The 112624-nt window shown below is 38.6% G+C and overlaps 1 protein-coding gene and 2 long non-coding RNA genes across 5 annotated transcripts; all 3 read left to right on the top strand.

Annotated features, from left to right (window-relative positions):
• Nucleotides 1-16443: 16443 nt before the first annotated feature.
• On the top strand, nucleotides 16444-28463 carry LOC144339395 (uncharacterized). Its single transcript, XR_013414376.1, has 3 exons — nucleotides 16444-18159; nucleotides 20619-20908; nucleotides 26146-28463. It is a non-coding gene; the product is annotated as an uncharacterized LOC144339395 (long non-coding RNA).
• Nucleotides 28464-41929: 13466 nt separating this feature from the next.
• SEC22A (SEC22 homolog A, vesicle trafficking protein) lies at nucleotides 41930-112409 on the top strand. Of its 3 annotated transcripts, none has more exons than XM_028843388.2 (8): nucleotides 41930-41958; nucleotides 44703-44771; nucleotides 49141-49341; nucleotides 63947-64110; nucleotides 65473-65667; nucleotides 86772-86887; nucleotides 98837-98902; nucleotides 111115-112279. In XM_028843388.2, the coding sequence occupies exons 3-8, from the start codon at nucleotides 49160-49162 to the stop codon at nucleotides 111313-111315; spliced, it is 924 nt and encodes a 307-aa protein (XP_028699221.1). In that variant the 5' UTR covers nucleotides 41930-41958; nucleotides 44703-44771; nucleotides 49141-49159; the 3' UTR covers nucleotides 111316-112279.
• On the top strand, nucleotides 50285-52407 carry LOC144339394 (uncharacterized). The gene is made up of 2 exons (XR_013414375.1): nucleotides 50285-51743; nucleotides 51934-52407. It is a non-coding gene; the product is annotated as an uncharacterized LOC144339394 (long non-coding RNA).
• Nucleotides 112410-112624: the final 215 nt, after the last annotated feature.

Genomic DNA, 112624 nt, shown 5'->3' with positions numbered 1-112624 from the left:
CTCCAGCCAGGACTAGAGGAGGAAGGAAGGTGCCTGAGTCTCAGGCGTTAGTAGCTGCCACCCCACGCAGCATTGACTGGTAGAGGGAGGGAGTATCTGCAGGACCAAGGGGGGACCCTCCTCCTTAATTGTCTCCAGGACAACATGAAAGTTTGTGCACACCTCATGGGGAAGGGAGGAGAGGAACTCTGAAACCCTGAGCATTCATTCACCCAGAGTCATCCCAAAGTTACCTAAAAATGACTTTCAGTGTATTCAATCAGACTGAGATCATCATTTCTACTAAATCAAGGAATATAAACACACACACACACACACTCACACCCCTTTCTCTACATAATAGGCACAACGAAAATATGCAACTCCTCTATGCCTGATAAAATGTGGTGCCCAGCGCTGAACACAAGACTGCAGGTGAAACCTGGCCCACACAGGGTAGAGAGAACCATGAACTCCTCATTCCAGATCTTTTATCTCGGTTAATGTAATCTAAGGACGTAGGCTCGACATCAACAATATCCACCAAAGCTTTTTCACGCTGCCCACAGGAAAGGCCAATCTTTGATAGTTCATTTTCACCAAATATTTTTATTTGCTGGTTTTCAGGGTAACCACATGTGGTATAATAAACCTGGAAAAGTGCAGAAAAGCACACAGAAGGAGATTTAAATCACTTGTAATCCTGGTGCTCATGAATAACTATTAAACGTTTTTTTCCACACACACAGAGACACACACACGTACGAAAATCTTACCATTTTGTAAACTTTTAAAAGTTTTTACAAGATATTCTGAGTATTTTCCTATGTCATCTGGTATTTCTCCTTAACATAATTTTTAAAGACTATGCAATGGGGTTTCTCGATATTTGCACTATGGACATTGAGGTCAGATAATTGTTGTTAGGGGCTTTTCTGAACATTGTAGGATGTTGCAGACCTCTGACCTCTACTCACTGGATGCCTGTAGCATCTCCCGACTCTGCTGCATGTGACAACCAAAATTGTCTCCAGATATTTTTGTCCCTTAGAGGGCAAAATCACTCCCAGTTGAGAACTGTTGCTATGTAGTACTTTATCCTGGATAAATGTGATCATTTACTTAGAAATCTATCTTATTAGATGTACGTGTTATTTATAATTATTCCCTGCTATGAATAATGCTGTATATACCTCTCTGGTTTTGTTATTTTATACATTTTTGAATTTTCAGAAGTGGCCTTCTGGGTCAAAGAATATGCATGTTTCTAAAACCTGTGGTAGGGCCGGGCACAGTGGCTCACGCCTGTAATAGCAGCACTTTGGGAGGCCGAGGCGGGCAGATCACCTGAGGTCAGGAGTTCGAGACCAGCCTGGCCAACATGGTGAAACTCCGTCTCTACTAAAAATATAAAAGTTAGCCAGACATGGTGGTAGGTGCCTGTAATCCCAGCTACTCGGGAGGCTGAGGCAGAAGAATTGCTTGAACCCAGAAGGCAGAGGTTGCAGTGAGCCAAGATCGTGCCATTGCACTCCAGCCTTGGCAACAAGAGCAAAACTCTGTCTCAAATAAATAAATAAAGCCTGTGATATATTGTCAATTTCCTTTAAAAAATTACCTATTTATGTTCTTACTAAGAGTATATGAAATGACCTGTTCTCCTAAACTCTTGTTAGCTCTGGAAATTATAATTTTTAAAGATCTTTGCAAATTTTATTTTTGCTGTAAGACAATTATTTCAGTTAAATTTTTTCTTGAAAATTTTAGTTTGCCAGGATGTTTTCAATCCTGTCTCTGTCTCTGATAAGTTTTCTATCGTTAACTTCATGTCACTTGCAAATTTGACAAGAATTTAAATGTTGTAAAAAAAAAATAGAGTTTAACCTAGAATCCTGTAGCAGGCCAATAGAAATTTCCCATCAATCCACTAGTTCAGCATCCCTCGATACAATCATTCAGCAAGTCCCTAACCCACTTAATTACCTCAGCCTCTAACTGATATTTTCCAACCTTTCCTAAAGGGTACAATGAAAGATAATGTCAAATGTTTTGTTGAGGTCTGGATTTAGTATCTACCACATTTCTCTGGTGAACCAATCTAATAACCGTATGAAAGAATAACTCTTTACCTGTGTAGAACGCCTTACAGTTTGGACGCATTTTTAAATTCGCTTATTTTCATTTGGAGAAATGAAAATATGTATTGCGCGTACTCAGCCTAGCCCCCTATTTTCAGCCTCCCTTTCGGATGTAGTTGGGGCCTCCAAATCCTACGCCTTTCCAGAGTTCTGTAGCATGAATCTGTTTCTTGGCTTTTCTACTGCCAGGTTGGGTTTCTGGTCTGCTGAGCCAGTGCCACCCAACACTATTCTTCCCTTAAGAGTTACATCTCCTATGAACTAGGCACAGTGGCACATACCTATAGTCCAGCTACTTGGGAGGCTGAGGCAGGAGGATCACTTGAGCCCAGGAGTCTGAGGCTGCAGTGCACTGTGATCACACCTGTGAAGAGCGCTGCAGTCCAACCTGGGCAGCATAGCACAAGCTCATCTCTTAAAAAAAAAAAAGAGTTACATTTCCTAGTCTCCCTCACAGGCAGGACTGCCAGCAATAGGTCTGCAGTTCCTGAGATTTGAAGCTGATGCAATTTAGGACCCACTTTTTAAAAAATACGCAAAAATGGCCAGACACAATGGCTTATGCCTGTAATCCCAGCACTTTGGGAGGCTGAGGCAGGCGGATCACCTGAGGTCAGGAGTTTAAGATCAGCCTGGCCAAAACATGGTGAAACCCTGTCTCTACTAAAAATACAAAAATTAGCTTGGTGGGGTGGCGGGTGCCTGTAATCCCAGCTACTCAGGAGGATGAGGCAGGAGAATCGCCTGAACCCAGTAGGTGAAGGTTGCAGTGAGTCAAGATCGCGCCACTGCACTCCAGCCTGGGTGGCAGAGTGAGACTCTGTCTCAAAAAAATAAATAAAATAAAATAAAAATATATATATACACACACACTTTTTATATATATATATATATATACACATACATACACACACACACACACAAAATTAGGCCAGGTGCAGTGACTCATGCCTGTAATCCCAGCACTTTGGGAGGCTGAGGTAGGTGGATTGTTTGAACCTAGGAGTTCAAGACCAGCCTGTGGAACATGGCAAAACCCAATCTCTACAAACAAAACAGAAATTAGCTGAGTGTGGTGGTGTGCACCTGTAGTTCCAGCTACTTGGGAGGCTGAGGTGGGAGGATCACTTGAGCCTGGGAGGTGGAGGCCACAGTGAGCCGATGGCACCACTGCACTCCAGCCTGGACAACAGAGTGAGACCCTGTCTCAGAAAAATATATAAATATATGCAAAATTTGTGACAATGGTAAATATCTATTTACTTGAAAAAAGGAAATCACAAGTTAAACTTAAACACTTAAAAAGCTGAAATATACCACAAATAACATAAAATCCAGAAAAACAATACAATGTTTTTATTTCTATTAATTTTTTCTTAGGAGTCTGCTCAGGAAACTCTCTTCTGTCCAGTCTATATAAAGAGCCAGTTTCCATTCTTCACCCTGCTTTCTTTTATTTGATAGCATTTATCCCAAGAGCATCACATCTGTCTTATATGTTCACATATTTTCTTTCTTCCCCTCTAGAATGTAAGATCTAGAGGGCAAAAACATTTTCTGTCTAGTTTGCCGTTTTGCCCCCAAAACCAGAAAAGGATAAGTACTCAAGGGGTGTTGAATAAATGTTGGAAATTTTCACATAGAACCCCATATCTCACAAACTGTATGTAGAGTATGATCCAGTTTTTGTTTAAAAATATGCATAGAAAAAGAAGACCAGAAATAGATCAAAATATTTAAAGTGATTATCTTGGGTTGATAAAACTAGGATTGATTTTCATTTTCTTAATCCTATTTTTCTAGATATTCCAATTTTCATTTCAGTGATGTATTTAAAATTTTACATAAGTGAAATGCTCATGATGAAATGCTAGATGAAAAAGCTAGAAACAAAATGTATCTACTATGATCCTGATTTATTTAAGACATTTTTTAATTAAAAAAAGACTTGAAGGAAATGCAGCAACAAATTGAAAATGGCTACCTCTGGAAGTTGGAATAACAGATGGTTTTCATTTCTTTCTACTTGTTTATGTTTTTGCAGATTTTATAATGAGCATGAATTACTTTGATAATGCATGATAATAAAAACAACAAATGTTACTATGGAGGAAAGAATGGGGGTTGAGAAAAATGAGGTTCCATTAAATTTGAGATAAGACTTGGTATTTATTTGGTAGTGTTCAAAGAAAGGTCAGGGAAGACAAAAAAGAGTACCAAGAAAGGGGGAATAAGGTGGGAATGGGAGGCCTTGATGAGATCAAGATAGTCATAGGGAAAGAAAGAAGGGATGAATATAATAATGTAGGTGGAGCAGTGGAGCAGAGGAAGCAAGGTGGGCTTTCCCTCATTTGGATTGAAATGAGAGCCCGCTCTCAGAACTTCCTAAAGCAGGCCTAGAATAATAAATTAATGAGAATGTGAATGGAGAAGTCCAAGTTGAGTAGCAAGTAAATGGATATCATTTTGTAAATTTTTTTTTTTTGAGACGGAGTCTTGCACTGTCCGCCCCGGCTGGAGTGCAGTGGTGCAATCTCGGCTCAATGCAAGCTGCTCCTCCTGGGTTCTGGCATTCTCCTGCCTCAGACTCCCAAGTAGCTGGGACTACAGGTGCCCGCCACCACACCCGGCTAATTTTTTGTATTTTTAGTAGAGACAGGTTTCACCGTGTTAGCCTGGATGGTCTTGAACTCCTGACCTCGTGATCCGCCCGCCTCAGCCTCCCAAAGTGCTGGGATTACAGGCATGAGCCACTGTGCCCGGCTCATTTTGTAAACTTCTGATGGGCTCTTTTAAAAATCAATGAAGAAAAAATATATTCTGAAATTGCTCCAAATGTCTTTTTATCTCCAGTTTTTCAAGACAGATTTCTGAATCAGGATATTCATGACTTAATTGTGCATTAATTCAGGTGGTAATGATTGACCGTAACTGCGAATAACAGGACACATTCTTGTGGTCTCCTGAGGACCACCTGGGTAATGGAATAATAATGACAATTAGGATGTGGTGAATCCAACTTCTCGCTATGAAATAGAATGCCAAATAGAAGTAGTTAGTATTCATTCAAAGCAGCATGTGAATAATCAGATAAAAGAAAAGTACTTAGTGAAGGCAAGAAACACTTAGTGAAAAGTCTTTTAACATTTATTTTTGTAGCACAATAAAATAAAAATGTGAGTTAGTGTTAAAATTAATAGCTTATCTAAAGAAACTCCCCAGGACTTACTGCCTACATACAAAGTTACTTTAAAGAGAGAAATAGAGACTGTATTGTAAAATAGAAAGAATTCAAAGTTCCTTTTTATTAGAATACACATTGATGTGTGAAAGTACTTTTAATTAGAGATAATTAAAATAATAGGCTATATTTAAAATAATTACATACTAAAAGATGTCTACAAAATGATGGGAACTTGGCTATAAAATTTTAACACGAGCAATATTAAGCATAATAATACCTTATCTAGATGAATATGTTTTTTTGCTAATCTATCTTTTCACCCCACTTGCCCTTATTCTGCCTAGAAGGGAAAAAAACTCACCAATTTACAGACCTTGATTCAGCCAGTATGGAATAAATTTACTGGAGTTATATCTCTATGACAAAGTTATAAACATAAATTTCCCATTGAAATAAAACTTAAAAATACCGGATCCCTTGAAATATCTATCTATACACATATCTACAGAATAGAGAACTACATATTTAATATTTGACAGGTCTGACTGTGTTCCTTACATTGATGGTTAACTCAAAAGAAAATAAAACTAGAAAGCCCTAGCTAAGAAGAGATGTTTAACTTAAGTATAACCTAAGTAGTAATAAAACGAAATACACATTAAAACAAGGAGCTTTTCTTCCCCCACTCAAATTAGCAAAGCATTTTCTAAATGATAGCACCCAAAGAATCATTATCAATCATCACCAATAGTGTTTTAAAGTGGTTCAAACATTTTGTAAAGTAATCTGGCAATATATATTGAGAGGCACAAAAAAGATTGTAACTTTCAATTTAGCAATTCCAGCTGTAGGAATGTATCCTAAGGAAATAATCTCAAACACAGAAACAGCTACAACCAAAAAATAATAATTATCTAAGCATTATTCATAATAGAAAAAAAGGAGGGAGGAGAGAACTCTGAAAAAATTGAAATAGCTAAAAGAACATGTAAATTATAGCACATTCATTTGTTATATTCTGCAGGTGGTAAAAAATGATAGTTATTAAAAACTAGGGGGAAACATGGAAGAAATCTTACGGTGGGTTAAATTTTAACAGCAGAATGTCAGTTTGAATATATTTATGATTGCAATTCTTCAAAAATATGCTTTTTAAAAATACAGAAGAAAATACATGAAAAAGATAATGATAGGGCTGTTAGGTGATGAGCATATGGATACTTTTATTATTTTTCTATACTTACTACATTTTTGTGATGTGATTATATTACTTTAAAAATAAAAATATTGTTAAATTTTTGGAATGGAGATTTACTGGCTTGGAGTTGTTGGTTTTTACCCCAGTGTTTTTACTGGCTTGGGGTTGTTTTTTTCCCTCAATGTTTTTCCACCTTCTTCTTCTCCTTTATTTTATTTTTTATTTTATCTTATTTTATTTTATTTATTTTGAGACAGGGTCTCACTTTGTGCCCAGTCTGGATGTGCAGTGGCGCAATCACAGCTCACAGAAGCCTCAATCTCAGGGGCTCTAGCCATCCTCCCATCACAGCCTCCCGGGTAGCTGAGACTACAGGCGTGTGCCTCTATGCCCCGCTGATTTTTATATTTTTTTTGTTGAGACAGAGTTTCACGTGATGCCCAGGCTGGTCTTGAGCTCCTGGGCTCAAGCATTCCTCTCGCCTCAGCCTTCGAAAGTGCTGGGAATACAGGCATGAACCACCGCACCTGGCCCTCCAGCTTCTTGTTTAATGCCACTAAATCTCTGAGGCCTTGATAAAACTAGACAGCATAAACATAAAGTAAAATGGAGGGGGGGTGGGAATTTTTAGGTAAATACAGCTGAAAATGCTTATGATGAAATATGATATTAAAAATTGAATACAAAGTGCTTTATCTAATGTATTCTGATTTTCACTTGTTAAAAATATTTTTATTAAAAATAAGGTTTGACCTTAGATATGACAAAGGGCAAGCAAGAAAAGAGAAAAATATATAAACGAAACTTCATCAAAATTAAAACATTTTGTGCTTTGAAGGACAAAGTGGGTGCACTTTCTACCCAGTAGCCTGACTATAATAAAAAGATACTGTTGACGAGGATGTGGAGAAATCAAAATCCTCATACATTGCTGGTAGGAATGTAAAACGGTGCAGTTGCTTTGGGAAACAGTTTGGAAGTTCCTCAAAAAGTTAAACATGGAGTTACCATATGAGCCAACAATTACATTCCTAGGAGAAATGAAACATGGGCAGAAAAACTTACACATACATGAAAGTTCAGAGTGACATTTTAAATAGTCCCAAAGTAGAAACAACCCAAATGTCTATTAACAGACCAATGGACAAACAAAATGTGACATACACATGCAATGAAATATGATTCAACTGAATGAAGTTCTGATACATGCTGCAATATGGATGAACTTTCTTGTTGTATTTTTTGTTTGTTTGTTTGTTTGTTTTTGAGATAGGGTCTCACTCTGTCCCCCAGGCTGGAGTGCAGTGGCACAAATAGGGCTCACTAAATCCTTGACCTCCCAGGCTCAAGTGATCCTCCTACCTCAGCCTCCTGAGTAGCTGGAACCACAGGCGCCTGCCACCATGCCTGGCTAATTTTTGTATTTTTCGTAAAGATGAGGTTTTGCCATGTAGCCCAGGCTGGTCTCCAACTCCTGGGCTCAAGTGATCCTCCTGCCTCAGCTTCCCAAAGTTGTGGGATTACAAGAGTGAGCCACCACACCCAGCCTCATGGATGGACTTTGAAAACAAGCTGAGTGAAAGAAGCTGGTTCCACACTTTTACGCTGTTCATGGGACTGTAAATTAGTTCAACCACTGTGGAAGACAGTGTGGCAATTCCTCAAGGATCTAGAACTGGAAATACCATTTGAGCTAGTCATCCCATTACTGGGTATATACCCAAAGGATTATAAATCATGCTGCTATAAAGACACATGCACATGTGTTTTTATTGTGGCACTATTCACAATAGCAAAGACTTGGAACCAACCCAAATGTCCATCAATGATAGACTGGATTAAGAAAATGTGACACATATACACCATGGAATACTATTCAGCCATAAAAAGGGATGAGTTCACGTCCTTTGTAGAGACATGGATGAAGCTGGAAACCATCATTCTGAGCAAACTATCGCAAGGACAGAAAACCAAACACCACATGTTCTCGCTCATAGGTGGGAATTGAACAATGAGAACACTTGGACACAGGAAGGGGAACATCACATACCAGGGCCTGTCGTCGGGTGGGGGGGAGCGGGGAGGGATAGCATTAGGAGATATACCTAATGTAAATGATGAGTTAATGGGTGCAGCACACCAACATGGCACATGTATACATATGTAACAAACCTGCATGTTGTGCACATGTATCCTAGAACGTAAAGTATAATAAAAATAAATAAATAATAAAAGTAAAAAAGAAGCTGGTTCCAAAAGACCATCTATTGTATGATTGCATTTATATGAACATCTAGAATAGGCAAATCTATAGGGACAGAAAGTAGATTAGTGGTTTCCCAGGGCTGGGGAATAGCAGGGTGGGAGAATGGATATGGGGCTTCTTTCTGGATCCATGAAAATATTCTAAAATTGCAGTGATGGTTGTCCAATTTTGTGAAGGTATTAAAACTGTCGAATTCATATGCTTTAAGTGGGTAAATTATATGGTGTGTGAATTATATTTCAACAAAGCAGTTTTTTTTTTAAGTACAACACCTCTACTAGAATGACCAATGATTTTCATTTTCATCTATTTTTTGGTGGTAAGCAGTGTTCATAACAGGCATCATCTAATAAAGTGTTATCAATGATAACAGTTATGTATCATCAAAAAGCCAGTGAGGCAGAGCTGCTGAGCACTTTAGTAAGCTCAGGAGCCAACAGAGATCTGGATCACAATCCTTGGCCAGGCTGCTATTAATTATTAGTTGGGTGATCTTGAGCAAGTCACTTAACCTGTCTTGTGCCTTAGCTTCCTTCTCTGCACTGAGAACAGCATGATGATTTCTTCATACTAGGTTGTTCTGAGCATTAACATAGAGTTTGCTTAACATGGCATATGGCAAACTCTCAATAAATGCAGGTCAGCAATAGGAGTAGGAATGGTAAAGGTATTAGTGCTAGTGGTAGTCATCATAGAGCATCCATAGTGCAAAAAAGGTTGTGAACCACCACTCTCAGCCCACATCATGTTTGCAAGGCCCTCCCTCTGCAGGTTGGTAGGTTGTTGTAAGTGAGGAGGTGGGAGAAGATGCCTCCTCAATTCAAATGGCTTTTGCAGAAAGTGTTGAAAGAAGAATTCTTTTGGCTTTCTGGGCATGTCGAATTCCTAATTCTGATTATTTTTTTATCTATGCTTAGGGGAGGCCAGAAGGAGGCCTTTCTCTGAGCTCTGTGGAGGCCAGTAAGTAGAATATTTCTTTCCATTTTGCTTCTATGTATGTTTCTTTCTTTCACTTTCTTTCTTCTTTTTAAAATTCACACCAAAATAAATGATTGAATTTAGATTTTTTCCAACTTAATAAAATTATCTTGCATTCAAAAACTATATTTGAGAGATATAAAGTAATGGACCTCAGTGGAATATAAGGTTTATCACTATCGGGTCTGTCCTGTTAGGAGCCTCATACATTCTACCATTTTACAGAGCTCTACATAATCAAGGAAAAATTAGGCTGCTAAATTTAAAAGTTTGCTCTTTTTAAATTTAGATTTGCTGTCTGTAAACACAGGGTCACATATTCTAGAGAAATTCCTTCACAGTACAAGAGGATGTGTTTGATAATGTTGGCACCAACGTCATTGGTCATGGCAAAAATAAATTTTAATCATGCAATTAAAAACAGGTGGCAATGGAGTTGGAATGAATTAGAGCCATACTTATTAACAAGAAAAAAACTCCAAAAATTAAATTAGAAAGTTGAAAGATATTGGGAGTGTGATCTCATTTATATAAAGCTTAAAATCTATGAAACAATACTATTGTTTTGGATGCATGTATTAGTAGTAAAAGCTGAAAGAGTTGCATGGGAATAATAAACACGAAATTCAGAATAGCGGTGATTTGGGCAGTGAAAGAATGGAGGGGAATGGAGTCAGGGAGGTGCCTTCAACTGCATTTGTATGATTTTAGTCTGCGGGCTGGGCATAGTGATGTTCTTTATATTATTTTAATGGCTTGTCATATATTATTTCACACTTTATAAATCATTTTTTAAAGAAAAAATGTGGAGGCATGTAGTTTGTTCTACTATTCTCTCTACTTTTCTGAATTGTAACATTTTTCAAATTAATAGAATACTATATGTTAATGTAAACTCTCCATGCATAACTTTCCCTTTTTGTCACCTGTTTTAGTACTCAAATGAATTGAAGGGAAGATAGAGTGAGGTAGTGATATTATTTCAGAAGTAGTGAACCAAGGCCTCCTCTGCTGAGAACCGGAACTTGAAATAAATTAGGTTTGGTTCAATCTGGAGTATTAATTGGATTTAATAATTTATGAGCTAAGTGTCACAAGGGTCCATGATCCTTAAAAGAATTAATCACATTTCAAAGGGCATTGAAAACCACATAAATGCAATAAAGTTGCATAGTCTATTCATCAGCACATTACCTTAAAGTCCTGTGGAAAAAGTGGCCTATTTAACATTCTAAAAATTAGTCCAGACTTTTGCATCAGACTTTGTGCAATGTCGTTTACTACCCGTGGGAAAGAAATGATTACACAAATACCGTAACACAACACATGTTTTATAAAGATACATGCATATTTAACAACATATATATTAGATACATGGGTGGATGACTACCTGGAGAGTGGAGGAGATTGGTTAAAAATAAAATAAAATGCCTTCTGGCAGGTCTGGCTGGATTTCCACTGGATTAGCCCACTTCCAGGAGGTGAGGACAGCCTGAGGCAGTGGAGGCTTGGGTCTTGCTCACTTCCTTGACTGGTGGTGGGAGAAAGCTGAAGACCTGTATTGTTGTTCAGTCTGCTTGGGAGAGGCAGGGGCCAGCCCACTGCACCCCAACATTGTCTCCACTTGACTAGAGCCAGGAGAGGAGGAGGAGGTAAGGGTTGTTGCTGGGCTTTTCAGTTCTTGTTACTACTGCTATTGCTGCGGTGCTATGACTAATTATACTGCTTCTGTATCTGCTAATGATACCGCCGTGTTTGAGCCCTTCCTATGTGCTAGAACATGGAAAGAAGATATTTGAAATTCTCATTTGATCTTATCAATTCTAAGGGATGCAGGTGTTGTTAAAACTATTTTACAGGTCAAGAAATTAAGATGCAGAGAAGTCAGGTACCTTATCCAAGATCTCATGATGAATTACATGGCACAGCTGGTCTGAGCTTTTCTTTAAGTCTCTGGGGTCATACCTTCCAGCTGTTGTCATAAAATGGGGCAGTCACGTTTTTGTCAGCTGCAGAAATTCTCACTGTCAGAGAAGAAACCAACTCCAAACCCAGCCTCATCAGGTGAGAAAGAAGTTTTTCTTTTTAATAGCCTAGACCACATATAAATTGGTAAATGTACTTAGGAACCTGTATTGATAATCAGAAAAGTTATCTATTCTGTGACCCAGCCATTCTACTACTAGGAATATATCCTAAGGAAATCATTAGAGAAAAAAGTATGCATTTGTTCACAAGGATGGACACTACAGCATAATTATAGAGGTGAAAAAGTGAAAGCCACCCTTAAGTTCAATAATAAAGGGCTGATAAATTATACATACAGCTTATAGACATATCCGTAGTTTAATAATTGCTAAGATGTATTACGTGCTTACCACATGCCACTGATTGTTTTAAAGAACTATATATATATAAACTCATTTAATGTATACACTAGATTACAGTGTAATCCTTAAAAAAAATTATATCGGAATATTTATGACTTGAAAAAATGTACATGATCTATTGCTGAATGAAAAAAACATATTACAAAACTATTTTAAAACTATAGATAGAAGGAAAAACGCAGTCATTAGAACTGGGAAGAGGCCTGAAATTACTGTTACTTTCTTCTTTGTGATTTTGAGATGTATCAAACTTTTCTATAATAATAATCTATTACTTTTTTAATAAACTGATTTAAAAATAAATACATAGCCAAGGTATTAGGCCATGCCTGAGGACCTCACACCCCAGCAGTATCAGGCCTCCCAGGAGGTGGGGCCACCAATGAACAAACAGGTGAGGAAGCCCAGCTGGTGCCATGGCCGTGGAGCCAGTGACCCCTAACGAAAGCCAGCTGATGCCTCTATCTACCAAGGGCCCTGCCCACAGCCCTATTTACTAGGAAGCTCTGCTGCTGTGCGGCTCTGGCACCAAGACCTGGGTCACCAAAGAGAGTTCAGTCATTCTGGACAATACTAAAAACAGAGTTACTCAGACTGTTGCTCCCAGGACTGTGATCAAAGGTCTTGAAAGAATTAAAGAGGAAAGAAACACAAAACGTGGCTCACCAGTCAAGACAGGTTTATTTTAGAGAAAACAAACCTGAGAGGAGCTTCTGGCCGAGTTAGGTCAGAGGCACGCTCTCTTACAGACTAAGAGTTTTTAAGGATTCAGGGTGGGAGATATTATCAGAGGCTTGGACAGCTTCTGTGTCTTTTTGTCGTGCTTATCTGGGAGGGAGAGTTGTGTGTCTGTTTCCATAAATCTTTCTGCAGCTGCAGGCATATCCCCCGAGTCTGCTTTTAGCTTCCCTATCTTAGTGCACCTGAAGGGAAAGGGATGTGCTTATTAAGGCCCACTGTTTTACTGGGGCCCATTGTATGAGGGTGAAGTTTGGCAGTTACCCAAGAGACTTTCCCCCCACCTCCCTCTGTGCCCAAGCTGTCTTAACTGTGTTTTACTGTCTGTTCTTTCTGGCTGCTTATAGTTAGAAGGGAAGTGATTTCCTTGAAGTGCATGAGGCTAGAAAGGGAGCTGGAAGTTCAAGTGGCAGTGTTTGTCCGAGAAGATGGTGCTCCTGCTCTGTCAGGTCTTATTCCTACTTTAAGAGGCTTTCACTGTCTCTGGCTCCTGCTGACTTCTTGAACCCAGTTTCCCATGACTCTCTGCAGCCCTTCACACTAGAAAGGCCATTTCCTCCTAACTTTTCCCAGTACCTGTGATGCATTTTCTCCTTCTCCATATTTTCCAGACTTTTCTTTCCAATCCTCTGCTCTAAAATGTCTTTTTCCAAGCCTATGGATTGTTCCAAGCCTATAGATGATGCTGACGAAACTGATAATAGTGTCGATGCAACTGCTATAAACATAGGTGTAATAGCAGTAACAGCAATTAAACAGTATTTAAATAACACATAATAAGTGCTACTACTATTAAATAGTAATAGCTTTATTTAGCAGCTAAATAAAGCTACTATTTATTTAGCACTTACTATGTGTTGTTCAAATACATTAAATCCTGTTTAATCCACATAGCTCATCTGTGCACAGATACTAGTGTCCTTTACAGATAAAAGATCTATGGCTCAGTGAGGTGAAGTAATTTTTCCAAGGTTCCGCCATCAATAAATGGTAGAAACAAACCTCAAACTGAGGTCTGTCTGTGCAATTCACAAAGAACTTCCCTATCCATGACCTCCCAAAATCCATACCTGTGAGGATGGCAGGTATGATCATCCCTGTTTGACAGTTGAGGAATCAAAGTCCGGTTGCTGATAATGGTGGTGGGGAGAGGAAGTCTAATAATCCCAGTTTCCTGAATACTAGGTGCAGAAAACATTGATTATGTGGAAAGACTTGTCATGGCTGTCTTAATGTGAATTCAGATGAATCTGGAGTTCAGAATTTCATCTACTCTCTTAAGTGCAATTCTGAATTCATCAATGCCCAGGAAAGGCACGGATGGAAAACGTCACCCTGTGAATGGACTATCAGATATGTGTACATATGAATGTGATATATATGCACATAGAGAACAGTCTTGTGAGAAAGTCTCCAGCAAAAAGCTGGGTACAAAGAGATTTAAGGTTAAATTTAAGGAGAAATAAATATTTTTGCTCCTTTTTCTAAAAATATTCACTGAGGTCCTATGAATGGCGAATAAGAAGTCTCCCCCTTTGTGAATTTGTGACTTTGACTCCTGTTATGGGGAACTAGAACTCCATCTGTCAGGAGTCCTGTGTTCCAGAGAAGATATGCTGATAAGACAGTTTGCCAGGCGTGGTGGCTCACACCTGTAATCCCAGCACTTTGGGAGGTCAGGATGGTGGATCACTTGAGGTCAGGAGTTCAAGATCAGCCTGGCCAACATGGTGAAACCCCGTCTCTACTAAAAATACAAAAAATTAGACAGGCGTGGTGGCACGCACCTGTAATCCCAGCTACTCAGGAGACTGAGGCAGGAGAATCGCTTGAACCCAGGAGTCAGAGGTTTCAGTGAGCTGAGATTGTGCCTCTGCACTCCAACCCGGGCAACAGAGCAAGACCCTGCCTCAAAACAAACAAACAAACAAACAAACAAACAAACAAACAAAAAACAGTAAATGATGATTACTTAGGGGTCTGAGTGGCTTGTCCCCTGACCCTGCAGTTCAGGACTGTCTTATGAAGTATCTGATCTATTTCTTTCTTACAAAACTCTCATGGGCCACGAGTTCCTTGTGTTGGACTCTCAAGGGAGACCCAGGCCTGTGGTTCATCTCTTCCTTACACGCTTATACAAATATATTCAGTTCATTATTTACTCAGACTTGGTAACTTCCAGTCAATGTCCCAGGAAAGGCATAAAGTGTCCCAGAGTGGAATGAATTTTCAGGAAACCCTCAAGCCAAATCCTTTGTCTGATTTCACCTGTCACCAGGACTGGGGTCTCAGCTTACTCTGAGTGGCTCTGAGCTCAGCCAGGCCTCTGTGTCCTGCTCAAGGTTTGGCAGGAAGGAAGAGTGCTCCAAGGGTATGGATCCAGCTTGAGGAGCCGCATTGAAACAACTGCTAAAATGTATGCTTTACACACACACCTGACATTCTTTTCTTAGAGGATGTGGCATTCTCTTTGGGAGATGGCATTTATAAAAAAGTATATGACTACACCTTGTATTTTATTTTGTTTCCATACATGGGGTTGACTGAATTAAAGAAGTGACATCTTTTTCACAGATGCTTTGTTACAGCAGGTGAGTGAATTTGACCCAGATGTGTATCCCACACTTCTTATAGCAATTCCTGCCTTAAATATGTGGCAACTGAATTATATTTTAAAATGCACTTATTAAGACTGCCAGTTAAGGGAATTCTGTTTTAATTATTTTAAGGTAAGGACTCTTTTTAAAGTAACTAGTCCCTACTTTTAAAAACAGCTTTATTGAGATATCACATACTTTACAATTGATTCTTTAAAAGTGTGCAATTAGGCTGGGCGTGATGGTTCACACCTGTAATCTCAGCACTTTGGGAGGCCGAGGCGGGCAGATTGCAAGGTCAGGAGTTCAAGACCAGCCTGGCCAACATAGTGAAACCCTGTCTCTACTAAAAATACAAAAAATTAGCTGGGTATGATGGTTGGCATCTGTAATCCCAGCTACTCAGGAGGCTGAGGCAGGAGAATCGCTTGAACTCGGGAGGCAAAGGTTGCAGTGAGCTGAGATTGCACCATTGCACTCCAGCCCAGGAGACGGTGTGAGACCCTGTCAAAAAAAAAGAAAAAGTGTGCAATTATACCAGGAAAGGGAGATGGGAAAAAAAATAAAAATGTGCAATCCAATGGTGTTTCACAAAGTTGTGTGATCATCACTATAATCAACTTTATAACATTTTCATCACCCCCATAAAGAAACCCTCTACCCCATAGCTATCATTCTCCAGTCTCCTAACCCCACCTTCCAGTCCTAAGCAATCACTAATCTTATTCCTGTCTTTATAGATTTGCCTATGCTGCACATTTCATATAAATGGGGTCATACAATATGCGGTCTTTTGTGACTGACTTCTTTCATTTAGAATAATGTTTTGCGGTTTCATCAATGTTGTAGCATGTATAAGTTCATCACTCCTTTTTATAACAAATAATATTCCATTGTATTGGTATATTATATTTTATTTATCCATCAGTTGATGGACATTGGGTTTTTTCCACTTTTTTGCTATTATGAGTAATGCTGATATAAATATTAATAGGCAAATTTTTGTGTGAAGATATGTTTTCATTTCTCTTGGGTATATACCTAGGAATGTGTTAATATAATTAATTGGGAGGCCATTAGGCTGAGATTGCTCTAGCATGTTGGGTTCCTATGTAAGCAAACCAAAACCCAACTCAATGTCAGCAATAAACAAAACTTAAGCTTAACCAATCAGAAACCAAGTAACTGCCAGCTAGGGACTTTCCACTTTAACCAATCAAATTTCTCTTTGTCTTGCTTCCACAAACACCTTATAAAAATTTCCCCTCATATTCCTTCACTGAACTGCTTGTGTTATGGTGTGGCTAGATTCCTGAATTGCTGAATGCTCAAAGAAACTAATTAAAAATGTAATGTTCTTCAGTTTATTTTTTAACAAGTGGAATTACATGTAACCTATGTTTACATTTGGAGGAACTGCCAGACTATTTTCTTTTTTTTTTTTTTTTTGACACGGAGTCTCATTTTGTCACCCAAGGTGGAGTGGAGTGGTGCAATCTTGGCTCACTGCAACCTCTGCCTCCCAGGTTCCAGCAATTCTTCTGCCTCAGCCTCCCGAGTAGCTGAGATTACAGACGAGTGCCACCACGCCTGGCTAATTTTTGTACTTTTAGTAGAGATGGGTTTTTGCCATGTTGACCAGGCTAGCCTCAAACTCCTGGCCACAGGGGATCCGCCCGCCTCAGCCTCCCAAAGTGCTGGGATTACAGGTGTCTAAGGTAGATACACCATTCTACATTCCCACCATCTATGCAGCATGATATACAGGTGTTTTGCTTTCTCCGTATTCTAATACTTGTTATTAGCTGGCTTTTTGATTAAAGCTATTATAGTGGGTATGAAATAGCATTTCATTGTAGTTTTGACTTGCATTTCCCTGATGGTTGGTTATGTTGAGCATCTTTTCATGTACTAGTATATTTGTATATCTTCTTTGAACAAATGTCAATTGAGATTCTTTGCCCACTTTTTAATTGGATTATTTGTCGGTATGTAAGAGTTCTTTGTATGTTCTAGATAGACATCTCTTATCAAATATATGATTTGCAAGTATTTTCTTCCATTCTCTGTGTTGTTGTTTCACTTTCTGGATAGCATTCTTTGAAGTAAAAAAGGTTTTACATTTTGATAAAGTCCTATTTATTTTTTCTTTCGTTGTTCATGCTTTGGGTGTCATATCTCAAAAAACATTGCCAAATCCAAAGTCATGAAGATTTACTTCTATATTTTCTTTTAAGAATTTTCTAGTTTTAGCTCTTAAATTTAGGTCTTTGATCAATTTTTAACAAATTGGGAGTCCAAGTTCATTGTTTGGCATGTAGATGTCTAGTTGTCCCAGCACCATTTGTTGAAAAGATGATTCTTCCACTTTTTAAATTGTTTTGACACTCTTGTTGAAAATCAATTGACTGTAAATATGAAGATTTCTGGATTCTCAGTTCTATTGCATTGATCTATATGTCTATTTTAATGCTAGTACCTCACATCTTGATTACTATAGATTCATAGGTTTTGAAATCACAAGTTTGAGTCCTACAACTTTGTTCTTTTTCAATTTTGTTTTAGCTGTTCTAGGTCCCTTGAGTTTCCAAGTGAATATTAGAACTATCTTGCCCATTTCTGCAAAGAAGTTCAGCTGGTAGGGGCAAGAGTACATTGACATAGATTGTGTTAAATCTATAGATCAATTTGGTGAGTATTGCCATCTTAACAATGTTTAGTCTTCTGATCCATGAACATGAAATATTTGTCCATTTATTTAAATCTTCTGGCCAGGCACAATGGTTCACACCTCTAATCCCAGCACTTTGGGAGGCCAAAGCAGGTGGATCACCTGAGGTCAGAAGTTCAAGACTAGTCTAGCCAACATGGTGAAAACCCATCTTTACTGAAAAAAAATACAAAAAGTAGTCAGGCATGGTGGTGCAGGCCTGTAATCTCAGTTACTCAGGAGGCTGAGGCAGGAGAATTGCTTGAACCCAGGAGGTGGAGTTTGCAGTGAGCCAAGGTTGCACCACTGCACTGCAGCCTGGGTGACAGGGTGACTCCATCTAAAAAAAAAAAAAAAACTTGTAACATTTTTCAACAGTATTTTGTAGTTCACAGAGTATAAATTTTGCATTGCTTTTATTAGATTTACTCCTAAATATTTTATTCTTTTTGATTATATTGTAAATTGAATTTTAAAAATTTTATTTTTGGATTGTTCTTACCTACTATATAGAAATATTATTGATTTCTGTATATTGTGCTTATATCCTGCAACCTTGCTGAACTTGGTTATTAGTTCTAGTAGTTTTTTTAGTGGATTTCTTAGGATTTTCTATACATAAGATCATGTCATTTGCAAATAGAGATAGTTTTTCTTTTTCCATTCCAATATGGATGCCTTTTATTTCATTTTCTCACACCCTAAGTTTAAAAAAGTAACTCCTAAGTTCATTTTTGGTTTGCTTAAAACAAAGTTCAATATCAATTATATCTCAATAAAGCTGTTAGGGAAACATTTTAACTTTCCTTAAAACCATCACATATGGTATGGGGGGTGGGGAGAGCTGTTGGCCTACTTTCTTCTATGATTCTTCCAGGTGTATCTGGATGCTTAGATATAAAAATAATTGGACTCATGCTTTATAGATATTTTCCAATCCTGGCTGGGCATAGTGGATTGCCCTTGTAATCCCAACAATTTGGGAAGCTGAGGCAGGAGGATCACTTGAGACCAGAAGTTCAAGACCAGCTCAGTCAACATAGCAAGACCCTGTCTCTACAAAAAAAAAAAAAAAAAAATTGAATAAACAATACATTAGCCAGGCATGGTGGTGTGTGCCTGTAGTCCCAGCTACTTTGGAGGGCAAGGCAGGAAGATCACTTGCACCAAGGAGTTCGAGGTTGCAGTGAACTATGATCGTGCCACTGCCCTCCAGCCTGGGTGACAGGCCAGACCCTGTCACTAAAAGAATAAAAATAAAAATAGATATTTTGCAATCTTGTTCTCAGGAGCTCAATGCACAGTCAAACCCTTCTCAGGATTAAGAGGCTTTATGAACATTAAAAAAAAATCATATCCCTATTGGATGAGGGTGTCCTGAAACAGGAACTGGTGGAGGGTCTGTGGGTCCAGCTGCACAGAGGGGACTGCTCCTACTGTGGCGGGGGGGTGCCTTTTGGCCACAGGGATAGCGCAGCATCCAAGTCCCTGCATCCCTCCCTGGGGGTAAAAATGAGGACCGCACAGGCTGTATGGATTTATTGTGCTCTAAATGTCCAAATACCCCCAAATCTAGTTTTCCTACTACTCTTCAATCCATAGATGAGGGTCTAGGGACTGTGTTTCCAGGATGACCTTGGGACTAGGGGCCATGAGGAGATGGGAAGGCTTAGCCCCTGCACAAGGTCTGGCTGGCAAATACCCTCATGATCTCCTCTGCTACTGCAATCACCCAGCATTTTGTGAGGACCCAGGCTCTTGCGCTGCGTGGTTCAAAGGTGATCTCTTGTGGCTCAGAAGGTCTGAAAAGCAAACCAATCAGCTATGGTATGGAAAATAGTTCTTATTACCAGCGTCCTTTTATTTTCAGTAGGTTCTTATGTGACTTGTTTGTCCTTCTGCTCAGCTCTAATCAGTTCACGTTCTGTGCAAAGACACCCCCTAAATATTATTTGACTGGAAGTGACATTAACATTTTCCTGTGTCAATAAGAATGCTTCAAAAGCAGGATTTTCCATAGGTGCAAAATACTACATTGTCTGATTATATCATAATTAACCAGTTCCTCCAGAAAGAGGTTGGGATCACTTTGGGGGAATGCAAGCACTAAGTTCTTAATGTATCTCTTTGGATAAGGCTGTGTGTCACCAGCATTGGTGACCAGCACTGCAGTTGCATCCATCTTTCTAACAAGGACAATCCACAGACAAGCCCTATCACTTAAGCATGTGGCCAGGACTGCCCAGGACATGGCCCTCAGTTCTCGTCCTTCTGTAAAATCTACAACCTTCACACCGTTTGGCCACAGAAAAAGAGAACATTTTCCTGATGGGATATGTTAGGAGAACACCATTCTAAGGAGAACAATTTACTTTTTATATCAATCCTGAAATAAATCAGTGACAAAATTCAGTCAGACTCTGGCTGTTTGTGTTTCTAGGAACCTAAGGAATTGCCAGGTGACTCCATGTGAAGCTACCCAGGTACCAGGGTCTGAATGTGTTAACACTGGACACTTAAAGTGGACAGAAGGGCAGACAGACCTGGAAAGTTATCTGCATGTCCAGCAAATTCCCTGTGGCCTCATGGTGTTGCTTGTAGGTCTGGATAGACCCTCCGTGGTTTCTGCCCATCATTTTTGCCTGGCTCCCACCTCCGTGGACCACCTCTCCAGAGAGCTGCTCTCATCATCCTTCCAACCTGGGGACATGATTAGCACTGCCAGGGCAGGTAAGCCCCTCTCTTGGCTTTTTTTTTTTTTTTTTTTAATTTACAGATTCCCTTTTGTCCCCATGTGCATCTCCCTTACCAGTGTGTGAGATGTGTCCGTAAGTATATGAATGTCCTTATGAATACGTGATGTTATTGTGTGTACTGATGCATTTCAAGTAATATGAATAGCATTGGGCTTAAAAATGATATAAAGCAAGAGAGGGGATTTAATGGACTGATCATGATAATTTGCTATGAATTCAGGAACTCTTGAAATGATGATGATGAACTCTCTGCACTTAAGGTTAAAAAACAAAAACCTGGATCCCTTGACCTTAAGGTTAAGGTTCTGTTCTTCTTACAGCAAAGGGACATGATGAGTGCCCCATCCTGCAGCCATCAAGAAGGCTTTAAGGGCCAGATTTGTTCCAGCAGTAATAAATAATGTTATCGGTTATGAGAATCTAACATCATGTACCCTCTTCATGTAGGATGCATTGAGAATGACCAAACATAATATTCTTGCCAAAAATGCATAAGCTTAATCTAATCATAAGAAAACACCAGAGAAACCCGAATGAGGGACATTTTACAAAATAAGTTAGCAGTGCTTTTCAGAAGTATCAGAGTCATGAAAAACAAGAAAAGAGCAAGGAAATCTCACAGATTGGAAGAATCTAAGGAGACATATAACTAAATGCAACCCAAGATACTGGATTGAATACCAAAACAGAAAGAGGACATTCATGGGCAAACTAGCAAAATTATGTAAGTTTTTAGTCTTTTTGTTATAGTACCAATGTTAATTTCCAGGTTTTGATGACTGTACTGTAGTTGTGTAAGCTGTTAACAGTAGGGGAAGCCGGGTGAAGATTACACAGGAACTCTCAATGCTATTTTTGCACCTTTTCTCTAAGTCTAAGATTATTTCAAAATAAAAAGTTTTTTTTTTTTAATCTAGGCCTGGTGCCTTTTTGGGGAGTCAATTTTTGATGACTGATTCAATGTTTAAATAGTTATTGGTCTACCTAAATTTTCTATCCCTTCTCTGAAAGTTTTAGTAATGTATATTTTTTCTCAAAAGTTTTCCATTTCAACTATGTTTTCAGAATTTGGCGTGATATTCATTTATATAATCCCCCAATAGGTTTTGAATTCTCTGCTAGGTTTATAGTTATATCATCAACCTTTTTATAACTAACTAGCTTTATTTATTTGTGGATCTCTTACTCTGTTTTCTCCTTTGGTTGGGAGCTAAAAGAGCTTTGTCCTTTTACCTTTCAAATAATCTGTTTTGGTTTTGGTAATCATCCCATTATTTACTTTCTACTTTCAGTAATTTCTGGTTTCATCTTCATTTTTTCTTCCTTCTATTATTATTAATTTATGTATTTATGTATTTATTTATTTATTTTTGAGGTGGAGTTTTGCTCTTGTTGCCCAGGCTGGAGTGCAATGGCACAATCTCGGCTCACTGCAACCTCTGCCTCCCAGGTTCAAGTGATTCTCCTGCCTCAGCTGGAGAAGCTGGGATTACAGGCATGTGCCACTGTGCCCAGCTAATTTTGTATTTTTAGTAGAGACGGGTTTCTCCATGTTGGTCAGGCTGGTCTTGAACTCCTGACCTCAGGTGATCCACCTGCTTCAGCCTCCCAAAGCATTGGGATTACAGGCTTGAGCCACTGCACCCAGCCCCTTCTATTATTTTTAATTCATTCTATTACTCTTTTTCTAACTTCTTGAATTGAATGCTTTCCTCATTAATTTGCTATCTTGTGTCTAATATAGACAGTCATAAGAATGTAGCTATTTTTTCTACTTCTATTTGCATCACTTAAGTTTTAGTATGCAGTGCTTTCACTGTATAATTTTAAGGGTTCTATTTCTTCAACTCACAGATTATTTGTTAGTATGCCTTTTCCTTCCTTCCTTCCCTTTTTCTTTCCTTCCTTTCCTTTTCTTTCTCTTTCGGTCTTTCTCTCTCTCTCTGTCTCTCTCTCTCTGTCTCTCTCTCTTTCCTTCCTTCCTTCCTTCCTTCCTTCCTTTCAAGATGGGGTCTCACTATGTTGCTCAGGCTGGTCTAGAACTCCCGGGCATAAGCAACTCTCCCACCTTGGCCTCCCAAAGTGCTGTGATTACACTCATGAGCCACCGTGACTGGCCCCTTTTCATTTCTAAATGTATGGAACTTGTATTTTTTAATTATTATTCCTAATTTTATTTTATTAAAATATGAGTATTTGTCTAAACAGTATCCTTGTCATTGGCACAAGGTTCAAAATGCAACTTTAGTAAATACTGTCCATTTGCTCTTCCCCTTCCCTCCAAAAGAATTATTGGTTGCCTGAAATGAGAAAAGTGTTCCAAAATAGAATATGCATAATTGACTGAATAATCTGAGATTTCATCCTTGACTCACCCTCCCTACATCTTTCCAACAACTCTGTATACTAATGAAGAATATTAAAGCACAACTTCAGCTTGATTTGTGATTCAGTTCACCACCTTCAAACAAATTACAGCCAATAAAAGTTTTCAAATTAGCATCTCCTCTCTGGCACTTGCAGGTATCAATGACACTTGTGTGCGGATGGAGGTTATGGAGATTTGTGATTGTGCTGAAGAATGTAGGCCCAGAATCAGTACTTATTATTGCTGGTGTTAAAGTATGATAAATAATACCCTGGTTAATTTATATATTCCCACTACTTGAAACACTGAGCTAAGCTGGAATCTGAAGACAAGGTCAAGAGAGTTACTCTAAAATGCAATCTAATGAAATTTAATATGCTGGGCCCAGGGGCTCATGCCTGTAATCCCAGCACTTTGGGAGGCTGAGGTGAGACCAGCCTGGTTGACACGGCAAAACCCTGTCTCTACTGAAAATACAAAAATTCGGCTGGGTGCGGTGGGTCATGCCTGTAATTCCAACACTTTGGGAAGCCAAGATGGGTGGATCACCAGATCAGGAGATCGAGACCATCTTGGCCACCATGGTGAAACCCCATCTCTACTAAAATACAAAAAAATTAGTTAGGGGTGGTGGCGCACACCTATGGTCCCCGCTACTTGGGAGGCTGAAGCCTGAAAATTGCTTGAACCTAGGAGGTGGAGGTTACAGTGACCCGAGATCCCGCCACTGCACCCAACCTGGCGACAGAGCGAGAATCTGTCTCAAAAAAAAAAAATTACCTGGGCATGGCAGTGCATGCCTGTAATTCCAGCTAACTGGGAGGCTGAGGCAGGATAATTGCTTGAACCCAGGAGGCAGAGGTTGCTGTGAACCAAGATCACTCCACTGCACTCCAGCCTGGGCGACAAGGGCGAAACTCCATCTCAAAAAATTAATTAATTAATTAATTAATTTAATAGACAAGGGAGGGGAGTTTTTGCAACAGATGTATTCTATTTTGTGGTTCTGAATGTTCTTTTCTATAAGCCCGAGGTGTCAGAACTAATGGCCCTAACTTATACAGACTTAAAAAAAAAAGTGCCAGTAGTAGTTATTCATCACTGCCTGTATTAGTCAGGGTTCACCCCACAAACGGAACCAATAGCCTGTGTGTATTTATAGAGAGATTTACTTTAAGGAATCGGCTCATGAGGTTATAGAGGCTGGTCAATCCGAAATCTGCAGCATGGGCTAGTACAGCAGTCCCCAACCTTTTTGGCACCCGGAACTGGTTTCATGGAACACAATTTTTCCGTGGATGGGGTGGCGGGGATGATTCTCATAAGGACTGCGCGACCTAGATCCCTTACATGCGCAGTTCACATGCGCGGTTCACATGCGCGCCTATGAGAATCTGATGCCACCACTGACCTAATAGGAGGCGGAGCTCAGGCAGGAATGCTCTTGCTCACCTCCTGCTGTGTGGCCCAGTTTCTAACAGGCCACGGACTGGTACCGGTCCATGGCCAGGAGGTTGGGGACCCCTGGCTAGGAAACCAGGAGAGTGGAGAGCATGGGTGCTGCAGCTCGAGTCTGAAGGCCATCTGCCAGCAGAATTCCTTTTTGCATGGGGAAGGCCAGACTTTGCTCTATTCCAGCTTTCAACTGATTGGATGAGGCCCACCCACATTATGGAGGGCAGTCTGCTTGACTCCAAGCAGTTGACTAATGTTAAATGTTAATGTCACCCAAAACACCTTCACGAAACATCCCGTATAATGTTTAACCAAATATCTGGGCACCGTAGTCCAGCCATGTTTTTGTTTTATTTTGTTTTGCTTATTTATTTTATTTTTAATTTTTATGGGTACGTAGTAGGCATATATATTTTTGGGGTACATAAGATATTTTGATACAGGTGTGCAATGTGAAATAAGCACATCATGAAGAATGGGATACCCATCCCCTCAAGCATTTATCTTTTGAGTTACGAACAATTCAATTACACTCTTTATTGTAAAATATACAACTAAGTTATTACTAACCCGTTGTGCTATCAAATAGAGGGCTGTTCCCCTCAGCCCTCCACTACCCTTCCCAGCCTCTGGTAACCATCCTTCTATGCTCTATATCCATGAGTTCAATCGTTTTGATTTTGAGATCCCACTGTTTTGCTTTTTTAGAGACCAGTTCTGGCTTTGTCACCCAGGGTGGAATACAGTGGTGCAATCAGCTCACTGCAGCCTTGAACTCCTGGGCCCAAGTGGTCCTCCTGCCTCTCAGCCTCCCGAGTAGCTAGATGACTTTTTTTTTTTTTTTTAAGTTATTTTGTAGAGACAGGGGTCTCCTTATGTTGCCCAGACTGGTCTCTTCCTGGACTCCAGTGATCCTCCCATCTCAGCCTCTCAAAGTGCTGGGATTATAGGCGTAAGCCACTGTGCCCAGTGGCCCATCCACGCTGATACAAAAATTGACCATCACTACTCAATGGGATAAAGGCTGTGGTTAGTTGCTGTTATCATTTAGTCCCTAGGAGACAGAGTACCTGAGAGGAAGAGGAAGACTTTGATTCCCAGCTGTGAGGCTTCCTAGTTTTGTGACCTTGGGCAGTTTTGTTAACTTCTTGTAGCCTCAGATTCTTCTACAATAAAAGAATAGGATTTATTATTATTATTATTATGTTTTTAGAGACAGGGTCTCACTCTATCCCTGAGGTTGGAGTGCAGTGGCACAATCATAGCTCACTGCAGTCTTGACTTACTGGCCTCAGGTGATCCTCCCACCTCGGCCTCCTGGGTAACGGAACACAGGCGCACACTACCACGCCTGGCTAATTTTTTGTGTTTTGTATTTTTTTTTGTAGAGATGGAGTCTCACCATCTTGCTTAAGCTGGTCTCAAACTCTTGGGCTCAAGCGATCTGCCCGCCTCGGCCTCCCAGAGTCCTGGGATTACAGGAGTGAGCCACCATGCCTGAAGAGTTGTGAGATGGAAATGATATAACCCATATGTGACATCTAAGGGTCTCTGTAGATATTCAGTAATTGTTCCTTTCTCTCTGCTTCCTCAGGAAACAGTATTCTCCAGTTGCTGCCTCAGTCTGAACCAAACTTATGAGATGATCCAACATCCTGGGTTCTGACAACTCTGCTCACAAAGTTACATTTGGATTACTCATTACATTTTCCATGTGTGTAGGCAAAATTCTCCTTGGAAAGTAGCATCCCATTGTTCATGAATATAATGGCATTCTTATTCATAAATCAGAAATTTATGAATTTCTGGATTAGAAATTGTTGGTAAGAAAAGCAATCCACTCTTAGAAACTCAAATAAAAAGAGGGTTTGTTATCAACACTGGGGGAATTTTGCAGAGAGTTAATTATAGGAAATAGCCTGTCTTCATTGAAAACCATAAAATGAGATTTCTCTTTGTCTCTCTCTTTTTCTCTCTCTCTCTCTCTCGCCAGAGATATATAATTTTATTCATTTCTATTTGGCTTCCTTTGCTGTGTTCTAAATGTCCACTCCCCTGTAATTTGGGCCACAAATGGCACTTCACCGGCCCTCCAGCCAGCTCTCCAGCCAGCTCTCCACATGACCTTGCAGCTCCATGCCCATACCATCTGACTCACTCATTCTCTGTTTCTTAGGTAAAACTCAGGAGAGAATCTAATTGGTTGCTGGCTGATTCCTTTGGTCACATGTTCCAATCCACTGTGGATAAATGGGAATGAGTTGGCACGTAATTAATAGACTGATCCTTTCAGGAATGTGAACCAAAAACTTAAACCCAAAGGGTTCATTGGTTGTGGTGGCGAAGTAACCTGCAGCTTCGTTTCTAGTAGGGTTGCTTGGCTGGGTCAGTCAATGCATGTCCAGCAGCTGTGCCTGCCCCGTGCTCCTGCATCCCCAGCCCAAGGTCTGCCCTGATCTCCCAGCGAGCCTCCAGACGCACACAGGTTGGTCTCGCACAGTGAGAGGAGGCAAGGCTCCCAGAGGCCTTTCTGCGCTTTAGTTCCTCAGGATTCCTGGTTGCCATTTGGCTGGCTTCTGGGGAACCCTGACCACTCCATGATGTGGCTTCCAGCCTACTGCTGTGATGGCTGGAATGGACCAGACATCTGCTGTGGCGTGCTCTTCGTGTTTCCCATCTCCCCACCTCTGTGGCTTCCCTGGCCTCTGACTCCCCACCCCTCCACAGTCCTGGGGATTTTGTCTGTACCCACATTTTCCATGCCCCCAGCCCAGTGCTTTACCCCATTTCTGGATGGACCAGCTCAGAACATTGGCTTTCTGAACTTGCAAAGCCAAGAGACAGACTTGACCTGGGCTGGATCTCTAAGACATATGAGGTGCCCCAAGGGCACCTCTCTCTGCCTTCACCATCCTGGAACTCCCAAATGGACGTGGCAGCAAAGCATCTTGGGGAACAGAGCTGCATGTGAGCGGGCAGGTCTTGATGGGAATCTTGGCTCTTACTTTTACTCACTGTGGGAAATTGCCCAAGTTTTTTGGGGCTTAGTCCTGTAAAATTAATAAAATAAAAGATACTGAAAACATAAGGCTGCTAGGAGAACTCAATGAGTACAAGGTAATTAGCACACAATAAACAAACAGGAGCAGTTATTTTAAAATGATTTTTGTCAGTATTAATAACAACATCTCGTAGTCCCCGGAAAATAGTGAAAGAGAAGGTATTACTGTACCACACAGCCAACTCCTCATTTCTGAGAAATAGGCTTTTCTCTCCACTCCATCTGTCCTACAAGGTCACTGCCATACAGAGGCAGTGAAGAAGTGACTGATATATTTATAGCAGTTAGGGAAACCATATTTTGGATCGGGAGAACATCCCCCACTTAAAACCCTCTCCCATAATAAAAGTTTAAAGTCCTTTCCTTGCCGCTTACCTAATTTTTTTTTTCTTAAACTACAGCCAGAATGTCACATTGAGGTTTCTCTCTCTGTGCAAACACCACTGTACTAAAACATATTTCTTACTAAATTTTGGTTGCAGGAAAATTATTCCTAAGTCATTTTTCCTATGGCCAAGAAGTATACAGTAATTAAAACCTCGTTTGTAAACATGAACAAGAAATAATTTATAGCCTAGGTGCAATCATTTCACTTTTTCATGAACTTACATATTTATGTGTTTGAATAAAACCTATGAATACTAACTGGCTCTTTATTCCAGTAAATGAGACTGTGGTGAGGAGTGAATTGGAGGAAAGTGTGGGGCACATAATTGAAAAATAAGATGGAGCAATGGATTTTGGATGCATGTCTGCTAGTGAATCATTCTGTGACTCTAAGTACAATACTTCGTGCTCTGATTCCCCATCTGGAAAATTATGATAATATAACTATCTGCAAAGTATGACACGAGATTCTATTTTTTAAAAAGAGGAGAACATCAACCAGGTTTTTGGACTTTGGGATCCAAATAAGCAAACGTTCAAAACAAGAGTCTAAGAAATGATAATCTTTGTTTACATTTTGTCCTTAGTTAATAGAATTTGTAATATTTTAGGAAGCCACTTTAAATTGAAGGTTCTATCAAATTAATAATAGCATTCATATATTGTTTAGGCAAAGGGACAGATTAATAGGTAACTTACAAAAGATTCCACACATTTGGTCAAGAAACAATTAAAAATATCAATCTCATTAGTAACATAAAAATTGCAAGCAAGGCCGGGCATGGTGGTTCACGCTTGTAATCTCAGCACTTTGGAGGCCGAGGTGGGTGGATCACTTGAGGTCAGGAGTTTGAGACCAGCTTTGCCAATATGGTGAAACCTCGTCTCTATTAAAAATGCAAAAATTAGCCAGGCGTGAGGCGGGCACCTGTAATCCCAGCTACTTGGGAGACTGAGACAGGAGAATCGCTTGAACCTGGGAGGTGGAAGTTGCAGTGAGCCGAGATTGCGCCATTGCACTCCAGCCCAGGCAACAGAGCGAGACTCCGTCTCAAAAGAAAAAAAAAAAAAAATTAAAAACAGTCCGATGATACAAGTCTAGTTTTGGTGTGAGTGTGAGGAAACAAGCACATTATTGGTGAGAGTACAAGTTAATATAGTAAAGGAATTTGAGGAGAAAAAGTTTAAACCTGCATGCCCTTTGACAGAGAAATCCCACTCCAAAGAATCTGTTCTACCTAAACACACTATGTAAAGATGCACATATGACAGTGTTGGTGACAGTGCTGTTTGCAATGGCATGAAAAGGACACCTAAACATCTGCTAATAGAAAATGATTCAATAACTTGTGGTACATCCTCATTACCGTCTCCCATTATTAAAAAGAGTGAAGTAAACCCACATATTCTGATGGATAGAAAGGGGGGATGCTCTGTAAAATTTTGTTAAGTCATTAAAAACAAGTTATGGAACAATATGTAGAATATGATCTCATTTTTTGAAAAAGCTGTGTATGAAAAACTATTCACTAACTAAGAGAAAGACTGAAGAAAAGTTGAGGGGTGACTTTTCATTTTTTACTTTATATGCTTCCACATTATAATTTTTATGGCAAGTGTAAGTGATTTTTGTTGTTAAAATCATTTAAGGCTGGGCGCGGTGGCTCACACCTGTAATCCCAGCACTTTGGGAGGCCGAGGTGGGCGGATCATGAGGTCAGGAGTTCGAGACTAGCCTGACCAACATGGTGAAACCCCGTCTCTACTAAAAATATAAAAATTAGCCGGGTGTGGTGGCTCATGCCTGTAATCCCAGCTAGTCAGGAGGCTGAAGCAGGAGAATCACTTGAACCTGGCGGGCGGAGGTTGCAGTGAGCCGAGATCACACCGCTGCACTCCATCCTGGGCAACAGAGGGAGACTCGGTCTCAAAAAAAAAAAAAAAAGAAAAAAATTGTTTAAGACAGCATGTAATTTTACATAAACAGGCTTTTGCAACTCTCATTCTCAGCCCATGTCTCGCACTGCATCAGGCGAACCTGATGCAACCTTCTGGGTTTCTCTTCTTGTTTTGGGAGGTGTTTTCCTATGAACGTTTCCTTCTAATTATGAAATAATTTTTTTTTTTTAGACATAGTCTTACTCTGTTGCCCAGACTGGAGTGCTCTCGGCTCACTGCAACCTCCGCCTCCCAGGTTCAAGTAATTCTCCCTGCCTCATCCTCCCGAATAGCTGGGTTTACAGGTGCCCACCACCACACCTGGCTAATTGTATTTTTTGTAGAGATGGGGTTTTGCCATGTTGGCCAGGCTGCTCTTGAACTCCTGACCTCAGGTAATCTGCCTGCCTTGCCTCCCAAAGTGCTGGGATTACAGGCATGAGGCACTGAGCCTGGCCAAGAATATCTATTTATTATTGAAAGTGTGTAAAATACAGAAAAGTGAAAACAAAAACAAAAACAAAAAAACACTTATCTCACTCGGAGATAAACTGTACATATATTTTGCTGTATTGTCTTCCAGTCTTTTTTCCATATATTTGAAAAGATTAAAAATCTATAGCATTATATACTGATTTTCCACTTAGCATTTTATTATGTGCATTTTCCTATTATTACCAGTTTTTGGCAATTTTCATACTTATGAAATATACCATATTATGATGTCCTATCAGTTATTTAATATTGAACATTTTAGTGGTTTCTAACTTTTCGCTATTATAAACTATGTATGTATGTATATATGTACATAGATATTTCATTGTATCTCTGATTATTTCATCCAAATACATTTATAGAAAAAAAGGGCAGGAGTTCAAGACCAGCCTGGGCAACATGGTGAAACCCCATGTCTACTAAAAATACAAAAAGTTAGCCAAGCATGGTGGCACACGCCTGTAATGCAAGCTATTTGGGAGGCTGAGGCATGAGAATCACTTCAGCTCAGGAGGTGGAGATTGCAGTGAGCAGAGATCACACCACTGCACTCTAGCCTGGGCAACAGAGCAAGAGTCTGTCTAAAAAAAAAAAAGAAAAGAAAGAAAAGAAAAGAAGGAGAAGTGTACTATTGCCGTGAATATATACATATATATATTCTTTTGGAGACAGGGTCTCACCCTGTCACTCAGGCTGGAATGCAGTGGTGCAATAATAGCTCATTGCAGCCTTGAACTCCTGGGCTCAAGCAGTCCTCCTGCTTTGGCCTCCCACATTGCTGAGATTACAGGTGTGAGCCACTGTGCTAGCCTGACATGAATATTTTAAAGACTCTCAATATACATTGTTAAATTAGCTCTTAGAATGGCTGAATTAATTTGTACTTGTACCAGAAAAGGATTAGACAGAATGAAGCTTTGGCCATCCTACTCTGACTAATGGTTTTATTTTATTTTTTTATTTTTATTTTTATTTTTTGAGACGGAGTCTCGCTCTGTCGCCCAGGCTGGAGTGCAGTGATGCGATCTCGGCTCACTGCAAGCTCCACCTCCCGGGTTCCCGCCATTCTCCTGGCTCAGCCTCCCGAGTGGCTGGGACTACAGGCGCCCGCAACCGCGCCCAGCTAATTTTTTGTTTTTTGTATTTTTAGAGACAGGATTTCACCGTGGTCTCGATCTCCTGACCTTGTGATCTGCCCACCTCGGCCTCCCAAAGTGCTGGGATTACAGGCGTGAGCCACTGCGCCCGGCTGGTTTTATTTTTAATTTGATAAATAATGAAAGGAAACTTTGGCCTATTTCATAGGTAAAAATGAAAAGTTTTTAAACGTATTTATTTGATTGTTAGTGTAGTCAAAAAATTTTAAATGTATTTTATTCATTTGTAGTTTAAAAAAGAACATTTACTTCCATAGTCAAAAAGCATTGTCATAGTTAACAAAAGTAATACCAATTTCTTAATATTACCTAATATCTATTTCACAGTTAAATTGCATCAGTTGTCTCAAAATGTCTTTTCTGGTTTGTTCAAAACAAAAGCCAACCCAAGACCGTGCATTGCACCTGGTTGTTATGTCTCTTGAGATTCTTTTAATTTATGGTTTCTTTCTGTTTTGTTTTGTTTTGTTTTCTCCATACACTGACTTATTGAAGTTGCCTGCAGAATATTTTATTTTTCAGGACTTTTCTAGTTGCTTGCTTGTAGTACTGTTCAACTTTGTCCTCTATTCCCTCTAATGTTTGCAAACAGGGAGCTAGCTGTGAAAATGTGACAGATTAAAGTTAAACATTTTTGGGAAAAATACATCATAGGTGATGTGGTATACCTGTTATTGGGTCACATCAGGAGACTGACCCATGACATCTTGTTGGTCAGTGATGAGGGCCACTAAGATTGACTCCTGAATTATGGTAGGTAGTGGCAACCTGCTTCCTTCATGCAGGTGGGTTTTCTCCTTTGAATTGGAGAGTAATTTCTGTGATATACTTTGGCACTATAAGAACGTCCTCCGTCCATCTACTATTCACCTAATGACTTTACCACCAATACTTAATTTCTGTCTAAATCACTATTTTCATTTGGGGTCGAAAATGATTATTTTCTAATTCTATCACTCCTTCTCTTGTATTTATTTCCCATTAGTCTTTTAAGTAGAGCTTTCCTTTCTCAACTGGAACTACTTGCTTACTCCAAAATGAAATACAACTTCCATTAATACTAGAAAGGCAGGATATTTCATTTTTCCCCTTTAATTATAATTTAAATGTTTGTTTTGCAAGTTGTTTTCTTAGGCTTATTGCCTATTTGCAATGGGAGTGTTCCTCATTTTCTTATTATATGTGGGCATTCTTTGTCTCATATAGCATATATTTCTCTCAATTTTTGGTTGGAATATTAATTTCACTCTTTTTTTATGTACAGATGTTTTATACTTGTCAATCTGGTCTATTATCTTTTTATTTGTGGTTTCTTCATTGCTTTCATGCTTACAAACTCTTCTTTCTCCCAAAGCCAAATCCATCTTTATTTTCTTATAGCTATCTTATAACTGTTTTATGGTTAATTTTTTAACAATTATAGAATTGCTTATTTTAGAAATACCAATCCAGTCTTCTTATTCCTCTGCTGAAAATCCATTGGTGTCTTCCCATTGTGTGCAGGAGAAAGTCAAACTTGGCAATTTGGCATATCAGCTCTTTGGAGCCTGGCCTTTCTTTTGGCTTCATTTCCTATCTGCATTTCTAGCAATAGCAGACCACTTGCAGTTCCCTAAATAGTTAGTGCTTGTGCTTTACAACTATGGATTCTCTTCTCCATGACTTGCCACAGTCTACCTGATAAGTGATTATTCTTCCTGTAACTCTCAAATATCACCTCTTTTTGTAAAAAGTGTTCCATGTTTCTCTCTAGCTCTGTCCCTTTGGAATCCTCCCAGAGCCATTTGGTCAGGTTTTATTGGCATCTGTCTCGTTTGGCTGCTGTCTTAGTCTATTTGTGCAGCTATTGCAAAATATCTCAGACTGGGTAATTTATAACAACGGAAACTTAGTTCTCACAGTTCTGGAAACTGGGAAGTCTGAGATCAAGGCACCAGCAGGTTTGGTATCTGGGAAGGGCCTGATCTCTGCTTCCAAGATGGCACCGTGTTGCTGCATCCTCTAGAGGGGACAAATGCTGTGTCTCACATGGTGGAAGAGTGGAGGAGCACAAACCCACTCCCTCAATCCCTTTTATGAGGGCCTTCATGATTTGATTACCTCCTACAGGCCCCACCTCTTAATACTATTACATTGGCAATTGAGTTTCAACATATGAATTTTGGAGGACACATTCAGACCATAGCAGTTGTCATTGTCTTTAAACATGTTTCTCTCCCCATCCTGTGAGTGCCTTAAAGGAGGGACCATATCATATTTCCCATTGTCACTGCCCAGCACAGAGAGGATGCACAATGTTTGTTGAGTATGTGAAGCATTAATTAAAACACAACATTGAATAATAAACCGTTTATTCCATGGTGGAAATGTTATTTCAGAATTTCCAAGATACAGATAAGAAACTTTTCTTTCTGGTTTTTTTTGTTTTAGAAATATTGCTGTCAAAGATGGTGCCAACCTGAAAGAAAAATAACATAATATAAATACGTTATTTATATTATATTTATAACCTATGTGTTATAAATTTTTAAAATCATATTTATAACCTATGTGTTAAGGACAGCGCTAGACATGCAGTGTTAGAGACAAGGAAACAATGCCACATTGGCAAAATTATTGATGCAAATGCAACGTTGAGAAATCCCTGCTTCCATCCCAGCCCCAGTCTCTCCAGCCCCTCCTGCTGGCAACTCTTTTCACCTGGTTCTGTAGCGCTCTGTCCCAAGACTCAGACATAATTCTACCCAAATACACATCTGCACCTCCCTCCCCTAGCAACTCCACCTAGAGCCTGGCAGTATAAGGGGCTCCCTCAGACTGGCTGCACAAAGGTGACTTCATAGTCTTAACCGTTTATCTCATGTTACAGTTTAAAAGCCCAGGCCTTCCGCAGAACTGGCTCACGTACCAATAGAGAAATCTCAAAGTGCAAAAAAAAAAAAGAAAAAAAAAAAAAAAACCACGGGATGGGGGAGTGCTAGAAATAATCGTGATTATATATTATGAAAAAGTAACAGTATAAAACAGTGCTGTGCAATAAAAGTAGAATGTGAGCTACCTATGTGATTTTTTTCTGGTAGCCACCTTAAAAAAGTAAAAGGAAACAGATAGCATTGACCATAATGTATTTTAAACCACATATCAAGATATTAGCATTTCAACACATACAATCAATATTTTTAAAGTTCTACATTGCTTCATTTTTAAAACTTAATTTTAACTAAAATAAAATTAAAATGATCAAAATTAATAAATTTAGTATTGATATAGTACTACTATCTAATTTACTGTCCATATTCAAATGTCATCAGTTGTCCAAATAATGTTCTTTATGGCCATTTCTTCCTCTAGTCCAGGATCTCATTCAGGATCCTACATCGCATTTAGTTGTTGTGTCTCTTTAGTCTCCTTTAATCTGGAAAATATCCTCAGCCTTTCTTTATCTTTTTAACATTGACATTTTTGAAGGGTATGGGGCAATTTGTCACGAAAAAATGTCTTTCAATTTGGGTAACTTTAATGTTTCCATGTGATTATTTTCCGGTTTTGCATTTCTGGTGGGAATCCTACAGAAACAATGTATGTCTGTGGTAGACACGGAAATTCCCTGTCTGGGTCCTCCTTCAAGGGAGGACCTGTCACCCAGCTGCAGGGAGAGTCAGGAGGTAGCCTCCAGCTGAGAGCTTTCTGTATGTGCTTCACGTTTGGAGAGCTACCTTGTTTGATATCATGCCCATCTTGGGGGAATCCACATCTGGTGACTTTATGAAGCAAGGATATAAAAGCCTGACCATTCTGATCCGACATGGGACCAAAGGTATCAGACATTTAATATATGGAGAAAAGAGTAGGTAGAAGATAATGTAGAGATGGCTATTTTTTTTTTCTTTGAGACAGAGTCTCACTCTGTTGCCCATGTTGGAGTACAGTGGCACCATCTAGGCTCACTTCAGCCTCCACCTCCCGGGTTCAATCGATTCTCCTGCCTCAGCCTCCCAAGTAGCTGGGATTACAGGCGTCCACCATGCCCAGCTAATTTTTTTTGTATTTTTATAGAGACGGGGTTTTACTATGTTGGCCAGGCTGGTCTCAAACTCCTGAGCTCAGGTGATCCACCCGCCTCAGCCTCCCAAAGTGCTGGAATTACAGGTGTGAGCCACTGCACTGGCCCTAATATGTATCTTTAACTTATTATGTTCTACCTTCAAATACAGTTACACTACTTCATGTATGGTGCCAAAAACCTTGTAACAGTATATATTCATTCCCCTTTCCCTTACAATATCATTAACATATGTTTTACTTCTTAATTTGTTACAAACATTTTTATTTAACAACAATTTGTTACTTTTGCTTTAAGTGGTTAATTATATACATTTTCAAAGAGGAAAATGTTTATATTAATTCATATATTCATATTTTCTAGTGCTTTTTGTTCCTTTTATGTGAATTTGAGTTTTTTCTTTTCTTTTCTTTTTTTTTTTTTTTTTTGAGACAGAGTCTCATTCTGTCGCCCAGGCTGGAGTGCAGTGGTGGAAGCTCCGCTTCCTGGGTTCACACCACTCTCCTGACTCAGCCTCCCGAGTACCTGGGGCTACAGGCGCCGGCCACCACGCCTGGCTAATTTTTTGTATTTTTAGTAGAGACAGGGTTTCACCGTGTTAGCCAGGATGATCTCGATCTCCTGACCTCGTGACCGGCCGGCCTCGGCCTCCCAAAGTGAATTTGGGTTTCTATCTGGACTCATTTTCATTCAATCTGAAGAACTTTCTTCAACATTTGTCATAATTCAGGTATGCTAGCAACAAATTCTCTCATCTTTTGTTTACCTGAAAATATCTTAATTTCACTTCTTTTCTTTTTTTTTTTTTTCCTTCTCACACAGAGTTTGCTCTGTCACCCAGGCTGGCATGTAGTGGCACAATCCTGGCACACTTCAGACTCAACCTCCCAGTCTCAAGCAATCTTTCCACCTCAGCCTCCTGAGTAGCTGGGACTACAAGCATGTGCCATCATGCTTGGCTGACTTTTTTTTTTTTAACTTTTTGTAGAGACGAAGTCCCGCTATGTTCCCTATGCTGGTCTTGAACTCCTGGACTCAAGCAATCCTCCCATCTTGGCCTCCCAAAGTTCTGAGATTATAGGCATGAGCCACCAAGCCTGGCCGCACTTTTGTTTTTTGAAAGAATTTTTCCTAGATATGGAATTCAGAGTTGACAGAGTTTTTGCTTACAGGACTTTAAACTTTTTATTTCATTATATTTTGGCTTTCTTTCTTTCTGATGTGAAGTGCGAAGTCAGTAGTATCTCTTACCTTTGTTCTATATATGCAAGGTGGCTTCAGTGTCTCTCTGGTTGTTTCTAATATTTTCTTTTGATCATTGGTTTTCAGTAGTTTGAGTGTAACAGGCCTTGGTGTAGCTTTTTTTGGTGTTTATCCTGTTTGCGCTTAGTTTCTTTCTTTCTTTGACAGCGTCTTGCTCTGTCACCCAGGCTGTAGTGCAGTGGTGTGATCTCGGCTCACTGCAACCTCCGCTTCTTGGATTTAGGTGATTCTCCTGCCTCAGCCTCCTGAGTAGCTGGGATTACAGGCAAGTGCCATTATGCCTGGCTAATTTTTGTGTATATACACTTTTTTTAAAAGACGAAGTCTCGCCCTGTCACCCAGGCTGGAATGCAATGGCGTGATCTCGGCTCACTGAAATCTTGCCTCCCATGTTCAAGAGATTCTTCTCTCTCAGCCTCCCGAGTAGCTGGGATTACTGGCATGCACCATCATGCCCAGCTAATTTTTAACTTTTTGGTAGAGATAAAGTTTCACCATGTTGCCCAAGCTGGTCTTGAACTCCTGGCCTCAGGTGACCCACCCACCTTGGTCTTCCAAAGTGCTGGGAATACAGGTGTGAGCCACTGTACCTGGCCTAGTTTATTTTCTTGAATCTATGGGTTTATATATTTTTTAATCAAATTTTGGCCATTAATACTTCAAATATTTTGCATCACCTCTCCTTTCTTTCTGAGTATCTGATTATACATGTTAGATAACTTTGTATTAACCCATAGGTCACCAAGGCTCTGTTCATTTTATTTTGAACTTTTTTTCTCTCTGCACTTTAATGTAGATAATTATTTTTCACTGTTACTTTGTTTACTGATCTTTTCTTCAGCAATGTATAATCTGCTGTTAAGCCCATGGAGCAAAATTATCATTCAGATATTGTAGTTTTCTGCTCTAGAAGTCTGATTTGGTTCTTTTTACGGTTTTCATGTCTCACATTATTTATCTTTCTTTAAGTTCTTGGCCATATTTATAATAGCTTCTTTAAAGTTCTTATCTTACCTGCCTGTAACCCCAGCGTGCTGATGCCCTCTAAAACTTAAAAAAAAAAAAAATTAAAGAAGAAAAGTGAAGTTCTTATCTGCTTTAAAAACTAATTTCAGCCGGGCGCAGTGGCTCACGCCTGTAATCCCAGCACTTTGGGAGGCTGAGATGGGTGGATCACAAGGTCAGGAGATCGAGACCATCCTGGCTAACAGGTGAAACCCCGTCTCTACTAAAAATACAAAAAATTAGCTGGGCGTGTTGGCAGGTGCCTGTAGTGCCAGCTACTCTGGAGGCTGAGGCAGGAGAATGGCGTGAACCCAGGAGGCGGAGCTTGCAGTGAGCCGAGACTGTGCCCCACTGCACTCCAGCCTGGGTGACAGAGTGAGACTCCATCTCAAAAAACCAAACCAAACCAAACCAAACAAACAAACAAAAACTAATTTCATCATCCTGGTCATTTCTGGGTCTGTTTCTATTGATCGATTCTTCTCCCATTTATGGCTCATGTTTTAATGCTTCTTCACATGTGTAGTAATTTTTTTATTGGATCCTAGGCATTGCATATATTACATAGGTAAGTACCTGAATTTTGTTGTCTGTCTTGAAAGACTGTTAAGTTTCGTTCAAGAAAGCATTTAATTTACTTGCAGAACAGTTTTTTCAGCTTTATTCAAGTGGGTCTAGAATAGTCTTTACTATTGGGCTAATTTAGCTTTAAAGTGTGGTCTTTTTAGGGTCTCTTTACAAATGCTGCAGGTTTTTAATAAGATTTTTCATTCTAATCAGTCAGAGCCTGAATGTTTCCAAACTCTATACAAGTTCTTGTAGCTGTTCAGCTTAAATTTCCCCAGTAATTTTATTTACCAGTCTCATATGGTCTACCCTTAAAGTTATACCAAAGATTCACAGGAATCCTTATGTATATTTCTAGAGCTCTTTCTCTGGCACTCTGCCCCACAAATACCGTTTGTCTCAATCTCTATTAATTCCAATATCTGTGTCCTCAACAAACCCTGCTTGGCTTTCTTCTATCCTGTGCTTAGGTAAATACCTCCAGAAAGAAATCTGTGGATATTCTGGGGGCTCATCTGTTTTGTTTTCCTTTCTTCCAAGATCACAATTTTACTATGCCAATTGTCCAATGCCTGAAAACACTTGTTTCATAGATTTGGTCCAGTTTTCTATTACTGTAGTGGGAGGTCTAGTCTAGTATCACTTATTCATTCATGGCTGGATTGCCCTTAACCTTTGGAAAAACATAAACTTTCTATTCAATAGTAAAATACATACTGAAAAATTGGATAAGTATAGTGTACAGCTTGATGAATTTTCTTTTTTTCTTTTTTTTTGAGACAGGGTCTCACTTCGTTGCCCAGGTGGAGTGCAGTGGCACAAACATGGCTCACTGCAATTTCAACCTCCAGGACTCAAGCAATCCACCCACCTCAGCCCCCCAAGTAGCTGGGACTACAGGTGTGCACCACCACGCCTGGCTAATTTTTGTATTTCGTTTTTTTCAGAGAGGGTTTGGCCATGTTGCCCAGGCTGGTCTTGAACTCCTGAGCTCAAGCAATCTGCCTGCCTCGGCCTCCTCAGCCTCCCAAAGTGCTGTGCTGGGATTACAGGTGTGAGCCATCATATCTAGTCCAGTGAATTTTCATTAATTGAAAACACCATGTAATCAACACCTGGATCAATAAGAACATTACTAGAACTCCAGTAATCCCTTATTGCTCCTTTCTAATTATTAACACTAATAATTGTAACTAATTGGTTACCTAAGGGTAACCAATATTTTACTTCTATTACCTTATATGAGTTCTTATTTTGAACATTATGTAAATGGAGTAATATAGTAATCATTTTTTGTGTCTGACTTATTTCACTCAATTTTTGTGATTGTAAAATTCATGCATGCTTTGCATATAGTTGTAGATTATTGTCCTTCCTATATAGTATTCTATTATGTGAATTTTTTTTTTTTTTTTTTTTTTTTGAGATGGAGTCTTGCTCTGTTGCCTAGGCTGGAGTTCAGTGGTGTGATCTTGGCTCACTGCAACCTCTGCCTCCCAGTTTAAGCAATTCTCCTACCTCAGCCTCCCAAGTAGGTGGGATTACAGATGCCCACCACCACGCCTGGCTAATTGTTTTGTATTTTAGTTGAGACAGGGATTCACCATGTTGACTAGGCTGGTCTCGAACTCCTGACCTCAAGTGATCCACCCCCCTCGACCTCCCACAGTGCTGGGATTACAGGCATGAGCCATAGCGCCAGATGAGAATATTCTAAAATTTATTCATTTCATGAACATTCTTATACATATGTTTTCCGGTGAATATATGAATACATTTATGTTGAGTATATATCTAGGACCAAATCTATGTTAGTTCAGGCCTTTCTTCTGAACTTTAGACCTACATATCCAAATCTACTTGACATCTCTATTTATAGACATTTCAAATTTAACATATTCCAAGCCATTTGCTCCTCCTCCTGTGTTCTGTGAATCAGTAAATGGCTTCTTAATCCATCTAGTTACTTAAGGAGTCATCCTTAATATTCCTCTTTCTTGACCCTTCCCGGCAAACCAATCTGTTATTAAGTCCCTTGGATACCATCTCTAATTTATACATATCTTGAAATTATCTACCTCTTTCTGTCTCTAACTCCCATTATACTAGTTCAAGCCATCATTTCTGGCTTTGCCTGATGCAACTGCCTCCAAATGGCCTTCCAGCAGCCTTTCTTGCCCTCTTCCGAACTATTCTCCACAAACAGCCTGAGTGATTCTTAAATATGCAAATAGGATCCTACTTAATAGTCTTTATTAGTTGCCCATTGACCTTGGGCTGAGATGAGACAAGGGCCAGACCATGCTGGCTCTTATTGGCCACATTACAGATTTCAGGCTGTATTTTGGAAGTTTCTCCTTGCTCCCTACACTCCATCCACACTGACTTCCTTTTACTTCCTAGAGCACAAGAAGTTCTTTCATGCCCCAACAACCTCACACATAATAGTTCCTTGACGGGGAACATTCTCTAAGGTTCTTTAATATGCCTGCAGCTTAAAAGGCACTTATTCAGAAGTCTCTTTCCTGACAGTCCAAAATTAATTCATCATTGCACCCACTAATTTTCCCTCCCAGTACTGATCACAATTTATAATTCTGTAACTATTTATGCTTTCATATCTTTTGCTCCAATTACGTCTTAAATTCCATCAAGTGTTATGTCCACTCCTGTAACCCCGCGTTTAACACGGTGCTTGGCACATGGTAAACAGCCAGTAAATGCCTGTTTAATAACGCATGACCGATGCGAAAGCTGGAAGGGGTCAAGGGGTCGGCATCTGGCACTTCTCTGCCATAGTTTGTTTCCTTCTTGTGTGTGGGTATAGACGGGGCCAGGTCCTCTCCTTGCTCACCCACAGGGGGCTTTTCTCCCTGTCCCCTTTATAAGTGTCTGCTGTAGGGGCCGCGTGTGAAAGACAAAATGCCTGCAGATACAGGGCGGCGAGCGGAGGGGATTGGCCCTATTTCTAAAGTCAACGTAGTTCTGTCATCAGAGGACTGTACTTTTCTGGCGCAGGTGCGAGAGACGCTGCCAATCTCTCCTGGAGCGGGTGGGACTAAGGCGGGTCCTGGGATCGGGCGGGTTGTTGTGTCCTTCCTGCAGAATCCGATTGGCCTGGGCGAGCCGAGGGAACGGGGGCGTGGTTTGATTCCGCGGGCGCGAGCCACGTTGGACGCGGCGCAGCCCCGCCGAAAGGCCCCTCCCAGGCCCCACAATGCACTGCGGGGTGCGTCACTCGGAGCGGCGGGTCCCGTCTCGACAGGTACTACCCGGCCCCTCCCAGTCCTCTTCTTCCCTTCTTAGGGGTCGTTCGAACCCCTGCCGGCCTCTCCCCTCCCTCTCCCTGCCTCCCGCGACAGCCTCGGTCTTCGCCCTCGGGACTGAAGACCTACCCGACGGGCAGGAGCCAAGTCCGTGCCTTTGGGGTGGGAGCCGGGGCCGCGGAGCTCTGGAGGGACGGGCAAGCAGGGACCCCGTCCACTTCGACTTGAGGTTTCTCTGGGGCCACGCGGGCGGCCGTTGCGCCTCGTCTGAGCCGCCTGGGGTATTGGGCAGCCAGGGAAGGAGTGTCTAAAGGGGAGGGACAGTCGCACTTGGCTGTCAGTAGGTTGGTAGGGATTCCCTGGCGCCCAGTTGTCAGAAACACGGTGATCTACCTGTGTAGGTGGCCCGCGGGAGCTTGAGGTGGTATTTCCTATTTCTGTTAGGCAGAATGGGACTTGAACCAGTGTCTTACTTTACGTCTTGCGGGGATGGAGTGAGCACTGAACCCAGATATTTGCCCGTGTTGGCTCACGGAAACCTCTTGAGACCCTGCCTCAAGAGTCACTTTGGGAACGATGTGGCAGAAGGGAGACCTGAGCAATTGGCTCAACAAGTGGAGGAGGCTTCCGAAAGAAAAGGACAAGCCCCAGCTGTCCTGAATCTCTCTGCCAGTGAAGACAGCTTAAGATAATTTTTCTCCTGCTGCTTAGTTTCCTGGGTCATCCACCTGGGGCAGGGGGCTAGCTTGAGAACCAGTCCCTCCTGGGCCTATTCAGCCAAGGCAAAGCCTAGCCCAGAGCAAAAATGTCAGCCACCAGACTGGAGATGTTGGGAACTTCAGTCAGGGGAACAGCCACTTTTCAAACTCTGAATCACTTTTCATGTTATTGATATTTGCTTACATGCTAAGATCGGAAGGAATCAGGCGGTGCCTTAAACGGTACCTACAATTTCTGGCATATTAAGGTTCCTTCAGTATTTGATTCTGACACCTGTGACCGTATCCTAAAGTAATGGGACATTCGGGTATTTCCTATGTTGAAAACCATCACATCTGTTTAGTGCCTTTTTGTGTGTGTGTGCGTGCAACTGGTTAAAATCGAAGTATATCTTATGTTGGTCTATGAAAGAGGCCCAGGTATCACAGGGGTGCCTGTGACCTTCCTTGAGTGTCTCACAGAGTTGTTAGAGTTGGGTCTGAGTTTAAATCCCTACTTTGTCACGTACTAGTTTAGGGATTAAAAAAATTCCTTAAGCTTTCTGGGCTTGAATTTCCTCAAAGGTAAAATGGAACTAATAATACCTACTTCACAGGTTTTTGGAAGGCTTAAATGAGGTAATGTGTATAAAGTGCGTGGTCCATGGAGAGTAATCAATAAATAATATAGCAAATATTTAATATAGTGCTTTTAGTATGTTACAAGGCAGTGTTTCAGGCGCTTTACATGATCCTATGAGATAGATACTATTGGCATCTTTAAAATAAGCCTATGAGATAGATACTGTTAGTAGCCATAATGTATAGATGTAGAAAGGCAAAGCTTGCCCAAATTTACATGTCTGCTACATGGTGGAGCCAGGATTAGAACCCAGGCAGCAAGTGAATAGGAGTTTCTATATCCCTGGTTTCTTATCTCTTGTTGGTTTTGGTAGACTGATGAAGCATAGTAGTGTGTAGATACTAGAAACTTAGACTGAAGTACCAGTTCTGCTATATACTAGCAGTGTGACGTTGAGAAAGTAAGCCTCAGTTTCCTCATCTGTAAATTGGCAGTTCTACCTACCCAACTGTGAACTATGTGGCACTATACAAGTGTTGGAATTGACACATTTGAGCATGTATTGGGGGCCCTGTCCTAGATGTGGGTAAAATCTGTTGTGAAGTCTGAGGTCTTATACATACTGTGCAGTGTAAGCACCCATAATAGGAATGTCACACACTGCTAGTGAGGTAGAGGGCATAGGCAAAATGACAGAAATTCCATCCTCTTTATCACCCAATCTATCCCCCACCCTCCCTGTGTATCACAAGTAGTATAGCTTTCTGTCCAAATTAACTACCACCCTTTCCCATTCCCACAGATCTCAGCTAGCACTTGTAATAAAATAATATGTACCATATTGGTACTGTCACATATGCAAGATAATTTGATAAGCAAATGAATATTAAAGTTCTCCCAAAATTTTCACACACATACATATTTGAATGAAACAAGTTCTTTTAATTTAAATTAGGAGAAAAACTTAATATCTCAAAACTGATTTCACAGATATTATTACTAAAAAATAAAGGACAAGAAAAGTAAGTCAATTCAAAGACCAATATTAGGTAAATAGTACAGATGGATGAAGATAATTCTGAAAGTGGTACTTGGATGACTGAAGACTGGGAAATTACGAACTAAAACAAATATGAGTGCTTTTGCCCCCAGTATAAAATGTTTTTATCTTAAAAGTGGCATTTGTGAAAGCATTTGGTTAGAACGTATATACAAAATCCACTTATATGTTGGGCTTTATTTATTACCTTTTGAGAGATACCTTCCTGAGACATTGAGCCCATAGTCATTACCCACACAAGGTTCTGAAGAAGAGGGGTGTCTTGTTATCTTGGGTCTGAGAACTTGCTAACCATTCATTACCATAGTAGTTTGGCATTGTGGGAATTTATTTTCCTCAGACTTTACGTAAAAGTTTACCCAGATTTACCTAGATTCTAACTTGTGCTTTTTCCTCCAACAGTTGCTGATGGGGAGAGGAAAAAATAGCCACTGTTCCGGTTCCCTATGAGTTAACTGCTGCTGTCCAAAGGCAGGTGTAATATTTTCTGTGTATTAAAGGTGAGGAGAAATGGCCCAGTGCCCTAAACATTTATCTATGACCCTGATAAGCTAAAAACTCCTAAATCTTCCCATGCAATTGTTGTAACCTCTTGCTTTCCACAGTTCCACTGATTCTTCCTTGGGATTTTCCCAACCACAACCCTCCTTAGACCTTAAAGATACTTTAACCTAGTTTAGGCCTGACATGGACAGATTTCCTTTTCTGCTAGTGCAGTCTAGATAAGATTAGTTTAAAAAACAACAAACTATATTATGAATCCAGGGTAAAAAGAAAAAAAGTAGGGGTATGTTTATTGAATTGATGGAGCGACAGCTTAGCCTAAGGTGATTGGAGTCTGTCTACAAATTAGTTAAGCCTGACGTTGATCATTGGACATTCATCCCAGTTTGTCAGGCTTAAATTCAAGTGGTTTGGATGCTGAATCAAATTACTCTGGTAGGAAGAGGTTTAATTTTTTCCCTAAGAAAAATCTTATCTATAGATATGTAGAAACAATTCTCTGACAACCTTGTAATAATTTTGACAGGGAATGTCACTGCTGTGTTCTGCTTTTGGTTAAAGGCTAAAGTATGTATTAGGAAAATTTGAGGCTGGGTGCAGTGGCTGACACCTGTAATCCCAGCACTTTGGGAGGCCGAGGCGGGCAGATCACTTGAGGTCAGAAGTTTGAGACCAGCCTGGCCAACACAGTTAAATCCCATCTCTACTAAAAATACAAAAATTAGCCAGGCTTGGTGGGGGGCACCTGTAGTCCCAGCTACTTGGGAGGATGAGGCAGGGGAATTGCTTGAACCCAGGAGGCAGAGGTTGCAGTGAGCCATTGTACTCCAGCCTGGGTGACAGAGTGAGACTCTGTCTCAAAAAAAAAAAAAAAAATTGAAATTTAAGTTTGTCCAACTTTAGTTTTACAGTTAGTGAAGTGGTGGGCAACACACCTATGTTGTTTGCTCTTTTCATCTGAATTTCTCTAATTTGGGGGTGTTTCTTGATGGTAGCACTCTTCGTTCCTACTATCTGGCAAAATTCATGGCACACAGTAGATACTCAGTGAATGTTTGTTAAACGAATGGAACTCAAAAATTGTATTCTTTTTACAGTACGTGTTTTAGAAAGTATGGATCATATATTTATTGATCTGTCCTCCAAGTCATTAAAGAATAACTTTGAAGACTACATGAAATTTGGCAACCTATTAATAAAGACTATTCCTAATATTTCTATTAGGATCCTAGAGAGGCCAGACATAAAGTAATGCAGTCTACTTTTATTTTACTTTTTGAGACAGGATCTCGCTCATCACCCAGGTTGGAGTGCAGTGGCACAATCATAGCTCACTGTTGCCTCGAACTCCTGGTCTCAGGCGACCCACCTGCTTCAGCCTCCCCAAAGCAAGGACTGTAGGCGTGTGCCACTGTGCCCAGCTGATTTTTAAAATTTTTTTGTAGAGACAGAGTCTCACCATGTTGTCTAGGTTGGTCTTGAACTCCTGGCCTCAAGCAGTGTTGGGATTGTAGGTATAAGCCATGGCACCCAAACCAATCTACTTTTAAATACTAAAATATGGGTATTTAGAACTGTAAGTTACAACTTGCCCTCAAATTAATTCCCAGAATGGTTATTGTGTTGCAGTGTACTTCTGGAAAGACAACAGTTTTATAGTTAAATAATAAATGCTTAAGGGTATAAAGTAAGACATTTTCTTACTTTCTTACACTTAGGCTAAATGTTACAGTTTTGATTTAATAATTAAATAAAACATGGTAAAAAAAATTTAAAGAGGAGTTTATAGTATAGGTATCTTTTCAGGGATCCCAGCTTTTTCATGCTACTGCTTTTAGAAGAGAAAAAAACTGGATGAATGGAAAAAAACACCGATTGGGATATGTCACACTGGGACTTTAGTTTGGAGATTCCACTGTAATAAAAAGACTAATTTGCTTCTGGATATTTTTCTCTTTAAATGAATGGAGGGGCTGGGTGTGGTGGCTCACGCCTGTAATCCCAGTACTGTGGGAGACTGAGGTGGACAGATCACTTCAGGCCAAGAGTTTGAGACCAGCCTGACCAACGTGGCAAAACTCTGTCTCTACTAAAAATACAAAAATTAGCTGGGCATTGTGGCGTGTGCCTGTAATCCTAGCTACTCGGGAGGCTGAGGCATGAGAATTGCTCAAATCTGGGAGGTGGAGGTTGCAGTGAGCTGAGATCGCACCACTGTACCCGCCTGGGTGACATAGAGAGACCCTGTCTCTAAATAAAGGAGAAAAATATTAAAGGGTAATGACACAGTAACACCTAGAGATTTCTCCTTCTTCCTCATGAAAAGAGGAAAAAGGGATAGTGAACTTAATGCATTAGCTTTATTAGTTGGGTTAATTTTTATTGTCAGATCAGTGATCACCATGAATGGGAAGTCGGATTTTGACTTCACACAGCAGTGAAAATTATCAACTCCTGATTTACAAGCTTTGTAACAGTTGGTTTTCTATGGGTTTTTTTTTTTTAAATATGTATTACTAACTCATTTTTTCCTTTTTGGAATGAGATAATATTGACCTAGATGAAGTGGTCAGGTAAGGATTAATTTAGTCTCTAAGATACAATATTTTTAGAAAAATGCCTATGAGATTTTAATCAAATTTTTGAATTTTCACCGGTTGCCTCACCACTAGTGAGGAAGCCCTTAGTGACATTGTGCCTGACAGAAGAGTTATCACTTAATCTTAGATAGTGAACGTGTTTTAATTTAATGTTTTAAAAAGTATGAGCCTTAGACAATGAGCAGATTGTCAAGCCCTATCTCACAGTCAGTGGTTCAGAATTTTGAGGGCAGAGCCCAGAAATCTGCATTTTTAACTATCAACTTCTTATGCAAGCTGAAGTTTGAGAGCCACTGTATATTTTATGAAAGGTTGAGTGACTGTTGACCTGAGCTCCTTCAGACTCAGGCCTGTGAAGTCCTTTCATCTGTTTTTGTAAAGCAAGAAGAGAATCCAATAAAATAGGCCATTAAGATTTACTTCCTGGTAAAACAATTGAGAACAACATTAAAACCAATATCCTTTAGCTTTAGGATTTACTTTAAATAATTTTTTTTCGATTATAAAAGTAGTATATGTCTACTGTGAATATTGAGAACATTTAGGAAATTACAAAATAATAATTACCCATAATACCATTTCGTAGAGGTGGGCATATTCTTAATTTGGCATCTTTTTCTGCATCCATTTTTCAATCCCTTTTTCCTTCTCTTTATCTTTGCCTCTTTATCCTTATGTTTGTGTAAAACAACATTTGCAATTGTTATCCTGCTTTTTTCTCTTTAACATATAAGCATTTTACCACATTATTAAACTTTTTCCACAAACATAACTTTTAGTTGCTGCGTTATATTCTGTTATATGAATATACTATAATTTACTTAACCATCACCATGTTATAGGATATTTAGATTGCTTTCAGTTATTTGAGTGGAAGAATGTCTGTTTAAAATTTTGTCTGGATTTCTGATTATTTTTCTCAAGACAGGTATATATTTAAATTTACTGAGGTCAAAAGATATGCCTTTAAACTCCTGTTGAAATTGCCAAATCATTTTGAGAACTGTTTGTACCAGTTTTTACTTCCATCTGTACTTATGAGAATGCCAGACAGAAGTATTATTTTTTAAAAAGCTAATGTGACTGGGTGCGGTGTCTCACGCCTGTAATCCCAGCACTGTGGTGGGCGCTGGTGGTCCCAGACACATCCTATCCTGTGGCATGGGATCCCAGGCTGAGGCAGGAGAATTGCTTGAACCCTGGATGGGAGATGTTGTAGTCAGCCAAGATGGCGCCATTGCACTCCAGCCTGGGTGACAGAGCAAGATGCTGTCTCAAAACAAAAAAAGCTAATATGTTAAGTGAAGCATAATATGTTATTTTAATTTGTTTTGTTTTGTTTTTTTCCTGAGACAAAGTCTCACTCTGTTGCCCAGGCTGAAGCTCAGTGACACGACCTCAGCTCACTGCAGCTTCTGCCTCCAAGGTTCAAGCAATTCTCCTGCCTCAGCCTCCTGAGTAGCTGGGATTACAGGTGTGCACCACCATGCCCGGCTAATTTTTGTAGTTTTAGTAGAGAAGGAGTTTCATCTTGTTGGCCAGGTTGGTCTCAAAACTCCTGATCTTGTGCTCTGCCCGCCTTAGCCACCCAAAGTGCTGGGATTACAGGTGTGAGCCACTGTGCCTGGCCATTTTAATTAGTATTCTTATATTACTTGTAAGTTGAACAGTTTTACATATGCTAATCAAGTTTGGCTTTAATTTTTATCTAACCCAAATTGTTCATTTTGTTTTAGGTCTTCTCTGTTGGTTGAAATGTCTATGATTTTATCTGCCTCAGTCATTCGTGTCAGAGATGGACTGCCACTTTCTGCTTCTACTGATTATGAACAAAGCACAGGAATGCAGGAGTGCAGAAAGTATTTTAAAATGCTCTCGAGGAAACTTGCTCAACTTCCTGATAGATGTACACTGAAAACTGGACATTATAACATTAAGTAAGACTTCAGTTTGCTTCATTTGACTCGCTTGCCCAGTAGTTGTCATTTGAATGAAGTTTAAGTGGTTGCAATAGAAAGGAGTGATTAGGAAAGCCTGTTCAAGTCAAGAATCATATTCTGAGCTTATACTAAATAGTCATCATGTCAGCCGCAGCCTTTTTGTAGTTTCTTTGTGTTTATATCTGGCTCTAGGAAATTTTATAGTTGCACAGATCATAGGTATTCCTCTTATAAGTTCATCACTAAGTATTTATTTGCATTCTTACTTACCCAGGGGTGTAGTAGGCAAACTATAATTGGAAATAAAATTTTTTACCTAATATCTGCCCTCAAAGAACTGAAGCAGCTTACATCTAGTGGGAGGGGGTAGCACTTATCACTGTATCATATATAAATCAAGTAAAACTGGGCAAATGGGTTAGAGAGTGACTATTTATGGTGGTCAAGGGACTCTCTGAGAGGGTGACATTTGAGCAGAGACCTAAAAGATGAGAGAGGAGGTAGTTACATGAAGGATGCTGTGTATGAAGAGCAAGGCAAAGGTAGCAGCCAGTGGAGAAGCCCGTTTTTACATACCAAGAGACAGAAAGAAAACCAGTGATCCTGAAGCATTATGGACAATTAATAGAGTTGCAGAAAGTGAGGCCAGAAAGGTAGGAATGGGGCAGGTTATGTAGTAAGTTTGGAGTCTATTAGTCTGTTTAGTTTAATGCAGTAGGAAGATACTGGGTAGTTTTAAGCTGGAGAGTTACATGATTTCATTTGGCTTAGAGTAGGTCATTCTGGCTGCACTGGGAGTTATACCTGATGTAAATGACGAGTTGATGGGTGCAGCACAGCAACATGGCACAAGTATACATATGTAACAAACCTGCACGTTATGCACATGTACCCTACAACTTAAAGTATAATAATAATAAATAAATTAAAAAAAAAAAAGAAAGTGGAAGCAGAGAGGTCAGATGGAAGACTCTTAGAGAAGTTCAGGTGGAGGTGCTGATTGTAACGAGCTAGGGTTGTAATGAATAGAAATAGATTGGGGCTATATTTTGGGATTAATACCAGCAAATCTTCCTACTGGATTGAAATGGGATGTGAGGGAAAAAGAAGAATAATCACCTGTAGTTTTTTGACCTGAGGAACTGGATGAATAATGAAGCTCAAATGAGCAAGAAAGGAGAGGATAAGTGTGTCTGATTGGTAAAAAGTAAGAGTGCTGTTTGGACATGTTAAATCTGAGATGCCCATTAGACATCCAGGGGGCACTGCTAGGTAAGCAGCTGGAGATATGAGTCTGAAGCTTAGTGAAGAGGACAAGTATAGACATTTAGATTTGGAAGTCAGCCTACAGTTTGTGATTAAAACCATGGGAATGGATGAGACCACCTTGGAAAGCTTAGACGTGAAACAATTACGGAACGATTAACGTCTGAGCAGCTTGATACTGATTACACATACAGAAGGAAATAAGGTAAAAATACAGTCCATATAGGATATAGTAAACAGAGGACTTCATTGTTGAGATGAGACATGAGCCATGTCCTGAAGAATTAATAAGAGTTGGCTAAGGTAGGGAGGAGGACATTCCAGGTGTACGGAGGAGAGGCAGAATAAGCAAAGAACATGACTTAGCATGGTAGGTGTGTTAACATGCTTATCCTGGGTCAGTGGATGGTGATTTAGGGATAGTTGTGAGACATGTGTGATAATCACTATGGGGCCAGATCTTGGATTTCCCTGAAAGTTCAGATTGAAGGGTGTCACTTTGAGGTAATATGTTATAGGAAGCTCTGCTGCAAATTCAAGGGAAGTGACTTGATAAAAAACAGTCCTGAGACAGTGGAACTTAGGGTGAGATGGACAGTCCAAGAGGAGAGAGATAAGGCGGAGAGGTCAACTTGTTATTAGGGCCTGAAATAAGAAAATAAATGTGCAAATGAAAATTAGAATGCCAAAAGAACTAGAATGATAATGGAGAGAAATAGTTTGATTGGGGATCACTTTGAAGTTAGATCACTTCAAAAGAAGTGACCAAGCTGGATAGGATGGAATACCAGAGATGAAAAGAAGGAAGAGGCAAAGATGACTGAAGCCTTGGAATTGGACAGAATGATGGTGTCATTGCCAGAAATGAGATCTTTGGAACAGACTGTTTATGAAGTGTGAGGCAGAAGAGAAAGATAATGAAGCTCCATTTTGATCATTTTTTTAAGACACTGGGGCTTGCTCTGTTACCTAGGCTGGAGTGCAGTGGCATGATGACAGCTCACTGAGCCTCAACCTCTTGGGCTCCAGCGATCCTCCCACTTCAGCCTCTCAAGTAGCTGGGACGACAGGGGCACACCACCACACCCAGCTAATTTTATTTTTAGTGGATGAGGTCTCACCGTGTTGCCCAGGTTGACCTCAAACTCCTGGGCTCAAGTGATCCTCCTGCTTGGCTTCCCAAAGTACTGGGATTACAGACATGAGCCACTGCACCTGGCCCACTTTAATTATTTAAGTTGAGGTTTTAGGCCAGGCACAGTGGCTCACACCTGTAATCTCAGCACTTTGAGAGGCTGAGGCAGGCAGATCACTTGAGCCCAGGAGTTTGAGATCAGCATGGGCAACATGGGGAGACCCCATCTCTACAAAAAATTAAAAAATTAGCCAAGCATAATATAGTCCCAGCTACTCTGGGGACATAGGTGGTAGGATCGCTTGAGCCTAGGAGGTTGAGGCTGCGGTGAGCCGTGATCTCACCCCTACATTCCAGGGTGACAGAGCAAGACCCTGTCTCAAAAAATGTATATATAAATAAAATAAATAAATTGAGGTTTTGACAAGGTAGTTCAGTGGAGATGGGATAGAGATTTTGGAAACATTCACGTAGATGTGGTTGATATTGTGAGGGGAAAAATGCCTACTGGGTTTAGAGAGAGGCCCAGGATAGAACCTTAGAGAATGTCTACAATTTCTTGGATCACCTGGGTAATGGTAAGATGTTATATTTAATTGGGGTTTCTGAGGGCTTAATTAGAAAATATTGTGATTATGGTGATTAAAATATATGTAAAATGATGTCTCAACCTACTTCTATTTTTTTAGAGGAAAAACTTGAAATATTTCAGTATTTTATTTAATAGGCTCTGTTAGTGCCCTGGGTCATTATTCTGAGTTTTATTTGTGAATGTATAGTGGTATAAACAAATACCAAAGTTATAGGAGATTGGCTTGAATGTATATTAATTCTGGTAGGTGTGCTGGACTTAAACACTTTTGCAATTTTTTTCTTTTGACTCTCTTTTTTAAAATTAAAAAAGTTTATTTTGACTGTTCTTAAAAGTAAAATGTAACATTTTAACATCCCTTCATTCTATTTAACTGAAAATTCTAGATTTTGTATTATGTAGTTTTATTTAGTTGTACTCCAGCTTATTCCACACAAAGGATTTGAGGCAATTTAGGAAAAAAAAAAAATTGAAGGGGCCAAGTAAGGGAGTCAGAAGAAGGAAAATAGATACAGGAGAATAATAAACTGCAGTAACATTTCCTTCTGGAGATGCAAACTAGATAGTCCATCCATTTATTAGAGAAAGGTTGCACATATTACCGTTGAGTTTCCTTGTGGCCAAAGCAAAGGGGAATAATCCATAGATTTTAGTGTCCATTGGATAAAAACATTGTTTTTCCTGTTACTGAGACCTGAAGTACATAAAGAGGACAGCATTTGGATAACATTCTTCCAGCAACCATAATTATGAGAGTTCAGGAGTGGGATAAATCAGCAGAAGTCTAATCTGGTCTAGTTCAAGAATACAATTCAGATAAGTCAAAAGGAAAAGATTACCTGGCTTTCAGAGCCATGAATAGAAAAATGTCTATGCGTGTTTTTTTGTACCAAACCTTCAATAAGGATTGGAAAACAGAAGTTCTAGTTCAAGTTCCTGACAAGGACCTGGATTTCATGTATTTTCTATCGCTAATAAGAGATCTTGTGGTTTACTTTATGTTTATTGAGATTTTTACCTTATATGACATTGAGCTTAGACTGAAATGCATAAAATTGAGAATTTGTGTGTTACCTGACTTAAAATTCTCACATCACAACTCTTTTTCTAACCGCTATGAGTTTGTGAGATAAAACTCACAGGTCTGCCATAGCAACGTCGTAGCACAGCCTGAAATTGCCACCATGCTGTCCCTTTTTTCTCCTAGCCATATTAAATGCTTCTTTCCTTCAAACCCTACTTGTTTTGAATCACCTTCTTTCTCATTACTATTTCATGTCTCTAATGATCTCACTGCTTTCACAGATCTCCTGTAGAACTTGGTTGACTGCCTTTTTCATCACTTACTAAAGTTTCTTATTTTTAATTTTATCTCTCTATCCTCTCTATAACAGGGTTGTAATTAATTGAGGGAATTGATCTGCCATGGCTTATACTATTTTTGATTCCTCAACTCTTGGCATTGTGGTTTTCAGATTTGTGTAGAAATTGAGGTACTCTTTCTTCACAGAATCTCAAAATCACTAAGCGTATAATTATGTGCCAAATGAGTTGATACCTCACATTAAATTCTGGTTGAATAGGCAAGGGAAGACCAGAGTTTGAAAGAAAAAAAAAATAGGGGAGTAACATTTAAAATTGAGATAATTAGGCCGGGTCTGGTGGCTCACACCTGTAATCCCAGCACTTTGGGAGGCCAAGGCTGGCAGATCACCTAAGGTCAGGAGTTTGAGACCGTCCTGGACAACATGGTGAAACCCTGTCTCTACTAAAAATACAAAAAAAAAAAAAAGGTCGGGTGTGGTGACGGACATCTGTGATCCAAGCTACTCAGGAGGCTGAGGCAAGAGAATCACTTGAACCCAGGAGGCAGAGGCTGTGATCCGAGCTACTCAGGAGGCTGAGGCAAGAATCACTTGAACCCAGCTGAGATCGTGCCACTGCACTCCAGCCTGGCGACAGAGTGAGACTCTGCCTCAAAATAAATAAATAAATAAAATTTAAAAATAAAATTGAGAAGATTCCTTTAGTTTTCTCCTCCTCTGTATTGGGAAAATGATGAATTTCAAATGAGTGTAGTGGCTGGATACTTCTGCTTCGCCAGTGAAGGACGTTCTGTGGAGCGTGGCTTGTGCTTGCACAGTTCCTTGTGCGTGTCATAGTAGCTACTAAATGAGGGATGGTTGTTTTGGGAGTATGACAGCATTCAGAGTGACAGAGAAACCTTGTTGATTGGGCAGGATGGTGTGTAGTGTGGGGTATTCAGTTTTATGATTTCTTCTCACATTCTGTAGTGATATTCCAATTCTCTCTATATAAAATTTTAAGGAATTCATCTGTTTTATAAGTCGAAGGTTTTTTTCCTTAGACTGTAATGAATTTTTATTTATTTATTTTTTTTTTTGAGACAGAGTCTCGCTCTGTCGCCCAGGCTGGAGTGCAGTGGCCGGATCTCAGCTCACTGCAAGCTCCACCTCCCAGGTTCACGCCATTCTCGTGCCTCAGCCTCCTGAGTAGCTGGGACTACAGGCGCCTGCCACCTCGCCTGGCTAGTTTTTTGTATTTTTTTAGTGGAGACGGGGTTTCACTCTGCTAGCCAGGATGGTCTCGATCTCCTGACCTCGTGATCCACCCGTCTCGGCCTCCCAAAGTGCTGGGATTACAGGCTTGAGCCACCTCGCCCGGCCACTGTAATGAATTTTTAATGAATAAACTTATGTTACCACTTAAGAGAAAAAATGGCTAAAGTAAAAGTAAGTATGAACCATATGAAAATTAGGTTGAGTCATCTGAGATCTTTAAAACTTTGCAATTGGCTTTAGAGATTTAAAAATCATAGTTGTACATTTTGAAATCTCTTTATTTAAACAGTAAGATGCTGAAAAGACAAATACCTTTTGGGAAGCCAGTCATATCCTATTGTGAATTTTAGTGCAAGAAGTAAAATTTTTTAGTTCTTTCACTGTGAATTCATTTGAAGCCAGATAATGGCTGTGAGCCTCCTAATGTTCTTTCCTTGCCTTAGGGTTCACTTTCTCCCTATGTTGCTACCTCCAGCCAGGAATACTATTTTAGGCTTACCTGCGTTTTGGCTTTAGTGTCTAGCAGTCTTTTCCCTTTCACTCTTTCGGGATATTTTCTGATTACTAGAGTAACAACTTAAGCTATAACCCAATTATTGAGTACTTGCAATTGCCAGGTACTTTACTGACATTATCATTAAGCTTTCTAACAGCTCCGTGAAGGGCTATTAAATAGCGCTCTTTTCCATTGCTGGGGCAGACACACAACTCACATTAGCTTAAGGAAAAATGGGTATTTTGAAGGGTAGTGGTGGAGCTGGCCTCACAGATGTTGTCAGGAATCTTTCTCATTTCTACATTGTCTTACCTTTTGCAGATAGATACTGTCTACAGACTTGAAAACACTACACAGACAGCTCTAGGCTTACTTCAGTCCAACTGAGCAACTCCTCTCCATGTCTCAAGAACAAGACATTGTTTTTGCTTGTGTAATTGACCATTTCTAGACTAATTAAACGTTGTTGTCAGAGGAGATGAGGTACTCTTATTTGGCCAAGACTGCATCACGTGTCCTTACCCCTTTGAGCTTTACCACAGGCAGACAGAATGGAGCTGAAGGTAATTCCCCAAAGGGAAAGAGGGAAGGGATGCTGGGTAGTGCTATCACTACCCTATTTTACAGATAAGGTAATTGAGACTTAGGAATGTAAAGCAGATCCTTCAACATCACAAAAATAGTAAACGATATATCTGAACCACAATCTTGGATTCCGGAATTGCATTATTATCTGGTAAAAAATGACTGCTGCTCTTTACCCTTAACCCCTTTCTTGGCAGCATGTGTTCCTAATTCTCCTAATTATTTTCACTTTTTATGGAGAGAGAAATGAACCAGGGAAGAGAATGAAGAGAAATACCACACCTCTCTTTTATTGGTTGACAATGATGAGGAACAGAGTATATGTGAATCCTAGAATTGATGGGACAGCATTGTCTCATTGGAGGCTAGGTGTTTGAAAGGGAGAGGGTGTGGCAGGGAAATGCAACCAACCTGTAGCTACTAAACCAGTTGGGGGAAGGAGATAACCTGGGTATTCGATTTTCCTATTTTGTCTCATCACTGGCATCACATTCCTTTTCTCCTGCTTATTATGGCAAAATGTACAGCTTTTCAGCAGCATATATGTTAAATAGGCTCTTGTGAACTGGCCTAGGAACCTAATTATTGTTATTGTACAGTTTCTGTGGGAAAATGAGATCTGGGTGCAATAAGCTTTGGGAAATATACCCAATACATAAGTTATGGATTATCTGATCAGTTATCTAAAAAAGTCGGGATCTTCATCCTCTAGAGTGTGGCTGTGTTAGGGAAGTGAGAAAGGGTGAATTGGGAGATTAACTCTGAAGAAAAGGGAATAAAGATGTCAAAGGCAATCTTTGCTTGCTCTGTGTTTTATCCAAGTCGCTCATGGTGTAGTTACCATTGGCTTCTTAAAATGATCTCAGATTCTTCTTTAGGTTACTGTTGTGAGTTACCGTCATCTGGCATATTTCATATTAATAAATATTTTCCTTTTTAATGATGTTAAAATTTGTGGCTAAAATGGGTCTTTTATTCATAGGATGATTTATTCATGATTTGGCGCTTCACCATTGGAGGGTAATTGAAAGTTAGCCATGTGAGAAAGGAGTAAGTGAGAAAATAGGAAGTTCCTGGTAAAATGCTACATGTGGTGGACACTCAGTGTTACTGAGCCTTCATTCTTATCTCCTTACTCTCCCACTAGTGGCAAAGTCTTTTGTTTTCATCTTGTTTTCTATGAGACATATTTGGTGATAATACAATTCATAAGATATGCTCACTTTGTTAATGTTGAGCCTCTCTATTTAATTTTTTTTTTTTCATTTTTAGAAATGGGGTTTTGCTCTGTTGCCCAGGCAGGAGTGCAGTGGCACAATCAGCTCATAGCATCCTTGAACTCCTGGGCCCACGCGATCCTCCTGCCTCAGCCTCCTGAATAGCTGTGACTATGGGTGTGTGTCACCACACCTGGCTAATTTAAAACAATTTTTTGTAGAGATGGCATCTCACTTTGTTGTCTAGGCTGGTCTCGAACTCCTTGGCTCAAGTAGTCCTCCTGCCTCAGCCTCCCAAAACATTGGGATTATGGTGTGAGCCACTGTGCCTGGCCCTATTTAATATTTTAAAGTTTCAACACTTTATTTTAGAGAATAGAATTCAATGTGGAAGGCTCTATTCCAAAACTTTTTTTTTTTTTTTTTTTTTTTTTTGAGATGGGGTCTCGGTCTGTCACTCAGGCTGGAGTACAGTGGCAAGATCTTGGCTCACTGCAAGCTCCACCTCCTAGGTTCAGGCCATTCTCCTGCCTCAGCCTACTGAGTAGCTGGGACTACAGGCGCCTGCCACCACGCCCGGCTAATTTTGTGTGTGTGTGTGTGGTTTTTTTTTAAGTAGAGACGGGGTTTCACCTTGTTAGCCAGGATGGTCTCGATCTCCTGACCTCATTATCCACCTGTCTCGGCCTCCCAAAGTGCTGGGATAATAGGCGTGAGCCACCACGCCCAGCCCAAAACATTTTTTTTATATTTGGCAAATTTAACAGTAGATTAGAGATGGTATGTCCTATTAAATAACTTTTCTGCACCCAGGAAAGCTGTTCACTGGGCAAACATGACTACAAAGGATAAGCAGAGTTTCTATGTATAGTGGTACAATTATAGCATGAAAATTACATGTTATATGTAATACAAATAATATATCAGTTCATAAATCAGTTTGCAATACTAAATCCTTTGCTATATATGTACCTTGTCATTTAGCATGCTACATTTTATGTATATATCTTGGTTTGTAAATCACTGTGATAAGTACATCCCCAGTAATTATATGGTAAGCTCCTGGCAGGCAGGGACTTTATCTTTGACATCAGAGCCTGTGAAGTAGAATGCTGGGCCTGTGCTAGGTGTTCTCTCTGCTGAGAGGAAGATCTTTGCTATTACTAGTTATTTAGTTTGGTGCAACAGGCCAGAATTGTCCTAATAATGTCAGTGTTTAATTGGTGATATGTAAAATTTCTTTGACAGTTTGTAAATAAAATTAGATACCAGAAAAAAAGTTTAATATGTAAAACCATTTATTCATTTTGTTGGATGTAGGAATCACTTGTGGAATGGCTTGGACACGTTATAGAATTAGCTTTATAGCAAAGAGATTAGAAGGGGTAAATTTCCTGTATCTGGTATTTGGACTTCTGCCAGTCTTACCTGTTAAGTTATACTTGACCCTAAAAAAGTTCCTAGTGGGTGTGCCAGGGAGGAGAACCAAACATGTAATGAAATTGGATAAATTCCTCAGGTAAAAGAAAAGCAGTGGCAATAAAGACCAAACCTCATTGGCACCAAAGCCCGGAAATGGAATGGAGCTAGACAATATAAAGGAAATTAGAGCAAAGTAGGAAAAACCTTGGCGATTTAAAAATTGTGCCCAAGGTAGAGAAAAGAGGAGAGAGAGTGTGTTTGTATGTGTGTCTGTCTGTGTGTGAGTAATGACAGTGATAAAGGGAGAGCAGACAAGTCTTTGAGACCTGCATAGCCATTCTTGAGGTACTCACTGTGAAGGTGAGTAATTCTACATGGCTCTTGAGAACATCCCTCTCTTAAGGACATGTCGAAGATTTACTGACCTGAACCCTAAATAAAGCCTTCTGGAGAACAGTAACTAGAAGACAAGTGAAGTTCTACTGTTTTCTGTCGTTTAGTTAAGTATTTATTGAGCTGCTGCTTCGTGTAGATACCACTAAGCTGTGCAATTACTGGTGCATGATATACTCAACAAATTAGTGTATAAATTAGTAAAAGAATGATGCCACCTTTGCAGTCATTTATTCACTGAGCACTTCTTGTTTACTAGACACAAAATATTCTAAGTGCTAAGAATATAACGGTGAGCTATACAGAAATCATCCCTGCTCTCATGGAGTGTGTATATTAGTGAGAGCGACATTGCAACAAAAATATATTAATATACAATTACAAATTGGGTTAGTTTGTGAAGAAAACTAACAGCTGCTATGATATACTGTAGGAGTGGGATCAGTTTAGATTGTGTGTTCTGGGAAGGACTTTCAGTCTAAGAACTGAAGGATATGTAGGAATTAGCCAGGTCAGAATTGGAGCACTGGGGAAGACAAAATCATGAAGTTTCTCAGTTTGGGAGTGGGAGGGCTGGAAGTGGGTTGGTATCCTTGGGGATCTGAAATAAGGCCAGTGGGTGGCTAGAATGTAGAGAGGGAGGAGTAGAGTTGTACAAAATGAAGTGGAGTGTTTGGGAGGGCTTCCAGAAGATAACTGTAATACAGGTTCCAAAGCTCTCAAGTTTCATTACTCTTAATTTAGGGAATAAAATAGAGATTGATTTGGAAAAAGTGAGAAAACATTGGTGAATTTGGAATAATTGGTTAATCTATGCTACATGGAAGTTGCTATTGTATTGTGGAAAAAATGTGGGCCTTGGAATCAACTAACTTCATCCCATCTTTGCTTCTTAATGGTGTGTGACCTTGGATAAGTTACTAAGCCTCTCTGAGTTTCTTTTCTTTCATTTGTAAAGTGGAGATAATAGTGCCCCTTTATTGTGAGAATGAAACTAAATATGTAAAATACTTAGCAAAGGGCCTAGCTTATACTAAGTGGTCAGTAAACTACGTGGTGCTATTACTCTTACTACTATTTCTCTTCTTTCTCCTCAAGGCAGATAGACATCTGCCAGACTATCTATAAAATATTCACTAGGTGAACCTGATGAACACAGCAAAAGCATGCACAAACTGGCATGCCTATAATGACTTTAGACTATTTTATGGGTAGTCCTCAGTGAAGTGGTGGGAGTATTTCAATCTGTCCCATGATTGTTGAAAAAGCAGAATTTTTTCCATCACAAACATAAATGGAACTGTATGTACTTTGGGAAAACTAGCTTTGCATTTCAAATAAAGCATTACAAAGCTAAATTTACTATGAAAAGCCATAATGTTATAGAACACACTATAGCCTTTTCAGAGAGAATCTTGCAACTGTAGTAAAATAAAGACTTCCTGAAAATGCTCACATGCCATGTTAAAGACATAGGGTTTCCTTTATTTTACATACAATTGTCTAGTTACATTTAGCACAAGTAAGATAAACCATTTGGGATAAACTGTCATGTAGGTGTCTGTGGCTGACTCTGTTATTAATATGGAAATACAGTAAGACTCTGACACAATACAAAAAATGGATTCTAAAACCTTCAGTCGTATTAATGAAGGATAATCAAATAACTCCTAGCTAGCCAGTTGGGAGTTCCTAGGGTGTGGAAGCCAATTACCAATTGTCTTCAGGTTATTGAGGTTATTATGGGGTATATTTGAATGCTAATGACATGTCAAATAATTTTGATAATGACAGTGAAGATTTTTTTTGGAAAGAGAAAATCATTTGAGAAAGCATATTTTGGCCTTTGATTTAGATATTAAGTTGTAGAAAAAGGCAATATGCTATGGCTAAATTAATTTGACTATGATCCTTAAGAAGAGATACATTTTACTTTGTAAGCACTATATATACACATATAGAAAACTAAAACAAAAGTTTTATGAAACAATATGTATTCCAATACTTTCTGTTATATTTTACTTCAATTTCTGGAAAATGCTGTAGTTCACTAAACTAGTTTCATGACATAGTGGTTTACAACTTGCACTTTGAAAAACGTTGCCCTAAATGAGTGTGTATTAAGTGATGCTTCAGAAAGGAACAACCAGGCTACTCTAGAACCATAAGATCAGAACTATTTCACCACTAGTATATCCCATACCACTAGTAATAGATGACTAGTAGGTGCCAAGCCCATTTGGCAACCTGGGATGGTCTTTTAAAAGGGATTCATATATATATATATATGTGTCACATGTATATATTCACACACATATTTACTTGCTTACACACAAGCTCTCACAGGAAGGATACATAAGAAATTATTACTAACATGGATTGCCCAAGGGAAGGAGAACTAGGTATCTGGGCAAGAGTGATAAGACACTTTAAATGCCGTATACCCTTTTATTTTTCATTCTTGTTAAATTTGAATCCTGTGAACTTATTTATTCTAAACATTAATAAATTCTGCTTCTATGTTATTCGAGAAAGAAAACAGTAAGGTGACCAGTATGGATCAGAGTTTTACAGTAAAGATTACTGTGTTGGCTGGGCGTGGTGACTTATACCTGTAATCCCACCACTTTGGGAGGCCAAGGCAGGCAGATCACTTGAGGTCAGGAGTTTGAGACCACCCTGGCCAACATGGTGAAACCCCGTCTCTACTAAAAATACAAAAATTAGCCAGGTGTGGTCGTGTGTGCCTGTAATCCCTGCTACTCAGGAGGCTGAGACAAGAGAATCACTTGAACCCAGGAGGCAGAGGTTGCAGTGAGCTGAGATTGTGCCACTGCGCTCGAGCCTGGGCAACAGAGCAAGATTCCGTCTCAAAAAAAAAAAAATTACTGTGTAGATTAGCAGAGTCCAGCATAGGAGTGGGGAATTACATCCTGCATGCTGTTTACTGCCCTTGATGTAGACCAGCTATATTGACAGTGCTATGCAATGATGTTTAGGCGACTCATTAAAAAGGGTTACTTTGTGTTTTGTGCTCTGCTTATTTATTATAGTGGGGTATATACTAGATTCTGGAAAGCTTTTTTTCCAATAGAATATGGTTAATTTTAATGTTTCAATGCTTTTTTTTAATTTTTAATTTCTAAATTTGTTATTTAGAAGTAATTTCAAACTTACAGAAAAGTTGTATGAGTAAGAAAAGTTCAAATAACACCTGTTCCCATAGTCACCTTTGGTCAACATTTTACCACATTTGTCTTCTCATTTTATCTACCTACCTACTTAACTATCTGATTTATTTTTTTTCCTGAACCCTTTCTTCATAACTGCTTCAAAGAGTATTTTCTAAAATTATGGATATTATCTTACTTAACCACAGTACACGTGTCAGCCTCAGTAAATTTCTTGTTCATACCATACTTTATCTACTGTACTGCTAACTTTCCTTTTTTGTCAGTTGACCCAGGAATATGCTTTATATCATTTTTTTTATTGCTTTTTGGCACAGGATTTGGACTAGCATTAGGAATTGCATTTAGTTGTCATATCTCTTTAGCTGCTTTTTTTTTTTTGGGAGACAGAGTCTCTCTCTTGTCACCCAGGCTGGAGTGCAGTGGCGCAATCTCGGCTCTCTTCAACCTCCATCTCCTGGCTTCAAACGATTCTCCTGCCTCAGCCTCCTGAATAGCTGGGATTACAGGCATGCACCACCATACCCAGTTAATTTTTATATTTTTAGTCGAGACGGGGTTTCACCATGTTGACCAGGCTGGTCTCAAGCTCCTGACCTCAGGTGATCCGCCCACCTCGACCTCCCAAAGTGCTGGGATTACAGGCCCCCACCGCGCCCAGCCTCTTTAGCTTCTTTTGATTGGCAACATTTCCACTTCCTTTATTTCTTTTTTACAACCCTGGAATTTTTAAAGAATACACTTTTTCCTTTTTAAAAATAGAATGTTGATCATTTTGGTGTTTTCTTATGATGAAATTCAAATTATGCATTCTCAGAATATTATATAGCTGATGTGTCTTTCTCAGGATATAACATCTGGAGACACAATATCCATCTAACATTAATGATGTTAGAGAGTACTTGGTGAAGGAGTTGTCTAGCTTCTACTGTATAATATTTTCCGCTTGCAACTAAGAAACAATCCATGGAAAGACGTTTTAAAACCATGCAAATATACTAATCCATAAAAATTTCCCCCTAGATTTAACATCCATGATTGTCCTTGCCTGATCCAATCTTTACCATGTTGGTTGCAAATGCTGATTTTTCCATTGCTAGCACTACCTCTGCATTTACCAGTCAACACTCAGCATTCTGTTTTAAGCCATAGCCCTCAGTTCTACTTTTGCGTTTTTATATAAACTCATAAATTCCCACCTCCCATGGTTCATAATCAATTACTGTGTAAAGCAGAGGATTTGATTCTGGGGCATGTCATTGATGACTTCAAGAGGTCAGTGATCACCTTGAAATTGTGTGCAGTCTTCTGTGTTCTGACATCTTTCTAGGGAGAGTGTTCCTTTCATCAGAATCTTGAAAGGGTTCTGGACTCAAAAGTGGGGAACATGTTGAAGGGTTAGACTTTAAGCTGTCTGTAATACTTATAATACATTTGTATATCCGTTCCCCTGCTTTTTACCCCTAGTGATAACTGAAATGTTAGAACCATATTGTATGTCCCTCTGTAGTACATTCTATTTTTTGTCATCTGTTTTTAAACCACAACTTAAAATAGTACTGTATTTTGGTTCCTTTAAATTTTTTCCTAGAATATATAATAAATGTTAAGATCTTCATTGCCACCGTAGTAGCAGTTTATGGTGTATGGAACCAGTCTTGTGAAGCGGTGAATTACCTTGATTTAATTTGAAATTTTAAAACCAATGTTTTTTACACTATAGTTTTATTAGCTCTCTGGGAGTGAGCTACATGATGTTGTGCACTGACAATTACCCAAATGTTCTCGCCTTCTCTTTCCTGGATGAGCTTCAGAAGGAGTTCATTACTACTTATAACATGATGAAGACAAATACTGCTGTCAGACCATACTGTTTCATTGAATTTGGTAAGGGCCTGATTTTTTTTTCCTTTTTATTCATCTCCATCCAATCATAAGTAATTTTAAATCTAATATTGGGTGGAGGGGGGACTTCAGCTATCTTGCTTTTGATAATTTGGTAAATGATCTATAAATTATGGTAACTTTTTACTTAGATGCTTATTAGAAAAAAAATTGTGTTTGAACTGTGAAGGGGATTTTGAGTATTGGTCCAAAGAATTAATGCCAGAGGATAACTTCTCAATGAGAAATTTGTAAGCCAGAGATTCAGACTTTTGTGTTTCTGTAATAATCTTTTATAGTCTGCTTCATGTAGAATAGGGGATGGCAAACATTTGCTGGAAAGGACCAGATAGTACATATTTTAGGCTTTAAGGATCATATAGTCCCTGTCACAACTATTCAGCCCTGCCATTGTAGCTCAAAAGCAGCCATAGGCAGTACGTAAATGAGTGCAGTTATATTCTAATAAAACTTTACAGAATAGTCAGCAGGCTAGATTTAGCCTGTGGTCAGTAGTTTGCTCAACTTCTGGTGTAGAAGGAAAAAGTTGTAAATAGTAAAAATAAAATTCCACTTGGAAAATATTTAGGAAATGTCTTATATTAGTTTTATTCAATTTATTCTTTAAAACCTACATTCTAATGGTGTAAGCAATAACAAGAAAACAGATTTATAAAAACATGCAACTTCTAGTGTGTGTTCTTATGTAATTGCAGCTGGTAAATCTGACAGATTTAATATTTCATGAGATAGGAATCTGTATAAAAATCAAGACTTTGGGCGAGGTGTGGTAGCTCATGCCTTTTATCCCAGCACTTTGGGAGGCCGAGGCAGTAGGATTACTTAAGGCCAGGAGTTCGAGACCACCCTGGGCAACAGAGAGAGACTCTGTCTGTACAAAAAAAATAAATAAGCTGGGCATGGTGGCAGCCCCAGCTGCTTGGGAGACTGAGGCAGGAGAATCACTTGAGCACAGAAATTCAAGGTTACAGTGAGCTATGATTGGACCACTGCATCCCAGCCTAGGTGACAGAGCAAGACCCTATCTCAAAAAAAAAAAAAAAATCAAGACTTTGGTTTAAAGTTAAAGCTCTTTTTCGTTTTTGCAATTTCTTGAAGTGGATGTAATACACTTAGGTAGTGTTAAATCCTTAGTTTATTTAAAATTACTGATTTCTAGAGGGTAAAACTGATGACTCCATGATATATTAATCATTAAACACAAGTAATATTGGAATACTTCATGACAAATTGAACAATTTTGAATAATAAACTACCTGTAATATTTACTATCCATAAGCATCATATTCTGAAACGATTAATTGACAAGTGACTGCAAGGAAATTTATGTTTTATTTTACATAGATAACTTCATTCAGAGGACCAAGCAACGATATAATAATCCCAGGTCTCTTTCAACCAAGATAAATCTTTCTGACATGCAGACGGAAATCAAGCTGAGACCTCCTTATCAAATTTCCATGTGCGAACTGGGGTCAGCCAATGGAGTCACATCAGCATTTTCTGTTGACTGTAAAGGTGCTGGTAAGATTTCTTCTGGTGAGTTCTGGATCTCAGTTATTTTATTTTTTAAAAATCCTTGGGAAGAACTGAGAAGCTCTTGAAAATGAATTACTTCATTCTAATATTTTAAATCAAGTACATGAGAGAATATAGAAGTTCAAAGCAATCCTTTTTCAGTGATTTATAAAGTAAGCTACCAGATATGTGACTAGTCAGGAAAATACTTTCAAATAAGCAACCTCAGAGGATCTCTTTGCTAGAAAAACATTTTTTTAAATTTAAAATTTTTAAAAGTTAATTTTCATGGGTACATATTCGGTGTGTAATATATTTATGGGGTACATGAGATATTTTGATACAGGCATGCGATGCGTAATAATCACATTAGGGTAAATGGGGTATTCATCACCTCAAGCATTTATTATTTCTTTGTGTTATAAACACGTCAGTTGTACTCTGTTATTTTAAAATGTACAATAAATTATAAGTTATTGTTGACTGTAGTCACCCTATTGTAGTATCAAGTACTAAATCTTATTCATCTTAGCTAACTGTATTATGTACCCATTAATCATCCCCCTTTCTCCCACCCCCACTACCCTTCCCATCCTCCGGTAACCAAAATTCTACTCTCTATCTCCACGAGTTCAGTTGTTTTAAACTTTAGCTCCCACAAATGAATGAGAATATGTAAACTTTTCCTTTCTGTGCCTAGTTTATTTAACTTAATAAAATGTCCTCCAGTTCATCCATGCTGTTGCAAATGACAGGATCTCATTCTTTTTTTGTGGCTGAATAAACTCTGTTGTGTATGTGTGCCACATTTTATGCCTTTGTCTGGTGATGGGCACTAAGGTTGCTTCCAAGTCTTACCTGTTGTGAATAGACTGCAGTAAACATGAGAATGCAGATGTCTCTTCAATATGCTGATTTCCTTCCTTTTGGGTATGTACCTCGTAGTGGGATTGCTGGATTATATGATAGTTCTCTTTTTAGTTTTTGAGGAACCTCAAAACTACTACTGTTTTCCATAGTGGTTGTACTGATTTACATCCCCACCAACAGTGTTCCCTTTTTTCCACATCCTCACCAGCATTCATTATTGCCTGTCTTTTGGATAAAAGCCATTTTAACTGGGGTGAAATGATGTCTCGTTGTAGTTTTGTTTTGCATTTCTCTGATGATTGGTGATGTTGAGCACCTTTTCATATACCTGTTTACCATTTGTATGTCTCATTTTAGAAATGTCTGTTCAGCTCTTTTGCCCATTTTTTAATAGGCTTATTAGATTTTTTCATATAGAGTTGTTTGAGCCCATCATATATTCTGGTTATTAATCCCTTGTCAGATGGATATAGGGATTCACATTCCCTTGTCATTTTGCAAATATTTTCTATCATTCTGTGGGTTGTCTCTTCACTTTGTTGTTTCTTTTGCTGTGCAGAAGCTTTTTAACTCAATATAATGCAATTTGTCCACTTTTGCCTTGGAGGCCTGTGCTTGTGGAGTATTACTCAAGAGATGTCCTGGAGCGTTTCCCCAATGTTATCTTTAGTAGCTTCATAGTTTGAGGTCTGAGATTTAAGTCTAATACATTTGATTTGATCTTCATATATGACTAGGAAAACATTTAAGGTTTCTTTGTAAACATTTTTCTAGAAATGAAAAATAGGTTATTTGTACTGCTTATTTATAGGCATGTAAAGTGCTTTACATTTTGTCAAAATGGCTACATTTAAGGCCAGAGTGCTTGACTGTCACAGGTGTAAATACTTTAGTGATCATCTGCTCAAACCTTCCATCCCAAAGAAGGAATACTATCTTCAACAACTGTGAAAGGATATAAACTTTTGCTTAAAATGAACACCTCATTGTTTTATAAGGTAGCATATGACATTGTCAGACTGTATTTTTAAAAAAATTATTCCAACCTAAGCCTTTAGGGGAAAAGAAAATCTTCCTTACGTAATTGAGCTAAAGTCGGCTTCCCTATGTCTACCAGTTTGTTTTGTGATCTCTTTCTCCCTTCCTTCAGCAGAACCAGAAAAACAGTTAAGTCAGCAACTGTGTGTCCTTTCCATCCTCTTAGTCTAGTCTACTTCATATAAATATCTCCAGTTCACCAGTGAGAACACATGGACACAGGGAGGGGAACATCACACACAGGGGCCTGTCAAGGGGTCAGGAGCAAGGGGAGGGATAGCATTAGGAGAAATACCTAATGTAGATGATGGGTTGATGGGTGCAGCAAACCACCATGGCACATGTATACCTATGTAACAAACCTGCATGTTCTGCACATGTATTCCAGAACTTAAAGTATAATAAAAAAAGAAATAAAAATGCAAGACAATATCGACTATAGAATACAAGACAAACACATTTATCATTGTGTATTGACAAAGGGCGAAATTTTCAATTAAACTGTAACAAACATGCACCTTTTTGAATCACGAGGTCAGGAGTTCAAGACCAGCCTGGTCAAGATGGTGAAACCCTGTCTACTAAAAATACAAAAATTAGCTGGGCGTGGTGGCAGGTGCCTGTAATCCCAGTTACTTGGGAGACTGAGGCAGAGAATTCCTTGAATCCAGGAGGTGGAGGGTGCAGTGAGCTGAGATCGCACCACTGTACTCCAGCCTGGGTGACAGAGCGAGACTCCATCTCAAAAGAAAAGAAAAAAAAAAACAAACCTTCAGTTAACTTAGCCTTTTCCTTTATGGCATTTCAAGTTCTCCCCATCCTAAAAGCTTCCTCTAGACATGCTTTAGTTTGTTAATATTCTTTAAATTTGGACTGAATACAACACTTCACATACAAATGTGGGAGAAGAGGGTAACAAATTTTATAAAAATAATCCAGTCAGTTAGTAAACAAGCAGAAAACAATAACAAGCCCAGTTGGTCAGGGGTGGTAGGGGGAGGGTGGGCCAGTACCCAGATTGTTACAATATGTTACCTAAAATGTCCAATTTCCAGTAAGTTATAAGACATGAAAAGAAACAGGAAAATGTGGCCAAGCATAGTGGCTCACACCTATAATCCCAGCAGTTTGGGAGGCCGAGGTGGGTGGATCACCTGGGGTTGAAAGTTCAAGACCAGCCTGACCAACGTGGAGAAACACGTCTCTACTGAAAAAAAAAAAAAAAATTAGCCAGGGATGGTGGTACATGTCTGTAATCCCAGCTACAGGAGAGGCTGAAGCAGGAGAATTGCTTGAACCCAGGAGGCGGAGGTTGCAGTAAGCCGAGATTACACCATTGCACTCTAGCCTGGGCAATGAGAGTGAAACTCCGTCTCAAAAAAAAAAAAACGGAAACAGGAAAATATGACCCATACACTGTGAGCCGGGGACGGGGACAGAATGTAGGTAACAGAAACTGCCTCTCAGAGCAGTCAGGTGTCAGATTTAACAAAGACTTCAAAGTAGCCATTATAATTGTATTCAAAAACTAAAGGAAACTATTAAAGGAGTAAAGGGGGAGGTATGATAATGTTGCATCAAATAGACAATACCAATAAAGAGAAATTATTTTTTAAAAAGTGGAAATTCTGGAATTAAGTAAAATTACTAAAATGAAAAATTCATTAGAAGGGCTTAACAACAGATTTGAACTGGCAGAAGAGTTAGCAATTTGAAGATAGAGATTATTTAATCCGAAAAACAGAAAAAAGAATGAAGAAAAATGAACAGAACCTCAGAAAAATAGGGGGCATGCCACCATAGGTGTGACAGGATACTGAAGAGGAAGGGAGAGAAAAAGCAGAAAAAATATTTGAGGAAATAATGGCTGAAAAGTTCCCAGATTTACTGAAGAACATTAATCTGCTCTTCCAGGAAGCTCAGTGAACTCCAAATGGGATACACACACAGGAGATCCACAAATAGATGAATCATAGTAAAATGCTGAAATCCAAAGACAAGAAGAAAATCTTGAAATCAGCAAGAGAAGAAGAACTTGTCACTTAATGAGTTTACCTGTATAACAAACCCGCACACATCTATCCCTGAACCTAAAATATAAGTTAAAAGAAAACCAAAACTCATCACTTACGTGAACCTCAATAAGATTAACAGCTGACTTCTTAGCAGAACCAATAGAGACTAGTAGGCAATGGAATGACATACAAAGTGCTGAAAGAAAAAAATAAAAACTACTAGTAACCAAGAATCTTATATCCAGCAAAGTTATCTTTTAAAATGAAGGCAAAAGAAAGACATTTACAGATAAATGAAAGATAAGATAATTTGTTCCTAGCAGAATCACCTTATAAGAAGTAATAGAGGAAATTCTTGGCTGGGCGTGGTGGCTTATGCCTGTAATCCCAGCACTTTGGGAGGCCGAGGCCGGCAGATCACAAGGTCAGGAGTTTGAGACCAGCCTTGCCAACATGGTGAAACTCCCGTCTATACTAAAAATACAAAAATTAACTGGGCGTGGTGCCATACACCTGTAATCCCAGCTACTCAGGAGGCTGAGGCAGGAGAATTGCTTGAACCTGGGAGGTGGAAGTTGCAGTGAGCTGAGATTGCACCACTGTGCTCCAGCCTGGGCAACAGAGCAAGACTTCATCTCAAAAACATAAAATAAAATAATAATAATAATAATGGAAATTCTTTAGGGTGAAAACAAGTGACCCTAGAAAATGATTTGAATCCATTTGAAAAAAAGCAAAGAACAAGGGTAAGGATAATTAAGTAATTTAAAAAGACAGTAAAGGCCAGGTGTGGTGGCTCATGCCTGTAATCCTAGTACTTTGGGAGGCCAAAGTGGGAAGATCCCATGAGCCCAGGAGTTTGAGACTGCAGTGAGCTAGGCTGCCCTCCAGCCTGGGCAATAGAGCAAGACTCTGATGCGTAAAAATACATTAATACATTTTTCTTCTACTCTCTACTCTTAACTGATTTAAAAAGTGATCATATAAAACAGTGCATATATAATATCATTTAGGCCTATAACATATAGAAATGTAATATATTTTCCAATACAGCAAAAAGGACATGGGCGGTAGTTAAGTTGTACTGGGCTAAAGAGATTACTCCAGATAGTAATTCATATCAACAGGAACTAATGAAGAAAGCCAGAAAGATAAGATAAACATTAACAAGAGCTATAAATATATAATTACTATCCTTTGTTAGCATTTTTAGAAGACATAAAATTCTATAAAGTTATAATTTATAACAATGTATTTTGGAGTTTGTGATGTTTATTGATATGTATAACAGCAATACCACAAAAGAGAGATAAAGGGAATACAGCTATATAGGAGTAATGTTTCTGTGGCTCATTAGAATTTAGTATAAATTCTTATAGTTAAGATGTACATGGTAAGCTTAGAGCAACCGCAAAGCAAATAAAAAGTAGTAAAAAATTATTGAAGTAAAATACCGTACTACTAAATATTCACTTAATGCAAATTAGAAAAAAAAAAAAACAGTGAAGGAAGGATAGAGCCAAAAAAAGCATCAGATGGATAAGACAAAAGGAAAAAAATGGCAGATGTAAATCTGTATCAATAATAATAATATATGTGACTGGATTTTAAAAGTGTTAATATATTAAATAATCCAGTCAAAAGATGGAGATTGTAAGATTGGAGTAAAAATTAAAAAGCAAGATGCAACTATATGCTGTCTTCCTTAGATTCAAATATATAAATAGATTGAAAGTCAAAGGATAAAAAAATACATAAAGAGCAAAAGAGAGCTGGAGTAGCAATAATAATATTAGACAAAATGGACTTTATGACATTGTTATGAGAGGTAAAGCATGACATTTTATAATGATAAAAGGATGAATCAATTAAGATAGAGCTATAAATGTATATGCATTTAACAACAGAGCCCCAAAGTACATTAAGTAAAACCTGCCAGAAGTGAATACAGAAACAGACAATTGAACAATAATAGTTGAAAACTTAAATACACAACTTTCAATAATGGATAGAACAATTAGGCAGAAAATAAGAAAATACAAAACTTGAACACCTGCACCACCATACACCAATGAGACATAACAGACATCTATTAGGATACTCCATTTAACAACAGAATTTATGTTCTTAAGTGCATGTGAACTATTCTCCAGGATAGACCTTATGCTAAGCTAAACAAAACAAAAAGAAAAACAAAACCTACATGAATTTAAAAGGATAGAAATAGTACGAAGTATGTTCTCCAGCCACATTAGAATGAAATTAGAAGTGAAAACAGAAATTTGGGAAACTCACAAATACGTGGAAATTAGAAAATACATTCCTAAATAGTGAATAGGTCAGAGAATAAATCAAAAGGGAAATGTGTACTTTGAGATGAATGAAAATGAAGACTCAGCATACCAAAATTTACAGGATGTAGCAAAAGCTATATTTAGAGGAAAATTTATAGCTGTAAATGCGTATGTTTAAAAAAATAGATTTGAAGACAACTTTCCACTTAAAGATAATGGACAAAGAAAAGCAAATTAAACCTAAAGCAAACAGAAGGAAGGAAATAACGATTAGAAACAAATGAAATAGAGGATAGGAAAACAGTAGAGAAAAATCAACAAAACCAAAAGTTGGTTCTTTGAAAAAACTGGCAAACCCTTAGCTAGATTGACCCAGAAAATAATTACTCAAATTAGAAATGAAGGGGGCAGGCACAGTGGCTCACGCCTGCAACCCCAACGCTTTGGAAGGCTGAGGTGGATGCATCACTTGAGGCCAGGAGTTCAAGACCAGTCTGGCCAACATAGCAAAACCCCATTTCTCCTAAAAATACAAAAAATTAGCTGGGTATGGTGGCACATGCCCATAATCCCAGCTGCTCAGGAGGCTGAGGCATGAGAATTGCTTGAAACCTGGGAGGTAGAGGTTGCAGTGAGCTGAGATCACACCACTGCATTCCACCCTGGGCAATAGAGTGAGACTCTGTCTAAAAGAAAACAGAAATGAAAAGGAGGGCATTTCTCCTGACCTTCTAGAAATAAAAAGGATTGTAAAGAAATACTGTAAACAAGTGTATCCCATTAAATTCAATAACTTTGATGAAATGGACAAATTCCTAGAAAAACACAAACTACTGGTAATGATGCAAGAAGATAATCTGAATAGATCTATAAAAGCAAAAAGATTCAATTAGTAATAAAAACTACCCACAAAGAAGACTCCAGACCCAGATACATTTACTGGTAATTTTTACCAAACAGTTAATGAAAAGTTAATAAACAATTATTTACAAATAGTTCCAGAAAAATAGTAAAGGGCCAGGTGCTGTGGCTCACACCTGTAATCCCACCACTTTGGGAGGCCAAGGCAGGCAGATGGCTTGAGCTCAGGAGTTCAAGACCAGCCTGTGCAATGTGGTGCAACACTGTCTCTACAAAAAATACTTCCATATTCTGTGACGCCAGTATCACCCTAATACCAAAACCAGGCAAAGTCATCACAAAGAAAGTAAAATGCAGACCAACATATCTTACGAATATAAACACAAAAGTCCTCAACAAAATACAAGCAAACCCCATCCAGCAATGTATTTTAAAAATGAGAACAGGCACTGTGGTTCATGCCTATAATCCCAGCACTTTGGGAGACTGAGGCAGGAGGATCACTTGTGCCCAGGAGTTTGAGACCAGCCTGGATAACATAGGCAGACCCCATCTCTACAAAAAAGTTTTAAAAATTAGCCTGATGGTATGCATGTGTAGTCCCAGCAACTCAGGAGGCTGAGGTGAGAGAATCACTTGAGCCCAGGAGTTTGAGGCTACAGTGAGTGATGATGACACCACTGCACTCCAGCCTGGGTGACAGAGCAAGACCCTGTCTCTAAAAGAAAAAATTATAGTTATGTGCTACATAACAACATTTTGTTAATGATAGACTGAATATATGGTGGTGATTTCAAAAAATTATAATAGCATATTTTTACTGCACCTTTTCTATGTTGAGATACACAAATACCATTGTATTACAGTAGTCTACAGTAGTCACTACAATAACATGCTGCACAGGTTTGTAACCCAGGAGCAGTAGGCTCTACCATATAGCCTCAGTATGTATTAGGGTGTACTATCTAGGTTTGTGTAAGTACATTCTATGATGTTTGCACAGCAATATCACATAATGACACATTGTTCTGAATGTATCCCCATTGTTTAAGGATGCATGACTGTACACCCTGACCAAGTGGGATTTATCCCAGGTGTGCAAGTTTGCTTTAACATCTAAAAATCAGTTAATGTAGTATATTGATAAGAAATAAAAAAAAAACACGTGATTATCTCAATACATGCAGAGAAAGCATTTGACAAAATTCAACAGCCTTTCATGGCAAAAAAAAAAAAAAAAAAAAAAAGAATAGAAGGGAACTTCCTCAACTTGATAAAGGTCACTTATGGAAAACCCACAACTAACATTATACTTGATGGTGAAAGACAGGATGCTTTTTCCTAAGATCCAGGGAGAAGACAAAGATGTCTGCTTACACTACTTCTACTCAACATTATACTGGAAGTTCAAGCCACAGCTGGCCATTGGACAAGGACAATAAATGAAAAGGCATGTAGATTGCAAAGGAAGAAATAAAATAACTCTATTCACATATGACATAATCTTTCATATAGAACATTCTAAGGAATCCACTGAAAAACTATGAGAACTAATAAATGAGTTCAATGAGGTTGTGGGATACAAGATTAATATAAAAAACAATGGTATTCTATATACTAGCAATGAACAATCTGAAAATGAAATTAAGAAAATCCTATATACTGAAAACTATAAAACATCATTGAAAGAAATTAAACAAGACCTAAATTAATGACAAGTAGTCTCATGTTCATGGATTGAAAAACAGTATTGTTTAAACGGTTGTACTTCCCAAATTGATAGAGAGATTCAGCACATTGTCTATAAAAATCCCAGCTTTTTTTTGTAGAAATTGACAAGATGATCCTAGAATTCATATGGAAATGCAAAGGATGGAGCATAGCCAAAATAATCTTGGAAAATCTTGGAAAAGTACAAAGTTGGAGGACTCACACTTTCAAACATACTACCAACCTGCAATTGTCATGACTGTGGTTCTAGTTTAAGGATAGATACATAGATCAATGGAGTAGAATTGAGAGTACAGAAGTAAACATATTATGGTTATTTAATTTTCGACAGTGATGCCAAGACAATGGTGAAATAATAGTCTTTTAGACAAATGGTGCTAGGACAATTAGGTAGCCACATGCAAAAGAATGAAGTTGGACCCCTACCTAAAAAAAAATATAGATTAATTAAAATGTATCCTTAAAATTAACAACAAAACTATACAACTCTTAGGAGAAAACATACATATAAATCTTTGTATAGTCTTGTATTAGGTTTTTAAGACTTGACACCAAAATCACAATGAAAAAAGAAAAAATACAGCAGGCACAGTGGCTCGCACTTGTAATCCCAGCACTTTGGGAGGCCAACACGGGCAGATCACTTGGGCCCATGAGTTCAAGACCAGCATGGGCAACATGTTGAAACCTCGTCTCTACAAAAAATACAAAAATTATCCAGGCATAGTGGTGCACGCCTGTAGTCCCAGCTACTTAGGAGGCTGAGGTCGGAGGATGGCTTGAGGCTAGGAGGTGGAAGTTGCAGTGAGCTGAGATCGCACCAATGCAGTCCAGCCTGGGCAACAGCCAGACCTTGTCTCAAAAAACAAAAGAAAAAAATGGGCAAGGTGGACATCATCAAAACTAAAAACTTTTTTGGAGATAAGTTCTTACAATGTTGCCCAGGCTGGTCTCATGCTTGTGGGCTCAAAACAGTCCTCCCACCTCAGCCTCTAGAGTAGTCTGGATTACAGGTGTGTACTACTTCACCCAATTCAAAATTGAAAACGTTGTTCTTCAAATAACACTATTAAGAAAGTGAAAAGGCAACCCACAGAATGGGAGAAAATACTTGTAAATCATATGTCTGATGAGGAACTAGTATCTAAAATATGTAAGTACCTCTTACAACTAAACAATAAAAAGACATAGTCCAGTTTAAAAATGGAGAAAGGGGCCAGGCACGGTGGCTCAAGCCTGTAATCCCAGCACTTTGGGAGGCCGAGATGGGCGGATCACAAGGTCAGGAGATCGAGACCATCCTGGCTAACATAGTGAAATCCCATCTCTACTAAAAATACAAAAAATTAGCCGGGCGTGGTGGCGGGCGCCTGTAGTCCCAGCTACTCGGGAGGCTGAGGCAGGAGAATGGCATAAACCCAGGAAGTGGAGCTTGCAGTGAGCTGAGATCCGGCCACTGCACTCCAGCCTGGGCGACAGAGCGAGACTCCGTCTCAAAAAAAAAAAAAAAAAAAAAATGGAGAAAGGATTGAACTAGGCATTTTTGTAAAGAATTTGTACAACTGGACAATTAACACATGAAATTGTTACATCATAGTCATTAGGGAAATACAAAGCAAAGTTACAAGGAGATGCCACTTCATACCTATTAGGATAGCTAAAATTAAAAAGATAGACAGTAACAAGCGTGGATGAGGATATAGAGAAATTGGAACCCCTATACTTTGCCAGTGGGGTTGTAAAATTATGCAATCACTTTGGAAAACAGTTTGGAAGTTCCTCAAAAAGTTAAAAAGAGTTACCGTATAGTCCAGCAATTCTACTCTTAGTTATACCCCAGAGAAATGCAAACATATGTCCTCACAAAAATGTGTGTATGAATATAGCATTATGCAAAATAATTCATGAATAGCAGCATTATTCAAAGCCAAAAAGTGTGGACACCCAACTGTCCATCAACTGATGAGTGGATAAATAAAATGTTATATATCCATATAGTGTATTATTATTCAGCCATAAAAGGGAATAAAGTACTGATATATATAAAACAACATCTATGAATCTTAAAAACATTATGCTAAATGAAAGAAGTCAATCATACAAAGGTCACATATTAATCATTCTCTTTATATGAAATGTCCAGAATAGGCAAATCCGGAGAGACAGGAGCTAGAGGAATGGAGGGAAATAGGCAGTGACTACTACTAATAGGTACAAGGCTTCTTTTGGGGGTGATGAAAATATGGAATTAGGTATTTACGATTGTTGTACAACTCTGTGAGTATACGAAAAACTCCTGAATTGTGTATTTTAAAAGTATGAATTTTATTGAATATGGATTATATTTCAATTTTTAAAATCACTAATAAATTCAATTATTACTTTGAAGACTTCCAGTTCTAGTAGTGATGGAGTAGGTAATTCAGATCACCAGTCCCACTGAGTACATGTAGAAAAGCTCAATGAAATGTATATATTCTATAGAATATATGTGTCTCATCTAATATAGAATTTAATCCTATATAATCTTCCTGATATCTCTGGAGATCCAACAAGATTTCTAAGAATTAGTGGGATACAGAGGAGGATGGAGGCCCAGGGAGATGAGCTCAGTGTTCAGAGCTACTTTTTCCTTTGGTGCTTTTACCAATTTTGGAGAGAGCAGTTGACAGATTACAGAACAGGGTCTGCCAAGATGGTGAACCTTATGAGCATCTCTCCAGCTTTGGTTTATGACCTCAGATTTTTTGCACCCTAGGAATATGGGTGAGCTTAGTTTTGAATCATACTGTTCTCTAAAATTGGAGTGAGGTGATTCCACTGTGCTAATTCTCCAAAGGTCCTGGCAGAAGCAATCAAATATCTTCCTTGGAAGAAGATAGTGTCATAAGCTTCAAATTATGTCTACAACAAGATTTTGAAAATAAAATGTTTAGTGAACAATCATAGATAATTAAGCACCTTAAGAGACTACACTACATGAGCAAAGATCATCAGAAACGCGCGCGCGCGCACATGCACACACACACACACACACACACACACACACACACACAGGCACGCACGATCTGATAGAAACAATGGAAGCCAGAAGACAGCTTAATGATAACTTTGAAAGGATAAAAGAAAATAACTGCAAATGTAGAATTCTGTGCTTTACAAAAATATCCTCAAAGAATGCAGTGGCAAGAATAGATATCCGTGTATTTTTCCTGATCCTGATATTAGCAGCGAAAACATTTTAGGTTTTGCTGGTCATATGGCCTCTGCTGGTATAACACATGAAAGTAGCCATAGGTGTTACATAAAAGAATGAGTGAGGCTGTGAGGCAATAAAACTTTATTTACAAAAATAGGTGGTGAGCTAAATTTAGTCTGTGGGTCATAGTTTGCCAACCTGTGCTGTCTGCTAATCTCTGGCACAGAGTTGACATAACCTTGTGACAGTATGGTAAATATACTGATATCTTTATCAGATAAAAGTACAATGCTTCTGATTTTTCTCTGTTTATCAGGATAGAGAAAAATGTGTTACCAAATGAGTACCTACAGATCAGAGAATGAATTGTTTTGTTCTATAAGAAGACTGCATTTGGAAAAGCACATGCAGTTGAAACCTACAGTAGTCTACTGTCATCCTCCAAGACACATCCATTTGGGAGACATACTGGAGAGTTAAATGGGAATATAATAGGAATTGCTACCTATATGTCTTTTAAGCCTTGGATGGTGGCACTGATCGCTGTAATTACCTTGATGATATTTGGGTTGGGGGAGCTCCAAAACCTCCATTGGCTCTTCCTTCTCTAACTCCATGGGTCTGAGAGTCAGTATTGCAAAAGATATCTGTTCATTAATATACACTAAGGATTCAGGAATGTAACCTAAATTAGGGGTGGGGGTCCAACCTGACTCACCAGGATGTGGACTCTATTAGAAACTCCATGTATCACCTGACTTCCATAAGTCCCCACCCTGACCCGCAGTAACATCCTGGATCACCAAACGTTAGACACTTGGAAAATGGGGAGAGTCTGGTATTTGTTACTGTTTTAAGGAAGAGGGGCCAGGTGCAGCGGTTCATGCCTGTAATCCCAGCACTTGAGGAGGTCAGGGTGGGAGGATGGCTTGAGCTTAAGAGTTTGAGACCAGCCTGGATAACAAAGCAAGACCCTGTTTCTACAAAAAATTAAAAGATTAGCTAGGCGTGGTGGCACGTGACTGTAGTCCCAGCTACTAGAAAGGCTGAGGCAGGAGGATTGCTTGAGCCTGAGAGGTTGAGGCTGCAGTGAGCCTTGATCAAGCCACTATACTTCAGCCTGGGTGACAAAGTGAGACCTTGTCTCAAAAAAAAAAAGTTTTGAAAGCAACTCACAAGTAGAACTTAACTTTAGTTTTATTTTTGAGATGGGAGTCTTGCTCTGTCGCCCAGCAGGCTTGAGTGCAGTGGCGCAATCTCGGCCCGCTGCAACCTCCACCTCCCAGGTTCAAGCAATTCTTCTGCCTCAGCCTCCCGAGTAGCTGGGATTACAGGAGCATGCCACCATGCCTGGCTAATTTTTGTATTTTTAGTAGAGACAGGGTTTCACCATGTTGGCCACATCTGGTCTCTAACTCCTGACCTCATGATCTGCCAACCTTGGCCTCCCAAAGTGCTAGGATTGCAGGCGTTCACCACCGCGCCCAGCCTAGAACTTTTTTTAATATAACTTTAAATATACTTTTAATTCAGACCAAGCCTACATAATATTTTTTATAGTCCCCAAGTTAAAATATATGTTTATGTTTTGGAACTTCTAAATAAAACTATTCAGTTTATTTTAGAATCTGGTTAATAGTTACTTGATAAACATCATTTTTCAGGCTTTTCCTCCCTCTGTTACAGTACCTTACTCTCAATATCTTTTTTGTATTTCTTAACTTTTTTCTCTTTCCAGTCTTTTGATCCTCTCCCCACAGTCTGGCATGAGTGTTTTTATCTTGCCATACTTATCATGTTCTGAAGTCTACAGATGTTGTTCATGGTTTTAAAATGTGAAATGAAGGGTACTGTGTTCTGCTTTTACTTCTTTTAAAACTGCTTATTATGGAAAATTTCAAAGGAAACAGAATAGTATAAATAAACAGAATGGTATGATTAACTCTCATGTACCCAACTATACCAACTATATCAACATTTTGCCATTCTTTTTTCATCTGTACTTCTGCCTACTCCCCACTCATCCACTCAGTAATTTATTTCTACATTTTTTTCTTAAGGGAGATTTACATATATTAAAATGCATAAATCTTTGCTATGTCCACCCCGTTTTAAAGTATATGTTTCATTATTACTCAGGTATGGTGAGGAAGAGATGACTATCATAAAAAAGATAGTTTGTTATACTCACTGATCCCTAGAGAAGGGAGCACACAAGGATGTACCGATGTGGGTCAGGAGGAAAATGTGGGCAAGAACTTTTATTGTGGCTTTGGTGGTAAGGAATGGGTGAGGCAGGGTAAGGAGGTTTTAAGATTGGCTAGTTTGAATAATTTCAATGGACTCTGGGGCATAGGTTCTATCTCTAATTGTCTGATACCTGGCCCTGGGATGATTGGGATAGGGAAATAGCCCTGGGTGTGATGAGAGCCTTGTAGAAGAGTTGGTTGGTAGCGTGAGTCTGGATTGATTGGAATGCATATGAAAGGTGGACTCAGGCGAGTTGTTTGCCATCCCTAGGAATTAGCTATCCCTGAGAGAGGCAGTTCTTCCAGGGCTAGCAAGGCCCGAGAGGTCAAAGCATCAAAAATACAGAATAAAAAGACATGATTAATAAACGCCCTTATCACAATATAGGACATTTCCATCTCCCCCATAAAGTTTCTTTGTGTCCCTTTTCAGTCAATTTCCACCATCCTCTAGACAACCACTGTTTTTATTTTTTTCCACTGGAACTTTATTTTGTTCTAGAACTTTATATAAAAAAAGACTACATTATGTGACCATTGTGTTCAGCTTCTTTTGCACAGCAAAATGTTATACATACATGTTGCCTGTCTCAGTAATTTGTTCCTTTTTATTCCTGAGCAGTATTCCATTGTATGAATGTACCACAATTTGTTTGTTTATTCTCTTGCTGATGGACATAAACTTCAGTTTTTATTATTGTACATAAAGCTACTATGAACATTCATCCTTTTGTTGACATGTATTTTCATTTCCCTTGAGTAAATATTAGGAGTGGAATTGATAGGTCAAAAGGTTGCCTGTTTAACTCTAAGAAACTGCCAGTTTTCTGAAGTAGTTGTACCATTTTATTCCCAAAAAGCAATTTATAAGCATTTTGATTACTCCACATCTTCACCAATATTTAGTGTTGTTAGTCTTTTTACTTTTAAGTTGTGCTTTAAAAAAGAAAACTTCATAAAACCCTAAATTTAGGGTTTAAACTGATAGAAACACTTCTGTCAGTTTCTCTGACACTTGTATATTTTTAATCTCTTTTATCATTTTCTAGATAATTTGTCAGTTGCCTGAAAATGCTGCTCTGTTTTGGCTAGTGCCCACAAGCCAAATAGATTTACTAATCTCTCTTTCTTACACACACACACACACCCCCACCCCTCATAATCCAACAGGTATTTATCATTTTTTTCTCTAAAGTATTATGCTAAATTTTGTGGAGGCACTTTTTAGAAATATAGTAAACACATTAACCGTACTCAGAATGGGAAAGGGAAATACAATCCAATAAGTAAAACACATAGTAGAATGTGATACATGCTCCAAAAGAGGTAAGAAGGAAGACACTTTCAGATCTTGGAGCCTTGAAGGATATGCATGATTTTTATAGATGGTGATGATAAAGAAGGGCTTCACTGATGAAAAGAATAGTGTGTTTTTGTGCCAGACTGTTAGTCTCATTCGGTCATACTTCAGTAATAAATTAGGCTCATTTAGATGGAACTGACCTGAAATTTCTCTCTTATCTTCCACAGACTGTTTCCCTAGGCATTTTGGGCATCTTTGAGATTTCTAAAGGTACTGTCTCTTTGAATCCTCATAGGACTATTCTGGGACTTTGCTTCATCAATTATTTTTCCTTTTTCTTGATTCTTCTATTTCATCTTCACTAAATTCTTTCATTCCACCTATGTATGTATTCAAGTCTGCCTCCCTCCCTCTGACATTGTAGGAGAAAAAAGAATTATTTTCTCAATCCTGTTATCTCTGTTAAGCTTTCATCCTGTTTTTCTCTCCTTTAACTTCAGTAGTATTCACTTAATGCTTCCACCTCTTAACATCACCAGTTGTTCAATCTCTTGCAATCTGAATTTGGTAAGGAAAATGTGGTTCATGTATACAGTGGAGTACTATTCAGCCGTAAAAAAGATGAGATCCAGTCATTTGCAACAGCATAGAGGGAACTGGAGATCTTTAAGTGAAATAAGCCAGGCACAGAAAGACAAACATTGCATGTTGTCACTTATTTGTGAGCTCTAAAAAGCCCGCAACCACTTTTCTGATTTTTTTTTTTTTTTAAAGGAGAATTAACTAGCATCTCCTGGTCAGTAAGTCTAATACTTTTTACCTTAAGGTCAGATTTTTGTGGCCTATCTATAGCCACTGTTAGCCATGTGTTTCTTCTTGATGGTCTCTCCTTCCTAGGTTTCTCTTGATTCTCCTGCATCTGCCTTGCCTGACTCTTCTTCCATCCCTTCTGACAGTGTTTACCAAGGATTTCCCTTGGCCTGCTTCTTTCCTTGATCCTCATTTAAACCTTTCCCTTCAGCTGCACACCTCTTCTGCTTTTCCAACTCTACTGCTATTCCATTCTTCAGTTGCTTGTTAAACATGGCCCACCATCACCTCAAATATGATGTTTAAAATGTCCCCATTTTTTATCGAACTTAAGTTTCTTCCTGTGGATCTGTTGCTAAGTACCCTCATCTTTCCGATCACCTAGAGGTAAAACCTCAACATTTCTTTGAATTTTTTCCCCTTCTGTTTGCCACATCTAATTAGTTGCCAAGTCTAATAATTTTAACCTCCGTGACATCTCATTTCTTTATTTTTCCCCATTTCTTTTTTTTTATTATTTAATTTTAGCTTTATTATTTAATGAACTCCCAAGCACTCAGATTCCCATTTCTACTGTGACTATTCTGATTCAGGCCCTGATTTCAGTCAGTCTTTTGCAGTGACTCTCCCACAAACTTCCTAATGTAGAATTGTAGAAAGAGCATGGGCTCTGCAGTCAGATAGACCTAAGTGCTAATTGTGAAGATGGTCCTTCTGGCTGTCTGACTTATAGAAACTTATTTAATCTTACTTTACAGATGAGAAAGTTTAGGCACAGAAAAATTAGTCATTCCAGTTCAGTCACAGAGAAGTTAGTCATTTCTACCTCATCAATGAAGTATGCAGTTCTGAAGGGTAAATGGGACAATGTGTGGTTAGTGAGAAGGTACTCAGAAAAATATTATTTCTCCCTCCCTTACTTTTGATCTCTTTACAACCCATTAATAGATTAATATTCTTTAAGTATAACCTTCATCATATGAGACTCTTGTTCTTCAGTGGTTCCGCATTGTCTAATTTTCCATAATTCTTAGCCTAGAATTGTATACTATCTATCAATTTGTGTCCACCTCCCTTTCTGACCTTATTTCTCCCCACTTTTCACAAACATCGCTTTGAACCAAACCAAACCACTAGCAATGCCCTATAGCAGAATGGCTGAGAACATGAATTCCAGAAGCATCTAAATCCAGTTCATGTACTTACTTTGTGCCCTTGAGCAAATTATTTAATGTCCCTAAACGTTTCCTATTCTGGGGAAGGGGAGCAGGATAATTATAGTGCCTACTGCATTGGGTTGTTGGAAGGATAAAGTGAGACCAAGTATATAGTGTTGAGAGCAGTCACTGTTGGTAGTAGTAGTAGTAGTAGTTGATGCTTTTGTTATTTGTTTCTCCCATTTCCATCTCCATCACATTCACGTTCTTTTCTCTGCATGGAATGCATTTCTTCTCCTTTGTACCTGACTACATTTTATCTATCTTCAAAGATCTTTCGTGGTTCTAGTCACCACCCTCCCCTTTATCTTTCAACTTCATCATTCCTTGCCTCTTTTAGCTTAGAATGCTTATTACCTTCATATACTTATCTGTTTTATCTCTTTTATAAAAGACTAGAAGTGCCTTGAGGATGGAACATGTAATTCAATTTTTGTATCTTCTAAAGCATAGCATCTTACACAGAACCAGGCCAGAAAGTATTTACCGAATAAATATATTAATTTACTGAAACCAATAGCCCTTTGTTTCCAAGGGATTTATTCTTACTTCTTTAGGAACTTTTGCAGAGTCTCCATAAACCATTGGTACATTTTCAGAAACATTGAATTTTGTTATCAACATGCCATCCTTGGGTTCAAGAAGACTAAAGAAAAGACATTGTAGCAGAAGGCAATAATAACAAAAGCAAAACAAAACAAAAACTGACCAGGTGACACTGCTTTGGATTCAGCAAAATTATTGTTTTTCTACACTGGCTCTCATTTGTTACTGTTACAAATACTGTACACCAAATATTATAGTACCTAGAATAGTGCCAAATTAAGCATTTTTGGATAATAGTGGATCTAAAATCTGTTTTACTGAAGTAAAAAAAAATAGCATAAATAGCTAATACATTAAAATGTGGTTAATATCTAGTTCAGTTTGTTAAAATGAGAAATTATTCTTAAGGAGTGTCAGCTTCTTATATTGTGGGCAGATGAAGTATTCTCTTGATAACTTCTCAAGGTACAAGCCACAGAACCTGGGAAGTGGGTGGGGGTGGAAGTGGGGGAATCTCTAGAATTTCTTCCCCACAGTGATTTGGCACAACGCCAGCCTGTCCTTCATCAAAGGTGTACTGTGTTCTTGTTAAAGGAGGCTTATGCTTTTTAAAGGCTTTTATGCCTTTAAATATTTTTGGTCATTTTGAAATAATTTATAAGTGATATACTATCATTATAAAGAGTGTTCTGAGGCTGAGGCAAATGTTAGAAATTTAAGAAATATTTAATTTACATATATGTATTTTTTATTTCTTAAATAGGTATTCATCAATACACTAAAGTGGTAATATTTTTCCATTGAATAATGGCTACACCTTACTTGACTTAAAAAGCTAAGGTTTTTTTAGTTATAATACAGAATATTATTTGAGGTTTTTGGTAAGGTAAACTTGTTTTATATACTTTGGGGTGTGATTTATGTAACCTATTCAGTTGCCAGGTGGTTTTATTCTTGAGACCTATATTAAGAATTTCCTTTTTTAGTACAGGCCAGTTCTCCCTTACTCACTACTGAAAAGGGGTGGGGAGGGAGGCTGCAAAACATAATTAATGTATAGACCAATTAGATAGATTTTTAAATTGTGAAAATTTTTTTTTTCTTTACTGATATAACACTTGGAAGCAATGTTGAATAGAGACATTTAATTTTCTATTGTCATAGTAAAATCTCAAGGTAATTGAGAGCAGGCAGCTTGGGCACCAAAGAAGTTTAAGAAAATGTTATTTAAGCACTTTCTGCTGAACTAGGGGAATAAATACTTTTTTGTGATATGTGGATTCTTGTGTTTTTGTAACCGTTTAGGGAAGATGTTCTGCTGTAATGGCTGAATATAAGTTGCAGAGATTTAAGCCCACCCTTATATTAATATTCCACCTCATTAACTTAATTGTTAGGGCGTTTACACTTCAGTGATTTAAATAAAATACTCTAAATGTGATTCTTTTGTCTTCTCTTTCCCTCTGTCTCCTGTTTGAGGTCTAGATGATTATGTATTTAGTTTTGTGTTTTCATGTAGACCCTGTTGTTCTATTAAGCGTAAGATGATGATGAAGGGAAGCTATTGTATAACTCTTATGCTGCTAAAGCCCTGGAAGATAAGGGAATGTATTTGTGAAAATAAAATGGTCACTTCTTCAGCTGGTGTTTTATCATTTTTACCTTCCAGTGTTATTCAGAGGACCAGGAACTTTATAGCTATAAGACTATTCTGTTTTGGAGTTCAGATTGCTGATTATATATGAGCTTTCACACATATCCAGTGATATAACCCTAGAACCCAGATAAGGGAAAGTTTTGTTTAAAAGTAAGCTATGTTTGTACTTAAAAATGTTTCCTAAGCATTTTCAGCAAAAGTAGGATTATTCGATGAATTTCCAAGCAAAGTCACCTTTACAAATACTTGCACCTACTTGCAAATAGTAGACATATTTATGCAGTAAGTTTTTTCTAAATGATTTGCTGCCAGTTGTGAGCATTCCTTAGCACTGTCTATCCCAAATGCAAGTTACATGTGTTTGTTAAAAATGTAGAGAAAGGCCAGATGCAATGTCTCATGCCTGTAATACCAGCACTTTGGGAGGCCAAGGCCAGAGGATCACTTGAGGCTGGGAGTTGAAGACCAGCCTGGACAACATAGTGAGGCCCTGTCTCTACAAAAAGAAAGACACATGCACACGTATGTTTATTGCGGCACTATTCACAGTAGCAAAGACTTGGAATCAACCCAAATGTCCATCAGTGACAGACTGGGTTAAGAAAATGTGGCACATATACACCATGGAATACTATGCAGTCATAAAAAAAGGATGAGTTTGTGTCCTTTGTAGGGACATGGATGCAGCTGGAAACCATCATTCTCAGCAAACTATCACAAGAACAGAAAACCAAATACTGCATGTTCTCACTCATAGGTGGAAATTGAACAATGAGATCACTTGGACACAGGAAGGGGAACATCACACACCGGGTCCTATTGTGGGGAGGGGAGTGGGGGGAGGGATAGCATTAGGAGATATACCTAATGTAAATGACGAGTTAATGGGTGCAGCACACCAACATGGCACATGTATACATATGTAACAAACCTGCACGTTGTGCACATGTAACCTAGAACTTAAAGTATAATAATAAAAAAGAAAGAAAAAATTAGCCAGGCACAGTGGCACATGCCTGTAATTGTAGAGAGTCGGGAATCTGAGGCACGAGGGTCACTTGAGCCCTGGAGTTTGAGGCTTGTAAGGGGCTGTGATCGTGACCCTGTCTCAAAAAAAAAAAAAAAAGAGAAAAGTTAATTTTTCAGGGAAATGAAGCTTTTATGTTGTCAAGCATTTTTCATTTTATAACAGTATTTAATTGTGAATATATGTTGTTAAATAATTCTATGAAGTATCTGTTTGACCCATTTAAGTTGAGCAGTGAATTTCTGTTTTACCTAAGTTCATTTGTGAGGTATTGGTGTTCATTTCTAACTATTTATTTTATTTTCCAGCTCACCAGCGACTGGAACCAGCAACTCTGTCAGGGATTGTAGGATTTATCCTTAGTCTTTTATGTGGAGCTCTGAATTTAATTCGAGGCTTTCATGCTATAGAAAGTCTCCTGCAGGTACTGTGCTATTTTTGCAATTTCAGGTGACTGTGCCTGTTCATTCTACTTGTTACATAATTGATTTGAATTGGATTGGGTATTAGTATAATTTACAGTGCAAGCTCAAAATCTGTGTTTTTTTTTTTTTTATAGCTGCTTTAGCTTCCTTTCTTCTAAAAGCACTGGTTGGCTTCTTTGATTCCATCATCACATGTTTATTTATCATCTGCTCTTTAGGAGGCACTATAGGCACTCTGGGGACCCCAAGATGTGTGTGACATAGGCCTTGCAGTCTCATAACTGAAAGTTGAACTGGGAAGGCAAGGAAGTAATTGCCAAATACACAGAGTTGGGAAGGGGGAGAGGTCAGTATAATCAGGATTGGAGAAGGAAGGTTTTGTGGAGGAGAGTTGAGTGGGCCCTGGAAAGATCTGACCAGACAGACAGCAGTGGAAGAATGAAGAGGGCACACATGGGCTGTGTTTGTACCACTTCTGCGTATTCCCTACTTAGTTCATCTGCTCCTTTTTCTTTTTTTTTGTTAGTGGCTTCTTAAAACTTGAGCTTCCTGGAAAACCACAAATTTATTCAGATATTTCTAGCTATTTCATTTTCAAGTGGAGTTCTTTTCAGAAACTATAGCTATCAGAATATACTAATTTTTTCTCTTACACTTTTTGTAAACTTTTTGAAATTTTCTTCAAGGTTAGCACATTTGAGACTGCACAGCTTTCCTTTCCTGTATTTCTATTCACTTTCTCTGAAGAACTCTTGACACTCCCACATTATAAATCAGTCCTCTTTCGTTGGTCAGCATTAAGTACAGAATACCATTTGTAAAAATCCACTCAGCATACTTTATATTCTGTTTTTAAATTGCTGTTACTTTGGGGAACCCTCGGAGGGTATCTTTCTGCATCTATTTAGCCATGTAAAGCCAACAGCAGATGACATCACAGGTTCCAGCAGCAGAGCTGTTCCTAAAGGATATGTTATGACTTCCTAATTCCTCTTCCAAACACCCTTTTCCTGCAGGTTAAAGCTCCTCTCCCCTTTTAGGCACAGGACAGCCAGCTGCCTTCCCTTGGCCTATTTCTTATCCACATGCCAGGTCAGATTTATTCCAGCAGAAGGAGTTCGGTTTTCAGCTGTTTAGATTACCTAACAAAAAGAAGAAAGAAAGGCAATTTGGAGATTGCTGATAGAAAAAGCTTATAAATAAGATACTCTTTTTTTTTTCTTTTTTCTTTTTTTTTGTACTCAACATAGTAGAAATAACGGTAGTATAGGGGTGTGAAGAGTTGTTGGTGAAGCAGGCTTGGGCTTGGGTAGAGAAAATATTGACCACCGCAGAGCCTCACTATCTTTGACTTATAAAACAGTATACAAGTTATGGAACCTGGGGCTTAGACTGCATTACCTTTAAGTTAAAATTCAGACAAGGCTATTGTATTTCACAAAACCAGTTTAAGGGAACAGTAATTTATTTCAGCCACTCAGATCTTATATCCCTCCCCTTCTTGGGCTGATTTCTTTTTTTCTCCTCTGATTTAAAACTTAAAAACTGAGGAAAGTAGTATAAATTACAGCTTTTTGCTTTTGAGATACTGCAACAGGCTAAAGCCTACCTTGTTTCTTAATTGTTCCTTGTCTTCCCTCTGATCAGTAATGTCTCTGGCTCATTGCAATTGATAGAGTTTTAGGTTTCAGAAGAACAATAATCTGATTAATTACCACTTAAGTGTAACTGACTGACAGCTCTGAGATTTCTCAGCCTATTACATTTTTAAAAGACGACTTTACAGACCATGAATATAGATAGAAAATCCTCAACAAAATACTATCAAATTGTATCCAACAATGTGCAAAAATAATTAACACCACAACCAAGTAGAATTTATCCCAGGTATGCAGGGCTAGTCACTATTAGAAGCCAATTAATCCATCACATCAACAGGCTAAAGAAGAAAAATCACATGATCATATCAGTAGGTACAGAAAAAGCATTTGACAAAATCCAAACCCCATACATCATAAAATCTTGGAGCAAACTAGGAATAGAGGGAAACATCCTCAATTTGGTAAACAGCATCTATTGAAAGAACCTACAGCTAACATCATCTTTAATGGTGAGAAACTGATGCTTCCCCCTAAGACTAGGAACAGGGCAAGGATGTCCCTACTTACCACTCTGTCCAACGTCATACTGGAAGTTCTAGTTGATGCAATAAGATGAGAATAGGAAATAAAAGATATACAGATTAGGAAGGGAAAAATAAAGCTGTCTTTGTTTACAGATGATGTGACTGTATAATATTGTTGATTCTTTTTCTATGTAGAATATGCCCCATGTGTGCAGCACCACACCCAGCTGATTTTGTATTTTTAGTAGAGATGGGGTTTCACCATGTTGGTCAGGCTGGTCTCGAACTCCTGACCTCCAGTGATCCACCTGCCTTGACCTCCCAAAGTGCTGGAATTACAGGTGTGAGCCACCTTGTCCAGCCTCACATGCTCTTATCACTCAAGAAATTACAAAGGACCCTGTGTCAACACCAGGGTCAATGACCAAATGGAACAAAACAAAAAAGATCAGATACGGAAACAAGAGTCTCCTAGCATCTTTATTTACAAGGGTTTTAGGAGCTCTTTGTCAGAAATCAGGGGCAGAGGAGAGAAGAAAAATATGTGGAACTCTCTGCTTAATTTTCTGTAGACCTAAAACTGCTCTTAAAAAGTCTATTTTAAAAATCCATCATTAAAACATAGACTTTCTCCATAATAAGAAGTTGGAGGGGCCGGGCGCGGTTGCTCACACCTATAATCCCAGCATTTTGGGAGGCTGAGTCAGGTGGATCACGAGGTCAAGAGATTTAGACCATCCTGCCCAACATGGTGAAACCCCATCTCTACTAAAAATACAAAAATTAGCTGGGTCTGGTGGCGCGCGCCCATAGTCCCAGCTGTTTGGGAGGCTGAGGCAGGAGAATTGCTTGAACATGGAAGGCAAAGTTACAGTGAGCTGAGATCACGCCACTGCACTCAGCCTGACAAAAAAGTGAGACTCTGTCTCAATAAAAAAGAAAAAAAGAAGAAGAAATTGGAGGAAAACTGGAAAGGGAGGAATGTTCTCACTCTGGGCTTTGATATTCTTTAGTTAGGTATTGCTCCACTTGGCAGTTACAGTAGAACCGGTTGTGCCCAGCCCATTCTTAGGAAGCAGTAGATTGGGCCTTCTCTTCCTGTGGAGGGACCGAGCCTTCCCCTGCACACAGGCCAGGTGAGGATATTAGAGTCCCCGCCATAATGGAGCCTGAAATCAGGAATTCATGTTTCAAGGTTACATGTACAAATTTATGCCTTCTCAGAACAATGGCCATTTTGAGAAAGCCAGTGAGAGACAGCCATACCAGGTCCTCTGGCCTAGCACCCACCAGTCCCTGCCAGCTCAGTCCAAGTCTCCTCATCTAGGATAGCTTGGTGGAACAACAATATATTTTAATTTGCATAAAGAAACTCTAGAAAGATAAGAGACTAATGAACATGTTCGGAACTGGACAGATGGAAAATTGGTGGGAACGAGACTTTTGCTGGTATATATTTATATGTATCTTTTATATATTATTTTTAATTTTTGAATCATGAATATTTCACTCACATTTTAAATAATATTTATTAGCACCTGTTATGTAAGCAGAGAAAAAAGACAACTTTTGTTAACTTAATTAGTAGATTTTTAAGCAACAAACATTTCAAGCAAGTAAAGGTAAATATGTTTGTGGGGGAGCCTGAACATTTTGCAGGGCATTGCAACTTCTTCCTGCCCCATGTTAGATTTCAGTTTTCCTAGAAACTTAGAGATTTTTGTTGTTGTTGTTGTTTTTTATTTAAAACAGTTCGTCACAACTATGGTGGTGGAGTGTGAAAGAAGCATGGGGTATAAATTATGAATGGGGAAAAGGTTAGAGTGGTCTTTATTAGTAGGTCATTTATAATTTGGGAACTCTGTGTATAGGCTTGTATGTTTCTGATGGTGGATACAGAATCTTTTCTTTTGTCTTAGACTAAATTACTCCAACATTTCTTACTTAGCTGATTCAAGGAACAGTGAATTGGTTCATATGGGATTCTTAGCTATCTAGAAAATGAGGGCATTGGTACCTGCCTCTGTGTTCCCTTAGCATTTAAAGTCTGTTCAGCCATAACCCACCTGAAGTATTCCACGTACGCTCATTTAGTAGTTGAGGTTCCTGAGAGTGATTCTCAGAGGAGCAAGAAACAACAGAATACAAAGTTGGGGATAATGTAGTCCACAAGTAGTTTGTCACTCATAGGTAGTTTTAAAAGATTTTCCAGCAAATTCTGATCCTCTCACCTAAATGAAAATCAGTACCTTTGCAAATCCACTTGACCAAAAGTAGAAACTCCCGTTGTTCCAGTTATTGAAGACTTTATATCTGCATTGAGTACGATGTTGTGGTAAGTGACGGGTGCTTGGAAATATTTTTCCTTTCCTTTTCCCACTGTGAAGATAAATGAAGGAGCACTATATTAGTGTTAGAATTATCTGCCTTGTAAAGATTCTGTGTCCTAAAAGATGGAATGGATGATAAGTGAACAAAAGGAGAAAATGAAATGTCAGAATGTAAATGGATACAATGATAAACTTAAGAGCTTTAAACCAGATAGGTTCAGGAGTGCAAACTAGAGTAATTTTCCAAGTACATCCTTAGCCCGACTTAACCTGAAAGAAAATACATACAAAATTGGGAACCAGAGGTCTCTTACTTTTAATTTTCCCTTATTGAAGTCTGTTTTATCATTGTTCACAACTTATATTGGATAAAAGATCCTTTTTATCTTCACTAAAGCCATTAGTCTTAAGACATACTCTTAGCCTTCTTTCTGGTTGATCATTACATTTTCATTAGGAATAATCTCAAATGTCACTCTAGATAATTTTTGGTTAGTAAAGGTTGAACTTTCTGAGGTGGTCTGCTCTGAAGACTTGAGTGTAAATCCCAGGACACAGGACTTAAAGTTTTATCTATTTTGAAGTTACCTACAGTGGTGTTACTCATATCACAGTGGTGGTAGGAGAGGGGGAAGGGCAGTACCCCAGATTGAGTGGGCTTACTGCTTCTCTGATACTTGATTTAAGAGCAAAGGACTTATTTGGGAATTATAATTTTAGATCTGACTGAAAATATGTCATGTATTTCCTGAGTGTGAGTAATATATAGACTTTAAAGCTTACTTTTTTAAAGCCATGAATTCTAAACACTCTTTTCGAATGCTAGAAATGGCTGCTACATTTATCTCTAGTATCTTGAGGCTCATTTAAATTTGAGGACCCACATGAATCAGCATTCTTATATATTATTAATGGTGTTTGAAGATTCAGCACAAGTTTGTTTCTTCCAGATTATTAACTGCCTCATAGGGTGATAGCAAGGGATTTATTCAAATATGTAGCACTGAAGTTCTTCTTAGTATCTAAGTTTAGACTGAGGAGGCTTAGGATGGGTATAATTTTTTTTAAGTTCATAAGTTTATTTTGGTGTCCACAGTAATATATAAATTAGAGTATTTTCACTTCCTAACTTTGCTGAGTTTAGAGATGGTAATAAGTTTCTTGTGAATTGATACCTTATGAAGGCATAAACTTGGCTTATATTACATGTATTTCTTTAAGGATCAACCTTGAAATGATTACATTAATTAGGCTAATACCAAACTGAAAGTAATTTGCGTATGGCACATTAGAAAACAAATGGAATCTTCTGATATCTCAGTAGAAATTCTGGCCTGGAAGTTAAAATACCTGGGTCCCATCTGCTAGTAACTAACTTTGTGACCCTACATGGGTTGTTTTACCTTCTTGTATCTCATCTTGCAATTCTGCAAAATGAAGGTTTTAGACTACATAAGCCCAGGGACCATTTCTTAGGTCTTAGGACAGGCAGTCTAAGATTTCTCTGATTCTAAAATTGTTTGTAAAAGCTTCTACAAAGCAGAAGTCATCAACTTGCTTTTATTTCTTATCTTCTTTCCTATAGACTTGTTAATACCTTTTAAAGAAATTATGTCCCTGCTGGCCAGGCACGGTGGCTCACGCTTGTAATCCCAGCACTTTGGGAGGCCGAGGCAGGTGGATCGCGAGGTCAGGAGTTCGAGACCAGCCTGGCCAAGAGACCAGCCTGGCCAATATGGTGAAACCCCATCTCTACTAAAAATATAAAAATTAACTGGGCGCAGTGGCAGGGGCCTGTAATCCCAGTTACTTGGGAGGCTGAGCCAGGAGAATTGCTTGAACCCGGGAGGCGGAGGTTGTAGTGAGCCGAAGATCACGCCATTGCACTCCAGCCTGGGCGACAGAGCAAGACTCCATCTCAAAAAAAAAGAAAAGAAATTATGTCCCTGCTAATACTTAACAGAACTTTTTCATTTATTTAGTGACATATCTATGCTAAGATGTGGTGTCTACTTTCATTCAAAAGAAATAAAAGTATTTTTTCTGATTATATGCTAATTCATTGTTAAAGAATTAGGGGATCATACAAGACAGTGCCGTGAAATAGAAGATAATAAAGATTAAATAACATTAAAAAATGGAGAAAGAAAATAAAAAAGTTATAAATAAATAAAAATAACATAAAAAAGAATTGGGTGAAATGTATAAAGAATAAAATAAAAATTATCCCCAGATTTTCATATAGGCACATATATCCGTTATGTCCTTTTTTTCACTTAATATCAAAAAGTAAATGTTCACTAATTATTATAAACATTTTAATAGTATCCTCCTAATACATTGTATGGCTACTATATGAGGCTTTTGTTTACCTTCATCCTCATCTTTTTTTTTCTTAAAGAGACAGGGTCTCGCTATGTTGGTCAGGTTGGTCTTAAACTCCTGGCCTCAAACAGTTCTCCCATCTTGGCCTCCCAAAGTGCTAAGATTATAGCATGAGCCACTGCCCCTGGCCCCATCCTTATCTTTAAAAGAAAATTTACTTTATTTCTTTTCAGAGCAATACATTGGTACTCTAGTATCCCCTAAAGGTGAATAGTGACATTCATAAAGATTTGTATTGGAACTCCTTACCTCTGCCCTCTTCTTCCCCTCCTCTGCCTTTCTCCCTGTCTCTGTTTCCCCAGCACTGTCTACCCCCACTTTTGTCCCTGCTGCTGTCCTCTGCCCACCTTCCAACCTCTGGCTGTTCCTTCACCTACATTTCATCTGCGCTTCCCTACTGGCTCGTTTCCCTCAGCCCTGCTGTTCTTTAAAAAAACAAAAAAATAACAAAACCAAAAAAGCCTCTTTACATATGCTCTCTTCTGATTTTTTGAGAGAGTAGAATATGTTTGTTGTCTTGTTCCTTTGCCCTCTATTTCTTAGTCTACTATGATGTCTTTTCTACTCCTGTAATTCTCTTAGATATCCACCATTAAGCTCACCAGTGTCCTTTCAGTTGCCAAATACAGCAGCTACTCTTTAGAGTCGAGTCTTATGTACCCTCTCTGCCTCATCTGTCATTATGTTCTTCCTTTTAAACATTTCCTTGTTTAATTTCAAAAAATAAATTTTATTTCAGGAAACATAGACACAAAACACTGTTAATAGTTTAATGTATTTACAGTTTTCTTCTTGACAAATCTCTTATCCGTTCATTTTTGTGAAACCGTTTTCTCCCATTTTGTTTTGTTTTGTTTCCTTGTTTCTCTTCCTATTCCTCAGTTTGTTTAATAGACTTTCTTCCTCCACCTGTCCTTTATATAGTGGCATTCTCCAGTATTCTGTCCTTGGCTTTGTATTCTTCCAACTCCATGCCTTCTTCTTGGTTACTTTCATAATGGCCTTTTTGAAAAAATACACATATATATACATAAACACACACACATGCAGTAAAATATGCACTTGAAAAATTTCAAAGCCTATAAGAGTTGATATTTTTACAGAAAAGTAATTCTCTCCTAATTTTCTTCCTCAGAGTCATCCTTCTAGGGAGATTATGTGCATATGCTAGTATATAGGTATTTATATACTTATGCAATTCTTTAAAAAATTTTTATAGAAATGATAACATACTCAATACTAATTTGCATCTTTTTAAGTCTAAAAATATGTAGGAGATTATTCCACATCAGTACACAGAGACCTATTATATTCTTTTTAGTGGCTGCATGACTGTGTATTAAATATTTGTGTTTTCCTTTCCCTGCACCACATAACATCTTATTTTGAAATAATTCAAACTTACAGAAAAGTTTAAAGAACAGTAGAATTAACATCCACCCCATATACCTACCTACCATTTTCCTTCTTTCTTTCTTTTTTTTTTTTTTTTTTTTACTGAGTCATTTGAAAGTTAACATTGTAGGTATCATCTCAGTTTATTGCAAAATTGAATTCAATATGTATGTCTTAAGGGCTAAGATATTCTTTTACGTAATCATAATCCTCTTAATCACACCAAAGAAATTTAACATTGGTATAGTATTACCTAATAGAAAATCTGTATTCAAATTTCCACAGTTGCCCCCAGAATGTTCTATATAGTGTTTTGTTCCTCTCTCTCATCTAGGAGCTAATCAAGAATTGAGATTTTTACTTGGTTGTCATAGGCCTTTTGTTTAACTAACTACTATTAAAATAGAAGACTGCCAAGTTAGATCTCTGGATCAAACTCTTTCCTGAAGCAGACTGAAATATCTGCTAAATATAATTATTTGGATGTCCCACTAGCAACTCCAGAATAGCATGTCCACAGTGCGCTCAATATTTTCTGCTCTTGAGTTACTTTTCTTCCTATACGCCCAACTTAGTGCATGGTATCATTCAAGCATTGCCTAAACCAGAAGCCTCTGAGTTATCTTAATCTCCTCCCTCTTTGACACAGTACATGTTAATTCCTTTGCCTTTGATTCTCTTCCTACCTTGTCTACCAGGTTCAGCCTTTAAGACCAGCCTTTAAGACCCAGACTTTAAGCTTTACTCCCTTTAGGAAGCCTTCCCTGGCCTTTCTTTTTTCTCTATGCAGAATTAGATGTGTCTCCATTGGGCTCCTTTAGTATCCTCTACACACACCTGTGCCATCAGTTATTACTTTGGGTGGTAATTATTGATTTACGTATCTGCCTTCTTAATTAGAGTGACCTCCTTATTTGATGTGGACTTAACTCTCTTCTTTTTCTTTTTTTTTTTTTTTTGAGACACAGTCTCGCTCTGTCACCCAGGCTGGAGTGCAGTGGCACAACCTTGGCTCACTGCAAGCTCCATCTCCCGGGTTCACGTCATTCTCCTGCCTCAGCCTCCTGAGTAGCTGGGACTACAGGCACCCGCCACCATGCTCAGCTAATTTTTTTGTATTTTTAGTAGAGATGGGTTTTCACCGTGTTAGCCAGGATGGTCTCCATCTCCTGACCTCGCGATCCGCCTGCCTCAGCCTCCCAAAGTGCTGGAATTACAGGCATGAGCCACTGTGCTGGCCGGACTTAACTCTTTTCTGTACTAGGGATAGTAACAAAGTACCTGGCTTGTAAATGCTTAATAAATATTTATTAAATGGAAGAATAGGCTAATAGGCAGTCTTCTCTTTATCAATTAAAGATTTTTCAAATGACGCAGACAGTAACCCCAGGGAGAGAGGAGTTAGTGAATGTTTCTGAGTATTTACTATGTACCAGTTACTTTTCTTTGTATTTGCAAATGTTATTTCACTTAATCTCTACAACTTTAAGCTTTCAAAAGAAGAAATTAAAGTAACTGCCCCAGATTGTAAGTAAAGATTCGAACCCAAGTCTGACTGACTGTAAAAATATGCTTCTAAGTGTTTTAAAGGCATTTAAGGCTAGACGCGGTGGCTCACGCCTGTAATCCCAACATTTTCGGGGGCCAAGGCAGACAGATCACTTGAGGTCAGGAGTTCAAGACCAGCCTGGTCAACATGGTGAAACCCCGCACTCTACTAAAAAATACAAAAATTGGCCAGGCATGGTGGCGGATGCCTGTAATCCCAGATACTTGGGAGGCTGAAGCAGGAGAATTGCATGAACATGGGAAGCAGAGGTTGCAGTGAGCCAAGATCGTGCCACTGCACTCCAGCCTGGGTGATAGAACAAGACTCTGTCTCAAAATAAACAAAGGCTAGGCGTGGTGGCTGACGCCTGTAATCTCAGCACTTTGGGAGGCCGAGGCGGGCAGATCACAAGGTCAGGAGATCGAGACCATCCTGGCTAACACAGTGAAACCCCATCTCTACTAAAAATACAAAAAAAGCTTAGCCAAGCATGGTGGCACGCCCCTGTAATCCCAACTACTTGAGAGTCTGAGGCAGGAGAATCACTTGAACCTGGGAGGCGGAGGTTGCAGTGAGCCAAGATCGCACCGCTGCACTCCAGCCTGGGTGACAGCAATACTCCATCTCATAAATTTAAAAAAAAAAAAAAAAAGGAAAAGAGAAAGAGAAAAAGGGTGATTAAGAGAGTTAGAAAGTCGAAATTTAGAGAAAAAATACAGTATCCAATTGTAGGACAGTAAATTATAGTATATCCCCACAATTAAAGGTTATATAATCATTACAAATTGTGTGGTTGAGGAATATTTACTGTCTTGGGAAAGTGTTTATGATGTAATGTGAAGTACTAAAAAGTAGTATATGAAAGTATCAATCTATTTTTTAAAAGTGTATCTACATACACAGAAAAGACTGGAAGGAAATACATGAAAAGGTTAGAAGTAATTTTCCCAGAGTTGTAGCATTTATAGGTTACATTAATTTCTTTTTTGTATAGGCTGTATTTTCCAGATTCTTTACAATGAACATGAACTTTTATAATCAGAAAAAAGGTCATTTAAAAACTAAAGGACTAAAGAAAAAATAATCAAGCAGAACTTATTTAAAGTTTTAGAATTATTACACTGGAAAGGTTTCATGTTGACCTTCCTTGTCTCTGGGGTGCAACAGGCCTGAGCATCCCAGACAGATGAGTGGTTCCTATTTTAAGATCTTCTCACTAGGATAAGCCAGCTCTCCTCTGCCTTACAGTCTGTTCTGTTGCCCAATAACCAGTGCAAAAGAAATTTTCCCTTTATACTATTTTATGAAGAAATGATAATGAGATACTCTTCTGTGTCTTGTAGAAATTTTCATCGTATAAAGAGATTTTTTTCTCTCTAATATAAGAAAAGGGCCAAATTAATGCTCCTGCCTGGAAGAGAAAAAAAATGTAATGCTCCTGTCCGGACTTTATGTTTTACTGTATAAAAACATTGAAAGAAGTTGATAATATAGATATTTAAGAAGAACCAGAAAGGAATAGGAAAGCATGAGTTGTTACCTGTCTCCATTAGTTTTCTTTGCAGAGACATTCTATGCATGAGGTATCTGTTTTTCCTCTGGGTGGCTGTTTTTCTAGCATAGCATGCAAGACTGATTAGTCTTAATTTTTCTCATTGGGATTTAGCACACTCTAGTGGATAGTAGCTTTTCAGTTTTCACAGTTTTTTAGAAAATCGTATCACATTACTTTATTGGACAATTCGGTGATATACTTACTAGTAGTAAAGTTTGTCAGTATTTGAGTCAAGTAATGACCCTAGTGAGCCAGAGTAACTTTGTCAGCCACTGGGGCGTTGTACATTTGTACGTGATTTTTTTAGTAGTAGGATGAGAGGCTTTTAACAGTATGTCAGAACTTTTCCCCAGTGGTTTTCCTCTTTTGAGTGGAATGAAATTGATGGGGGTGGCCAAAATGTAGAGGAACACTTTTACCTCTACCTCACACTCTTTAGGCCTTAGAATGTGCTTTATGTTTTCATTTTAGGACTCTTGAGAATTTTTATATACCAGTGTGTGACAATTTTGACTGTGTGTAAACATTGTTATAGCCTATCTTGATGGATTGTTTCTGGAAATGGGCTCCCACCAGAAACAAAAATAATCTTTTATTTTGCTTTTGCAGAGTGATGGTGATGATTTTAATTACATCATTGCATTTTTCCTTGGAACAGCAGCCTGCCTTTACCAGGTAGGTTTTCTTCCATTTTAAAGAAACACTTTCCATTATTGTTTATTTCAGGTATCAATTCTAACAATTGATTGTGCATTTTAAATAAATTATTAAAACTCTGAGTTATTTGCTTCTCTTTTAATTTGAGCCTCTTTTAACTTTGTGACCTACATCTCCATTTTGAGTGGACATAGATCCCAGTGAACCTGATGTTAACCTTTTTCCTGTGCTGAGGCTTCAGTGGTGGTATGTCATCTGCCTGTGGTAGTAAAGACCACTCCTAGGCTGGGTGTGGTGACTCATGCCTGTAATCCCAGTACTTTGGGAGGCCGAGCTGGGCACACTTGAGGTCAGGAGTTCAAGGCCAGCATGGTAAAACCTTGCCTCTACTCCTCTACTAAAAATACAAAAATTAGCCAGGCATGGTGATGCATGCCTGTAGTCCCAGCTACTTGGGAGGCTGAGACAGGAGAATTGCTTGAACCCAGGAGGTGGAGGTTGCAGTGAGCCGAGATCACGCCACTGCACTCCAGTCTGGGCAACAGAGCAAGGCTACATCTCAAAAAAAAAAAAAAAAAAGACTACCAGATTTTCTGGTGTTTGATCATTCAGCTTCCAGGTTCTGCTTATACTCTAGGCTGAGGATTTTGTATTTGGGGGGAAGTTTTTGAATAGAGAGTGGCACAGCAAAAGCAGGATTTTCTGATTCAATTTAGCAGTAATGAATAGAATGGACTATAAGAGCAGAGAGACTGGAAGCAAGGAAATGGTTTGAAATTATTACTACAGGTAGAAAGTAATGCAAGCTAACATCGTAATGGCAATGAGGATAGAAAAAAATAGATATTGAGAAGGAAGACTCACTGGGACTTGAAGACTATGAAACTTAAGGAGGGAAGAGATTTTCACCTGGGTGACATGGAGACTGATAGTCACATTTCCAAGGCCAGAGGAGGCACACATTTGTAGGAAAGGAAGTTACCGGTTACCCAAATGCAAGAATGTCTTTGTTAAAACATGTTACAGCAAGCAAGGCATTTTGACCTAACTTTTTTTATAAGTGACACATTTTTCTAGCTTGAATTAAAAAAAATTAAGAGTCAGAACTGCAAATATAAGACTACCTAAAGTTCAGTGGACGTCTTTGGGGACATATTTTGAATATATGTATTTGACTTTTACATAAAGACATTAGACATTTTAGTTCCAGTGGCCCCATTTTTTAAAACTGCTTGATTTTTTTTTTTTTTAAACGGAGTCTGGAGTGCAGTGGCGCAATCTCGGCTCACTGCAAGCTCCACCTCCGGGGTTCACACCATTCTCCTGCCTCACCCTCCCGAGTAGCCAGGACTACAGGCACCTGCCACCATACCCAGCTAGTTTTTTTGATTTTTAGTAGAGATGGGATTTCACCATGTTAGCCAGGATGGTCTCGATATCCTGACCCCATGATCCGCCCTCCTTGGCCTCCCAAAGTGCTAGGATTACAGGCATGAGCCACCGCGCCCAGCCAAAAAATTGCTTGATTTTCTTAACCATTTATATTATCTTCAGAAATTTTCTGTCAAATCTGACATTTAATAATGAATGACATTTCATGCAGGAAATGTGAAAACTTATATTTGTTAATGTCACATAGTCTTTAATTTTATGAAATATTGTATATATTTTTTTCTTTTCTTTTTTTTTTTCTGAGACAGAGTCTTGCTCTGTCACCCAGGCTGGAGTGCAGTGGTGCAATCTCGGCTCACTGCAAGCTCCGCCTCCCGGGTTCAGGCCATTCTCCTGCCTCAGCCTCCCAAGTAGCTGGGACTACAGGCACCCGTCACCACGCCCAGCTATTTTTTTTTTTTTTTTTGTATTTTTAGTAGAGATGGGGTTTCACCGTGTTAGCCAGGATGGTCTCAATCTCCTGACCTCGAGATCCACCCGCCTCGGCCTCCCAAAGTGCTGGGATTACAGGCGTGAGCCACCGTGCCTGGCCTCTTGTATTTTCTATTTTAATTTCTATCGTATCACAAAAGGGATAATATCTCTCTTCTTTTCTTTTTTTTTTTTTTTTTTTTTTTTGAGACAGAGTCTTGCTGTGTCACCCAGGCTGGAGTGCAGTGGGGCAATCTTGGCTCACTGCAAGCTCCGCCTCCTGGGTTCACACCATTCTCCTGCCTTAGCCTCGCGAGTAGCTGGGACTACAGGCGCCCGCCACCACGCCCGGCTAATTTTTTATATTTTTAGTAGAGATGGAGTTTCACCATATTAGCCAGGATGGTCTCGGTCTCCTGACCTCATGATTTGCCCGCCTCCGCCTCCCAAAAAGTGCTGGGATTACAGGCGTGAGCCACTGCTCCCGGCTAATATCTCATTTTTTAAAGTGAGAAAACTGAGGCAGTTTCAGTACTGTTCTGAGATCACATAGTCAGAAAGCAGTAGAGTCAGGACTTAACTCTGGGTCTCTGATTTTGAGTATTGTGTTCTGTCTACTATATCATGCTGTCTCTAGGCAAAATTCCTAATTCGTGTAATTTTTATAATGTAATAAACTCAGTTTTATAACTATACACATGATCTCATTTGATTTTTATCTAAAACTGTGAGGTATTAGCTTTAATATAATTTTATAAATAATCATTCTTGTAAAATATAAGTTTTGGTTGCTTTGTCTTAAGTAATTGTAAATGCTTAGTAATAATGGCAGAATGTATTGAGCTCTTATTTTGTGTTAAGCCTTTTATATTCATTGTACCATTAAATCCTCACAAAAAGGAGGATATACCATTATATCCTCCTCACTGAGGTATAGACAGTTCTTATAGCTTATTAGTGACTTGAACCCAGATCTCTGTGACTTCAGAGCACTTGACTACCAGGCTGTAGATATGCACGCCTCTGTTACATTTGCCAGAACAGCCTCAGGTAGTTTTGAGAGTTGCCTCATGGTAGAGTGGTGTCACTCAGGTGTTCTTTTACTTGAGAGAATTAAATAAATTCATGTTTTAAAAAAGAGAAGAAGAAAACTAATTTCCTTCACATTGAAAGGTATGAAACTTCCTGCTTTCTAAATATGATGAGCAGGGTGATAATAATGCTGTTTTTCCCCCCACAGTAAAACTTAAGTAATTATGTTTTACCATATAACGTGCTCTGTCTCCAGTTGTCAGGATATTTTTAAATCCTCTTTAGATCAGATCTGAAAAGCCATTACTACATTGTTTGTCACCTTTTTCATCAGGATGCAGGTGCTTATGGAAGCCCAAAGCTCAGCCCGATAGGATTAATCTTGATATGGAACATTTCAAATAGAGCAAAGGATCAGTGAAGAAACTAGAGACTATTCCTGTTCCTTCAGTGTTTTACTTTGAAAACTTGAAACTTACCGAAAAGTTGAAAAACCAGTATGCTTAGAGTCATCAATTGTTAACATCTTGCAACACCTTCTTTATCTCACTCCCTCTTTATATGTGTGTGCGCATGGCGTGTATAAACAGACCATCCCCGACTGGAACTTTTTTAACTTTATAATGAAGCAAAAGTGATATGCATTCAGTAGAAGCTATGTTTCAGGTACTCACATGACCATGCTGGTTTTCAGCACACTATTCAATAAATTATAGGAGACAATGAACATATTTTAATAAAACAGGCTTTGTATTAGATGATTTTGCCCAACTGTAGGCCAAAGTTTTGAGCGTGTTTAAGGTAGGCTAGGCTAAGCTATGATGTTTGGTAGGTTAATTGTATTAAATACATTTTTAACTTAGGATATTTTCAACTTATAATGACTATATCAGGATGTGACCCTATCATAAGCCAAGGAGCTTCTGTTGTTATTTGTAAAGTAAGTTTCAGACATATGTGTATGGGTAAAGTTTTTCTAATTAAACTTTTTATTTTGGGATAATTGCAGATTTACATGGCGTTGCAAGAGAGATCTTATGTACTCTTTACCTGGTTTCCCCCAATGTTATCATCTTGCAAAACTATGTAAAACAGTATCACAACCAGAGTATTGGTACTGATATAGTCAAGATACAGAACATTCCTCTCCCCACAGGGATCCCTCATGGAAGCCATATCCACTTCCTTAATCTAACCCCTCCTTAATCTCTGGCAATTACTAACAAGTTCTCCATTTCTAGAATTTTCTCATTTTAAGGACATTATATAAATGAAATTATATAGTATATAACTGGCATAGTTCAGAATGCTATAAGAAAATACCATAGATTGGGTGGCTTAAACAACAGATGTTTCTTTCTCATGGTTCTGGAATCTGGGAAGTCCAAGTTCCAGATACTGGCAGATCACGTTCTTGCTGAGGGCCCTTTTCCTGGCTTGCATAAGGCTGCCTTCTTAGTATATCCTCACACAGAGAAAGTGCTGAAATCTCTTCCTCCTCTTACATGGTCATTGATTCCATTATGGGGGCTCCGCCCTCATGACTTTGTCTAAACCTAATTACCTCCCAAAGGCCCCAGCTCCTAATACCATCACATTAGGGATTAAGGGCTTCAACATTTGAATTTAGAGAGGACACAAACATTTAGTCCGTAACAGTAACCTTTTGTGGTATGCATTTTGTTGTTGTTGTTGTTGTTGTTTGTTTGTTTATTCGGGGGACGGAGTCTTGCTCTGTCACCCAAGCTGGAGTGCAGTGGCCAAATCTTGGCTCACTGCAACCTCCGCCTCCTGGGTTCAAGCAGTTCTCCTGCCTCAGCATCCTGAGTAGCTGGGATTACAGGCATGTGCCACCATGCTTGGCTAATTTTGGTATTTTTAGTAGCGATGGGGTTTCACCATGTTGGTCAGGCTGGTCTTGAACTTCTGACCTCGTGATCTGCCCACCTCAGCCTCCCAAAGTGCTGGGATTACAGACATGAGCCAGATAGGCATTTTTTTCACTCAGCATAATTCTCTGGAGATTGAGCCAAGTTGTTGCATAATCAATTATTTGTTGCTTTTTATTGCTGAGTAGTATTCCATGAGATGTATCAATGATTTGTTCCTTTTTTTTTTTTTAAAGACAGGGTCTTGCTCTGTCACCTAGGCTAGAGTGCAGTAGTGCAATCATAGCCTCACTGCAGCTTTGAACTGGGCTCAAACTCCTGAGTAGATAGGACTATAGGTGTGTGCCACCACACCCAGCTAATTCTCTAATTTGTTTTTGTAGAGATGGGGTCTTGCTATGTTGCCCAGGCTGGTCTTGGACTCCTGGCCTTAAACAATCCTCCCACCTCGGCCCCTACAAAGCTCTAGGGTTATAGGTGTGAGCCACAACATCCAGCTTCATTTACTTATTGAAGGATATCTGAGTTGTTTTAAAATATTGGCTATTATAAAACTGCTATAAACATTTATGTGGAGGTTTTTGTGCAGACATAAGTCTTCACTTCTTTGGGATAAATGCCTAGGAGTACAATTGCCAGGTTATGTGGTAGTTTTATTAAGAAACTGAAAAACTGTTTTCCAGAGTAGCTGTACCATTTTACATTCCCTCCAGCAATGTGTGAGTGATCTAGTTTCTCTGCATCCTCACCAACATTTGGTATTGTCACTATTTTTTATTTTAGCCACTCTTGTGTGGTGATAGCTCATTGTGGTTTTAACTTGCATTGTTTAACATCATTAGCTAATGATGCTAAACATTGTTTCATGTGTTTTTCATTTGTATATTATCTTCAGTGAAATGTCTACATCTTTTTATTTTTTATTTATTTATTTATTTTTTTTAAGACAGAGTCTCGCTCTGTCACCCAGGCTGAAGTGCAATGGCATGCTCTTGGCTCACTGCAACCTCTGCCTCCCGGGTTTAAGCGATTCTTCTGCCTTAGCCTCCTGAGTAGCTAGGATTACAGGCACCCGCCATCATGCCCAGCTAATTTTTTGTTTTTTGTTTTGTAGAGATGGGGTTTCACCATGTTGACCAGGCTGGTCTTGAACTCCTAACCTCAGGTGATCCACCCACCTCGGCCTCCCAAAGTGCTAGGATTATAGGCGTGAGCCACCGTGTCCGGCCTTGCTTGTTTTCTAATTGGATTATTTGTTTTTTCACTGTTTTTCTTAGAGTTTTTCATACAATTGACCCTTTATATTTGTGGGTTCTGCATTCGTGGATTAAACCAACCATGAATTGAAAATACTTGGAAAAATATTGCATCCATACTAAACATGTACAGACTTTTATTTTTTGTCATTCCCTAAAGAATATAGTATAATAGCATTTACATTGTACTAGGTATTAAAAGTAATCTAGAGATTATTTAAAGTATACAATAGGATGTGGATAAGAGTTAAATGCAAATATTGTGCCATTTTATGTCAGAGACTTGAACATCCACAAATGTTGATATCTGAGGGAGGTCCTGAAACCTATGGATACTGGGGACAGCTATATATTCTAGATATTAATCCTTTGTCAGAAAGGAAGTGTGCAGATATCCTTTCCCAGTCTATGTTTAAAAAAAAAATAGTTTCAGATCAGTCTGTATCTTGTCTTTTCATCCTCTTAACAGGGTTCTTCACAGAAAAAAGTTTTTAATTTTGATAAAGTTCAGTTGATCAATTTTTCCTTTTATTGTTCATGCTTGTGGTGGTCAAGTCTAAGAGCTCTTTGCCTAACCGAAGTTTCTCTACTATGTTTTTTCTAGACGTTTTATTACAGTTTTATATTTTACATTTGTGATCCATTTTGAGTTAATTTTTGTATGAGATGTGAGACTTAGATAGCTTAAATCAAGGTTCCTTTGTCTATATTGTTCCAGCACCATCTATGGCAAAGGCAATTTTTTTTTCCTCCATTAAATTGCTTTTACACCTTTGTAAAAAATCAGCTGGACATACTTGTGTGAGATCATTTCCGGGTTCTGTATTTTGTTGCATTGATTTTTTTGTCTATCCTTCCACCAGTACGACAACATAGTATTGATTACTGTAGCAGTATAATAGGTCATAAATTTTCTTAGTAGTTATAGAACTATTCAAATTATGTTTCATGTTGAGTGAATTTATGGTAGTTTGTGTTTTTTGAGGAAATGGTCCATGTTATCTAAGTTATCAAACTTATATGTTTACAGTTGGTTGTAGTATTCTCTTATTGGCCTTTTGATGTCTGCAGGGTCTGTAGTGATATCCCCTGTTTCATTCCTGATAATGGTAATTTGCATGTTCTGTCTTTTTCTTTGTCAGTCTTACTTGTTAATTTTATTGATCTTTTCAAGAGCCAGATCTTTGTTTCTTTGTTTTTTCCTGCTGTTTTTCTGGTTTCAATTTTATTGATTTCTGCTTTTATCTTTACTATTTTCTTCCATATGCCTGCTTTGCATTTATTTTGTTCTTTTTCTAGGTTCTTGAAGTAGGCGCTTACATGATTGGTTTGAGAATTTTCTTTTTTATAATGTATGCACTAACTCCTAAAGATTTCCATCTTAGCACTTCTTTAGCTGTATTCCATAAATTTGGTATGTTTTATTTTCATTTTCTCTTAATAATTTTTAAAATTTCCTTAAGACTTCCTCTTTGACCTGTGGATTATTTAGAATTGCATTGTTTCTCTTCTAAATGTTTGAAGATTTTCTTGTTATCTTACCATTACTGATTTCTAGTATGATTCCATTGTGATCAGAGAACACACATTGTGTGATTTCACTTCTTTTAAATTTGTTGAGGTGTCTTTTATGGCCCCAAAGTATGGTCTGTCTTGTTACATGTTCCATAGCCACTTCAACAGAATGTGTATTCTGCTGTTATTGGGTGAGTGTGTTCTGTAAATGTTTAGATCGTGTTGCTTGGTATTTTCAAGTTCTATATTCTTGCTGATTTTCTGTCTAGTGTTATACCAGTTGGCTAGAAAAGAGTATTGGATTATAGATTTTTCCATTTTGTATTTCAGTTCTATTGCTTCATGTATTTTGTAGCTATGTTGTTTTGTTCGTACACATTTAGGATTGCTGTGTCTTCTTGGTGGATGGGCCCATTTATCATTATATATGTTCCTCTCTGTCCCCATTTATTTTCTTTGCTTTGAAATATTTTGATATTTATCTGGTATCAATATAGACACTTTTGCTTTCTTTTGATTACTGTTTATGTGATATATCCTTTCCCATCCTTTACTTTTAACTTTCCTATGTTATTTAAAGAGAGTTTCTGACAGACAGCATAGAGTTGATTCATGTTTTTTAATCCACCCTGCCAATCTCTGTCTTTTCATTGCTGTACTTAAGTCATTTATAGTTAATGTAATTATGGATATGTTAGGGCTTATTTTTTGTTTTTTTTCATTTTTATTTTTTTTTTCTTTATTTTCCTGTGGGTTACTTTAACATTTTAAAAGAATTCCATTTCAGTTTATCTGTGGTATTTTTTAGTATATCTATTTGTGTAGCTTTTTAAATGATTGCTGTAGGCATCACGTAATACATACTTAACTCTTTATGGTCTTCTGGTGTCGACATTTTACTAGTTCAAGACACCTTATCTCCCTAGATGTGTTTTTGCTCTCCCCTATTTATAATTGGCTCAGATATTTCCTCCACATATATTTAGAACCACATCAGCCAGTGTTATAATGATTTTTGTTTTAACCATCAAACATAATTTGGAAAACTCAAGAGGAAAATGAAAACCTATTGTATTTACCCATATTTTTGCATACCATGTCCTTTTTTCTTTCCCCACATTTCAAGATTCCATCTTATTGTTTTCTTTCTATTTAGAGAGCTTCCTCTAACCATTCTTTTATGGTAGATCTGCTAGCAACAAATTATCTTAATCTTTCATCTGATAAATGTTTTTATTTTCCTTTTATTCCTAAAGGATATTTTTGTTGAATACAGAATTCTGAATTTGGCAGCATTTTTTTCTTTCAGCCCTTGAGAAATGTTCTACTTTTTTTCTGGCTTCTGTGGTTTCTGATGAGAATCCCACTGTCTTGTTACTGATGAGAAATGAATTATCTTATTACTGTCAAGTGAAGATGGATGTCCAGAGTCCCACGTGTTCTCCACTGATACCACAGTAAGAGGGTAGAGGAGGGATTCATTGCCATCTAGTGAGAACGAAAGTCCTGGCTTCTACCTGCCGTCTCTGAAGCCGCGCTGAAGGGTTAGAACATCTGCTTACAATGTTCTAGGCTCTCAACATTTGATGGTGTGGGTATGGGTGGGTCACAGGTTTTTTTGTGTGATGTTTGGCTAGAGTATAATAGTTACTGTTTAAAAGTTTTCTGTCTTGCTAAGGTGCCGCTTTCCTGGTCTTTTACCAGAGAGAGCAAGATCTTACTGAGTTACTGAGGGGTTTTTTTTTGTTGTTGGTTGGTTGTTTTGATATGCATGCATTGGCGTTTCTAGTTGCCGGCTTCTTCAGCTCCAAGTCTGGGATATATGAAGCAAAAAAGAAAACTCAGAGAACCTACCACTGTGTCATTCTTGGATCTCAAGATCCTTTATTTGTCTGCTTTTCCTCCACAGTTCAGTCTTCTTATGCTTGTTTTACATATAATGTCCAGTGTTTTTATTTATACTTAGTGGGAGAAATAGGGAAAAGTGTGTCTGCTCCATCTTCCCAGAAACAGAAGTCCCTGAGCAGTTGTTTTTAAAGTAAGATACAGACATGATATTTTTTACCTTAAAATACATCATGATGTATCTTCTGAGAACACAGATATCTTTCTACATAGCCAGGACTTCATATCACGTCTAAAAATTTAACATTGATAAAATGTTATCTAATATAGGATTCCTATTCAGATTATTTCAGTTGTCTCCAAAATGTTTTCTTTGGTTATATTTCCCCGATCCAGGATTATGCATTTCATTTGATTGTCGTGTAGTTTTTGGTCTGTGATACAGTCTCCCAGCCTTTTTGTTGTTGTTCTGTTTTATTTTGGTTTTGTCTTTCATAACACTGACTTTTTTAAGGGTTCAGGCAAGTACCATATAGAATGACCCACAATCTGGATTAGTCTCTGTTCCTCGTGATTAGATTAAGGTGAAATATTCTGGCAACAGTGCTATATGGGTTGAATATCTCTTGTTGCTTCAGTCAGGAAACATGATAAGTTTAATCATTTGGTTAAGATGGTGTCTACCAGATCCCCATTGCAAAGATATCTTTTTCTTCTTTGTAATAAGTATTATGTGGGGTAGAGACCCATTATTTTAAAAAGCCCTGGAAAACCATGAATTAAATATATATATATATATATATTTTTTTTAAATTACTGGAAAAGCTAGCTCATTTTTACAGTAGCATTCCAAGCAATAAGTATAGATAAAAACTGGAAATATAAAATCACCATTAAGCGAACACCACAGTAATCATTGTTGCAGGCAAGAATCATTAATGGATACTAAAATTAATGGGCAAAAGTATGATGAGATAAGATATTCACATAATCTCAACTCCCTGCCCCAAAGACAATAATTGCAAAGAGAATAGATACCACCTTATTAAGTGATCTAATTTAACATGTAGTAACATGTATTGCATATCACCTCTGTGGTATTCTTGCCAAAATTGTATAACCTCATTTCAATCTTGACAAAACATCAGACACACCCAAGTTGAGGGACATTCCTACAACATAACTGATTACTACTCTTCAGGACTGTCAAGGACATGAAACTTTTTTTTGTTTAAAAAAGATGGAGGAGCTGTTACAGATTGGAATAGACATGACAACTAATGCAATACAGAATCCCAGATTAGATTCTGGACCAGAAATCTAGTGGGACAGTTGGCAAAATCTGAATAAAGTCTGTAGATTAGCTAAGAGTATCGAATCAATGTTCATCTCCTGGTTTGATGAGGATACTATGATTGCATGATGATTACATGATTACATGATGATTATACTATGATTAAATAAGAGGATAACTGGGAACAGGGTGAAGAGTATACAGGAACTATTTTTGCATCTATAAGTCTAAAATTATTTCAAAAGAAAAAGCTATTTTTTTCTATTTCTTCAATCTTATATGATGAAAATCACTGATAAATACTTCCAATTCATTTTGCTTGGATAGCAGTCTTCTTCTTAAGTAAACAGTCCAAATTTATATAAGAACTAAACATATTTAACAGAACATTTCCACATTCTTTCTGCATTATAACAGACACTGGAATGTCCTTCCCATTCTGAAGCCTGGATACAGTTCCCCAGAGAGACCTGGGCCTCTCTCCTTAGACTTTGTGATTCCTACACTTACCAGGTTGTGAGTTTTAGACATCTTCTAGAAAACAGTTTATTCACTCAACACATTGAGCACTTACTGTGTCCCAGGCACTGTTCTGGGCACTGGAGATAAATGAGGAAATAACAGTAAAAAATCTCACCCCTCATGAAACATAGATTCTATTGAAAGCCTATGGATGACAAACAAAATAAGCACATTTCTCAAGTATGTTTATAGTATGTTGTGGAGAAAAATAAAGCAGTAAAGGGTGAATGTGAGGATAAGCAGGGGCGGTGAGGGGGAGTACTTTCTTTACTGTTTCATCTAAAATAGCACCCACTATCATTCTTATCATTCTCTATCCCTTTTTCCTGCTATCTCTTTTTCAAGACATAACTATTTGATATTACGTATTTAAAATACATCTATAATTTTTCTCCATTAAAATTTAATATCTATATGAGCAAGGGCTTTGTTTTACTCACAACTGAAGAACAATGCCTGACTTGTAGCAGGCCCTCAGTAAATATTTGTTGAGTGAATTCTCCCTCAAATGTTCAGTCAGATGCTGTACCTAGCATAGTTCCTTGTGTTCACTGGGGGACTAGTAAAATGTTGTGGATTTCATTAATACTCAGACTCAGGTTATATAAGAGTCCATTTTGTAGAATAGCTTGTATGCACTTTTTGTATTTTCCTGGGTGAGAATGGAACCCCTGCAGACCCTGGGAATGCTTCTTAGTTGCCTGTCACCATGGGGAATTTGCCCAGTCTGTTTACAAGGGAATCATTCCATTGCACTTCCATTTAAAATATGATACAAAATGCTTTTCTTCTGAAAAATGAAAAACGTAAGAGGAAAAGTCTATGTCCCTTTCAAACTGTGGAACTTTCATAGCTGAATGTCTTAGATATATGCTACATTATCTTATCCCTAGATAAAAAAATAACCTTATCCATTCTTGTATTTTACTCTCTGGCCTGTTACAATTTTATATTAGAAATACCTGTTTCTTTTCCTGTAACACTAATCATCTTTCATTTTTATATTTTGAACAGTGTTATTTACTTGTCTACTACACCGGCTGGAGGAATGTCAAATCTTTTTTGACTTTTGGCTTAATATGTCTATGCAACATGTATCTCTATGAACTGCGCAACCTCTGGCAGCTTTTCTTTCATGTGACTGTGGGAGCATTTGTTACACTACAGATCTGGCTAAGGCAAGCCCAGGGCAAGGCTCCCGATTATGATGTCTGACACCATCCTTCAGATCTATTGCCTTGGCTTCAGGGGGAAAAGGAGGGAACATATCATAACTGCCACTGTGATGAAGAAGCTGTTCCCCACAAAGGAGAAGCTCTGCTTTCTTTCTCTCCAACTTTCCTTTTTTAAAATCAGCATGGCGTGCCTGTGAGCATGGAAGACCTTCTAGGAAAAGTCCTCAGAAGAATGCTGGCCATGAGATTATCATTCAGAGGAGAAGATTTCTCTCTTCAAGGCCGTAACAGTGGAAGAACAGTCGTATGCCATTGGAAGACTTGGCCAGCCGTCCTGAATCCTTCCTGAAGAGTTCAGAAAATAGATGTGGTATTGCTCTGAGGACCAGGCAGGAGGAACTCTACAGTCTGAGTTTGCCTTTGTGAGGCATTAGTATAGACCAAATAAAAAGCTGCAGAAATTGGAAAGTTTATGTTTTAAATAAATGACTGTGATAAATATCAGATTTTACATTGTTGCAATGTGCAAATATTTTCTTTGCTTTGAAATATTTTGATATTTATCTGGTATCAATATAGACATCAGATTTGCACATTTATGGTACTAAGAGTTTATAAAGTCCAAGATGGTGTGAAATTGGTTCTTTTTACTTTTATATTTTTGCTTGAATCTTAACTCTGGAAATCACCTGATGTAGAAGAAGGCTGTGATGAGCTCGTCTCTGGAACATCACAAGTATTGAAAATACAGTAATGGATGTTTCCTTTCTAATCCATGTTTATTGTTTCTTTTGAAATCACGTCTAAAAACTATGACTCATTAGACTATAGCTGTTGTTTCCCAAACTTCAGTCTCTTGAGTACTACTTGTATTATTTTCTTAATATTTATCTTTTATATTTTAAAGTTTTTTTAAAAAACGAATCCTGCTCCAAGTGGAAAACCAGTATCCGTTTGCCGTAAATAAAAGGTAACCACAAAATAAATAAGACGAACACAAAAAATGTTTTTCAGTTCTAGCTAGAAACTAATGCCTAGAAAGGCTCCGAATCTTAGGCTCGCGCTTTGTGGCAGTGAGGGAGATGTTACCAGCACCAGCATGAGGCACTGTCTCTGGAATAGTCAGAGGATGAAAGGAAACTGTAAAGGGAATGACGTTCTCATTGTGATTCAGCATTATTCTGTGTTGTGCACCACTTAAAGACATCTTGTTTGCCACCAGTGGCATGGGTCCTGCACTATGGAAATGCTTGACTGTACTAAGAATCAGAAGGTAGCTTTCCTAGCAACTCATTATTTTATGGCTTTGAGGAATTAAGCCCCTAGTATCTGAGATAACTTACTTGCTT

The sequence above is a fragment of the Macaca mulatta genome, chromosome 2 (assembly GCF_049350105.2).
Source record: "Macaca mulatta isolate MMU2019108-1 chromosome 2, T2T-MMU8v2.0, whole genome shotgun sequence".
NCBI lineage: Eukaryota > Metazoa > Chordata > Mammalia > Primates > Cercopithecidae > Macaca > Macaca mulatta.
The sequence above is the reverse complement of the archived record's forward strand: the minus strand, read 5'-3'. Positions and strand labels throughout refer to the sequence as shown.

What these genes read in the sequence shown, in the direction of transcription:
- SEC22A (XM_028843388.2), top strand. Translation starts at nt 49,160, where the DNA reads ATGTCTATGATTTTATCTGCCTCAGTCATTCGTGTCAGAGATGGACTG. An exon ending in ACTGGACATTATAACATTAA is followed by an intron (nt 49,342 to 63,946) that starts GTAAGACTTCAG and finishes TTTACACTATAG; the next exon opens with TTTTATTAGCTCTCTGGGAG. An exon ending in TGCTGGTAAGATTTCTTCTG is followed by an intron (nt 65,668 to 86,771) that starts GTGAGTTCTGGA and finishes TTTATTTTCCAG; the next exon opens with CTCACCAGCGACTGGAACCA.